The 144,179-nt window shown below is 42.1% G+C and overlaps 1 protein-coding gene across 14 annotated transcripts; it reads right to left on the bottom strand.

Annotated features, from left to right (window-relative positions):
* Positions 1–28,732: 28,732 nt before the first annotated feature.
* Positions 28,733–119,148, bottom strand: LRRC8D (leucine rich repeat containing 8 VRAC subunit D). Of its 14 annotated transcripts, XR_009763590.1 has the most exons (4): positions 116,527–117,220; positions 113,685–113,714; positions 111,771–111,979; positions 108,178–110,543 (listed from the first exon to the last, which is right to left on the bottom strand). XR_009763590.1 is itself a non-coding variant. In XM_061633605.1 (3 exons), exon 3 carries the CDS (start codon positions 31,629–31,631, stop codon positions 29,052–29,054), a length of 2,580 nt encoding a protein of 859 aa, XP_061489589.1. In that variant the 5' UTR covers positions 31,632–31,633; positions 113,668–113,714; positions 116,527–117,111; the 3' UTR covers positions 28,733–29,051. The 14 variants fall into 14 exon arrangements, 13 of the variants coding, with proteins under 13 accessions (XP_061489589.1, XP_061489590.1, XP_061489595.1 ...); XM_061633605.1 differs by lacking the exons at positions 108,178–110,543; positions 111,771–111,979 and adding an exon at positions 28,733–31,633 and having other exon boundaries at positions 113,668–113,714; positions 116,527–117,111; XM_061633606.1 differs by lacking the exons at positions 108,178–110,543; positions 111,771–111,979 and adding an exon at positions 28,733–31,633 and having other exon boundaries at positions 116,527–117,111.
* Positions 119,149–144,179: the final 25,031 nt, after the last annotated feature.

The raw sequence follows: 144,179 nt of genomic DNA, 5'->3' as shown, positions 1-144,179 counted from the left end.
ATGCTGCAACCTTTCCTCGCAAGGGAGTCGCTCCATCCCCTTGATCATTCTGGTTGCCCTCTTCTGAACCTTTTCCAACTCTATAATATCCTTTCTGAGATGAGGCGACCAGAACTGTACACAGTATTCCAAATGCGGTCGCACCATAGATTTATACAACGGCATTATGATATCGGCTGTTTTATTTTCAATACCTTTCCTAATTATTGCTAGCATGGAATTTGCCTTTTTCACAGCTGCCGCACACTGGGTCAACATTTTCATCGTGCTGTCCACCACAACCCCGAGGTCTCTCTCCTGGTCGGTCACCGCCAGTTCAGACCCCATGAACGTATATGTGAAATTAAGATTTTTTGCTCCAATATGCATAATTTTACACTTGTTTATATTGAATTGCATTTGCCATTTTTCCGCCCATTCACTCAGTTTGGAGAGGTCTTTTTGGAGCTCTTCGCAATCCCTTTTTGTTTTAACAACCCTGAACAATTTAGTGTCGTCAGCAAACTTGGCCACTTCACTGCTCACTCCTAATTCTAGGTCATTAATGAACAAGTTGAAAAGTACAGGTCCCAATACCAATCCTTGAGGGACTCCACTTTCTACAGCCCTCCATTGGGAGAACTGTCCGTTTATTCCTACTCTCTGCTTTCTGCTTCTTAACCAATTCCTTATCCACAAGAGGACCTCTCCTCTTATTCCATGACTGCTAAGCTTCCTCAGAAGCCTTTGGTGAGGTACCTTGTCAAACGCTTTTTGAAAGTCTAAGTACACTATGTCCACTGGATCACCTCTATCTATATGCTTGTTGACACTCTCAAAGAATTCTAATAGGTTACTGAGACAGGACTTTCCCTTGCAGAAGCCATGCTGGCTCTGCTTCAGCAAGGCTTGTTCTTCTATGTGCTTAGTTAATCTAGCTTTAATAATACTTTCTACCAGTTTTCCAGGGACAGAAGTTAAGCTAACTGGCCTGTAATTTCCGGGATCCCCTCTGGATCCCTTTTTGAAGATTGGCGTTACATTGCCACTTTCCAGTCCTCAGGCACGGAGGAGGACCCAAGGGACAAGTTACATATTTTAGTTAGCAGATCAGCAATTTCACCTTTGAGTTCTTTGAGAACTCTCGGGTGGATGCCATCCGGGCCCGGTGATTTGTCAGTTTTTATATTATCCATTAAGCTTAGAACTTCCTCTCTCGTTACCACTATTTGTCTTAGTTCCTCAGAATCCCTTCCTGCAAATGTTAGTTCAGGTTCAGGGATCTGCCCTATATCTTCCACTGTGAAGACAGATGCAAAGAATTCATTTAGCTTCTCTGCAATCTCCTTATCGTTCTTTAGTACACCTTTGACTCCCTTATCATCCAAGGGTCCAATTGTCTCCCTAGATGGTCTCCTGCTTTGAATGTATTTATAGAATTTTTTGTTGTTGGTTTTTATGTTCTTAGCAATGTGCTCCTCAAATTCTTTTTTAGCATCCCTTATTGTCTTCTTGCATTTCTTTTGCCAGAGTTTGTGTTCTTTTTTATTTTCTTCATTTGGACAAGAATTCCATTTTCTGAAGGAAGACTTTTTGCCTCTAAGAGCTTCCTTGACTTTGCTCGTTAACCATGCTGGTATCTTCTTGGCCCTGGCGGTACCTTTTCTGATCTGCGGTATGCACTCCAGTTGAGCTTCTAATATAGTGTTTTTAAACAACTTCCAAGCATTTTCGAGTGATGTGACCCTCTGGACTTTGTTTTTCAGCTTTCTTTTTACCAATCCCCTCATTTTTGTGAAGTTTCCTCTTTTGAAGTCAAATGTGACCGTGTTGGATTTTCTTGGCAATTGGCCAGTTACATGTATGTTTAATTTAATAGCACTGTGGTCACTGCTCCCAATCGGTTCAACAACACTTACATCTCGCACCAGGTCCTGGTCCCCACTGAGGATTAAGTCCAGGGTTGCTGTCCCTCTGGTCGGTTCCATGACCAACTGATCTAGGGAATAGTCATTTAGAATATCTAGAAACTTTGCTTCTTTGTCATGACTGGAACACATATGCAGCCAGTCTATGTCCGGGTAGTTGAAGTCACCCATTACTACCACATTTCCTAGTTTGGATGCTTCCTCAATTTCATATCTCATCTCAAGGTCTCCCTGAGCATTTTGATCAGGGGGACGATAGATCGTTCCCAGTATTAAGTCCCTCCTGGGGCACGGTATCACCACCCACAACGATTCTGTGGAGGAGTCTGCCTCTTTTGGGGTTTCGAGCTTGCTGGATTCAATGCCTTCTTTCATGTATAGAGCGACTCCGCCACCAATACGTCCTTCCCTGTCCTTCCGATATAGTTTATATCCAGGGATAACCGTATCCCACTGGTTTTCTCCTTCCCACCAGGTCTCCGTTATGCTCACTATATCAATGCTCTTCTCTAAGACCAAGCACTCCAGTTCTCCCATCTTGGTTCGGAGGCTCCTAGCATTAGCGTACAGGCACTTGTAAGCAGTGTCTCTCTTCAAGTGTCTTTGGAATTGCTCTGTGTTGGAATTGCTTTTTAATATGTTCTTAAACCTTTTTTAAAAATGTTTTTAATCTTAGAAGATGTTTTGAAAGCTTTTTTAAAGAAATGTTTTTAAAGATGTATTGTTTTAATGTGTTTTAAAGTTTGTTTTTATGATGTTTTAAAGTTTTTAGTGCTTTTGTTTGCTGCCCTGGGCTCCTGCTGGGAGGAAGGGCGGGAGATAAATCAAATAATAAATACATTATTTATTAATTAGGCAGGCTTTTGGGGTGGGCTAGATTTTATTATCTTGTGTCTAGATTTTTAATGTTTATTGTATCTGTATGCTTATTTGTACGTCGCCCAGAGTGGCTGGATATTCTCCATTGCTGATCTTCCTACCTTTGAGAGAGGCCACATGGCACAGATGCTCTCTCTGAGAGCATCAATACTAAGACTAAGATGGACTGAGACTATTTTTCTTTCTTCTAAGCTAGAGCCTATGTTCCTAACATATGAGGTCATAAGTAAACATTCTTTTCTTTTACCTAAAATATTGTGTCTGTTGTTTATATAGAGAAAGGTTGGGGATTTTACATTCTCATTCTGCTGCTTGTATTTTTATATCTCTGCTAAGAAACAGGACCTACCAAATTAGTTCCTATTTCTGTGTGTATTTTTATAATACCGAACATTTTGCCCTTCTCCTACCACAACACTGCATGTTTTTCCTACCTACGTAGAAGGTGGTGCATTTGGAACTATCTTATGGACGATGGGAAGCCTGTGTGAAGGGACCTGTGCATTTTATACAGGCTCAGCATCTAGTAAACTTTAGGCAGTTCTGCAAATGATAAGTAGTGGACTTTGGAGAAGGTGGGAGAGAACAGCAGAAACTAAGCAAGGAACGCAGGGCTGGAGTCAGCATCTGGCATCCTCGGGCAGTTGTCAGAGCCCCAACAGCCCAGCAGGACCCCTCGCTGATTTCTGCCCAAGCCCCTTCTTGAAATAAATAACTAAATAAATCTGGTCTAGTACTCTGAACCATGTTGCCTTGTTGGCAACACTACTATTTTAATTTAGGATGCATAGATGCTGATGTATTTTAGGGTTTTTTGTCTGTTGCTGCTTTTAATTTGTTTTTTAAATGTTTTAATTACTTTTTTGGGTTTTGGCTATAATTTTAATGACTTTTGTAAACTGCGTAGATGTTTTTCACAATGAAGTGGCATATAAAATAAAATAAATAAATAAATACATTTTCCATAATGCTCCTGGCATAGCGTGCTCTGTGGCATAATGGAAAATTTAAATGACAGCTAGACCCAGGTGATTGGAGCAGACAGGGGCTGCCCACCATCACAGGTGACCCCATCGGCAAAGAAAGGGGCACACCCGAGGACATTCCATCCAGCGCCCACTTAAGCCTGGAGTAGGCACTGTATGTCTGGCTGTGGTAGGTGGAGGACAGAGTATGAAACTTGTTTGGCAATTGAGATAAGGAGATCCGGGTTCCAAAGGCACGAAGGGTTGGCCTGGTGCCAGTTGACATTTAGGGTACATTTGTATGGTCTACATCAGTGGTTCCCAACCTTTCCCCCTCATGGACCACTTAAAAACTGTTTAGGGTCTTGGGGAAACCACTTAATGATTTTTCTGTCTGCTGTAGCAATTGTAATGCGCTGTGCTAGATGCTGCATGATTTTAATTGCATTTTTAAAGACATGCCACAGACAACCTGAATGAAGCTCACAGACTATTGTTTGTCCACCGGTCGACAGTTTGGCAACCCCTGGTCTATAGACAATAAAGACGACTGGGTCAGATCCAGACTTAGTTTCGTTTAGATTAACTACTTTAAGCACAGCACAGTCTGGATCCAAGCCACTGTTGTTGTAAACCACCTTGAGAAGTTAATATTGGATCAACAGTATGTGGACATGTTTAAAATAAACAAATATATAAACCAGGAATGGAAATAAGTTCTGTGGCTTCATAAACGGGGCAGAAAAAAAAACACCCTCAAGAGTGTTTTCAGTTATGTCACTCAAGAATAACTGCATACCAAACCAATTTGAGTAACCTCATCATGTTTCCAGTAATCCAGAAGACTGAACTTTGTGTGTGCTGAACACCTCTCCCTGACATTCAGGTTCCTAAGCAAATGATTTCATCTGCAATCTATATTTCATCAGATGACATTTCTCAAGTAAGATTCCTGAATCTTCCCACTTGAATACATCTCTTCTCTGACAGGTACAAAAACCCCACTATTGGAGTTAAAGGTCAAGGACAAGAGTCAGGATTTCAGCCTCCTGGTAGTTCCTAGCAAACAAACAGCTGTATCTGGCATACCTGGTGGTTATCTTCAACAAAATAGCAAGTCTCATTTGCTAGTTTTGGAAAGATTACCCCATTCTCTTCATTTTGAGCAGTGTTTCTCCTCCTTTGCCCTTTACATCACTTTGCTTATGTTCTCCAAAATACACAGTGAAGAACAAACATCTCAAAGGAGCAAAAAATAAGGCCTTTTTCCAAGCTACACAGATTTGTACAATTTGTCCCCGTTATGGAAAATATGCAAAAGTTTAGGTTTGTGTTGAAAGAGAGAAAAGAAGTGTGTGCATATGTGTGTCCACACATGTCTATGTATAAAAAATGTTTTTAAAGTTGTTTTTGTTTTAATGTATTTTAAGGTCTGTTTTTATGATATTTTGATGTGTTTTTAGCGCTTTTGTTTGCCGCCCTGGGCTCCTGCTAGGAGGAAGGGCAAGATATAAATCAAATAATAAATAATAAATATTTGCCAGCTGTCCATTTACATAGGATGAAGGAATTTTAAACTACAGAGCAGGTAGAGATGAAAACTCTATCTCTTTATGCCTGACTTGGCTATTTGAATTGAACTGAAACTTTATTTTTACCCCGCCCTTTTTCCAAAATGGAACTCAGGGCAGCTTACAAATAGAACTACATGTAGTTAAAAACATAGAAAAACATACAATTAAAATACAATGAAACTATGCACAACCTTAAAATGGTGAAAGGCACTTAAAAATCTAAAAACCATAGAATCATAGAATCATAGAGTTGGAAGGGGCCTTGTATTAAAATAATACAAATAATAATATAAAACAATAAAACAAGCCTTGTAAAGCCCAATCCTAAACACCTTCTATCCCAAAAGCCTGTCGGAATAAAAAAGTCTTTACTTGCCGACGGAAGGATAGCAAGGAGGGGGTCATTTGTGCCTCCCTAGGAAGGGACTTCCAGAACCTAGGAGCAGCCACCGAGAAGGCCCTATCGCACGTCCCCACCAATCGCACTTGCGAGGGTGTTGGGACTGAGAGAAGGGCCTCTCCTGAAGATCTCAGGGCCTGGGCAGGCTCATATAGGGAGATACAGTCTGACAAATAGCCTGGACCTGGGCTGTATAGGGCTTTATAGGTCAAAACCAGCACTTTGAATTGTGACCAGAAACAAACTGGCAGCCAGTGGAGCTGTTGTAACAAGGGAGTTGTATGGTCCCTGTAACCAGCCCCTGTTAATACTCTGGCTGTAGCTCTTTGTACCAGTTTAAGTTTCCGAACAGTCTTCAAAGGCAGCCCCACATAGAGCATGTTACAGTAGTCTAAACGGGATGTAACTAAGGCATGCATCACCATAGTCAAATCAGGCATTTCCAGGAACAGGCACAGCTGGTGCACTAGTCTTAACTGGGCAAAGGCACTCCTGGTCACGGCCAAGACCTGGGCCTCCAAGTTCAGAGCTGAGAACTCATATGGAGATAGAATAAATACAAAGGACAGACCCCTAAGCAGCCATGGTGCAGTTACATCTTTTCTGTAACATTTGAAGGGCATTCACACAAAAGCTACTGCTCAGGCACTTCAGCCACACTTGGATCAGGGAAGTGAATGCCTTTTAGATGTTACTGCAGGCATAGGGAACCTGTATGGCTCTCCAAATATTGAACTCTTAATTCCCATCAGCCCCAGCCAGCATGCCTAATGGTCAGGGATGATGGGAGCTGTAGTCTAACAACATCTGGAGGGCCAGATCTTCCCCACCCCTGTAATTTGTAAAATGCCTACTAAAACAGCTTTTGCACATTTTTATTTATTTGTTTGTTTGTTTATTAAATTTATTAGCCGCCCATCTGGCTGGTTATCCAGCCACTCTGGGCGACGTACAACATAAAAACATACAAATTACATTAGAGCATTAAAAAATCTCAAACAATGATAATAAAACCTAACCCACCCCAAAAGCCTGCCTGAAGGGCCAGGTCTTCAAGGCCCGGCGGAAGCTCATCATAGAGGGGGCATGGCGGAGATCATTTGGGAGGGAATTCCACAGAGTGGGGGCCACAATTGAAAAAGCCCTCTCCCTAGTCCTCACCAGTCTAGCTGTTTTAACCGGTGGGATGGAGAGAAGGTCTTTTGAGGCTGATCTTGTTGAGCGGCATCGCTGATGATGCTGGAGGCACTCTTTCAGATACACTGGGCCAAAACCGTGCAGGGTTTTAAAGGGCCTGGAAAGCACCTGGTAACCAGTGCAGCTCCTTCAGCATTGGAGTAATGTGGTCTCGCCGGCAGCTGCCTTTAAGCAGGCGAGCCGCTGCATTCTGTACCAGTTGCAGCTTCTGGACCGTTTTCAAAGGTAACCCCACATAGAGCGCATTACAGTAGTCTAGGCGAGAGGAGACCAGGTCATGTACCATCACTGGGAGCAGATGGTTGGGAAGGTAGGGGCACAGCCTCCGTATCAGATGGAGTAGATACAGCGCCGCCCGGCTCACAGCCGAGACCGGAGCCTCCATGGACAGCTGGGAGTCAAGAATGACCCCCAGGTTGTGGACCTGGTCTTTCAGGGGCAATTGTACCCCATTGAGCACCAGGTTAACATCCCCCAACCTTCCCTTGTCTCCCACAAACAGTACCTTGGTTTTGTCTGGGTTCAGCTTCAGCTTATTCCTTCCCATCCAGCCACTCACCGACTCCAGGCACTTGGATAGGGTTTCTACAGCCAACCTCGGTGAAGATTTAAATGAGAGATAGAGCTGCATGTCATCCGCATACTGGTGACATTGCAGCCCAAATCTCCTGATGATAGCCCCCAGCCGCTTTATATAGATGTTAAACAGCATCGGGGAGAGGATGGAGCCCTGTGGCACCCCACAGATGAGAGGCCAAGGATCCGAAACCTCAACCCCCAATGCCGCTCTCTGGTACCTACCGGAGAGGAAGGAACGGAACCACTGCAATACAGTGCCCCCTATACCCAACCTCTCCAGGCGGTCCAGAAGGATACTGTGCTCAACGGTATCAAAGGCCGCTGAGAGATCCAGAAGGACAAGGAAGGTATATTCGCCCTCCTCATATCATCCAGTAAGGCGACCAAGGCCATTTCAGTCCTATGTCCAGGCCTGAAGCCTGATTGAAATGGATCCAGATAATCTGCTTCCTCCAAATGCACTTGCAACTGCTTCGCCACCACCCCCTCAACCGCCTTGCCTAGAAATGGTAGATTCAAGACTGGGCGAAAGTTGTTCAAATCTTGGGGATCCAAGGAGGGCTTCTTTAGAATTGGTTTTATTACTGCCTCCTTGAGGGCTGATGGCATTACTCCCTCTTCCAGGGATGTATTTACCACCGCCTTGATCCCCTCGCTCAGTCTATCCTTGCAGCTCATAATGAGCCAAATTCAAGGGTCGAGTAAGCAAGTGGTTGGCTTTAAGGTCGAAAGCACCTTCTCCACTTCATCAGACTAAAGAAGCTGGAACCAATCCCAAACCATCAAAGCGCCACTGGCCGACTCTGGCTCGCTCACTGTGTCCACAGCGCACGGAATAGCACTATTTATACGACTGATTTTATCTGCAAAGTGCTTTGCAAATTTATCACAGGAGGTCTTAAAATGTTCCGTTGGTTCCGGGGCAACTGGACCGACCAAGCTCCGGACCACTTGGAACAGCCTCCTGGAACAGCACTCTGCGGACGCAATAGAGGCAGCATAAAAATCCTTTTTTGCTGCCCTTATTGCCACATGGTAGGCTGCCGCAGCCGCTCTGACCCGTGTCCGATCGTCGTCAGAGTGAGATTTCTGCCACCAGCCCTCTAGCCGTCTCACCTCCTGCCTCAGAGTTCGCAGCCATGGAGTATACCACGGCGCCGTCTGAGCTCTATTCAGGGGGAGAGGGCATTTCGGAGCTACCCGGTCTAATACCCTGGTGATTGCAGCATTCCACCCCTCTACCAGGGTCTCAACCGAGTGCCCGAGTGCATGCTCCAAAGAATCCCCAAGTGCATTCAGGAATCCATCTGGATCCGTCAGACGCCTGGGGCGGACCATCCTAATGGGTCCTCCACCCCCATGGAGGGTTTGTGGCATCGAAAAGTCCACCCTCACCAAGTAGTGATCTGACCATGACAAGGGGGTGATGGATGTACCCCCCATTTTCAGATCACTCCCCTCCTCTCCTGAGACAAACACAAGGTCGAGTGCATGACCAGCTACATGGGTGGGCCCCATTGGAATAAGGTGCACCTCCCAGGAAGCCATGGTTTCCATGAAGTCCCGAGGTGCCCCTGTGAGGATGGCCTCCGAATGTACATTGAAGTCCCCCACCAACAAGTTTGGGGACTGCAAATGCACATCCGAGACCACCTCCAGCACCTCGGCCAGGGAGTCCGTCGTGCAGCGGGGTGGACACGAGCAGAATCCCTAGACTGCCCTTCGGGCCCAACCTCCAGTACATGCAGTCGACAACCTTGGTCTCCCGGAGAGGGGGCCTGGTGAGAACCAGGGACCCTCGATAGATAACTGCCACTCCCCCTCCCCGACAACTGACCCTTGACTGCTTTGCATACAGAAACCCAGCCGGACACATGGCCTTAAGAAGTGAAGCCACGGCCTCATCCAACCAGGTTTCCGTAATACATGCCAGGTCCGCGCCCCCATCCAGTATCATATCATGGATGAGAGATGCCTTGTGGGCAACAGACCTGGCATTGCACAGCAGCAATCGAAGGCCAGAGTATGGAGTCACATAGCCTCCAGCTATCTTTCGGCTCTGGACAGGCCTAGAGCAGGGGACAGATATTACGCATCTCTCCCTAGTTCCTCTTACCTGACGTGGCCTGCCCCTAGCATTCCCCCAGCATCTGCCTCCCAGTCTCGTTATATACTGGCCCCCACCCTTCCCCATCACTCCCCTCCGCTTGACACATGCCCCCAACACTGGTGACCACAACTCAGGCAGGCCACCCACCCCTTAAAACCACCAAAAACAACCCAACAGACCCACAACCCCAAAGACCCACCAACAACAATTAATTTAAAATCATTAGTTATTGACCATACCCCCGGTCCTCTATGACTCTCCAACCTTCCTCCCCTCTTCTGGGCAGCAGGACAAGCCCTTGCCCTTGTAATTCCCCAGAAGTGGCTCCCCCCAAAGGGTGATCTCCTTTGGTGCCACCTCCTCCCACACCGGCGGCAGATCTGCCCCTGCAGTCTTGCTTTTATCTGCCAGCCCCTCAACTGCTACAGCTGGAAAAGGTGGTACTTGCTGACAGAAACTGCTGAGTCACAGCTGATGGGGCCCGGGTCTGCGAGGAGGTAGGTCTCTCACTGAAGTCCCACAGGTAGAGTCGACCTGGCAAGAGCAAGTAACAGCCGCTAGATGGTACACTTGTCTGGCTTTGTCTCTCCCGGAGAGATGTTCTTGGGTGGACTTCTCCCTGTAGCGTATACTGGAGAGTGTAATTCTTGGGAGGGCCTCTTCATGCATTATGGATTGGATCCAGAGGAACTTTCTCTGTCACTGTGTTTTTAGGTAAACACCAGAGGTGCATAAATCCAGATGCCCAGTTGCCACTGGCAGCAGCAATTATACCAAATGACTAGCAGACTGCTCAAGGGCTCTAGAACCTCTTTTACTACTAGAGCTTAGCTAGATAACGAAATAGCAGTAATATCAAGAACGGCTGTAGTTTTATACAGAGGGCCCCTCCAGACATTTGCACATTCACGACGATTTCTGCTCATGATGCTATCCGGGCAGTCATACATGAGCCTGCTTTCAATACTATATTTGTACCTGCAAATATTATTATTATTATTATTATGCATTCATAATGATTTGTGCTCATGAAGGTTTCAGAGTGGTTATACACGCTCCTGCTTTCAACAGTTTGTGTCTGCAAAAGTTTCAAGACAGCCACACTGCTTCTTTCCAGGCAGTGAACATCCTGTACTTTCCTGCTGAAATCCTGTAAGTTTTCATACCACAAATGTTCTGGGGCTTTTTGGGGGGGGGGAAAGGATGTATGTGTCCCACTTTTGTTGCACTCTAGCCCCTTTGGACAGCAATAATGTGGTAGCACTGGGGAAGCAGAACAACGAATGAAACGGAATAAATCCACCACTAATGCACTATTATTGTGCCAAGCACATGTTGCAGAACACACCCAGGGAGGGGGTCAGAGTGGCTTTACCGCCTCACGGTAGCAGTCTCCTATGGTAGGAAGGGCTACTGGAGGAAGGTCACCATTTATGGGGTGTAGGCAGGCTTGAGCCAAGATAGGATGCTGCCTTATTCCAGCTCAGAGTATCTGTCAATTTGACCCAGGATTACTTGACTGGTGCGGGTCTTTCCCATCAAACAAAAGCATTTGCACCTACCACACTGCAGTTCAGGGCTCTTCTCAGCCTGAACGAGAGTGCTTCAGCATTAGTGCAGGGATAGGGAACCTGTGGCCCACCAGATGTTGTTAGACTACAACTCCCACCATACCTGACTGTTGGCCACACAATCTGGAGCTGATGGGAGTTGGAATCCAACATCTGGAAGGCCAGAGGTTCCACATAGGAACCTAGGAAGCTTCCTTATACTGAATCAGACCATTGGCCCATCTAGCTCAGCATTATCTGCCCTTACTGGACAGCCGCTCTCCAGGGTTTCAGGCAATGTTCTCAACTCCCAGCCCTACCTAGAGATGCTGGGGATTGGATCTGGGACCTTCCACATGCAAAGCAGATGTTCTACCACTAAGCTATGGCCCTTCCCCACTAGTAGCTTCATAGCAGCGCAGCACATGCACACCTCAGCCTGTAGCGTGTGTTGTAAGGCATCAAATATTGGGGATTTTTAATCTTTGATTCACCTCAGCAAACCAGAGTTTGGAAAACATGCAACAGCAAAGATTCCTGAGAAACAGCCTCTCTGTGACCTCTGAGCACATACCTTGAAAGCCTGAGGGTATAGACTTCCTGACTCCAACGGAAATTTGGGGAAAGTTGCCCAGTAAGAATCAGGCTTTCAAAAAAAAAAAGTTTACATAAGGATTATGATAATCTTAACCTTTACGAGAAGTCAGGATAACAATTACTTGAAACATCAGGAATTGACAGCAGGGAGATCACACCTATTATCTGGGAACTTATCAAGGAATGGTTTCTGGAAAACACCAGATTCCTTCACCAGTACTCCTAAATTCTTTCATTGTTCTTATCTGTCATGTCCACATTTTCCTGGGGACATTTACATTGGGTTTACATTGGGGTCAGTTTAGTTAGAAAAAGGTATAAAGCATGAGGGGTTTGAAGGGGTTGGCAGTTCCTTCTTCTGGAGGGCTCCAACAGCTGCTTTTCTTATCAACGCTCCCCAGCATCTTCGGGACGATTGCACAGCTTCAGAGCTAAGGATTTGGAGGAGATCTTTCAAATCTAGCGCTGGTTGCACAAGGGCGGAGCTTTGGCTCATTGGGCTAGAAAGTCTGTTTCTTAGCCATAGACTCTCAGCAACTTTCCAGGAAAGGTATACACAACTTCTGGGTTTCTTTCTTTCCTTTTCTTTCTGTGTGGATGAGTTTGATGTGAAAGTGTGCATAAGTTTAGTCTCTTTGGTTTAGTGTTCCTGAATGAATGAATAATAGTTAAAAAGCTGCTCATTGTTAAATTGTAACTGTACACTGCAATATTTTTCCTTGTTTCTTCTCTTAATAAAACCACTATTTTACTTTCTGCGTGTGTGTAACTGGATTAAGGGTAGATTTATACACACTTTGAGGGTGACATGCCGGTAACTCCAGCAAACGATCCTGCTGCACTCTCAGTAGGGGAACTTGCATTTCTAGTGAGCTATGCTCATGAGGAAGGTCAAGGTCCATTCGAACAGTGTGTGTGAGAGAGAGAGTGTGTGGTTTTCTTCCTCACTGTTTCTCTTTCAAATCAAATGTTTTTCCTCTGTACTTGGGAGTTCCTCTGGGTATGCAATCCCACCTCACCCCTTCTCCGCAAGGGTCCCTGCTTTGCTGCCCTACTGATTGGTACAGGGCCACCCACCTGGCTTTCAGAAGGAATGATAACATTGTTTAGGCATGTCAGTGAAGACATAACAACTGGGAGGCACTTTAGATGAAACTGACCAAAACAAAAACAAACTGAACGTACAGATGTTATGTCTGAATCAGCGTCTCTTCAGGTTTTACTTGGTCTCCTGCTTGCTGGCAATTTAAAGGCAACAATCCTGCATGTTAGCTGCAAAAATGTTTAATGTGTGGCGTGGCGTTTGGCTCCGATTCTCTAGTGACACAGAGGATATGGAACGTTCCACCCCTGGGAACCTGTCTGGATTCCATCCTCTTTATGTTTTTACCATTTTCTTAAGACTTTTGTTTAGACATGCATTCAATTTAAAACATAAGAAGATGTCTGGATCAAACCAAAGGCCCATCTAGTTCAGTATTCTGTTCTCACAGTGGTAAACCAGATTGCTATGGGAAGCCTGCAAGGAGGACCTGAGCACTCTCCCCACTCTCCCCGCCATTAGTATTCAGAGGTATACTGCCTCCACTGATGGAGATGGAACATCATCATTGTGGCTAGTACTCATTGACAGTCTTATGAATTTGTCTCATCCTCTTTTACAGCTATCCATCAGAGGCCATCACTGCCTCTTGTGGGAGCGAATTCCATAGTTTAAGTGCTGTGTGAAGAAGTAATTTCTTTTGTCTGTCCTGAACCTTCCAACATTCAGCTTCATTGGATGGCCCAAGCTCTAGTGTTATGAGAGAGAGAGAGAGAGAGAGAGAGAGAGAGAGCTTCTCCCTATCCACTTTCTCCATACCATGCATCATTTTATACACCCCTGTCATGGCCCCCTTGCTTTTCTTCTTTTCTAAACGAAAAATCTCCAGATGTTATACTCTGTCCTCATAGGGGAGATGCTCCAGCTGCATGATCATTTTAGTTGCCCGCTTTTGAAAATTTTCCAGCGCTACAATATCCTTTTTGAGATGCAGCAATCAGCACAGTATTGCAACAGTGGTCACAGATATTATAAAGTATATAAAAAGACATTACAGTATTGGAAGTTTTATTTTCAGTACTTTTCCTAATAATCCCCAACATGGAATTTTGCCTTTTTTTCCCCACAGCTGCCATACACTTGGTCAATGTTGCTTACGTTCTATCAGACACCCCAGGCTTTTTGAAAAACAGGCAAAAAAAGAACCTCCATAGCTCAGATGGCTGCAAAGTTCATTATTTAGACAAGCATTTCTCATATCTGACATTTTCCCATTCATTGTGTGATGTGTTCAGGCTTGTTTCATGTTCACTGTAGTATTTGCTTTATAAAGGGTTAGAAAATGCAGCCTGGGGGAATAATAATGGCATGCCTTAATTGCTTTGCTTATTCATTAACTTAAAGGTACCAGCAGGCACATGTCTTTTAATTGTTGGATGAAAGCATTTGATAACTCAACATTTCCAAGCTTTATTAGGCTGGCACCAGTCTTCATAACCTTCTCTGCCAGTCTTTACACTAGGACGTGTGACCAAGGCTCAGGGAATCTGGGATGTGTACGCTGAACCCAGGCAAGCACTTCAGACTTTTAGCAGAGGAAAAACCAAATACTTTATTATTCAACAAACCCCTCAGAAATATTGGGGTCTCATAAAAGAAACCAAGTCCCAAATAAAGTCCTGCTGCTTCATCCTCCTGCTCCTACAGGGCCCTGCCTGTTGGCCAGGGAAATGAAATGAATATGTCTCTTCCTCAACACAAGTGTTGCAGGATGCAGAATCCCCTGGTCCTAATAGCCATTCTGTCCCACGCTGACTCTCTCTTCCTAGCTGCCTCCCTAGATTTTTCTTCTCCAATCTCCTCACAGGGCCATCTCCAACGGACTTTTGTCAACTGTCTTCCCCCCTTTTCCCTTCTTCCCCAACATTCTATTCTCCATGTCAAATGTTGCCATGAGGGTGACAGAAGTATCTCTTTGAGATGCTTTGTGGTATTTAAAGATACTTCCTGTTCAGCTTCCTGTGTGGGCACTTACGGTGGCTGGAGAAGCGATTGTCTTAAGTGCCCAGAAAAAACTTTTTTCCAAGTTTGTACTCAACAACTTTTAACAGTAGGTCTTGGGCCACTTTCAGGTGAGTCTCAGTGCCACAGGCTGCCCGGTGCCTCCTCATTTGCCTGCTCTATACCCTAGCCCTGCCAGAGCATGTTGGCTGGACCCATGCCAGCACTAGCACCTCTTTGCATGATGAGTCAAGGTGTCTGACTGGAGACAGAGAAATTTGGAGGGGAGGATGGGAAGAGGAAGGTCTTCCTCCTCTGAAGGGAAAGGTTCAGATGACAGAGAAAGAGATAAAAGGTTAATATTTATTCTTTTCATCATTATCAATAAATGATATAAAAGAAAATATAAAAAGAAAAATATAAAAGAAAGAGTCTTAACCACTTAGAACCTCTGGACCAGCAAATTCTGCCTAAAATGAGGAGGTTATCTCATTACCTCCAGAAGAAATACCTGTACTTAGCTTGAGGAAAGCTCAGCTATGGAACTCCTTGCCACAAGGAAAACGTGACAAAGAATTTAGCAATTTCCAAATATGGATTAGATCTCAGCAAGGCCAGCCATAGGGGAATGTGGGAGGACTATGTGGCCAGCTCAGAGGGGGCCTCAAATTCAGGCACTTAAAATTACCTAAGTAGTTACGTAAGTTGCAAAAGCTATGTAACTTTCATTAACTAGTGGACAGAGGGACAAACAACATAGTATTTGGCAGAAACCAAACTGCATCAGAATGGAATCAGTGCTGATTGTGATGAATACAAGTTGGAATGGAAATCACTGCCCTCTTATATTCTATGATGGAAGCAAACTTGTTCAGGTTTTACAACTAGAAGGCATGAGCTATGCCCACATAAACAAAGCTTCAGAACAATCATTTTCTCTCCCTCTTCCTCTCACACATACACAGCAGTGAATTTTCCGTTTGTTCCATCAAAAGGAAGGAGCACGATCAATGACATTATGAGGTAGTATCTCACAATGTTAAGCGTTCTATAATGGAAATAGTCATCTCTGAATAGTAGACAGAACCACCTTGGAGAGAAAGTCCTATACCTGATCCTTCCTCACACAAACAGGAGTTAAAGCATAATTTGTTAAATAGAAATGACACTGTGAATAACATGGCCATAAACCAGGGGCTGCCACCTTTAGGGGCCCATGGGCACATCTGCAAACCAGAAAAGTTGTTGCGGGTACCACATACATATAGGACAACAAAGCATGTGCTGCATCCTATTCAATTGCCCAAAACAGAATGATTTTTTCAAACTTAATTTCATCAGGGGTGGCTTCTGGAGGCACATCTGTGCCTATGCGGGCCATGTTGGCGATCCATGCCATAAGCACTAGAGAATCAAAAACATACATTAGGATCTCAGTCACTTGGAAAGAAGTAGATTCTTTTACACATCATAAATACATTCCCAGCTTCTGCCAACATGGCCAGCATTACAGTCGGCAGGCTCTAAGAGGCTCCAGTCAAACTGGGCTCATGCTGCAGTGAAGCTTCCCAATGTGGAGAGCAGTGGGATCCTTGATTCCTTTGCATGCAGAATCTATTCTCCAAGTAAAACCAGGCAGTGGACATTCAGGAATGCCTTCTTGTGGTGGATCTTATTTCTCCTTCTCTAGAACGAACAAAACAGCCCTTCTCTCTGCCACTCTGATTTATTTGCTACATTTGTATACTGCTTTTCTGCCAACAACACAGTTTAAATATAATGGGAAATAATCTAAGAGAACAGATGTGATACAAATGGGAGGGAAGAGTGGGGGAAGAGAAGAGGTGACCACATTGCGGGCAGTGCCAGCCAGGCCTTGCCTCAATTCTGTGATGTGCAGAATCTGCTTCTTGCTGAGCTATTACTTTGCTCAGCTGATGCCAACTGTGCTCCTTAGAATGACTGAGCAATTAGCTGCCTTTTTAGGATAAGTGGTGCTGAAACTTTTGATTAAGCAGATTACTGAGAGAGAAACAAAATACTAGAGCAGAGCAGGACTAACAATGTGAAGGATCCCTTCTTATTCAAATCTTTGCGTAAGACCTTTTCAGTATCAGAAAGTTCCTTTCTTGCCATTGAAAGCATTACCAAGTCTTCACTGCTAGCCATAAACCTCAGATTGAGGGAAGACAGTTAATACAGAATGCCTTAAACCCTCCAGTCCTAAGGTTATTCTGGAGTGCTATGCTCACATGGCATTAGAAGCAAAGAAGGACAAAACTAGTCATGTCAGCGTGGGCTGATGGTAGTTATAGTCCAAAATATCTGGAGCGGTGGGGAACTTCCAGCCTGCAAGCTTAATTCGATTTGTGAGTCCCTTTTGGCCAAGCCATGGCCACTTGTACTACCTGACATCATATATATGGGAAAGAAAAAAATGCAACTCCCTGCCAAAAGAGGACTTTGCAGGAACCACCGATCAGCTGATCATCAGCACCTGCAAAGTCATGTGTTTCACAAATGCTGCCATGATTGTCAGTACTTCCAAAGGCACAGCTTTGCAAGTTCCAATGCTCATCTGATCATCAGTGCTTTCAAAACACGTGGGCAGAAGAAAAGAGGATTATCTGCTGTCATTGTGACGGCAGGTGATTGACAGGTGGGTGACGTTGGCCCCTGGAGATTGGGAAGGCAAGGCAAGCCAGATCCACTTCCCTGCCCCTGATCTAGAGGTCACCAGGTTGGGAAAGGCTGATTTGCAGGGAGAGGTACAACTCAATGGCAGAACACATGCCTTACATAGAGAAGGTCCTAGGTTCAATCCCTGGCAGTTCCAGTTAAAAGGACCAGGTACCAAGTGATAGCAGAGATCTCTGTCTGAGACCCTGGAGACTTAGCACCAATCCAGATCATACCAGGATAGATGGTCAAATAGTCTTACGTAGCATAGGGCTGCTTCATGCATCCATGCACCTTGATACCACATACAGTCAGGCCTATGCATACATCTGCTTCACTGGCACTGAGTGGCTGCCTGCATTCTGTTAAATGAACCACAGACAAAACTGCAGAAGAGGTAGGTGTCTGCAATTATCTTATACCTTTACCTTAATTTTAAGAAAATCTCTGTGTTGTAGCAGTGGATTTAGGGAAAATCCAGGATCCAATCCCTGGTCAGTCATGAAGTTCATTGGGTGACTTAGAGCAAGCTCGGCACAGAGTGAGTGCAAGACAGCATGCAACCTACCTCGCAGGGCTGTTATGAGAACAGAACAGAGGGGAGACAACATCCATACTAACCGCCTTAAGGTCGCTGGAAGAAGGGCAGGACACAAATGTAATCCATAAAATAATGCAGATTTAATAAACCATTACCGCAGTGGCAATCGCTCACACTATGACTATGATTTGGGGCATAAGTCACTGGATTAAGCCATTTTGATACAAACTTTCTCAAACCAAGGCTACCATCACAAGCACAGTTGCAAAATGATTTAACAGTGCAATCTGATGCACATATATTGGGAAGCACAACCCACTAAAGTAAGCGGGAAGACTCCAGATAAATAAGCTTAGCATCAGGCTGTTTTAAATGTGTCTATATGGGCAATATGTAGGTGTTTTTTAAAAAAACTTTCAGCATACTTCAAGTCTAGACTTAAGGTATGCTGAAGATTGTTTAAAGAAGAAGAAAAGCTCAAACACTCTGGATCCAACCTTAGATTTTAAGGCATTGGCATTTGAAACATTTATCAAACTTGCCAGTTTTCTTTTTTGAGACCACAATAGAACCCCGAAGCAAATATGTTGGATCCTGCTGTAGCCTTTAATACTTCAGTAAGAAAATAAAAGCTCTCGGGCTGGATCCAAACTTTCTGGCTTGTATCCTATGTTACTCATAGTCAGAGCAGTAGACCCATTTAAATGAATGGACACGAGAAAATTAGATCCATTAATTTCATTGAGTCAACTCTTGAATAGAATTCAGTCGGATACAGCATCCTATGAGCAGAACTCCATTCGTGGGGCACTCCCACCAGAAAAAGTGGGTGGGAGGAAGATAATTATCACTCATTCCTCCTTGCCCTGCCAAATCTGCTCTGGAGCATTGAGGGACTAACTGGAACAGTCTGGGAGGTGACAAAGAGAGAGGCTGCAGGGGAAGGGGAAATCAGCGTAAATCACCTCCCATTTCCCATTCTTTTTCCAGTGGGAGCCTTTGCTGGCCCATCTGTGAATGGAAGGAGCCTTTCTGTTTGTGGGAGAGCAACTCTGGATCCAACTCCTTGTTCTTATTCCATCACTAGAAAAAAATGGCCATTTCATCAAATGGTGTAAGAGCCAAACTATACATGTAGGCAGCAGTTCTTTGTGTTTAAAACATACGACTCCTCTAAGCAACATATAAGATGTCGAAGACTAAAGAGATCAGTTCTAATCCCAACTGGGTTACCTGGGAACAGCCACTCCCTCTCTCAGCCTAGCTACCTCACAGGGTTCTTGTGAAGGTCAAATGGGGGAGGGAAAGAGCCATGCACACTGCCCTGAGCTCCTTGTAGGAACAGTGTGTTAAAATGCACAGAGAAAGTTCTATATTCCTCATCCTCCTTTTGCTTTTAAATGTGGTCTACACCCTTCCTTTTCCTACAGTATTGGAGCAATTCCCCAGTTAAACACACAGAACTGCTATTAGCAGGTCAAGCTCGGCAGAAATTCAGGTTGGTATGCCATATAATAGCGGAAAACGGGCTCCAAATATGGTCCCACTGTTTGACGCAATAATAGGTCCTCAATTTGGCTCCAGAGCCAACCTGAACGGTACCCCTGTCCAGAATGGGGGAGGGGAGGAAAGGGGAAAGGACCTTAAGAGGGGCTAGGAACAGTTGACTGAAAACATCCAACATATTTGACATGTATAAAAACCTTCTTCCAGGGCTTCCATCTCTAACTATTTTGCAGTGATGCCTCTAGGATCCATCTGTTTCTCCTCCCACACCTATTTTTGGTGCTGCCCTCCATTTTTATCTGCCTGCCCAGTCATCCAGATCTAGTCATTCTGGAGTTACCACTGTGGCCCACAAAAACTCCCAGTCTCCCCTCATTCCTCCCTTTGTCATGAGGTGGTGGATGCAGTTACCTTCCCCTCCCCCCCCCACAAGAACATAGAGTTGAAGAGGAAGTTGAAAAAGGCACACTCTCTCCTGCTTCCTTCTTTCAGCTCTATGTACTTTTCAAGGCTCAGATCAGCAGTGAACAAAGTGGAGTGACCTAGAGAGGAGGAGGGAAGGGGAGCAATCTCAGAGTCTGAGGCAGGGAAGAAGAAAACCAGGTGGGAGAAAGAGGGGTCTCAAATGGCAAGAGAGAGAGGGAAAGAGCATGCACATGCATACATATATACTGCCCTTTCTACTTTATGTGCCCCAAGAGCACAGCCCTCCACTTGTGAAAAGGATGGAAGCAAGCAGCTACGTCCCACAGACTGAACAGGGCACACAGATGGAGGTAGGTAATGTGCAAAGGGCAGCTGGATCATGGCCTGAGTGCTTTTTAGGGTGATGGGTGTATATTTACTTAACAATGGACTTCTGTGTTTACTAAGACAACATCCTGCTTGTAAACTTCAAACGACATTGTTTCTATTGCTGTCTGAGCGTGTCTAGCGTTCTATGCAACATGCTAGTTTCCTATGTGTAGGAATGTTAGTGCAACAAACCTCCAGCTGCAATCTCAAGCAATACAGTCGACACGCAGGGATATTACTTCCCTAAGAACTAAGCCTACGTCTCATATCTCTCACAACCAAAGAAGAAATGCAGTAGTCTGGGTGATACGTCACACATACATGTTAATGGAAAGAAAGCTAAGGCAACATTTACAGTGCCATAGTGCTTCCAGTACACATTATTATTTTTGTTTTATTTATATATTTCCGTGCATTTCTGTCCCATTTTTCTCCCATCATAGAACCTAAGGTGGCATGACCTCCTGTCCACATACTGACCACACCTAGACCTACTTAACTTCAGCAAGGTGGCGGCCTTGCACACCTTCAAACCCTACCACCATGGAGGCAACCTGTTCAGGATAGAATGAAATGGACCAGAGGTTAGCAATTAATTGGCCTATTGTAGCTGCACGGTAGTAATAATCCTGTCCAGGAGTAGAATGTGCATCGCCTCTCTTTCACTGCCTGCTTCCCTCCCAAACTTGATCTTGTATAGTGTTTAAGGGGTGGCAATGAGCCTCCAATACACAGCTTTCCTCTCCCTACACCAGAGTGCTTCTTGGTCACACCCTGCAGCGAGATAATAGAAATATGGTTACTTAGGTGTTCACTTTTTGAAGGTAATAAAAGTCTTAACTCAGTGCCTGAAAGTCTTAAGACACACACACTAGACAGCCATTAAAACCACTTAAGTGAAAAGCAATGATTGGGAGCTTTAAAAACAATCCTTCATGTCTTCATCTTTTAGCATATCTTGCCAATCACATTTCCAGATTTCTTTCTGAACCCAGGTGGTCCCAGAATTCTTGCCACGCTGTCTTCCCATACACAAAAGGAGGTAAAAATATGAGTGAGATTTAAAGGGGGAAAGGCTGCTTTGCAAAAGTCCCTCCCTGTGCATAGCTGGGTGCTCTCCTGTTAGCCAGGACGGCTGGCACACATGGGAAGTGGGCCTCACAAATGACTCATGAGCCCAACTGTGATTTTGGAAGCCATAGATTTAACACTGTTTGAACAAATAACTTTTTAAAAAAGTTCACAGTGTGCTTCTAAGAAACAATTTGGATTATCTGTTCACCATGCAATCTGCAATTCAAAAAAGAAAAAATAGGAGCAAGAGGGTGTCACGTAATAACCCAGTCCAAAGATGCTCATTTTCTAGTATTGCGGCATGGCAGTGGTAAGCTTCTTTGTAGCAAGAACTTTATAATGACCCCTTTTTGGTCGTGGGCTATTGCCAGCTCTTTCATTTCACAGCCAGACACTCATCTATGTTGCATTATCCCCACTCCTTCAAGAAAAGAACCTTATTTAGTCCTACTTCTGGAATGTGCTCAACCACATTAGGACATGTTATTTTTCAACTTTCTTTCAGCAATGAAGTAGGGAGCAACTGGAATGCAAAGAGGAATTTCATGGGGTAGTCTGGAATGATGCATGCACTGTCGGCATTTCTATTGTAGTTTTTGCACCACCTGTCTGATAACAAATTTATTGTTTGACTGGGCAAATGAAAACTGAAAGGCATTTTCACGTTGACTCATACTGCCTCCCCCCCCCGAGAGAGTTTAGTGCTGTACCTGCTGTAGCAGCTATACAGGACTAATAATGTAATATCCTGATCTGGAAGAGGGGAGTCTTCCTGATGGTGTCCCCCCATTTTAAAAAGAAAAAAAGAAGGGGCTGTCACACAAGCAACATGAGTGCTCCTGAACCTGAGTGATGTGATATTTTTTTTAATGGTTCAGTATTGGTTATTGTGGTCACTCATTAGTAGAGATGTCACTGACACTTAACAATATGTCCTTGTGACATTCCCACAACCATATCCCACACAGCACTCACAATTGTAATAGAAACCGGGTGGGGTGCGGTAGAGAATATTTACTCATTGTCACAATAATGAGGTATGTGTTCTAGTGAAAAAGTAACAGAAGCAATACTGTACAATACAATTGAAGGATATAACTTGTTCAAAAAATACAGAAGGAATAAAAAGGGAGGTGGAGCCACGCTATATGTTAAAAATATATATCCCTGCACAGAAATACAGGAAGATGAGCTTGGTAGCTCCACTGAGAGTATCTGGATTAAAATTAATGGGGCAAGTAATAAAAGGAATGTAATGATTGGAGTCTACTACCCACCACCCAATCAAGGAGAAGACGAGAATGTAACTTTTGAAAAGCAAATTGCCAATGTTTTGAGGAGGCATGATGTAGTAGTAATGGGGGACTTCAATTATACCGTTGCTGTTGGGAGACAAGTTCTGCCAAACACAGCCCCTCCAAGAAATTTCTGAGTTGTGTTGGAGATAGCTTTCTCCTACAGAAAGTGGAGGAAGCAACCAGAGGATCAGCTATCCTGGACTTGATTCTAACCAATAGAGATGATCTGGTGGATGAAATTGCAGTTATGGGAACTCTGGGGGAAAGTGACCACACCATACTTGAATTCTTGATTTTAATAGAAGCAAAAGCTGAGAGTCGCCATACGCGCACCCTGGACTTCAGGAAAGCTGATTTTAATAAACTCAGAACAATTGTAAGTACAGTTCCATGGCAAGCCACCCTAATGAGAAAAGGAGTCCACAATGGGTGGGAGTTTCGAAAAAAGGAAATTCTAAAAGCTCAATGGCAACCAATTCCAACAAGGGAAAAAGAGGAAAAACAGAAGAAGAAGCCAATGTGGCTTCACAAAAAGCTTAGAGATGACCTAAAAACAAAAAAGGACACATACAGGAAGTGGAAAGAAGGCCAGGCCACAAAGGAAGAGTACAGGCAGGTATCACGGAGTTGCAGGGATGGTGTCAGGAAGGCTAAAGCTGAGAATGAGCTGAGGTTAGTGAGAGATGCTAAAAGCGACAAAAAAGCTTTCTCCAGGTACGTCCATAGTAAAAGACTGAAAAACAGCTACTCCATCAGGATGGCAAAATGATAACAGATGTCAAAGAAAAGGCAGAAGTCCTCAATCCCTACTTTGGCTCAGTCTTCTCCCAAAAAGGGGTCTGTGACCCTCCCGGGAAACATGAAGTGAAAGGGGCAGGATTGGAACTTGAGATTGATAGACAAACAGTCAAGGAATACCTAAACACTTTGAACGAGTTCAAATCAGCAGGGCCCAATAAACTGCATCCTAAAGTATTGAAGGAACTGGCTGAAGAACTCTCAGAACCGCTTCCTATTATCTTTGTGAAATCATGGAGGACTGGTGAAGTGCCGCTGGAGGAGAGCTAATGTTGTCCCTATCGTCAAAAAGAGCAAAAAGGAGGAACCGGGGAACTACAGACCAGTCAGCCTAACATCAATCCCTGGAAAAACTCTGGAGCAGATTATAAAGCAGTCAATCTATAAGCACCTGGAAAACAATGCAGTGATTACTAGAAAAACGGCAGCAAAAGTGGATGGCATCCGAAACAATGGAAGGGAGGGGGGGAGGCCCCAAGATGCCGGTAAAGAAGAATTGCTTATTGAAGGATTCCAAATGGATTTATTAAAAAGAGAAATAGAGACCAAAAATAAATCCATTTTGAATCCTTCAATAAGCAATTCTTCTTTATCGGCATCTTGGGGCCTCCCCCCCCCCTTCCAGTGATTGCTAGAAGCCAACACGGATTTATGAAGAACAAATCCTGCCAAACTAATCTTATCTCGTTTTTTGATTGGGTAACCTCCCTTGTAGACTGTGGGAATGCTGTGGACATAATATATCTCGACTTCAGCAAAGCTTTTGACAAAGTGTCCCATGGTATTCTGATATTCTGATTAGCAAGCTAGCTAAATGTGGGCTGGATGGAACAACTATCAGGTGGATCCACAGTTGGCTCCAGAATCATACTCAAAGAGCGCTTATCAATGATTCCTTCTCAAATTGGGTGGAAGTAATGAGTGGGGTACCACAGGGTTGGGCCCTGGGCCCAATGCTCTTCAACATTTTTGTTAACAACTTGGATAAGGAGGTACAGAGCATGCTTATCAAATTTGCAGATGATACAAAATTGGGGGGCACAGCTAAGACAGAAACAAAATTTAAAGGGACCTTGATAAGCTGGAGCATTGGGCTGAAAACAACAGAATGAACTTTAACAGGGATAAATGCAAAGTCTACGCTTAGGAAAAAGAAACCAAATGCACAGTTATAAGATGGGGGATACTTGGCTCAGCAATATGACATGTGAGAAGGATCTTGGAATTGTCGTTGATCACAAGCTGAATATCAGCCAACAGTGCAGTGTGATGTGGCTGCAAAAACCACAAATGCTATATTAGGCTGCATTAACAGAACTATAGTTTCCAAATTGCATAAAGTATTAGTTCCCCTCTGTTCAGCACTGGTTAGGTCTCATCTTGAGTACTGTGTCCAATTCTGGTCTCTGCACTTCAAGAAGGATGCAGACAAACTGGAACGGGTTCAGAGGAGGGCAACAAGGATGATCAGGGGACTGGAAACAAAGCCGTATGAGGAGAGACTGAAAGAACTGGGCATGAGAAGACTGAGGGGAGAAATGATAGCACTCTTCAAGTACATGAAAGGTTGTCACACAGAGGACTCTTCTTAATCATCCCAGAGTGCAGGATATGGAATAATGGGTTCAAGCTGCAGGAAGCCAGATTTCAACTGGACATCAGGAAAAACTTCCTGTTAGAGCCATACAACAATGGAACCAATTACCTAGAGAGGTAGTGGGCTCTCTGACACTGGAGGCATTCAAGAGGCAAATGGACAGCCATCTGTCGGGAATGCTTTGATTTGGATTCCTGCATTGCCCAGGGGGTTGGACTTGATGGGCTTATAGGCCCCTTCCAACTCTACTATTCTATGATTCTGTGACAACAGGCCTGGATGATGGAAGGCATTCATGCCAAATTCCCCCCATTCCAGGCAAATCATATTATTGTTGCTGTTCTGTGGAACAGAGCTGATACTTCATACTTCATTGCTCTTCAAGAAGTGCTGTAAGCTACACCAATTTTTTTAAAAGCCTTTTGAATTTTATTTCAACTGCACATGGTGCATGCAAGCTTCAAGGCATTATTTGAGGTGTTGTCCATTTGTGCCAAATGCTTTCTGTTTAGGGAAAGTGTCTTTCTAGTATGGTTTCATCACTAAGATTTCCCCTAAGTGTGCTATACTTTGGAACACCCTGAGGCCAGAGTGATATAGAGAAAAGGCCCATGCAGTGCTCCCACTGATGAGTTCTAACACTGCACTCTCACATGTGCTTTGGCAGCAGATTCCTCCCATTTTTTTTCTAGTGGGAGATGATCACATCTGGAGTCTGATGTGGGACCTTCTACATGCCAAGCCTGTGATGTTCAACAGGGCTAGGGCTCCGCATAGGGATGGACAAATGTATCAGTTTCAGTCTCTCAAATTCTAATTTTCCCTATCTTAAATTCTGTTTGCCACATTTCCGAGTTTGCATTTAAATGTTTTGCATGGAATTTCCCAAAATACACATTTTTGCAAGCAATTTCTCCAAATACAATGTACTTTTTATGTTTTGAGAACTTCATCACAAAATTGTGCAAAAGTGCAAATTTGAAAGGAAAGCTTGATTTCAGTTTGCAGATCATTCAGGAATTGTGAATTAGGTAGGTTCACATTAGTCTTTAACGCCCCACGTTGTTTGATCCTGCACAGAGAGCTGCTCTGTGCAGTGTGTAGTTTCAGTTCTAGACTTGCCTGATCTCCATTCCCCCTCCCCCATGTCATAGATAGTGTCAACCAAACATGGAAGGGTTGGCCTTGAACTGGGCATTGCACCAGTTTCCCATCCCAGGATTCTATGGTCATGATGTTAGATGGTTTTAAATAGAGATTAGACAAATTTGTGGAGAGTAAGGCTATCAACAGCTACTAATATACATAATAGCTATATACCAACTCTAGCATCAGAGGCACTGTTCCTCTGAATACCAGTGACTGTGGAATAACAGCTTGTGAGGCCTATAGCCCTCGTGTCCTGCTTGCAAGGTTCCCGTAGGGATCTGGTTGGTCACTGTGGGAAATAGGATGTTGGATTTGACTAGTCTTTGGTCCGATCCAGCAGGGCTCTTGTTTTCTTGTGCATGAGCTACCAGAATGTGATCCTGTGAGAGTGAAGTTGTGGCATCCCTTGTTAGCTGTCATAGCTCCTCCTTTTCCAACCTGGGAAAAGGCTCATTCACCTCAGATGGGAATTGCCTCCTCAACAGGATTTGAACTCTTGCCCCAGGAAGCCTGTATCTTTATTATGCATGCTTCTTCCCAAGCAAGCTGTTTAGGTATGCCACTGTATCATGTTATTCCTTCTGAAAGTTGGCCAGTCAAAACTGTGGTTATGTGGACTGCATTTGTGTGCAAGGGGATTTGAACTCAGACGTGTAAGGATCCTGGGACCCTCTCAATATCTCTGTTCTTGCCACCTGTGCTACAGGGACTTGTATGTTGTAGGGCAGAGTTCTTCTGCTTTGTGCCTTCAGATGTTGCTGAACTACAATTCCCATCATCCCCAACGAGCTTCACCCATGGTTAGGGATGATGGGAGTTGTAATCCATTAACATCTGGAGACCCAAGATTGAAGATGGCTGCTTTAGGCTATTGTGGCAGCCTTACTGTGCATATGGAGTAATGACTTGTGGATGTGTTGGGGCAGAATGTCACCATGGGGTCATGTTCCAGTCACTGCAAGCACTGACTTCTTCTGTCCCTGGCTGATGTGGGGGAAAGAGAGACACATCAGTATGCTGGTTCTTGATTGGAGTCAGCATCATTGTCAAAGACACTGGGGAAGTGGTTGGCAGCATTGCTATGTTCCATGTAGTTTGGTGAATTGTTGTTTCTTTCTCAACTTGGTTGCTGGAAGCATGGAGGCTCTCAGTTACACTGGCATAACCTAGCCCCACTGATTTGCCCTGCTCATTGTGGAATAGTATGTTAAATTCTATAGAGAGAATTTGATCCCTTTTATTTTTATTATACTTTCTAATTTTACAGTACTGTTTTCATTTATTTATAGGGGGTGGGAGTTTAAAAATATGAAATCAATCAATAAACACAGGTGAAAAATAGCCCACTTTTCACAGCATGGTCTTATGTGCATTACAACTTTTTAGGATTATTTGAGGGTGAAGGAGAAATAATAAAAGAACAACTGGAAATTGCAGTTAAATCTTGCAGTGAAAAGTACTCCTGCTCAGGATACTCCATTCCATTTGCCCTCCCTTTCTATTTTCCATTTCTCTTCTTCTCCAGTTAGTCAGCAGTCCATGGCTACTGAACATCTTCAGACCTTATTGGGCTGCTTTGGAAGGGGGGTTCCCTCCCTAAATATTTTTTGTACTCCTACAAATGTGGATGGATGTGGGTGGTGCTGTTTTGGCTATGTAAGGAATAATAAGGATATGCGTGCAAGCCATCTAACTGTGAAACATTCACCTTGACTAGGCCAGGTGTTATTTTGATTGGTGGATTGTAGCAATTGGAGGGATTAACTATCTTATTGCAACTATCTGTACTGATCTGACTGAATCCTACAGGGAGTACAGCACAATATCATCTGCTGTAAAATGCTGGGGCATTGATAGATAGCTGCCATTTGATACATTTCTTGTACTTATATCCTCCGTTGCTTGAGAAAGCGTGAAACAAGTTGGCAATCTTGGAGAGCTCATTACTGATATACTTTGGAGTCCTTTTTCACTTATAATCCATTTGTTTTGTATTTACATATTCTTTTGTTCACTGTGAGCATTTTTCATTTATAAATTGTGGCTTGCACACACATCCTCATTATTGGTTCTGGCATTTTTGGCTTTGTGTTTATTTGTATCATTGGGAACCTCTCTTTTGTTTTTTGAGTTTTGGCAACATAAGGAACAGTACTAACCGCCTGAATGTCAGAAATGGAGGAAATGATTCCTCATGTCCAATCAATAGAATATCTCTTTGCTATACATCTAGCAAAGTACAGCTGTGATCCAGAAGTCAGAGTCACGTGTAATATGCACGCCACTAGGAGCTTAGAATAGCAGGCGATGCACATTTTCCATCCACATTGCAAGAAATCCACTCCCATAGTGCAGGGCAGATGATTATATTAGACAACTTACAACTGAATGCACACATAGACTTTCCTTGTTGGATCAGTGTCAACAATACGAATCAATTGTCTCTGAAAGAACTCTAAAATGAATTGAGCCATTATTTTTTTTATAGTAAGAAAAGGTCACTGGTTTAATCATGTACATTAAGCAGGCGAGCAGTTTGTAAACATTCAAAAGCGGCAGCATCCAAGTTACAAACATCTTAAAAGAAAAAAAGAAGATTGGTTAAGGATTCCCTCCCCCCTTCCTCTCTCCCCTCCAAAATGTTTTGGAAATGATGTTTTAAAATACTACAAACACCAAACAAGCTTCTACCACCCTTCTTTAACAGTCCTTTCTTACCCCCCCAAAAAAAGTTCCAGATTTTAACATAGGATTTTATAACAATGTGTACTTTTAGTATAATCTACGTTAGTCACTTGGTGTTCTACCTCTGTTTAAATCCCATTAGCAAAGGGAATGTTTGTATCTTGGTTCAATGCTTCTTTGACTTCTGAAGGCAATGTGTCAAAGAGATGATCTTCCACGATGAGTCCACTTTTCCTGAGAAGCCGACACTGCCCCAGTGTAACTGGGAGACGGTCTAAACAGTTCCCCTTCAGCTCTAGATGAGTTAGCTGCAACAGCTGGCCAATTTTATCTGGAATTGAGGTGATACAGTTTTGCCCCAGGCTCAAAGTCCTCAACTTTGTACATTTAAACAGCTGTTTTGGCAAAATATCTACTTTGTTTCCAGTGATATGCAAATGCTGCAGGTTCTGGAGCAAGCCTATCTCCACAGGAATCACTGCAATGGAGTTGTAGCTTACATCTAAGCATCTGAGTTTCTGTAAACTGAACACAGCAGCTGGTAAAGATTCGAGTTTATTGTTGGAGAGGTAAAGCGACTCCAAGTTTTTCACGTGGGTAATAGAAGGAGGAATGATGACTATTTTATTGTGCCACAACTTCAGACAAGTCAGTCTTTTTAAATGTTGGAAGCTAATGACTTCTTCAATTGTGCGTATGCTGTTTGACTTTAAATCCAGTTCCTGCAAGTTAGTGAGACTGAAAATGGCATGCGGAATGCGCTCCAAGTCACAATTCTGCAATTCGAGCTCTGCTACATTCACCATTTTCTTAAGGCTATTCAACACAAAAAGCTTGGTGCCATCATTATGAATTACAAGCTTGGTTAGATGTGGTGCCACATCTGTGATGTTTGATGGGATTTTGGTCAAATTGCTTTTCACATAGAGAATTTTAAGGTGCCTTAATTCTCTAAGAGATTCAAGTCCTATCATCTTATTATTTTCAGAGTTCAAGTTGCCTACCAGGTACAACTCCCGAAGATTTTTAAGTAAGTACACCCAAGCTGGAATTTCTGCCACATCAGTGAACTTCACATGCAAGCACCTCAGGTGGTCACGGAGGAAGCTGAAGGCTGTTTGTTCCACCTTTGCAGGGCAATGGTAGAGGTGTAACTCTTGAAGGTTAGTCATCTGGGAGATCTTAGCTGGGATTTTAGCTTCAGGGATCAGCTCAAGTTTCAACACATCCAAGTCAGTCAGATCAAAGACTGCATCTGGGACCCCCGAAAGCATGAAGAGATGGAGTTCTTGCTTATCCTGAGCATTGCGGGAAATGTGCTGCCGCAGCTTTTCAAAAGTCCACTCGTGGTTCAAGCTTATTTCCCTCAGTTTATTTTCACTTACCTCTGACAAGAAGACACCAAACCGCTTGGAGTACAGCTGATCATACTGGTCAACCATGTGCAAGAGAAACGCAAAATCGTTTTTAACATCTGGAATATCGCTGAAGCTGCTCTCTTCCCTAACCTTTTCAAAGGAGTATTCCTTCAGGGGTAACCGGAACAACCAGAAGAGTGTGTACAGACAGACAAAACCGTAGACACAAATGAGAGAAATGTAACTTATGAGCAACTTTTTCAGCATATAAGCCATATTGTGTGTGCATTCAAACTCTTGATAGCCAGTCAGATGCTCCACTTTGGGCATGCAGCTGTGCTCAAAACTGATTTCATTGACAAAGTTCGCTGTGTAGCAAAGAATAAATATGAATTTCACAGTTTTGATGACAGTCTGAACAACATAGAGTTTATAAATCAAATCACTGTCCTCCACGTGGGCCCGGAATTTCCGTACTTTTTCAAAGAGAGCTTTGGCTTGCTCGCCATCTTTTTTGTCTAAAATGGTCATGCTAGGGACCTCAATAACTGGCTTTTCTGCTGAGAACTTAAAGCCAGTCTTGTTTATCATGGGGGTAGTGGCACTTGGACTTCCTTCATCACTACTGGTTGACACATGCTTTGGCAGAGACTGGGCGCCAGTCAGTCTCTGCTTATTCTCCTCGGAATCCTCACATGCCGTTTCAGACAACGCTTTTGTAGTCCATGGAGATTCAAAACACTTCCCTAGGATGGAAACAAAGTGCTCAATCTTTGAGCAAGTTTTTGGATATTTAAACCAAAAATTGCTGCTGACCATTAGAATGATAGTATGTATAAGAGCTAAGTAGGGAAAATACTTTGAATACCATGGAAGAGCCAAGTGGTAGCACATCTGGTTAATGAAAACATATTGCTGATAATCCAAGTTAGTTTTTCGGCCCAGAGGATCCTTCTGCTCCTTCTTCTCTTCCTGATTTGTAATGGTGGAGTGCAATGGTGGAAAGGTAGATCTGCTGAGAGGTATGTCAGTTGTGACAACAGGTGCCCTGTCAAAGGAAACAGTACTCACTGCCTGCGTTTCTTTGTCTGGGACTGCAGTTGATTCTGATACAACATTTGTAGCTTTGGCACTTCCCGAGGAGCTGGGCTGCGCTTTTGCATTTACAGCAGACTGCAACACTGGCAAACAGACCACCTGATCTTTGGTCAGCTGCATGGTTCCAGCAAAAATGGCGACCATTAGCATAACAACTGCTAGATAATCCATAAACACGTCCCACCATGGTTTCAGAATACGGTACGTTGGCTGAATGTCATTAAGAGATGCAACTTCTGCAAGGGTAAACATTCCTGTAACAAAACAAAAATAACTGTCATTATAGTTGGCAGATAAATTATAATGTTATACTCTTGCATGCAAACTGTATCCGCTAGACCAGGACCTAAATGCTTCTTTTGGCCTAAATGCTGCATTCACTCTTGGCCAGCCCTCTAGGGGCCATATTATTTATTTATGAAAATATTTGTATACCGTTATTTCATTAAAAATATCAAAGCAGTTTACAACATGTTTAAAACCACCACCACCATAGAATTATTATTTTTTTAAAATTAAAAATACAATAAAAACAAAGGTCAATTGTTGCGGAAAATGCATGTTCTTAATTGCCTGCATAAGCCTGGCAAAACAGAAAGGTTTTCAGCAGGCACTTAAGAGTTATGACAGAAGGCGCCTGCTGAATCTCTGTTGGCAGAGCATTCTAGACAACTGGGACAATGACACTGAAGGGTTGATTGCATGTCAATGTTAAATTAGCCTCACCAACTTGGAGAACAACAAGAGCTGCTCCTGCGGAAGATCTGTGATCGAGCTGGGATATAAGGGTTCAGGTGGTCCCTAAGATACCTGGACCTAAGTTGTTTAAGTCTTTGTAAATTAATACAAGGACCTTGAACCTGGCTCGGTAGCTGATAGGCAGCCAGTGCAGATGTTTTAAAAGTGGTGTCACATGTTGTCGACCGTATGCTCCCATCAGCAATCTGGCCACCACATTTTGCACCAACTGGAGTTTCTGAACCAGGGTCAAGGGCAGCCCCACACAGAGCGAACTGCAGTAATCCAGCCTCAAGGTTACCAACATATGGACTACAGGGGTCAGGCTATTCCTGTCCAGGAACGGCTGTAGCTGATGAACCAGACAAAGCTGGTAAAAGGCACCCCTAAACCACAGAGGATACTTGGGCCTCTAGTGACAAAGATGAATCCAGGAGTACCTGAAGGCTACAGACTGGTCCTTCTGAGGGAGCACAACCCCATCCAGAACAGGTAACCTGCCTATCTCCTAAACCAGCTACCCAAAGAGCCTCCATCTTCCCAAGATTCAAGCACAGTTTATTAGCCCTCATCCAGTCACTACAGCATTCAGACACTGATCCAGAGAGTTCATAGCCTCTCTTGATTCAAATGTTATGGAGAAATAGAGCTGTGTGTCATCAGACACCTTGCTCCAAAACTCCTAGTGATTGCTCCCAAAGGCTTACTATAGATATTGAATAGTACTGGGGAGAGAATACTACCCTGTGCAACACCATAGCACAATTGCCAGGGGGCCAAGGAACATTCCCCCAGTGTTTCTCTCTGGAGTAAGGAGAAGGTAAGAGCGGAACTACTGTAATACAGTGCCTCCAGTACCCATCCCACTGAGTCAGTCTAGGAGAATACCATGGTCAATGGTATCAAATGCCGCTGAGAGATTGAGCAGAAGTTAGAGGGTTGCACTCCCCGTCTCTCTCACAATAAAGGTCATCCATCAGGGCAACGAAAGCTGATTCTTTTCTGAAACCAGGTCTGAATCCAGATTTTGATGGATCGAGATAATCAGTCTCATCCAGGAGTATCTGCAATTGCTCCACAACCACCTTCTCCACCACCTTTGCCAAGAAAGGGATGTTAGCGACTGTTCTATAGTTGTTACACTCCATTGGGTCCAGTGTAGGCTTTTTAAGTGGATGCACCACCACCTCTTTAAGGGCAGTGGGCATCACACCATCATGCAAAGATGTGTTTACTACTCCTATGACCCATTCAGTCATCCCACTCTGGCTAGCTTAAATTAGCTAGGATGGACAAGGATCTAATGAACAGGTGGTCGAGTGCATCACAGTAAGCATCTTGTCCACATCAATGTGGGTCCCACATTGCATTGGATACCTTGGCTGGCACTGCCATAATAGCCAGCAATAGGCGTGTTCACTCCACACACAGGACACAGGCCCCCACCTCAACTAATCCTCGTAGATAAACTGGGGGGAGTTTATCGTGCCCTCCCTGCTCAAATGATTGATCTGATCATCAGGAAGGGAGTGAGTTGCATCCCCATTAGGGTGCTTGGCTGGGTGGAGTGGCTTGAATCTCTGTCCCCATGCAGTTTTACAAATCATGCCGACAGGAGGAAGCACCATGTAGTTTAGTTCTTTATAAAGCCCATAAGTAACAGTGCTTTTTAATAAATCGAATGGACAATTAATGTTTCCCATTTTTCTTAAGGAAAAAATAGTTTTGCAAAAGAAATACTACTAACCAAGATGGTACTACTGATGCACTTCTTCCAAAGTCTTCCAAGTAAAAATCAGTCAGTTTTGGAATTCATTCCCACGTCCACCCCCCACAAAAGCAGTTCTCAAAGCATTATGAGGCTCTCGTTTCAGTGGCTACAGTTTTTTGTTCTTCGGTATGCCCCCAGACATATGCTAAGAATTTGGCTTTATAGAGAGATCTAATTTTGTTGTTCATAAGTACACAGCCAGCATAATTTTAATATTCATGAACTTGTTTTTGAGATCCAACTGAAACAAAAAGTCACTCCAAAAGCACCTTCCTCCCCAACTCTTACAAGGAGACCTGGCTCTGAGGTTTCTGGAAGGCAATGAGCATTCTAAAAAAAATAGATAAAGAAAATGTCAGTCTGTGACTACCAGCTGCTTTAATAATGCCTGTTTATTCATTGCTGCCTGGACTGAAGGACAGAAAAGAAAACGATTGAGCGAGTCCATGCTGATATAATCAAGTGGCCTGCAATACCTGCAGTGGGGAAGATTTCATGTCTAGTTGCCTAGGCAACCATTGGTTTTAAGACTGAAATCCTATTTGGCTCTGCGGAACTTACTTCTGAGTAAACATGCATAGGAGAGGGTTGTTAAAGCTACAAAATATTTTTCCAGCCATAGCAGCCAGAAAGAGGAACTGGAAATAATGGAACCTTCAGGAGGAGCTAAAAAATATTCCAGTTAAATACATTTTCATGTGGCTTTAATCAGAAAATACCCCAAGACAGTTTTTTGTACAATTTGGCAATTTCTGCCAATAGCCTGGAATTGCGAAGTACAAATATGGCAGAAAGACCAAAGATAGATGGGCAAGAGAATTGTGGCCAATAGAAAACTACTGGCCAGGCCAGTTTTGGGAAGCCTGCAGCCTTTCCCTGGTTGCCAGAAAATGGAGAGAAAAGATCTTACCCTACCCCTAATCTGGTTTTTCCCAAACTATTTTAAAAACAAAAGATAATTTTGCTTATGTCTATGTCGAGTGTACACACGTACTGGTTGGAGAGAGCAGCCTCGAAGAGCTAGATGCAAGTGTGTGCGACAATGGCCCCAGTTGTGATGTTTAGGCCTACCTTGCCCACAGCTGCCTGCTGAGCCAAGCCCAGCCTGCCCATGACTCAACCCATCCACAACGCTTGTCTGGTGTGGTGCCTGATTGAGGTTCGGGGAAGAGTTTTGAATGATCTGCTCTGTGTTTAATTCTTTGCAACAGATTGTCCTTAGAACTAGAGGTTCTGAGGACTAAACGAGAAGTACATTATAAAAGCTGCATGCCAACTCTGCTCCCCCCCCCAGCAGTGGTTTAGCTCCCCTTGCAGTGCTGTGGTCCTGCAGAAAATGCCTCTCCTGAAGTTGCTATCTGAGGCTGAGAGGCAGTGACTGGCCCAAGGCTCAGAAAACATGCTTTTTCCTGCCCTTCTGAACATCTCACAGATTGAATAAGTAAGCTTTCAGTCTTTTTCTCTCTTGCGTGTAGGAGTCAGACAGGTTTAAATTTTGAAGAGGGCAGTGTTTTGCAAACTTCCCAATTTGAAGCTTTGATCCAGTACTTGCTTTTCCAGAGTAAACATAGCCAGAGTAAACCCCATTGAATTCAACAGGACTTCCTTTTGAGTAGACATGTTTAGGATTGTGCTGTAAATTAATGGGACTGTTGAGTGAGCATAGGAAAGAATTGTGTTTGTGTTGTATATCTTTCTCTCCCCCTTCAATCCTATTTTTAAAGCAATTAGGCAGGGCTTACTTAGGTATCACTGTTTTAATTATGTAGGAAACTAATACTGATTTTATTTGTTTAATGTTCTGCAATGATCAATTGCTTTTGACAATAAGCAGGGCAGCACTGTATCAACTCCATCTGATACGGAGGCTGCGCCCCTGCCTTCCCAATCATCTGCTCCCATCGGTGGTACAGGCCCTGGTCTCCTCTCGCCTAGACTACTGTAATGTGGTCTACATGGGGCTACCCTTGAAAACGGTCCGGAAGCTGCAACTGGTACAGAACGCGGCGGCGCACCCGATTAAAAGCAGCTGCCGGCGAGATCACATAACTCCAGTGCTAAAAGAGTTGCACTATTTAGCAGTTGCTTGCCGGGCCCAATTCAAGGTGTTGGTTTTGATCTTTAAATCCCTATACGGTCTCGGCCCAGTCTATCTGAAGGAACGCCTCCAGCAACATCAGCTATGCTGCCCAACAAGATAAGCCTCAAAAGACCTTCTCTCTATCCCATCAGTCAAAACAGCCAGACTGGTGAGGACTAGAGAGAGGATTTTTTCAATTGTGACCCCCCACCCTGTGGAACTCCCTCCCAAATTATCTCCGCCATGCCCTCTCTATAATGAGTTTCCGCCAGGCCGTGAAAACCTGGCTCTTCAGGCAGGCTTTTGGGGTGGGCTAGATTTTATCATCATTGTTTTCAGATTTTTAATGTCTATTATATTTGTATGCCTATTGTGTACGTCGCCCAGAGTGGCTGGATAGCCAGCCAGATGGGCGACTAAGAAATTCAATAAATAATAAATAAATAAATAAATAAATAAAAAACTATTATATGGGGTGTATGTATTTTTACATCTTCTCTCTGTGTGTGTGGGGGGGGATGTTTCCAACAAACCTGTGAGGTAGGGTTGCAGTCTGGAAACCAAGGCAGCTCACAATAGGAAATAAATCCCTTTAAAATCCAATAACCATAAAAACAAGTATAAACAGTTGCAAAACAGCTTAAAGTGGCATGAGTCTGAATTTTGGGTTGTGTGAATGAAGGCTGCGGTTCTGTCCCTGTCTGAGTAAGCCCCACTGAATACACTGGGACTTGCTTCTGAATAAATAAACTTAGGATTGCACTACAAATATCTTTACAGGTTGTATAAATAATAAGCATATTTGATAGCCATGCTTATACAAATATTTCTTCATTTTTCATATTTTTGGTTTTTGGTTAGGAATCCTGACTGGTTATGGGATGCTTAGTTTTCTGCCTTACTCGTAGGAATCTTGTTGTGGTTGGTATGGTATTGCATTTAAGAAATCATCACTGTCTTTTTCTTTTTCTTTTTGCATTTCATTTATGTGTGACCTCACTCCCTTAAATCCATAGAAGCAACAACAGTGGTTCCATGTGCTCTGCTCAACCTTGTTAAACCCACTGATGATGCACCTTCATTTTTGTTTCTTGTCCAGTAGTGGTAATTCACATACTAGGCAGCGTGGCTGCAATTGTTGTTTCCAAGCTGCTGCCTATGAAGGTAGACCAAATCATGTGTGTTTTCTCTCTATCAATTATATTCACTGGAATTGGGTTGGCTGATGAAGTGAGTTTATAGCAGCCCACAGGGGAGACAGAAAAGGGTAGAGAATCTTACTCATTTCTCAGACCTCTTTCTGAACTGAAGGGTCAAATCTGTAAAGAAATTTGGATGCTAAAAGGTAGGGGCAGGGCATTCCAGGCAGGGGGTTGCCAACCCTATATGAATAAGGGTATCTTTGCAGAGGATCCCTAGCCAAGCTTTACTAACAACACAATCCAAACTGTATCTACTGAGAAGCAAGACCTATTGAGTTCTATGGGGCTTAATCCCTTAGTAAGTGTGTTTAGAATTGCAGCTCTTTGGGGGCATCCACCTTTACTCCTGAGTGCTCCCATCTAACATCTCCACAACACTAGGCTCCTTTCTTCCTACAATGGCCTTCTGGCGACTGGTCTGGCCTGGCCTGAGGGCACTTGAACCCTTTTTGCCAGAAGCAAACTGGCTAGATTAAATGTTCCCTAGGCTCCATCATTTAGCTAAGATTTCTATCTTAATTTCCAATCAGATAAATGTTTTTGTATGAATTGTATGCGCCAAGCAACTGTGGTTGATGCTTAATGTATCATGCTTAATGACATCACTTGGACCCGCCCTGTGATGTCACTTGGACCTGCCCTGTGACATCACTTGGGCCTGCCCCCAAAATCTCAGGGTTTGGGATGCTTCTGACCTGGCAACCCTAACTGTCTCTCACAATGTGTGGTTACTACAGCTGCTCCTGATTTAAATTATCTGCTCTGCACACATTTTTAGCTATTGCTGTTTGTTACTCAGTTGTAATCTAGACTGAATCTAGATTAAGCCTGGCCCAAATCAAACATGAAAACTGTTGTACACCTTTGATCTGGCATGGATAATCACTGGTATTCCCAATGTTGGCCATGCTGACTGGGACTGATGGGAGATGGACTCCAGCAATATCTGGAGGGCTACAGATTAGTCACTCCTGCCTTGGATGGACATGTGTTTTCTGGGGGTTCTGCTTCTTTACTCCTGGGCTTTGCCCAGGTACCAGAATTTTGTCTTATAACCGTTGGAAAACCTAGCAAGGAAGAAAAATATTGCGAGAAGGGCAAGGACATTAAATCCTCATCTTCCTATACAAGTTCTATACAGATCATTTCCAATACTTGAGCTTTTACCAACACACTGTACATATATTTCCAAGTTTTATTTTATAACCCAGAGGACTAGCACCTTTTATAAAAATTAAAATTCTCAGTACATCCAGACCACATGGAAAGCCTATAGAAAGAAGCCTAGAATATACATTACCTTAAACTATAATAGTTTGACATTCATTGTACTGAAAGGATGCTTTGTTGTTACTTGAATATTTATGCAAAATCACATTTATACAACCATCAATTTCAAGCACAATTGGCTCTTCCCCCTGTAAGTAGCTTTTTTCTACAATTGGGAGAAAAGAGTGGCATGAAACACAATAGAATTTTCTGGAGTGGGGAATCCTTAAACCACTTTGGAAACCCAATGAATGTGAGACAAAGGTGCACTATACAGCTTCCTGTAATCCTCTTACCTTAGGTTTCACCCACAGCAATGTAAGAAGAGCTTTAAAAATAAAGAATCCTGGAATATTTTCTTTTAAAAACAATCATTATCACAAGAATTGCTGTGCTGGATCAGACCAGTTATATAGACTCAGTCTCCAGCAGTAGCCATCTAGATGCTTCCAGGAAGCTCGCAAGCACGGCCTGATGGGCACAACCACCTCTGTTTTATGTCAGATATCAATAGAGTAGTGAAAAGAAGCTGTGAAAAATAGTAGCCACTGGTAGACCAAGCCTCCAACTGTTTGTCCAATCTCTTGTAAAGCTGTCTATGTACCCTGGGAGTGAATTATATGGACAGTAGCACTCTGTTGTTTGTAAACTCCTGTGCCCGTGATTAAAACAGCAGTAGAACAGTGCTGCTGGCCCCACCACAATAAAGCAGTTTCCCCAGGCCCCAAGAACAACTTCCCCTGACCCCAATCCAATAGCGGATGGCATGGTTGGGTTGCACCACTTACTGACCTCCAACTGAGTAGCTGTTGCAGACCGGCAGATGAGTAAGGCGCAGAGCTTGGAAAAATTACTTTTTTGAACTGCAACTCCCATCAGCCCCAGCCAGCATGGCCACTGGATTGGGCTGATGGGAGTTGTAGTTCAAAAAAGTAACTTTTCCAAGCTCTGGAGGCGGCAGTGAGGCCAGCATGATGCAGATGCGCTGCCAGGACCAACAGATTGGCTCTGCACTGTACTGACCCTCACCGCCACCTTCCCCTTCCCCTCTCCATCCCAGTATGCAGCAATGACTCAGCAAGAAGGAAGTTAAGCAGCACAGCCATGTTTGCAGGAAAAAAGCTTGGAATCCTGGTCACACAGCTACACAAACCATGTGTACATGATTGCTAAGTTTGCTAATAACCTTTGATGGAGTTCATCATTTTCTTTTTGAAAATCCAAATACACATTGTACACTATCAGCATATTTGCTTCTAACCATAAGCCTTCCCTTTGGGAAAAAACACAATGCTAATAGTTTCTCAGTAAGGCTTAGTCTTCTAAATGGCAGAAATGCCTTAAGGAGCAAAGTGGATGCCTTTCCTTGCTCCTCAAATTCCTTCTTGGCTTGCCTTACTGTAGAATTATATTTCATTTGTCAGAATTTATAATCTGTTCCTCTCTCAGAAAAAAATATATTTATAAAGGAGGATATCGTGCACTTGCTGTTTAACCATGTTTGCCATCTTTTCCAATTTTTGCGTCTTTTCTCATTTTTAATATATGGCTTTATATAAAGTCTCTCACACATGTTTCAGCTTTCTTTTAACCAAATCTTCCCATTCTTGATAATGTTCATCCTACACAATTACTGCATCATTTGAAATGCAGAACATACCGGAATAATATTACATACATAGTTCAGCATGTCACTAGATGCTTTCAAGACAACAGGAAGGGAAATTAAAATGATAAAAAAACAAAGCTCCCTTTTTATTCTCAATTTTAGGAAAAATATTTCAATTTAAAAAGGAAAACACACTTATAAGCCACATTTTGAAAACATGTACATTAGTTTTCTAGGTGGATCTTTCCTCTACAGGCCTCTCTGTTCCTTGATTTCATGGAATCGATGACTATGGTGCATTTTGCATAGCACAAAGAATGTTAGATTTGAAAAGTTTTTAGGATACCTTAATTCTCAATCATTTTTAAGAATTATTGAGCTAAGTGTGTTATGAAACTCTAGGGAAATACTGTATTTATCATTCCTTTTATTTAGTGTTCAGATGTGAGTGCTGTTGCTTATGGTGCACAAGAAGGAGGCATCAGCAGGCACAGGGAGACCAAGAAGCAAAAAAAAAAAAAGTTTAAGGGGGTAAAAGAGGAAGGGGGAATGTGAAACAGCCTAATGAGGATTGACTGTGCTCAATGAGCACAGAATGCTAACTGGGGGGGGGGGGGGCAGAACAGAATATTTTGGAGGAAGGCATGGCTGTCTGATTGTAGCAGTAAACAAAAGCTCCCTCGTCGCAACATTTTGTTGCAGAGGTTTCACTTGATATTATAGAATTCTTATTTACTGTCTGAAATGACATAACGGGGTGTGTGTCTTCTTGTGCTAGTCCAATCTACCCCTGTGGCAAACTGTTCTGAAAACTAGAAGGAGTTTCCGATAGCTACTTGTGATACGTTAGGGACCACCTCCTTCAATATCAACCTTTCCAAACCTCAAGATCAGAAGGAGAGGAAGCCCTCCCACCAAGGGTGGAAGTATATTTGAGCGGGACAAGAGAGGGCATGCTCAGTGGTTGCATCTAGGTTATGGAACACCTGGTCTCATGAAGTATGATTAGTCCCCTCCCTTGCCATTTTTTGCCAGTTACTATAGACTGTTTTATTCCAGAAGGCTTTTGTCATATGTGGCAGATGACATTTCTTATGCTTGATGTTTACTGCTAATCCTGCCTCCTTGATTGATTGTTTTATATTGTTTTTATGACATAATTTTAAATGTTGTAATATGTGGGATATACATGTTTTAAATAAGCAAACTAACTATAGAAGTCAGCTTCTAAAAAAAAGAAAAAAGAATGAAAAAAGTCAAATCTCTCTCTGGCCTAACCTCCCCCCCCCCTTAAGCCTTAACAGATCTGGGCCATAGCCTCTTTCAAGTACCTCAGGAGGAAAAAAATAACCCCAGAAAACCAATGGTGGCTACTTATGATCTCCGTGACAGTAGAGATCTACTGTCAATAACTCTTAACATTAAAGCAGTACTCTACCCTAAGAGCAAATTAATAATTTGCAGATTGAAAACAAGTTTATTTCCAAGCTTTAAGAAATGCTCCAACACAACTCAGCTGTAACAGCACCTGTACTGCGGGGAGGAGAGAGAGAGAGGAAAAGAGGGTAGAAAGAAAAAGCACTTACCTCTTAAATGAGGCTTTGAAAAATCAAAGAAATTACGTGCAGATAAAATACCCAGGTCAGAAAAGGAACCAGTGGCAATTAACACATCCAAAGACAGTAAGATAATACTAAGAAACTAAATTGCAGGCCTAGGTTAAATCAGTAAGTACAACTATTAGCATATAAATAGTATTGCCTGCCCAATTAAATTTCCTTTAATTAGATGTTAGGAAAAACCCCGTTAGTACAATCCCCCCAAGAGACCAAGCCTTTCTGGGACAAAGCCTAAGTTCACAGCTATTAAATTACTTCAAGATAACATGCTTTTGCGTTCCTTATTGAATTGGGGGAGAGACTGTTTTACATGTAAATGAACTTTTCACTCAAAGCTATTCCAGGGAGTCATTTTATTGCACAACAGATTTGCAACTGTTTCTTATTTGGTGGCTGTGGGTGCTTTCCCCCAAATTAGCACATCTGTTGAAAAGAATCATTTTCCCAGCAATAAATCACAATATCTTGTTGATGACAAGTGTCATTTTATGCACACACATACCAGCTAGCAGGTCGAAGGGGTGCACGGCTCATGATTCCATGAGCATTGGAAGCATCTTTTGGATAGCGGCTATATCATTTGTAACTGAAGAATGAGACAATTCCTTTCTCTCTTGTACTAATGCTGTTAAAACTGACATAAAATTTACATCTTCAAGAAGCTAATAAACCCGAGGAGGAGAAGGAGACCCAGCGCCTGCAGGAAGAAGAGACCATCGCCCAAGGGAAGGAGAGGCTGCTGCTGCTGCTGCTGTGGGACCACCACCTCCACCACCCTTCCCTGAGGGACTTCTGCCTGGCAGGACCAGGCCCCAGGTACCCAGCCAGCCAGGACTGATTCTTACCACCTGTCCCTCTTTGGAGGGATACATAAGCCGGCTGGCTGAGGTGGCCTGGGAGACCCAGTGCCTGCAGAAGGAAGAGACCATCGCCCAAGGGAAGGAGAGGCGGCTGCGGCTGCAGCGGTTGCTGTGGGACCACCACCTCCACCACCCTTCCCTGAGGGACTTCTGCCTGGCAGGACCAGGCCCCAGGTACCCAGCCAGCCAGGACTGATTCTTACCACCTTTCCCTCTTTGGAGGGATACATAAGCCGGCTGGCTGAGGTGGCCTGGGAGACCCAGTGCCTGCAGGAGAAAGAGACCATCGCCCAAGGGAAGGAGAGGCGGCGGCGGCGGCTGCGGCGGCTGCTGCGGCGGCTGCTGCGGCTGCTGTGGGACCACCACCTCCACCACCCTTCCCTGAGGGACTTCTGCCTGGCAGGACCAGGCCCCAGGTACCCAGCCAGCCAGGACTGATTCTTACCACCTGTCCCTCTTTGGAGGGATACATAAGCCGGCTGGCTTAGGTGGCCTGGGAGACCCAGGGCCTGCAGGAGGAAGAGACCATTGCCCAAGGGAAGGAGAGGCGGCTGCTGCTGCTGCTGCTGCTGCTGCTGCTGCTGCTGCTTGCTGCTTGCTGCTGCTGCTGCTTGCTGCTGCTGCTGCTTGCTGCTGCTGCTGCTTGCTGCTGCTGCTGCTTGCTGCTGCTGCTGCTTGCTGCTGCTGCTTGCTGCTGCTGCTGCTTGCTGCTGCTGCTGCTTGCTGCTGCTGCTTGCTGCTGCTGCTGCTTGCTGCTGCTGCTGCTGCTGCTTGCTGCTTGCTGCTGCGGGACCACCACCTCCACCTCCACCACCCTTCCCTGAGGGACTTCTGCCTGGCAGGACCAGGCCCCAGGTACCCAGCCAGGACTGATTCTTACCACCTGTCCCTCTTTGGAGGGATACATAAGCCGGCTGGCTGAGGTGGCCTGGGAGACCCAGTGCCTGCAGGAGGAAGAGACCATCGCCCCAAGGGAAGGATCATGGTAGATCTGAGGGTCGGGGAGGTGGGGTTGCTGTGGTCTATAAGAGTTCCATCTCACTCACCAAGCACCATGTCCATACAACTACTGGTCTTGAATGTTTGCACCTTGTGTTGGGCCAGAGGGACAGACTAGGAATCCTTGTGGTGTACCGCCCACCTTGCTGCCCAGTGGCTTCCTTAACTGAGTTGACGGAAGTGGTCTCGGAGGTATTGTTGAGATCCCCTAGACTATTAGTACTGGGGGATGTCAACATTCATGCCGAGGCTACTTTGTCTGGGGCGGCTCAGGACTTCATGGACTCCATGACAACCATGGGGCTGTCCCAATATGTTAGTGGCCCAACACATATATCGGAGCATACACTCGACCTTATTTTTGTTACTGGACATGGGGATAGTAATCTGGATGTGGGGAGTTTTACATCTCTCCCTTTATCATGGACAGATCACTGCTTGCTGAAGTTTAGACTTTCAGCGACCTTTTCCCTCTGCAAGGGTGGGGGACCTATTAAATTGGTCCGCCCCCGGAGACTAATGAATCCTAAAGGTTTTCAAAGGGCTCTGGGGGATTTTCCGGCTGATAGGACCGGCGCTCCTGTTGAAGCCCTGGTTAATCTGTGGAATGCGGAGATGGCCCGGGCTGTCGACACGATCGCTCCTGCGCGCCCTCTCCTTTGCAGAGCTCATTCAGCTCCTTGGTATACTCCAGAGTTGAGGGCGATGAAGCAAGATAGGAGGCGGCTTGAGCGGAGATGGAAACGAACTCCTGATGAATGCAACTATACGCTGGTTTGTGCTTTCACCAAGCGGTATATAGGAGCGGTGAGGGCGGCGAAAAAACAATATTTCGCCGCCACTATTAAGGCATCTCTCTCCCGCCCAGCGGAGCTTTTTAGAGTTGTCCGAGGGCTACTCCATCTAGGCCTTCAGGACACTGTAGATACTTCGGTGGCCTGCTGCAATGAGTTTGCTGAGCACTTCCAGCATAAGATCTTACGCATTCGTCGGGACCTAGACTCTCATTTTATAGCAGTTAACCCTAGTGAGGTGTCTGGTGCACAGTCTGATCATGTTTTGTTGGATGAGTTTCAGTCGGTTCAGTTCGAGGACGTGGACAAGGTGCTTGGACAGGTACGTGCAACCACTTCGGTACTAGATCCTTGCCCCTCTTGGCTAATAAAAACTGGCAAGGAGGGAACAGTTGGCTGGGCCAGGGAAGTGATAAATGTCTCCTTGCGAGAGGGAGTGGTCCCTGGCTGTCTGAAGGAGGCAGCAGTGAGACCACTCCTGAAAAAGCCTTCCCTGGACCCAGAGGATTTCAGCAGCTACAGACCAGTGGCAAATGTTCCATATCTCGGCAAGATCTTGGAACGAGTGGTTGCTGACCAGCTCCAGGCGCTATTGGATGAAACCGATTATCTAGATCCATTTCAATCGGGTTTCAGGCCCGGTTTTGGCACTGAGACTGCCTTGGTCGCCCTGTTTGATGATCTATGTCGGGAGAGAGACAGAGGGAGTGTAACTCTGTTGATTCTCCTTGATCTCTCAGCGGCTTTTGATACCATCGACCATGGTATCCTTCTGGAGAGGCTTGTGGAGTTGGGAGTTGGAGACACTGCTTGGCAGTGGTTCCGCTCCTACTTAGCGGGCCGTCTCCAGAAGATAGTGCTTGGGGAACATTGCTCGACACCGTGGGTACTCCAATGTGGGGTCCCGCAGGGTTCGGTTTTGTCTCCCATGCTTTTTAACATCTATATGAAGCCGTTGGGTGCGGTCAACAGGAGTTTTGGAGTGCGTTGTCACCAGTACGCTGATGACATGCAGCTCTACTTCTCCTTTTCATCTTCCTCAGGTGAGGCGGTCAATGTGCTGAACCGTTGCCTGGCCGCGACAATGGACTGGATGAGAACTAACAAACTGAGACTCAATCCTGATAAGACTGAGATGCTGTTGGTGGATGGTTTTTCCAATCAGATGGTGGATACATATCCTGTCCTGGATGGGGTTACACTCCCCCTAAAGGAACAGGTTCGTAGTCTGGGAGTCATTCTAGACTCTTCCCTGTCACTTGAGGCTCATGTAGCCTCGGTGGCACGGAATGCGTTCTACCAACTTCGATTGGTAGCCCAGCTACGTCCCTACCTGAGTAAGGAGGATCTTACATCAGTAGTACATGCTCTGGTAACCTCACGTTTGGATTACTGTAATGCGCTCTACGTAGGGCTACCTCTGAAGACGGTTCGGAAGCTACAGCTGGTGCAAAATGCGGCGGCCAGACTGCTAACAAGAACGAAGCGGTCTGACCATATAACACCTGTTTTGGCCCGCTTGCACTGGCTTCCAATATGCTTCCGGGCCAAATTCAAAGTGTTGGTATTAACCTATAAAGCCTTATACGGCGCGGGACCTCGATATCTGTCGGAACACCTCTCCCGCTATGAACCGGCTCATACACTACGGTCTGCCACGAAGGCCCTCCTCCGGGTCCCGACTCAGGGAGGCCCGGAGGGCAGTGACAAGATCAAGGGCCTTCTCAGTGGTGGCCCCCGAACTATGGAATAGTCTCCCCGAGGAGGTTCGCCTGGCGCCGACACTATCATCCTTTCGGCGCCAGGTTAAAACCTTTCTCTACTTCGAGGCATTTTAATTTTTTGTTAATGATTGTAATGTTTGTAATTTGATTTTAGCCTTTGCTGTTTTTAGATTGTGAAATTTGATTTTAGACTGATGTTTTTGTATTATATTGTATTTTATTGTATCTATGTTCACCGCTCAGAGAGCTATTGCTAGTCGGGCGGTATATAAGTTTTAAAAATAAATAAATAAGGAGGAGAACTACTACAACAAGATAAACCACCCTTACACAAGAGCCACCAGACATGAGCAGGGCCAGTGCTTCCAGCCACATCAACGGCACTAACATTTCATTTGGCATTTTTTCATGTTTTGAAAATGTATATATTTGGTTAAAGACTGTGGAGTCCAGAACTGCAACTTTCATTTTCCTGTTAAGATGAACAAAACTGTCACTTCCCCATCATGACACACGCACGCACACACTCATACATATACAGCCACTAAAATTCAATACTAACTTCCATCTCACAGGGACTGTTATAGTACTGAAGGGATATTGTGCAATGGAGAAAAGAAAGATGTACATCCACAAGGAGTAGCCTTCAAAGTCATGTTTGCTTTCATTGCAAATGGTGGTATATTTATCAGTCAATAATCAATGGGAGGTGTAGATTCAGCCCCTGCCCCCAGCTCTCCCACAGCTATTAATATGGCACTATTTTTTTTTCTGGGCATCACTACTTGCTGTTAGCAGCGCAAACTGACAATTCTCTTCCAAAGTGTGGTTGATTAGACAGCTGTTGTGATGGAAAGAAGAGGCACAACTGGAGAGAAGCACAACCACCACGTGCTGCCAAGGAGCTGGGATTGGCCTCTCCTGTCTCCACCATGACCCTTTAGCCCTACTTCCTGTAACCTTGTCAAGAACTACAAACAAGAATAATTTTATTTGTTTTAAGTCATTTTTTCCCTTCCCTTTGTAAGTTCAACTCTTTTATCTGCCCTTCTTAGGGACAAATCACACATACATGTTCATTATTCATTGCAAAGCACTGTTGTCTGAGGATGACAGGAAGCAATATGAAACTTGTCCCTGTAGTTTGATCTCCAATGGGTCATTCATGCATTCAAATCATACAGTGTTGTCAGTTAGCTATTAGACTACAGACCCCATACACTACAGACACCAGTGGGGGAACAAAGATCCATCACCGTGTTAAAAATCTGCCAGATCCACCAGAATCCTTTGAGTATCTTGAGATATTTGAAAAAGACTATACTAATTTGTAGTAGTCAGCAATTAGTGGCCTTGAGGCAACCTGCCTCAAGGGATGCTGCCTGGCCCCATACCACATTTGCTAGCCTACATGATCGTTGTTAAGAAAGTGGCAGAAAGTAGCATCTATGGCAACAGAATTCTCAAGCCAGAGTTTGAAGTGCCGGCCCATCTGCCCTTCAACTCACTTGTCTCACAGTGCCTCTCCAGGAAAACTAGCTGCCAGCCACTGTTTTACAATCTGTATGCAACATAGGTATTTAGGAAGAAAGTAACACAAGCCATTTCTGGTTTTACAACTGACATATTTTATACACACATACACACACACACACACACACACACACAGAGTGCATGCATACACACTGTATATATTAATCCCAAGACTTGCATAACGAACATATACATGCCTAGAATGAAGTCTTTTGAGATTACTCCCCTAGTAATTGTTTGTAAAAAGATTTCCTTCATGTGTTGTATAAGCATCACTTAGTCTCAATGTCAAAAATGTCTTTGTAAATATCATGGGAAGGTTATTAAACTCTTCCTAAGAAATCCTATCATCTTTTCCCCTTCAATTCAGCGCTAAAAAACAAAGCAAAGATTTAAGTTTTTGTTTGAATTAGTGTTAAATTGCAGTCAGGAATGCAAAGAAACTTTTCAGGAGTGAATGAAAGGCTCAGATGAAAATGTTAACAAAGCTAAAGAATTTCAAACCAATAATTCAGGCTCCTTATTTAGTATTTAAATGAAACTCATTTTATTTCAAACTAAAAATTTGTACTTTTAATAAAACATTTCTGAAAACTTCCATTACTTTTATTAACCTTTTGGGATTGTATGCAGTCATAAGAACAAAAAATAACTTCTCTTTCAACCAGAGCCAGTCTTAACTCCACCCTCCATTCCCCCTAAAACTCTCACAAAACCAGGGGACAGACAGCACAACACACAGGATTGGATACAGTGCAACATTCTTACCAGCTGAAGCACTTTTACAGCTATTTCAATATCTGTGCCTCTCTTCCACCCCCGCCCCCCAAAATCTCACACACAAACTCTGTGTAGATTCGTGATTGGTAATAATAAAGTCCACATAGCTTGTGCTCACAGGACTTTCCTGAATGTTCACATGGCAGTTGACCAGTTCAGACATAATATTTTCACTGCATATGGCTTCATAGGAATCCTTCCCAAATGACTCAGTGACACCTCAATCCTTGCATGCATAATGCCTCAGAGTCAACACCAGGCATTTGTTGTTGTTAATGAATCCCATGTAAAGCTTGGGAAAGGCCTCTTTCTGAGAAGTGGGAGACTTGCTACCCTTTGGCATACAGCACAGAGCTCTGATGGTATTACCCAGTCCCAGAAAGACCAATTGGTGCAGCCAGGATTTTGCAGTTTTGAGAGCTGCAAGGGCTGCTGGTAGTGAAGAGGCTGTGGAATCTGTATAGCAGTAGTCAGACAATGAGAGCAATGAGCTTTTTCTAGACTTTGAATGTGAACACGCTAGTTGCCAGAACAAAGCATTTCCGTTAGCCACACTTGGAGGGAGAACGGGTTGATCTGCTGACCCATAACAAAATCTCTTTGAAGCTGAATGTAAAAAATGCACTCAGGCTGCTCCCACCAGGCTTTACAGTAAAAAGGGGCAGGGTATGACTAGCGTTGCGTGCCCCCTCTATTTTCAGAAGAGAGATGTGAAGACGCACTAGAACCAGCAGAACAGTGAGTATGTCTCACTCTCTACCCTTCGATGGAGCTCGGATGTGGGAATGAGGTCAGCAATGGGCAAGCGGCAGATTCGAATGGCACCGGCCTCTATAGCTTACTTTTTATTTATCACTAATTTGTAACTCACACAGAATCCAAAGTACAGTTTATTAACTTCCCTGGAACATGGTCTGGTATGCAATGAGGCAGCAGGAATGTCACGTTGAACTTAATGACCTGAAGGCATAATATCGCCTACAAAAGCAGTTGTTTTTATTGTAACAACTACAGGAGAAAGGGGCTCTCAAAAGGGCTGTGGTCCTATTTACATTACATCTATGAGCACTGGGACTATAGGCAGACACTGTCTGATGTTGGGGCTGGATCTGGATGAGGAAAATCTAGCTTCAAATCCCTAGCCATTAATTTCATTTGGCCTAAGATCAATCTTAGCCTCATACAACAACCATGTTAGGTATCAACCTGAAACCCAGAGACCCTCTCAAAATACAACCAGATGGAATACAACCAGAATAAATAACTTCACCCTAAAGTCTTCACAAGCAGCAGCACTGCTCAATAAGGACAGAGCCTGATTTTGGAATATAATACAGACAGAGAATAGCCAACTAGCTATTAACTGACTAAGCCCCGGGATGGATGTTAGTGATGTTGACTTATTGACTGGACCTAAACTAATGATTAGACATCAACGTTTTAAAACTGTGTAACGGTTTTCATAACTTTTGCCACTTCCTTTCCCCCTAAAATTTTATTTGCCTCACTCCCTTCCCATACTTTCTATCACTGTGAAAACTTTCTAGACTAGCTCATATGGCCAGTATGCAGCATACTTAACCACACTCTCCTGGCCACTTTGCCCAGAACGCCTCACTCTGAGGAAGAACCCCCTTGGAGAGAGGGGGAGAAGGAGTAAGGAGGAGATGGCAGATCTAGTCCTGTGGTTAACCTAGAGATGGGGAAACTGTGGTCTACTAGATGCTGGTGGACTCTAACTCCCATCAGCCCCATCCAGCATGGGTAATAGCCATGGCCCTCCAAATGTTGCTAGACAGGTTCGCCACCCCTGCTGTCTCCCAAAGCTAATAATTGTTATAAAAAACAAAATTTTCCTGTTAATTCTCTGCCACTTTCTCCTCATAAACAATCTGTATCACTTTACTTTTATCTAAAACATGGCCGTCTCTCCAGAGCCTGGGAAAGTTGCTGCTACCCACAGTAGCCCAAGGTCACTGATGTCCTTCTGAGAAAGTTCGAGCTAGGCTTACACCTCACTTATAAAGTATAGGAAAGCGAGTGAGATAATTAACCCAAAGGAAGTTCACTTTATCCATAACTATATGTCAGCATAAATAGATTGTAACCAAGGAATATGCATTCAATGGATTGTACTTATATCTCTAGGTTTTGCTGTTGACAAGGATATTCTTTAATGTGGTCTACTTCTTCACACAACATCTGGAGGTCCACAGGTTTTCTGGGAACTTCTGTTTCTTCATATACCATACTCACATATCTTGGTTGCACCAGAATTCAATTAACACAACAGCAAAATAAAAATGAAGTTTTAAAATGTGAAGTCAGTAAAAGTTTTGTATTTCTGATATATCACTAAAACAGTTAGCATTTTCTTTGATCTTAGATTTGTAAAAAAGCACTTCATAAATATATTTTTGCTTTATTATTATTAAAATATATATTATTTCCTGCCTTTCAGGACAGTTGTCATAAAAGCATACAAAATCCATCATGAAACAACAATTTCAAACAATAATTGAATTCTAGAATTAAACCGCTTTCAAATCAATAATAAAACAGCAGGACACAGCAATTGATAACAATGAATAAAATGTGGATCAAAATTAAAATGTATTGAGGGTCTTCTTAAGTCACTAGCAAGGGAGCTATAGATATGGGTCATCACTGAAAAGGCTCAGTCCCTGGTACTGTCAATCTAGCCTCTCCTATTGACAGGCTGGGGAGCAGGGCCCCTGAGACTAACTGTAAAACTCAGGGTATCTTTAGGCAAGATGGTCCCAAATGGTTTAGGGCTTTGAAAGCCAAAACCAGCACTTTAGACTGGGCCTGGAAACAAAAGAGGCGGCCAATGTAAATGGTACAGAATGGGTGTGATATGATCATTTGGCTCCTATGAACATCCTTGCTGCTGCATTCCTACAAAGCTTTCATTTCCAGCAAGAAATGCTGAGCCCAAAGGATGAGCATATGTCCCATTCTAAATGAATTATGAAATGGTCTTATCTAGCAATAGCTAATGGTCATCCACAGTCTGCTAGCAAGCCTATGCAGATAGTAACGCATTAAGGATTTATCAGCTAGGTGAGCCAAGACACAAAATCCAGACAGGATAGTCTCTCCTACATTTTTGTATACAATCACTTCTGCACAGTGTTCATTGCAGACACTGGCAATAGCAAAGGATAAAATGCCCCTCATGGCTGACTGTAGACTTTGAATACAAGCAGTGCAGAAATAATCTAGATGGCACACATACTAGCTCTTAGAACTATATTCAGTACCAGTTAGCAACTCTCTATATTTCTGCTAAGAAATAGACAACCTGTGAATGAGATTTCTAGACTCCTAAGAAACCAGAATGCCAAGCCATTATATACTCACTATCTATATATACTGGAACAAGTGCTGGGTCCCTGCTAAACTTTTAAAGATACAGAGGGCCTCTTGGTTGCCAGGCCCAGCCTCCAAGAGGTCTTCTGTATCTTTAAAAGTTGTGCAGGGGGAAGGGAGAATTCCACCTTGTGGTTTTTCACATTACAGTGTTGCAACAACACCTGCACTTGGCTGACTTTCTCTCCTCCTAAAGATACAGGATCCGTCTCAGGCCATGAACCTGGCAAACCTACTGCTAAACCTCCCTGTTGGATGACAGTAGATTACTGTAGTTTAAAAGGAGCACAGAGCAAAAGCTTTTCTCCATTCATCAAGTCGACACAAATGACATCACATGTTCTAGTGCAATCGTGGTACACGGAGTCTCTGCTGACCAGGCAGGGTTGCTCCTCTGCATGAGTCTTTCTCTATAGCAGGAAGGAGTAACTACAGAGTAGGGGACAGCAATTGATCATATGACTACCGGTGCTATGGAGTAATCATCATGTCAGTCTCTCCTACCATCTAAGTTGCAGGCCCAGTGCACCAGGACTGACCTGCAAAGTGTGGTTCAAAAATCCTGAGGAAGCTCCAGTACATTCACACATATATTCCAGCACACCTACACTCTCTTTTCAAATTGTGTTACAAACACTTTGTTACTAAGATTATGGTTGAATCCGCAAAGGACAGTTATAAAACAGGAATAGGGAGCCGGGAGCCCTCTAAATGTTGCTGGACAACAACTCCCACTATCCCTGAACATTGCCCATGGAGGATGGGGGTGATGGGAGTTGGAGTCCAACAACATCTGGTGGGTCACAGTTTCTCCACCACTGGTTTAAAATAATGATTTATAAATTGTTGGAGTTTTAAGTGCCTCTGTGCTTTAAAAAGACAGCGATTACTATTGCATTAAAAGATGACACAGACAGCAGCATGCTCCAAAGCAGCCTTTCCCAACCTGGAGCCCTCCAAATGTTTTGGACTACAATTCCTGTCAGCCCCAGTCAGCATGGCCAATGGTCGGTGGGTTAGGGACCAGGACCCCGCCGTAAAGCGGAAATCTCCGTAAAGCAGGGCCCCATAGGCTATAATGTGCTGCGTTGCACGAAAATGATGTCAAAATGGCACGCAACGGGAAAAACCTGCCATATTAGCGGAACAAGCGCTGTAAGAGCGGGGCCTTTCCCTAATTGAAAACCGCCGCATGAACGAAGCACCATAAAGAGGAACGCCGTAAAGCGGGGCCCTACTGTACAGATAAAACATTTGGAGGACACCAAGGGGAGGGAGGAGGCTGCTTAGGTAAACAAATTTCACATTCTCACAAAGCGTAACCTTTGAAGATGTCCCACAAACTATCAGGCTATATCCCTTTAACATTCCTTTATGTTCATGCACCACTAAACACAAGGTACAACTTTTAAGTTATTTTTCTTTCAAAAAACAGACTTTTTTTAAAAAAAGAAACATTAGTCCATTTCTTTGAACTACATTCCTAACAGAGTTTTGATGAGCAGGGTTAACAAGAAATTCTGTTTCTTTCGTAGTTAAAAAATGTAAAGATGCAGCAGTACAGTAAGGAAGAGTCAGGCCTAATCTTACTCTAGAATGACTTTCATTCCCCTCCAATGTCTGCAGGCTTAAAACAAATGCCTTTAGAAGTCTTCCGCTGGCTCCACTATACTCTCTACAAATTTTTATTGCCACTGTTATTATGTCTCATTACTACACTAAAGGCAGTCTTTCTACCAGGCACAGTAAAAAGCACCCATCTGAATCCCATTTTAGTTTCCAAATTTTATGGCCAACATGGAACTCAGGCACACAATCAAAGACACAATCAGCTCAGAGTGCGTGTTGACATCCCCTGGCAGCATATTTTTTAGAACATGCTTCCCATTGAAACATGTTCCTACACATCTTTAACATGCCACATAAGCTTAACAGGACAGCTGTTGCTGAACGAATTCTGTGGTTTTGTGTGTATACTTTAAAGGAGATTTGCCCTTTTCTGTGGAGAAGATGAAAACAAATATTAACTGGATTGTGACATGTAGCTAAGCCTAAGGAATGTTTAGATTTTTTTTTTTTTTTAAAGTTAATTCCTGCAGACCAAACTTACTGAGAATTACATTTTCCATGTAAGGCTATAGCAAATAAAATCAGAGCATCAGAGATTAAGTAAAATCCAGGATCTCAATGAAGTTTTCGTAAAATTTATTAGCCTCCCTCCCCCTTTTCTTTTCTTTTCTTTAGGTATAAACTCATAAGATTCCCTGAACTTAAAACTGATGCTACAAGTGCTACAAAGAAATGTTTTTAAAAGGTCCTTTCTTCCTAGCACATCCCCAAGCATCAAGCACTAGGTTATCAACTTGAATGTTGTGGTCTTTGGAGCCCATCACCTATTTGTTGGGAGCGGCATTCCTCCGTGAATGCATCCAAGGCCCAGTTCTTACATTAGGGACACGTTGCAGTTGCTGCTGCTCTGCGGCTCCAGTTCTATTCACTTCGTCAGAGGGCTGCCAGGACCACGTGGAAAGAACCACACCAGTATTAGAAGCTGGATGGCATGTGGGGGAAGAGAGAAGACTAAAAGAGCTGCTTACTCAGTGGAGCGGAGTCACAGCAATAGCCTTCTAGCAGCAGCAGCACTGTTGCTTACTGGGAGGGCAAGGGACAAAAGGGAAGCAAAATCAGGGTTGTGCCGGCGCTGTCAAGCCAAGCCAAAACCTGGACTTTGCCTTGCTTGACCCTGAGCTTTTGCCGTGAACCCCCCTCTTGGGCCAGAGCCCTCCCGCTGCCATGGTCTCCACCTGGAATATTACAGCCGGCAAGCGGGCTTACCCAAGAGCAGTAGATAAGCAACGACTTTTGTTTTTTGTTTTATTAACAGCCTCTGCTAATTACATAATTATCATTATGTGTACTTTTCAGTATTTTGTTTTACTTCTGTTCTCACTGCTCACAATTCCACCCCCTACCCATGTATATATGTACTTGCAACTCAGGATAGCATTTTGTGCATCTGAAGACGTAGTAGACTATAATCTAAGGAAGTGTATGCCAAAATAAATTTGATAGTTTTAAACCATCCCAATACTCTGGGGTTTTTTGAATCCAGTTTTTGTGCAGCAGTTTAGTCATCACTGCTATGGATTGTGCAATCATTTCCTATCATATAATCTTTTTCATATGCCTCAGGTGCAACCCCTGACTGCATAGGAGATTAAATTGTATAACCTGTTTAAGCCCATTATAATTACAGAGAACAAAGACAGCAATGCCTTTTATTTAAGTTGCCCAACAACTTTGACTGAAATGGTTATTTTCAACAGTTATTTACATTGTGGAACAATAAATACTGAAACTGTAATATTCCATATGTGATCTGTAGCCCAGAACATCATGTTTTTGGAAGGCTTTGGCTACATTCAGACAGCACTTCATTACATCTGCCTGATAATTCCTTACCTGTTAATTTTTGTGTTTAATGTGATCTTTCTCATGACGTTAAATCCACTTCTGGAAATCTAGTAGAATCTAACAGTTTAGCACTCATTTCCATGTTAATTGTTTCCAGAAAAATCCATTTGCAAGCCTGGAAGCCCAGAATATCATGAGAATTTTGCGTTTTAAGTTTCCCACAGTTTTCCTGGATCATGTCCCCACTGCTCACATAATAAAACGTTGGGATGTATTTTGGAGGTGAATCACGGGGAAACAGAAGCGCACATATACAAGAAAAGGATAGGGGAGTAGCAACACGTCTGATGACGTTTGTTGTTGTGTTACACCGATGTAAATGAAACTTAGCATGACATGGCAGTATATTGACCCAGAAGTGACAGTTCCATAATGCAACAGGTACTGCAGTATACAGGGAACATTAGAAATCAGGACAGAAGCATTAGCTTTATAACCAGTAAAGATAATTGCAATAAACCCTATGTCTGAATGCAACCTAAGCAAATGACGGCTTAATTAGATCAGGTGGTATCCAGCTAAACATTTCCACTAGTGGAAGCACTTTTGGCTGCACAACAGTACTTCCCCTCCCTCTCCTCACCCCCCCTCCCCCAAATCTGCTCCACAGGGTTAGGGGAAACTCCAGAAAATATTTAGGAGGCACATGGGGAGAGGAAGTTCCGTTGCACAGCCAAAAGCGTTTGTGCTAGTGGAACTGTACAGTTGGATACTGCCCTTAAATTATAAAAAATTGGGAAAAGGCAAATGTGAAAACTTTCATAGCAATCTGATTTCTTAGAAAAAGACTACATCACCAAGAGGTCACAGGAGCTTGGCTTTTCAGAGAGGTATTTTATATTGCCTGACCTTGGTTTTGTTTGTTCTTTTTTTACTATGTCCTCTTTGATTGATTTCCTGCTGCTTTTATTGTTTTTTTATGACATTTATGTCTTTAACCTTTTCTTTTGAGTATTTTGGTTATGACCTTTTGCTTCTGTTCACTGCTCTTTTGTTTCTTCAGTTTGTTAATAAAATGAATATTGGTTCAATTATTGATTTTAATGTTAGCTGCTTTAATTCTCTGCAAGATAACACAGTACACATATTTAAAACAACATTTAAAAAAAAATGAAAAAGCAAGAGAAGGACACATTAGCCAACAAAGAAGAATCAAGTGTTTCATTTTTTTTAATGGGAGAAACCAAAGAAGATTCAAGAGGAAGAGCAGCAAAACCAACAAAAAATTTAAAATGTAAAAAAGGGAGGGGCAAGAGAGGAACATTGCAGTAATCAGTGTTGGCAGTTTTTTGAAGTTTATAGACAAATATGATCAACATTATAAATGGTTTTGGATGAAACCAACAACAAAATTACTGGGAAAAATCACGAAAAGCAATTAATCCAACAAAAGGCAGTTGAGAAGTTTCAGAGACAAGTGGTACAGAAAGCAAAGAACGGACAGAGTAACAGAAATAGAGAGGAATAAACAGCAGTTTATCATGAAAAAAAACCTGAGCTAAAACCTCATGAGTTAGCATAAAAGAAGAAACACAATGATGGAGCAAAGGATTGACTAAAAAGAGACAAAATGTGACAAGAGACCAGGGCCACATTCACATCATACATTTATTCCACTATTATTCCACTTTAAACAATCATGGCTTCCCAAAGAATCTCCCAAAGTGTAATTTGTGAAGGGTGCTGAGAGTTGTTAGGAGACTCCTACAATTCTCATAGTGGTTTAACAATCAATCCCTCTTCCCAGAGAATTCTGGGAACTGTAGGTCTATAAGTGGAATGGGGGTCTCCTAATAATTATACTTGTCTGGAGTTGAACGACACAGAACAGGAACATGGAATGTCAGAAGCATGAACCACAGAAAGTTAGAAATTGACAAGCAAGAAATGGAATGTATCAACATTACAATACTTGGCCTGAGTGAATTAAAATGGATGGGAATGGGACATTTCCAATCAGACAACTACAAAATATTTTATGTAGGAAATGAGAAATTAAGAAGAAACAGGGTTGCTTTAATAGTGAGAAGTGAGCAAGTGTTACCTATTAATATAATCATCATCCAAGTCTATGCTCCAATGGCAAACACAGAAGAAGAGGAAATGGAGAGATTTTACGCAGAAGTAAAGGAAGAAATTGATCACACACCAAAACAAGATGTGATGATAATCATGGGGGATTGGAATGCAAAAGTAGGGAACAGAGAAGAACTAGGAATTGTGGGAAAATGGGGCTTAAAAGATAGAAATGAAGCAGGAGAAAGACTTATTGAATTCTGTGAAGCCAATAATTTGTTTCTTGCAGACCCATTTTTCGAGCAACCAAAAAGACAACTGTACACGTGGACATCACCAAATGGTCAATCTAGGAATTAAATTGATTATATAATTGGTAGCAGAAGATGGAGAAGTTCCATACTTTCTGCGAAAACAAGACCAGGAGCAGACTGCGGTACAGATCATGAACTGGTAATATAAAAAATCAGAGTAAAGCTAACAAAGAACGAAAAAGCACTCATAATGCCAAAGTACAATTTAAATAACATCCCAGAAGAATATAAAGATCAAATAAGGAACAGGTTTGAGACTTTAAACTTAGTTGACAGAAAACCAGAAGAACTATGGAGTGATGTCTGAGATATTATCAGGGAAGAATGCAAAAAGACAATATCTCTAGTTAAAAAGATGGATGACTGATGAAACTCTTAAAATGGTTAAAGAGAGAAGGAAAGCAAAAGCAAAAGGAGATAGAAACGCAGTTAGAACTCTAAATGCAATAATACAACTACTTGGTACGTAGGGACAAAGAGAACTATTACAATAGTTATTGTATAGAAATATAAGAGGATAAAAAAAGAGTTAGAACGAGAGCCCTATTCCAAAAGATTAGGGAAATGAAAGGGAAATTTAAACCAAGAGGAGGGATGTTGGATAATCAACAGGGGAACACACTGATTGACTGAGATAAAATAAAAGGAAGATGAAAGCAATACACTGAAGAACTCTATAAAAGAGATGCAAGGATGACAGATTCATTCACGAACTGTATGAAGGGCCTTTTCTGTGGTGGCCCCTGAACTCTGGAACAGCTTACCTGAGGAGATACGCCTGGCGCCTACGGTACTTTCTTTTAGGCGCCAGGTTAAGACCTGGCTATACTCCCAGGCATTTTAATGTTTTTACGTTTAATTTTTTGTTAGTTAACTTGTTGCTATGTGTTATTGATTTTATTATATTATTGTATTTTAATCCAGTTTTGTACACCGCCCAGAGAGCTATTAGCTATGGGCGGTCTAGAAATGAAACGAAATAAATAAAATAAATAAATAAACCAGAAATTTTAGAAAGTTAGGTGGAAGCTGCTCTTAAAATACTTGGAAGAAACAAATCACCAGGAATAGATGGCATACCAATACAGTTGCTACAAGTTATTGAGACTGAATCTGTCCAAATTTTGACAAAAATTGTCAACAAATATGGAAAATAAAACAATGGTCCACAGACTGGAAGAGTTCGATATACATCCCAAATCCAAAGAAAGGGGATCCCAAAAATTGCAATAATTATCGAACTATTGCCTTAATATCCCATGCAAGTAAAGTAATGCTCGAGATTCTACAACAAACGCTCTTGCCATATATGGAGCGAGGAATGCCAAATGGCCAAGCTGGATTTAGAAAGGGAAGAGGTACAAGAGAACGTATTGCAAACATACGTTGGATAATGGAACGGATCAAGGAATTTCAGAATAAAATCACCCTTTGCTTTATAGATTACATCAAAGCCTTTGATTGTGTAGATCACAAAAAAATATGGAATGCTTTAAAAGAAATGGGGGTGCCACAGCATCTGATTGTACTGATGTGCAACCTATACTCTGGACAAGAGGCTACTGTAAGGACAGAATATGGAGAAACCGATAGGTTCCCCATCGGAAAGGGTGTGAGACAGGGGTGTATATTATCACCCTATTTGTTTAATCTGTATGCAGAACATATCATACGGAAAGCGGGATTGGACCAAGATGAAGGAGGTGTGAAAATTGGAGGGAGAAATATCAATAATTTAAGATATGCAGACAATACCATACTACTAGCAGAAACCAGTAATGATTTGAAACGAATGCTGTTGAAAGTTAAAGAGGAAAGCACGAAAGCACGACTACAGCTCAACGTCAAAAAGACTAAAGTAATGACAACAGAAGATTTATGTAGCTTTAAAGTCGACAATAAAGACATTGAACTTCTCAAGGATTATCAATACCTTGGCACAGTCATTAACCAAAAGGGAGACAATAGTCAAAAAATCAGAAGAAGGCTAAGACTGGGGAGGGCAGCTATGAGAGAACTAGAAAAGGTCCTCAAATGCGAAGATGTATCACTGAACACTAAAGTCAGGATCATTCAGACCATGGTATTCCTGATCTCTATGTATGGATGTGAAAGTTGGACAGTGAAAAAGGTGGATAAGAGAAAAATCAACTCATTTGAAATGTGGTGTTGGAGGAGAGCTTTGCAGATACCATGGACCGCAAAAAAGACAAATAACTGAGTGTCAGAACAAATTAAACCAGAACTATCACTAGAAACTAAAATGATGAAACTGAGGTTATCATACTTTGGACACATAATGAGAAGACATGATTCACTAGGAAAGACAATGCTGGGGAAAACAGAAGGAAGAAAAAACAACAGGAAGACCAAACAAGAGATGGGTTGATTCCATAAAGGAAACCACAGCCTGAACTGACAAGATCTGAACAGGGTGGTTTACAGGGTGGTTTATTGGAGGTCACTGATTCATCGGGTCACCATAAGTCGTAATTGATTTGAAGGCATGTAACACATATAAAATAATATATTACCCAAGAGATGGGTGAAGATTGCAGTCAGCACAGCGTACCACATGTGAACAGTTTTCATTACAGGGTATGAGTTTAAATCCTTTTATTAAAGCTTTGGGAACAAGTTGCTCTGGATCACTAGGTTTTCTTTTTTAAAATAAACCATGGCACTTATCCCTCACTTTTCCTCCCTATTCCACACATAGGATTCCTTTACTAGCTCTTACTTATTTCTCTCTCCCACTTCACCCTACCCCCTGGACCTCACACAGTTGTGACCGAGTAAGGGCCACGTGGCGGGCAAGGCCTAGACTGGACTTGGAAGGCAAGGACTAGACAGCCAGTGTGGTGTAATGGTTAGATGTTGGACTATGACTTGGAAGACCAGGGTTTGAATGCCCCACTCACTCATGAAGCTCTCTGGGAGACCCTGGGCCAGTCACTATCAGCCTAATCTACTTCACAGGGTTATTGTGAGGATAAAATTGGGAGGAGGGGACCATGTACACCACCTTGAGCTCCTTGGAGAAGGAAAGGTAGGATATAAATGTAAGGAATAATTAAAAATTAAATGGACCACAGTTCAAATGTTTCCAAGTATTATTTATCCAGAGATAAAGACCAAACTTTCTTCAAACCCTGATTATATGAGCATGTCAAGATGTTTATTGCAGAGTGCAGCACAGCCAAATGCTGCCAGAGTCATGACTCATCTCTGTTTCATATTCTCAATAAGTGATCCTCTCAACCATAGCAAGGTCATCACCTTAAGATAACAACAGGAGAAGATAGGCTACCCGCCCCTCTTAATATCCCCGTAAAGAACAGCTGTAGATGGATATCACTGTTCAAAGTTAAACTTTCTGTAACTTGTCACTTAAATACTACTAATCTGTCTTTCACTGGGAAATCATAAACAGAGAGTGCAAATTTGCAAGACTAGAAACACAAATATGCAAAGTCTATAAAGGACATTTCTTTAGAAAAAATAAAACATTTGTGTGTGTGTGTAAGTTACATATACTAGGCATAGAGGGAGGGTCTAGCGCAGTGGCATAGTATCTACTTGGCATGCAGAAAGTCCCAGGTTCAATCCCAAGCATGTGCCAAGTTAGGACCGGGGAGACCCTTGTTTGAAACCCTGGAAAGCTACAACCACTTAGTGTAAACAATACCGTGCTAGATGGACCAATGGTCTGACTTGGAATATGACAGCTTCCTATGTTCCTCTCCTCCTCCCTAAGATGGGAAACAATCCAAGCAGAACACTTTTAAGTACTATTTGTTTCAATTGAATATATGTAAGCATCTGCTTCTCTCCCACTTGTATAGTTAAGACTTAAAAGTACTTGAAAAATAGAGGAAGTAATGCATAGGTCTCTATTCTAATTTTTAGAATGTTGGGCAAGATCTCAAAAGAAGATGTTTATCTCAAGTATATTATTCAAAGAACAGCCATGCTGTATTCTTCTGAATTCTGTGGGGAAGTTACATTGTGATCTTATCTCAAGTTTGGAAAAATAGCTGTATGATTTGCTTGCTTACTAATTTTTCTTCCTCCTGGTTAAATTTGTTCCTGTAAATGTTCCTTTTCCAAATATTTATTTTAAAATCTGAACCATCTCCTATTATTCATTATCTGGCATATATCCATCAACCTCTTTGCCTCTGCAACAGTTTTCAGTTTTGCTGAAATTCTCATTCTTGTCATTTTAGCACCCATTTCTGAATTAATGTGTTTTTCTTATTGAAAACACACAGAAAGCATCAAGGGGGATCTATTTGGTTTATAAAAACAGATTATAGACTTAACTTAAAGAAATGACCATATTTAATCTGTATTTTTGACTTATACTTTGTGAAGAAACTAGTTTGTAATAACAAGAAATGAATCAAACCTTCCGGGTTACAAAGATTCCATAGATTTATATTCTTTTCACAGCTTGCATACTTTCTAATCAGCAAGGCTGCTTTGGCTCTGGACTCTTCAGGATGGTATATCTGCCAAACAGTATGTTTTGCTGTCCTTGAAAAAGCAGATTTATGAATTATATAAAAGCCGTTATCTTCAGCAAAACCCAGTCCATATCTTTACAGTCATTAAATTTATTTGGCTCCCACTACAGCTGTCTAACACAGCACAACTCCCGAAATGTTACTGCCAATATTAAGAGTGTAACTGTAAACTAATTTTATTTTTAAAGAAATGAAACCTTCATTAGAGGCAATCTCCCTGTGTCTTTCATGTGCCAAAAGAGAGGGAGGTGGAACTGCACATTTAACAATAGGCTACTTTATGCAAGTCCCAGAAATAGGATTCTGTAAACAGCATTTTACACTATTTGACATATGGTTATAACATTAAGAATGGGGACATAAATATTAAACAGAAGACTAACTCAATGACTTGGAGGTAACGGGTTGTATCCAACTAAGTCACACTCAGAGAAGATCCACTGAAATTAATGGACATCAACTTCATTGGATCTACTCCAAGCATGACTTAACTGGATGCAACCCAAGATCTGTGCTAGAGAGGCCGTAGCTGAGTAACTTTTTAAAATGAGTTACATTTCCTGGTGATCAGGTTTTCAATAGTAATGCTTACCTCCAGTTCTTAGGACGATTAGTGGAAAGATAAGCAAACAAACTTATCTCTCAAACTACAGTATGAACTACATCTTCATTTAGTTGAACTCTTACAGAAAGAGGATTTTTATGCCACCCTGTGCACAAGAGTGAACTTGATGCTTGAACTGGTGGCTGGAGATGTTGGAACCTAAACTGCAGCTGGAAGAAGGGACCAGGCAAGATCAAAAGGTCAGGCTCCCAGCCATAGCCAAGCCAGAAGCGTCATACTGCCTGCCAGTCATAGAGATTGATGTTACATGTCATTACCTTCATCCTCATCTAAAAATGGCTGTGAGGCCTGAATACACACATTTCATGACAGCTCCCACTTCAGACTATGAGGTTCCTGTAGTCCCTGACAGTACCATTTATGTGCACAGTATACTTTAGTATTAGCCACCTGAAGGAAAAAATAGTTCTGAAATGGGCATGAATGTATTTAGGATGCAGTTTTACCCTCACTTATGGGTCACTTTTAGGACTCTCCTCTCTGCTCCCTCCTAGTGTTTTGGCATCCTATTTTACAGAGTGGGTTAGCGGCCTTGACTGCCTTTAGAGGTAAAAGTGTAGCAAAAATGCAATAGAAAAATAATTAAGCAGTCGTTCATATATACAGATCACAATGTATGGTTCCTACAAAAGTATACAGGTGAAGCAGAATTTGCTTGGAGGAATGAAAAAGAGAAGGTGAAGAGATCAGAAGAGATAAATTAAAAGGAGCTTGTTTTCATGCTTACAGCAAAGGTGGACAACCCATAGTCTAGAAACTATCAACCCCAAGCAGTTTCCGTACTATTTCATTCATTGCCTTTTGATCAAAATATCCCCAAGGTGGTTTATAACAGATCGTAACAATACCAAATAAAAAGCAACCCCTCCTCACACTATCCACTATTGCTTCACTCTTTCATTAGTTTCTGAAGAGCATTCATTTTTTTTCCAACAGCAAGATTCTAGCCCTCACTGTTATGGAAAAAACAAGATAGCAACATAATCTAAAAATTCAAGAGAATACCAAACCCATCAGAATGAAAACCACCTCAAATGTTCACAGACCAGTTTCTAAACCTATCCCAGTTTAGATAATATTTTCTCATGGAAGCGGCTGTGATGCTATCCACAGGAATACTTTTAGGGATAGAGAGTCAGTCTATTATGATGCAGGGAACACAATGGAAAAAGACACTTCTTGTCCTGCACCAATACCAAAACACCCAAGATGCTCTTTTTGCTTCTTCTTGCCTCTAGCACAATTTGAACATGTAAATACATCTACAAAGTGTTATTTGTTTGACTTTAAAGAGCAATATGAAAAACAAGTTCGTGGTCCATCATAATCACAACATATAGAAAGGCTTCTCCGCAGATCTTACAGTGCGGGCAGGCTGGTACCAGAGGAGGAGGTCCCTAAGGTATCCTGACTCCATGCTATCAAGGCTTTAAAAACTAACCACCAACCCTTTGAGTTAACACCTGGAAAAGAATTGGTAATTAGTGCAGCAGTTGCAGGGCTACTATCATATGATCCCATGAGTGAAACCCCACCAACGTATTTATGGCCACATTATGGATCAACTGAAATTTCCAAAGAGAACATAGAACACATTGCAATAACCCATCTAGATGTAATTTATGTCGTAGTGGCCGGGTCTGACCTCATCAGGAGCAGATGCAGATATTGCACTAGGCTAAGCTGGGCAAAGGTGCTCACAGCCACAATCTGAGCATCCAGATACAAAGCTGAATCCAGCAACATATTCAGACTGTGAACCCTCTTCATGGAGACGACTACCCCATCCAAAACAGATTGAATTCCTCTTTCCAAGTCTGTCTCTCTCCAAACCAGGTGCAAATGTATTTTGTCTGGACTAAGGCTCAGTTTATTAGCTCTCATTCAGGCCATTACTGCTCCCAGGCACCATTTCAGAACTTCAGCAGGTTCACTGGCATTAAAAGAAAAGAAGTGAGTTGTGTGTCATTGGCATTATGGTGACAACTCACTCTAAATTCCAAAATTATGGTATTTTGATTGTAGCTTTATCATTTATTATTTATTTATTTAAAATATTTCTATCCCGCCCTTCTACCCTATAATAGGGCACTCAGGGCAGCTTACAAAAATAAAATCAAACACGTACATAATAAAATTGTAAACAATAAAATCACAAAAACATTAAAATAAATTAAAATACATAAAATACAACACACACACACACACACACACATATAGGGAGTGGTACTAAAGGGGACTACAAGGGTAAAATTTAACCTCGACGTCAAAGGCCCTTCTCCGGGTTCCAACTCACAAGGAGGCCCGGAGAGCAATAACGAGATCTAGGGCCTTCTCGGTGGTGGCCCCCGAATTATGGAATGCCCTCCCTGACGAGATACGCCTGGCGCCTTCTTTGATATCTTTTCGGCGCCAAGTAAAGGCCTACCTCTTTGCCCAGGCATTTTAATTCTAGTTTTAATTTTATTTTATAGTTAATTAATTGTAATTTCTATTAATTTTGTTTTAATCTGTTTTTAACTGTGTTTTTATACCTATATGTTGTAATCCACATTCGCTGGCTTTTAAATGTGGTTTTATTCTGTTGTACACTGCCCTGAGAGCCTGTTGCTAAAGGGCGGTTTAAAAGTGCAATAAATAAATAAATAAATAAAATAAATAAGACATAAAATCATAAAATCAGTGTCAGGCTCTACCTTCAGTCCCTCCCAAAGGCTCTCCAGAACAAGATCATTTTCAGAACTCTCTGGAAAACCATCAGGGAGGGAGCAGAGTGGACTTCTTGGGGTAGGGTGTTCCAGAGCTTGGGGGCCACAGCTGAAAAAGCTCTCTCCCGCGTGCCTGTCAGTCTAACGTCTTTCACTCCAGGCACGCAGAGACCAGAGGCAGATGTTCTTAAATCCCGGGCAGGTACATAAGTGGTCCCTCAGGTACATTGGTTGAAGGCCGTTTAGGGCTTTAAAGGTCAGAACCAGCACTTTGAATTGGGCCCGGAAGCAAATTGGGAGCCAGTGGAGTCGATAAAGCACAGGGGTGATATGCTCCCTGCTTCGTGCTCCAGTTAACATTCTGGCTGCTGCATTTTGAACCAACAGCAATTTCCGAACTGTTTTCAAAGGCAGCCCCATATAGAGTGCATTACAGTAATCAAGCCTCCATGTCACCAATGCATGTGTCACTGTGGCCAAGTCAACTGGTAGACCAGTTTGAGTTGGCCAAAAGCACTCCTGGCTACCGCAGCCACCTGATATTCAAGCAGCAGGGCAGGATCCAGGAGGACTCCCAAACTGTGGACCTGCTCCTTCAAGGGGAGTGCAATCCCATCCAGAACAGGTTGCAACCCCGTCCCTGGTGCAGTTTTTCCTTTGACCAGCAGTACTTCCATCTTGTCTGGATTAAGTTTCAGTTTGTTAGCCCACATCCAGCCCTTCACAGCCTCTAGGCACTGGTTTAGGATAAGCCTCCCTGCAATCAGGTGGTAGGGAGAGATAGAGCTGAGTGTCATCATCATATTGATGACATTGTACTCCATATCTCCTGATGACCTCTCTCAGCAGTTTCATATAAATGTTAAAGAACATGGGAGACAAAATGGAACCTTGCAGTACCCCATGTGCCAACGGCCAGGGGGTCAAGCAGTAGTCTCCCAGCACCACTTTCTGGGTCCTGCCCGTCAGGTAGGACCAGAGCCACCGTAAAACAGTGCCTCCCAATCCCATCCAAACTAGATGGCCCTGAAGGATACCATGGCAGATCGTATCGAAGGCTGCTGAGAGGTCCAGCAGCACCAGCATGGATGCACTCCCCCTGTCTGATGCATGGCATAGGTCATTAAGCAGGGCGACCAAGGCAGTCTGTCCCATGACCAGGCCTGAAGCCTGATTGAAAAGGGTCTAGATAATCTGATTCATCCAGGAAAACTTGGAGCTGAGCAGCCACTACCCTCTCAATCACTTTGCCCAGAAAGGGGAGATTAGAGACTAGGCAGAAGTTGTTAAGAGAGGGTCTAATGAAGGCTTTTTTAACAAAGGTCTTATCACAGCCTCCTTCAACAATGTTGGCATAGAACCTTCCCTTAGGGAGGTGTTAATTAAATATGCCAAACAGTCAGCCACTCCCCCACTGGCAGATTTGATTAACCAGGATGGGCAAGGGTCAAGGGAACAAGTAGTGGCCCTCGATTCTCCCAGAATCTTGTCCACATCCTCAGGCTTTACAAACTGAAAAGTAACCATAGAAAAATGACAAGAGGAAGCTTCGAGGACATCTGGCACAACTGTAGTTAAAGAGGAGTCCAAGTCAGTCCGAATGCGAGCAATTTTATCTGGAAAGTGCCTCGCAAACATGTTACAGTGAGCGACTGAGGGCTCAGGGTCTAATGTAGGGCCAGAGCCCCAAAGACCCCAGACCACCGGGAAAAGCATCGCCAGACGACACTGAGCAGATGCAATAGTGGTAGAGAAGCGCACTTTTTCCGCCGCCATCATCACCACATGATAAGCTCAAAAATGAGCTCTAGCCTGTGTTCGATCGGAAGCGGACTGAATGTTTCTCCATCATTGCTGTAGCCGTCGTCCCTGCCGTTTCATCAGGCCCAAGGTTTGATTAAACCAAGGTGTATTATAGGTCTTTCCTGTTGGGAGAGGGCACTTTGGAGCAATAGTGTCCACCGCCCGGGTCAACTCCATATTCCAGAGATTGACCAGGGCTTTGGCAGTATCACCAGCCATGCTGGGAATATCCCCCAGAGCATTCAAGAAACCATCTGGATCCATGAGTCTCCGGGGGTGGACCATCTTAATCGGCCCTTCACCACTGCAAAGGTTACCGGGGGCACAAAGTCTAAACCTTGTCAGGTGGTGATCTGTTCATGACAACGGAGTCATTAAGAACCCCTCCACCCTCAGATCACCTTCTTCCTGTCCCAAATAGAACACAAGATCAAGTGTGTGTCCTGCCACATGCGCTGGTCCAGATGATATTAGAGATAGCTCCATGGTTGTCATGGCAGCCATGAAGTCCAGAGCTGGACCTGTGAGTCTAACCTCGGCATGTATGTTGAAGTCACCCAGGACCATCAGCCTGGGGAACTGCAACACCAATGCCGAGACCAGCTCCACCAGCTCAGGGAGGGAGAATCTTGGGCAGTAGGCCAAACGGTACACCAACAGAATCCCCACTCTGTCTCCCTGACCCAACGCCAGGCACACACACTCAAAGCTGGAGGTGTTAGGGACAGGGTACCTGACAGGGGAGATAGATTCCCTGCAGGCAATTGCAACCCCACCTCCCCGTCCCCTGGATCTAGGCTGCTGGAGTGCCACAAAACCTGGTGGGCAGAGCTGGGAGAGACCTACTCCGCCTTGGTCATTTAGCCAGGTTTCGGTAATACAAGCAAGGTCAGCGCATTCATCCAGGATTAAGTCCTGAATTAAAGTGGTTTTATTAGTCACTGACCTTGCATTCATCAACAGGATGGTAAGATCAGTCACCTTTGGGTGAAAAGGTGGCATATAATTTCTAAACGTAAATAAATAAAGAGGTCTTTGCCTCCACCAAGCCACTATTTCTTTGTTCAATTATACTACTGTCAACTTCAGATAAATTAATGAGCGTAATGATCACACCTCTCCTTTCCTTTGCAAAAGCACAATGCTATCAAACCAACCAATTTATACTCCAGGTGTTGTGTAGAAAGACCCGTTAGTTGCAAATGGCTCTTCTCAATCTGTTCTCCAGCAAGTACACACTTGAGATTCAACTGTGCCCTCGGACTTCCGGGAAGGGTGACTTAGCCTGTGCCTGCTTTTGAGACGGGCTCCTGCCTCAAAAGAAGCTTATTCAGATATATCAGTCAGTTTTTTCTTTTTTTTTGACTGATTAAACTTCTCCCGGGTAGGGAGAAACGAAGAGATTAACCTCAAAGCCTATTTTTGTTGGGACGACCAGATCTCATTAATTTATGGGACGAGGTCCAGCCGACGAAGGTGGGACGGATTTTCAACAGCAAGCTCTATCTGATAAAGCGAACGTTCACCTTATCTTCTAAGAGAGAACGCACTAACAGGCAAGCACCCTTCTTTCTATATTTTTCTTTTACTTGACTTAAATTGTTGCTGTTTAAAAGAGATTTGCCAGATTGATCGGTTTTTGACATCTCACTGGGGAGCCGTAACTTCTCTCTGCTACGCACTAATTAATAGCTTATCTCTGTTTTTGTTGCAAAAAGCTGTCCTGGATTTGCATTCTAAAGATACACACAGAAGAGGGATTTCTATTCCAGATTTTTATTTTGAAAAATATTATACTGTTTTGAGACTACTCTCTTTTTGGTCTATTTTATTTTGACGAATCTGTTTCTTGACGATTGCCATTAATTGTTTCGATCCTGGGAACTGCATTTTGTTTACTTAACTATTGGAGAGATAAGGCTGTCTGCTCTGTTTATACTGTGATGTCACCAAGTCTGGAGTATTAACCCAATTGTTGCTGAAATAAGAAGTGGTTTCCCTATATTTTTCTTTTAAAATGGCAATTAAGAAAGTGGCTGAGAATCTGGAAATAACTATGTTTCAGAAAATAATGGATGAGATTGAGATAACGAAAATTGAATTGAGTAAAATGAAGCAGGAGATTAAAGATATAAGGGTCCCTGTGAGAGAGGTGACCCTGGAAGGGGTCCCTGTGAGAGAGGAGACCCCGGAGATTGGAACAGGGGTCCCTGTGAGAGAGGAGACCCTGGAGACTGGAATAGGGGTCCCTGTGAGAGAGGAGATCCCGGAGATTGGAACAAACGTGGAACAGGAACAAGATTTGGAGTCTATGGACTTTAGAAATAAAATCTATTGTTTGGAACTCAATGTTATCTCTGAAGAAATTAATGAAGATTCTAGAGATAAAGTTATCAATGGCATGGATTATCTTTTGGACTGGAATGATGTGATGGAGCCCAATATAGAGAAAATCTATGGAATTAACTGCAGCCATGTGACAATGGAAAAACTTTTAAGAGATGACCCAGTGTATTTTGAAAAAAAGAACAGAGATATGATTTTACAGCAGTATTTCAGCAACCTATTCAGAATGGATGGCAAGAAAATATTTGGGATAGAGGTAATTCCCATCAGACTCTTACTATATGACTATGGCTTTGACAGCAAGATTATTATGGAATACTGATAATGGAAGATTGGATATTGAAATTACTGGACTTAACAAGACTACTGAAGATGGAAGATGGAAAATGGAACTAATAGAGATAATAGAACAATGGCTACTGAAATTACTGAACCTAACAGATTCTGATGTGATGGATTAATTGAAATGTTTATTTTGACTATGGTTATGACAATAAGATTATCATAATTAGTAATGAGATGGATTAATCGATATGCTTATCTGGAAAAAAAAAATTGATAGATATATTTCTTAAAGAATTGAAATCTCTCTTTGACTTTTTGTGGAAAGAATAAAGTAATGTTTATGAGATTTGATGATTAAGTAAGATAACTACTGGAGGAAAGTGATTTTATAATATGACTTAAGAGACAGGATTGCTATATATTATAGACTTATAACTGATTTGATCTTTGACAAATGGGAAGTCAATATTTTACTTTTTATTTTTTATTTTTGTTTTTTTTTTTTTCTTTTTTTCTTTTTGTTTAACTATTTTTGATTTTGTTTTTTGTCTTTGAATGTTTTATGATTTTGTCTTGTATGTTTTATGAAAATTTGAATAAAAATTATTGAAAAAAAAAAAAAGAGATTCAACTGTGCCCTCAACGACTTTAGGACCCTCAGCACCTTGGACAGCACCTTTTTTTAAATAAAAGGGTCAAAGAAAACACAAGTTATTCCAGGACAACACACAGTCCTTTTAATATGTGGCACATGTCCTACACAGACATAACCTTTATGTAGGAGAAAGCATTTACACCATCACATTTGGAATGCACTGCAGGATTTCGTTTTAACGCTAGTATACCACCAAACTCATTGGCAAGCATGGCAATTTTGTGCTGCAGCTGTTGCTTTGGACAACACCAATGGTTCCCAAACTTTTTTCCCCTAAGGACCACTTGAAAATTGCTGAGGGTCTTGGTGGACCACTTCATGATTTTTGTGCCTCTTGTCACAACTGTAATGTGCTGTGCTACATGCTGCATGATTTTTAATTGTATTTTAATTGCTTCTTTTATTTCTTGTATATTGTATTTTCTTGTATCACAATTTGAGTTCCACAGAGTTACAAGTTGTAACGCAATAAGATGCAGTATAAGAGATATTAAAACACAATTAAAAATCAATAGAAACAAGTCACATGACGGATGTGCCATCTCCCATCTTCAACCGCAAATCCACAAAAATGCCACAGACCACCTGAATGAAGCTTGCGAACCACTGGTGGTCCACAGACCATAGTATGGGATCCCCTGGAATACACCATCCATGTTGAGACTACTATCCTTCAGCCTGCCATTTGGGTTAGCAGAAATCAGCAGAGGGATGGCGAATCTGCATGGCACTGGGGAAAAGTCTCCAACTATCCTAAGCACATATCCCCCTAGCATGCTGCTTGTTTCACCTGAATGTATCAGAACAATCTATTCTACTGACATCTCGGTTTACTCCTGCTTTCTACATATAGCACAAGTAGTCTAGGAGTCCAATACATAGAACATTTACAGGGGACAGACGTAGGAAATGGTGGCTTTCTGATGCCTTCCCATCCTCTGAGTCACAGTAGCGCTTCAGCTGGGTGTGTGAGGGAGTTCTGCTCAGGAATTTGCCGCCCTGGGCTCCTTCTGGGAGGAAGGGCGGGATATAAATCGAATAATAAATAAATAAATACTACATGGCATCTCCATCTAGAGAATTATAAACTAAAGTAAAATTAAGAGTTCATGGTTAAAGCATGCTGAAACTGGCAAGCTGTATCTTCTAGTTGCAAAATTTAGGCAGCATTATACATGGCTGGCCTTCAAAAAGTGCAAAGTTCTGTTCAACTGTAAAGGACTCCTTGTAGCTGACAGGATGATGGATTGAACACACACAACCTCACAAGGCCATGCTGCCCACATCCAAACAACATTTGCTTTTTACACATGCATTAAATTAATAACGGATACATATCACTAGCATTATCCTATAACCAATGAAAATCATTTTAGTGGGGATGGGGAGAGGGAAATATTGTTCAATACACACAGCCTAGAGACAGCCAACATGTTCAATTTTCTATTTTAAAGACATATCAATGTCTTATAACACTAGGAATAGGCTAATGACTCAACCCAGCATTCTATGTAGGCAAGCATTTACAGCCAAATTTAGAAGCATTCCATATCTGTACCAAAAACATATGCCTACAGTTATTATTTTAACACCTGAGCAAAACACATCTTCACGATTAGGAATAAAACATTAAAAGTTAATCTACTCTGACATTTGGACTTTGAAAGCTTGAATGTGTGTGCTACAAGTCCCATCGTTTTCATCCAAGCAGCAGGACAGCTGACCAGCCAGTCTCTTCTATCTCCTTTCCAGCTACTTGACGGAAAAATCCAATAAAGACATAAAATCACTTGAGCAAAGCTGAATATAGAGAACTAATTCAGTCACCAACTACCAAGCATTTGACACCACTACCACCGCCATCACATTCACTTGCTGTTCTAAGCAGTACAGTCCAAGCACTGTTTTACGACTTCATTTGCTCTTTTGTGTAGACGAGACCACAATAAATTATTTTTCTGGTGCTTTAATACTGGTTCAAGAGAGCATACTTGTTTCCCCTAAAACCAAGAGGCATGCAAGAGATTCTATATTTCTATCCTAGCCTTCAAATCTTACCTCCCATCTGTTGCTGGCAGTCTAGTTTGAGGGGCTAACAAAAGTTGAGCACTCATTCAAAGAGGCACCTTTTCCCACAATGCTGTGACAGGAAGCATGTGTTATGTCATACAAAAGGCCACACACATGCCATCATCTGCTCCCAGAGATTATCTTTTAATTCCAACACCTTGTTTCAATTTAAGAGATTTCTGGGGGAACCAGTGCTGAAGTAACTGGGCAACGTAGCAGCTTGCACTCCATGCCAATTTATTTTTTAAAACCATGGTGTCCCTAGAAGAGCATGCTGTGAGAATAACCTCCAGCAAAGTTGGTTCTGCCAACTTCTGTCAGGTATGGAAGCTAGCAACAGGTGCCTCGGCAGTTGCTTTGCTACTGTCGCGTTTGAGCAGAGATGTGCAGTTGGCAATAGAAAATGGCAAGCTTCACAATTTACCAATATAACATTTTGAAAAATACTCTCAAGCTGATTTTTTAAAAAAAATAATTAAAGGCTAAACAATCCCTTCAACCTCCTCCCTATCCCAAAAGATTTTCTACCAACAAGAACAGATTTGTAATTCATTGCAGAATAAATCTAAGAATCATCAAGCCTTTGAATGATGGCTAAATATATTTACAATAATAGTTTTAGGTTTTGTCTAGCATTTTTCTTTTCTTCTTTTATGGAAAAGACAAATTAATTGCTGGACTCAAAACATTTTACTGAAAGAAAGAAAGAAAGAAAGAAAGAAAGAAAGAAAGAAAGAAAGAAAGAAAGAAAGAAAGAAAGAAAGAAAGAAAGAAAGAAAGAAAGAAAGAAAGAAAGAAAAAGAAAAATTCTAAACCTTAAAATCCAGCACTAAAATTTTAAAAAGCATTTAAAAACAGCCTACTACGGTATGCAAGATTTCTCTTAACAAAGTGAACATAGGAAGCTGCCTTCTACTGAGTCAGACCATTGGTCCATCTAGGTCCATATTGTCTACACTGACTGGTAGCAGCTCTCTACAAAGTTTCAAACAGGGCTCTCTCCCAGCTCTACTGGGAGATACTGGGGATTGAACCTGGGGCCTTCTGCATGCAAGGCTGAGCTATAGGCTCAGCCCTTACAGTATTTTCACAGAAAAGGAAATAAGCTTTCAGCAAATGTGGACCCCCAGTATAACTTGGCTTATTTGGACATTACTTGCTCTCTAAAATTCAATCTGTAGCTAGAGTAGAAGATTCAGGCTTGGACGCTTCTTTCTTGCTATTCTGACAAAAGAAAGTCAAGAGTGTAAATTAGGAGACAAATACACAACAGCTCTGAAAACTCCATTTCCAAGACTTCCAAATGAGAACACATACTATAATTTATTTCATTGGTTTTCTTGCCCATTGCTTATATTGTCTGCCAGCAGAGTCACCGAGAAAAAAATGCAACAATTGTTTTTGTAATAGTTTGTTACATTCTTGTTTAAGTATAAAAATTTGTTTGGACAATAGCCTGCTAGACATTTTCTCTAAAGTCTTTTGAAGTGGAAAGTCATTCTCAGGTTAGCCCCATAATGGGTCACCGGAGTCAGCAGGAGCATTCACATGCCATATAGGCTACAACAGGCTCAATGCAACCACAAGCAAAAAGGCAAGGGATTACTAATTAATAGGAAAGGTTGCACTCATACAGCTCATGTTAGATGCAACTAAAGCTCTAACTGTCAAATGTGGTTTCATTCTTAAGCAGTGATTGGCAACAGAAAATAAAAGATCCTAGCCATCCTAAATCAGCACATGTGTCTATGTGAGCGCTAAACCATCTGACTGGAAGCTGAAGATTCAGGTTATCAGAACATTAGAAATGACAAAGGTAAGGAACTGCAAAAGAACCATTCATACAGGAAAAGAAAGCTGATCAAAAGTTCATCCTGGAGCAGCTGCTAACATATATCTGATCCATTTTTATCCTAGGTTACCCCAAAACAATAGACTAACCTGAAATGCCCCCCACTAAGAGCCAGTGTGGTGTAGTGGTTAAGGTGTTGGACTACAACCTGGGAGACCAGGGTTCGAATCCCCACATAGCCATGAAGCTCACTGGGTGACCTTGGGCCAGTCACTGCCTCTCAGCCTCGTGAAAACCCTATTCATAGGGACGCCATAAGGCGGAATCGACTTGAAGGCAGTACATTTACATTTTTAAGAGCTAATTTACACAATACCACAGATATGCCAGTGTTTGCTATGGAGAGACACATTTCTAAATATGCAGTGGACACATGTCAGGGGAAAAACACCCACAATCCTGTTTTTCTGGTTTCTCAACTGAATTTCCCCAAATATTTGGAGATGCACATCTTCCCCTTCCATATTTTACATATTAATGGGAGCGAACACCCAGCTGCACTGCATAACATGTGAAGCAACTCTTAGAGGTAGTTTGGATGCAACATTCCAGGCTTAATAAATTATGGTTTATCAAATGATCATTTCAGACACTGTTTAGCATACAGATATAAAGCCACAGTTCTCTGTTTGAGGCACACTCACAGTGGTTTAATGGGACTGGGACCAAAGCAGTGGAGCCTGAGTAAGTGGGGGGGGGGAGATATTTATTTTGGTCACTGACCAGCTCATATGGGGTGGGAGGAGTGTGTGGACCCAAAGCTCATTTTCCATTTTTAATGAACAATGGTTTATTAAGCCAGAAACACTTTGTCTAAACCAATCCCTCGGGGCAACTATGAATAGGAGCTTTTCCAGAATCTTCTGCACTCTACTCCACCCCACAAGACACCCTCAAAACCCTACGGAACAGAAGGAGGGAGCCTAGCTATATATTTAGCTACCAAATAACGCTAGCATTTTGCAAGAATGGTGCAACTGAAATAGTACTGTATGAGGTAGAAACAAAAGCTGACAAAGGGTGGGACAGACAAAAATACTGCACCTAACTCGGCAATAATCCCAGTGGACAGAACGCCATCTGCAGACTGCAAATCTCTTTTCACATCAAAAACTCAGACAGACAAAACCACCATGGTTGCTCAGTAGCTAACAAAACTTTTCATACTATGAAACAAGAACATCCTGCACTGAAGGACTTTTCAGGGGCAACCGTCACAAAATCTCTACTGCAACTCGAACTAATTACATGTGACTGCAACAGCTGCATATTCTCCCTGTTTATCCCCATCTCCACTTCACTCCCCTTTCTTTGTTTCCCTTGTGCGGAATTTTAGATTGTAAGCTCCTCAGGACAGGGACCTATTCTCTATACTCTGTATAACACCAGCACTGTGCATGGTTCTTTATAAACAACTGCCTCCAGAGTGGCACCCACTACTTGTGCTGACTTATAGTCACTGGTGAGGGGAGGAGCACAGTTCTGCACATGCTGATGGTGTACATGCGACTTCTTCCATGCAGAGAACTGGCAGCTAGAAGTCAGCAGAACAAGCAGCAGCACCTCGAGGCATTCGTGCAAATCAGCCCTTGGAGAAATGCTTTTCCAAATCTTAGAGAAAAAGAAAATTTCTCTCCTTGAAGAAAATGCACATCCACAATGGAGCATTTAAGTCAACCATAAACATTAAAATAAGTAACCTGCCCCCAAATTTATCGCATCTTCAAAACAGTCTCATTGTGGCTGGGACAGTAGCAAGAGCATGTGCTATTCTTCCCCCCCACACACACTGCAGCCTTTTCTGGATAGAAGCCACGAAACAAATAAGATGGTTTAATTCATAATTGATGTGACAAAGCCTGCACTTTGCTTGATTGTTATGAGTAGCCGAGCAGCTGATAGGCTCTTAGCCATTCAAAATGGCTCAAATAACAAAAAGGATCAAAATGAACACTGTATTGTTCTAGATAACTCAGTCCTCATCTATATTTTAAAATGCTTTAGTGGCATAAATCTATACCAATATTTATTAGATTAAACTACTGTAATATCTGAGTATCTCTCATTGTGAAAATCCTGAATCAGTGCTAAGATGAAGTTTGCTTAATGCAGCAATAATCAAGTTCCTAATACCACCACTATCCCTATAAAACTGCCCCCTCAAAAAAATTTGTCTTAAGTTTTTTATTGTCTTCTAAGAACCTTGGATTTATTTGTCTTTTTAAAGGAAACTTCTACTACTCAAAAAAATAAAGGTTCCAGTGTTCCTATCTAAACAAAAGAACTCTAAATTAGGAAATGTCTTTAATTAGGCCAATTAAAGTGTCACAAAATGATGTATAAGCTTTGGAGGGCTCCAAAACTCTTCATCAGACTAGAACAAGGTTGGCTCACTTTTTTCAGCCAGAGGGCTACACTGATGGTCACCCTCCAAGGCCCAACACAAACACGCATGCATGCTCACTGCACACACAGAACATATACAGCACACATGCTTGCCACACATGGAAGCACCCAGTGCATGCATGCACACAGAGTGTTTCTAATCCTCCTCATTCAGTTATGAGATAGGGGATAAACATCACAGCACTGTGATGGTGAGGAAGATACCTTCCCAAAAATGCTTTTTTCTAACCTCACAAAGGCAACCCTTCTTCCTCTTGCACTTTAGCAGGGTGAAGGTGTTTAGAAAACAGCAGAGAGTGCTCCTTCCTGTTTCCCAAGCACCTCTAACCTACCTATGGTGATGCCTATGAGGAAGAAGAGGAGATTTTGCAAGGTCAAGAAGATGCACCATTGGAAGGTATTGGTTTGGTGGGGAGCTTGGCACAATGGATGACTGATCCAGCCGGTGGGCTCATCACCCTTGGACAAGATGGTAAGCAATGCCAGTCAGGCCTGGGGGGTTGTCCAAAAAAAAGTTGGCTGGTGGTAAAGCAGTGTCTCCATGAGAGCCTCATTTGACTGCCTATAACCTCCTCCCACACTCCACGTTAAGACTCTTACCAGATGCAGACACAGATAGCTTTTCCATAAGCCAACTTCCTTCCCTCACCCCACCCCACCTCCCACCCCACTCATTGCATTGTTTACCATCCAGCCAGATGAAGAGCGCTGGAGAGCATGAAAGCTTGCACGCTATTTTGTAACATTCTGGGTGGCCTAATGAAGGTATTGCCCTAATATGGATTTTGAATTGTTTCTAGTACTCATGGATTTGTAATAAAGTTTGAAATATGTGAAGAAACTATCCCTGGATGCCAAGCAAGTAATTAAACATGGGGTCACCCAAGTTTAACAAAAATCTGCATACAGCTTAAAGGTCTTTGCTATTTACTTGTCTTGCTTACATACTACATGTTTTTCATACTCTAGGTTTGGTTAGAACACAAGGAACCTGCCAGAGAAATTGCAATCTCACCAGTAAACATTTTGCACACACTAGTGCTTTGCTCTCAGTGGTCTGGTGCAGATGCAACATTCCTGACCTCCAGTCTGTGGAGATCAATGAGCATGTGGTGTGTTTTGTGGGCTTTCACCTTTGCATGCCAATTCCATGCTCCCTTTCCCAAGTTATCTTTGGGCCAGTGTTATGTGGACATTAACAAAGATTAGCTTTACACCAAAATTTGTAATCAGAGTTAAAAACTGGTTTGCAAACTAGTTAACTATGGATAGTGTTAACTGAGCAGACATAATGATGCACCATGGTTAGTTTCAAAAAACATGAGATGGAACTGGCTTGAAAGAAGGAAGAGGGAGTCCTTGGCATGAACTTGATTTCATACCCATGATCATGAGATTACAGACTTAAGATTCCCAATAAGTCATAAAAGCTTAACCAGACCCATCACTTTTTACCCTAATATACTTACAGTATAATTCTATAAATGTTTGCCCAGGAGAAAATCTCACTGTGTACAGTGGTGCTGGCTCCGTAATTAAGAGTGTTAGGATAGTAGCCTTAATTTGTGGGACAGAAATGGGTACTCCTCTTGCATAATCAGAAGTAATTTATTTTATTGCAGCTTGAGCAAATGAAAGCCTGCCTCAGTGATACTCTGTTCAAAACAAAGGAGGCTGTCAAGGTTGCTTCTAGAGATGGGGTCAGACGAAAAAGCAGCAGATCAACAAGGCCTCTAAGATTTACTGTCAGACTCAAAGAGGAACCTTGTTGTTGAACTCATTCTCACCTCTATTACATTCTACTCATTTTCAAAGCCACACAAAGATCATGGCAATAGCTTTTGCTAGCTACATTTTCTGTCATCTTCTGCAACCACCCTTATGGCTTACGTGCATGAAATAAAATTAAGGTTATCAATATTTTTTTTAAAAAATGCAGGACAAAATTTACATAAACAACATAGCACAGCCAGGATAGCCAGCCAGCCAGAAAAGAATTAAGTTTTAAATTGATTAAAACTTGCATAACTGACCGAATAATATGCTTTTCTCCTAGCTTTGTTTCACGTATTAGGAAATGTCCTGTCATGTAACACATCCTGCAAACGTAAGGGAGTGAATTTATCAATGAGGAGAGTAACCTGCTATTTGTTTTCTGGTTCCAATAGGATGATCTGGACAAAGAAAGGAAATACACTGTGTTTGGGATTTAAAAACTATCTTTAAATATCTCAAGATGTAATCTATTTCTCATCAGAGTACATAACAGAATTTGTGGGACCTCTAAAACCTTCATATATAATATATAGGATTGTTATTCACCTGTGTTTTATAACAGCAGAGGATTTATAAAGAATTTTCAGGAGAACAGGTAACTGAGGTTTGGATCATTGAGATTCTAAACCCTCCCACAACTCAACATTTCAAAAACTGGAGAATGCTAAAGAGCTTAGATGTTCTGAAATACTAACATTATAACTCTTAACAGCAGGATATCTGACATTCCTATAAATCCTTTTTAAACAGAGCAAACACAATTATTTCACTGCTTACCAAAGTATTTGCATCCTGTTGTAGCTTCCGCTTTGACAGTTTTCTGTATATGATCTGTCTCTGTCACACACATGCACAAGTCTAAATCAAATACATCTTTGTACCCTTAGACTGAGAGCCAGTGTGGTGTAGCAGTTAAGGTGTTGGACTACGACCTGGGAGACCAGGGTTCGAATCCCCACATAGCCATGAAGCTCACTGGGTGACCTTGGGCCAGTCACTGCCTCTCAGCCTCAGAGGAAGGCAATGGTAAACCACCTCTGAATACCACTTACCATGAAAACCCTGTGCATAGGGTCGCCATAAGTTGGGATCGACTTGAAGGCAGTCCACCTCCTTCTTCACCTTTAGACTGAAAAACGTTAACAGGCTTCTAAACAAACTGCAGTTCTCTCTCACACACACACAAACACAAAGTGTAGAGGAAGTCACATAGGTCAAGTGTTTCGATAAAAATAAAACTTTCCCACCTTCAGAACAAACTAGCCTGCTCTAATTCTGGGATTCCTTATCTTCAAATTGCACTGTGTCCCTGAAATGCTAAATAAAAAAGAAGTCTCAATGTCTGTACATAGAAGCAGTTCCACAAATTTATGCCACCCACCTTTCCCACCCACCTTTCCCAACTACAGCTGGTTACCTGGAGTTTGAAAGACAGTCCTATGTTCTGCACTCTGCCAGGATCAATGTTACTCCTCTGCCACACATCTTTAATATAGTTACATCCATTCACTTCCACTTGCAATTCAGAAGAAGGGGCAAGAAGCCAAGGCAGCACTATTTTTTTCCTAGTCTTATGCCTTTTTTCCAGTGCCCATGTCACCCCCACCCACTAGACATCCCAATTCAGAACCCACAATTCAACCCTAAAGCTAAATGTCCTCTTAGGGCAGCTTCAGAGATTGTTGAAAAAGTACAGCCAGACAACACAGTACAGCAAGTTCCTCTTCCATATTGAGCTGGAGGTGCCGATTGCTCAACAGGAAAGTTGCACAGGCTGTACACACAGACAGAACATGAGCAGGTTCCTCTGCAAAGGTTCCCCGTCAAGTGCTACAAGCAGCATTACCAAATGAATGCAGAGGTGATGTCTGAGAGGGTTGTGCTTGTTCGGTAATATCTGAAGCCATTAGCAGAAGCAACCAGTTCACACCTTGGTGCAACTTACTTAAATGGTTTGCTTTCTGTCAGGCAAACATCCAAGCAGCCTCCATGCTTTGCGTACATTAAAATAGTGAAGGCACAAATTACTAGTTACATTCAAGAATATCGCCTTTTTATCTACAAGCTCAGAACATTTCTTATGGAGCAGAGCCTTATCCTGCAACACACACAATAGCTGAAGAACTAAAGATAAATAAATGCTACATAATTGATCTCCAGAGGTTCCGACGAAACAGTTAAGTTCATTGCAGGGTCTGTGAACAAAAAGGTAGCTCCTCCCCCCCCCCAAACCTGGAAATCTGGAGAAAATGAAACAAACCTCAGAGGTGAAACACTGGAAGAATGCTCAGGGGCTATCTTCTCCTAAGATCTACTTTTGGCATCTTAAATCCACTCCCTCTTTACTTACCTTCAGTTGTAAAAAAGGGAGGGAGGGGAGAACAATTGTTCATTTTTCTCCTCCAGCTACCTTTTTAGATGTAGGATTATAGAGATGAGAATGCCCAAAGCCTTAAACCTGGTTTTGTTTTAGATTATCACAGCTCTTCCTAGTCCCAATGGGTCTTGTTAAAAGGCCAAGGCAAGAGCATAAAGATGGTGATGATGATGATGAATCTAGAATCTTCAAATCCCTAACTTATTTCTTGGGATGGGGATTACTAACCTGTCCTGTTCCCAAAGGGCTGGAATAGCTCTTAAAAAAGAATGACCATTAAATAAATGTACTATATTAAATTGAGAATTAACCCACAAGAACCTATCAACATGGCATATGGTATATGAAAAGCATTATTATAATAACCGATATGCCATGACTTACCCTCAGAACTCATGACAAGCACATTAACCACCATTAAGAAGCTCCGGGAGTGGGGAGAGTGCTTTCTAATACATGCTTGGAAGTGAGTTCTTATGACCAACTCATCATACCTTCAAAGTGTAGGCTTTTTTCCCTCTAAGGCCAACACATATCACGGGTTGTGAGAATATCCATCCACAACTCTAAAATCATCCCAGTTAAGAAGATGATCTTCCAGGCTCAGACTTGAGAACTTTTTCAAGTCATTTAAGACTATATGCTCTCATTGTATTAATTTAACATACAAATGGCATAGCCATGGAGCAGATAACATGAGTTCCAGCCAATTGATGGATTCTTTGCTGGGGACCATCCATCTTGCCTCATTACTTCTTAGCATGAATTTGACAGCCTTGCATATGTAGTGATGGCATTCTGATGGGGTCTCAGAAGTGAAGCCCTTTGGCCAAGTACTTGGGTAAAATCTACCAAGTCGGAGACCGTTTGAGTTAAAGTGGTATCTGAGGCATACCTTGCTGATATTAGCAGGTAAGCAGGAGCCACAGGAGGGTTCAGGAGTGATGCTTCATTCAAGGACCAAATCTATGCACGTTATCATGACCTCCTGTTATGCATGAGATACTCGTTATACTTTTTGAGCGCTACCTGTGTGATGGAAGCAATTTTGCTTGTCTAAGGAGGTTTGAAACATGCAAGAGGTGACTTCAGAGGCCTTCTCCAAGCAGAAGTGTTTTGCCAGACAGGCTTGGTAATCCTACTATTTCTCTGACCTTGGTTGGTCCTGCAGAGATGCAACAAATGTAAACTTTTTTGTGACTTGTGCTTCTAGGAACAATACCAAAGGCCTTCTTGCCCATAATCCTGGTTTGGACTTCTTCAAACATCGTCTTGCCATGGAAAGGAGCAATGGAGAAATTATATCTGTCTACATCGCACTTCTTTAGCCACAGGTTCCTCTGAACCACTATGTCTGCAAACACAGCCCTGGCAGAAAACCGCATGTAGTCTATCAAGGAATCTGTCAGTCTGTTAAGCTTGATGAGGTCCTCTGAATTGTACAGAGGGGCAGTCTCCATGAGAAATTTTACGCCAAAAGAGAGGGTCTAGCAAAAATGGAGAAAGTAATTCACAAGACAAAGTGACAGAGCAGCAGCATAGTATAAATTTTGACCAAGCACCGCCTAGCTTATGGACCTTGCAATCCATCAGGGATGACTGAAGCTTCTGCCTAGTCATAGCCAAAGAGGGTTCCACAATTATAAAATCTGAGACCAGGAAGGCCCAGTCATCCTGCTGGAACTTATAACAGTTCTCCACCTTCCTACAGATGAGTGCCATCATCAATGGTTTTTCCCATAACTTCTTTGGAGCCTGCAGGAAATCTGGCAACAGGTGAACACAACAAGGGTAGCAGCATCCACATGAACCAGTTGAGCCTTTATGGGCAGTGCAAGACCTCCATCTGGCCAAGTCTCCAGAGAATTGACCATATGAAGAACTGTTCCGCATGTAGTTTAATGTCTTCTGTACAGGAAAAAGCATTTTGGTTGCCAACATTGATCAGGTGAGAAACTGGATATCATACCTGAGGCAAGCAACTCTGAGTCAGATGTAATAACACCTAAAAAAAGGCAGTACCAAGGTTGAGGGGCTGGGGTATTGATTGCTCCTCAGTAGTCTTAACTGCGACCAAGGTGACAGCCAAGAGCATCCCAGAAGCTATGGTAGATGGTAGTAGGAGCACCTGATAACGAGGATGGTAGCACAGGAAGAGAAAAGGGCATCATCAGTATCAGTGGAATATGATTTATGTGGTGAATGGTATGAGAGTTGAAATTAATGAAGTGTCAGCTGTTGCTGTCAATCAAGTGTCCAAAGTGGGTGGTAGATATGAACTCTGCATCAGACAAGCAGCGGTGGAAAGAATGGGTGGTACCGATACAAGAAATTGGTGGATGGAAGGAAAGAAGAGTGGAGTCGGTGGCAAAGATATAATAATTCTTGTAGAGACAAAAGCATCAGTCATAGTAGGCTGACTGGTAGGGATTCAGTAGGGTGGGGTGATGTTGGCATGACTCAAAACACCCAGAATAGGGGGATGTGTGTAGAGTGGGGAAATAATTCTCAGCTACAGCAAAGGAAGATTTATAAGGCCACTGGACATGGTTGGAAGAATAAGTTTAACAGCCCTCAGAACTTCTATGACCCCTAAAGGAAGGTGGGGACGAAGAACAAATGTACTATATGGTTCTCTCTCGGCTGGATCCCTGGAAGAGTTGATATCACACAAGAAGTCATGAGTGGAGTTAAGAGTGCCAAGCTGATGCACTATATCCTGGTGAGAAACTCAAGGAAACACGGGGTGGGGGATGAAAAGCAACCCTTCAGTTTAGGAGGGAAATCATGCTACTTCGGAAGGTATCAATCACAGATCTCTCTCTCAGACATGGATCTGAGAAACTGGACCTCTCCTGTGCCCACCAATGAAGCCTGTCTGGGTCTGGGCGCCAAGACTGAAAAACATTGCTGGAAAACTATTGTGGGAAGACTATTGTCTGAGTATCAGCAGCAGACTAGGTAAAAGCCATCTTCGCCTCTAGAGTTGGTGGATCCCAAGGCACTGTTCTGTCCCCTTTACTTTTTGTCTTAGTGTTTTGCACCTGACTCAAGGCTGAAGGTGGTGCCCATACAGAATATTCCAGTACCAACACCACTGTTGATACTGAGATCAGCATTCAATGTATACACCTCATTGGCGAACTGGCTCCCACGATGGTAAATATCTGACTAGAAGAGGCCACCATGACACTTGCAGATGCCGGAGATTGAACCTGGGACCTTCTCCATGCAAGTCAGATGCTGTACTGCTGAGCTATGGCCCTTCTCTATTCTTGCTGTCACCATTTGCCCCCCTTAAACTTACAGTCACTGGCTAGCTTTTTGGCGACTAGATTTCAGTAAGTTAGGGTGAAGTGCCGCTCCCCCCCCCATGATGGACAGTCCCCAGACATCACTGGGAGCTAGACTTAGCTCTGCAGAATTCTCTATGAGCCCACAGGGAATGCCAGTCAAGGAGAGCGGGAGAACAGGTGGAACTGTTCCTAAGGTGGTCCCCATTACTCAAAGCACCTTTAAGGTCAAACGCTTTATCTGGCCACTCTTCAATGTAGCAATCTTGCTGCCAAGGAACTACTAGCACCAAATTCTTCCCCAGGGGGACAAAAGCTAAGAGAAGTGGTGTGGGGCTGCTTAGTATGGACTTCTCCACTGAAAATGGGAAGGGAGGAGAAAAAGGACAGTAGAATCATATATTGGCAGGAACTATCAACATCATTGGGGGGGGAGAGAAATGGAATAAAAAATGGGGAGAGCTACTTTAACATAGCAAAAACAAAAGAAACAAAAAAACCCCTCTGTGCCTCAGGTTTAATGGCTCAGGAGCAGACATGAGTCTGTAGCTAAAACAGGAAGGGGCACTCCTCTCAAGAAAAGGTATTGAACTGTTTTGAGCCTACCTCCTGGTTGAGAGAGACCATTTTTGCTTGTTCTCTTGGCCCTCAAGAAAAATCCTGGCAGGCCAGAAACGGCCACTGGGGCCTTACATTTCCATCTTCCCTAACATGTGAGCAGTCAAGCCACCAAAAGAGGCATCCCCCTCAGGCTCACTATAAAACTCAAGCAGATCTGAGTATTTTTGTCACCACTGCAAGAACTTAGAGACACACACCCTTAGCACTCATGAATTACAGAGTACAGTCAGGCATCTGCTTTCTTTCACAATTCCAGATGTTTAAGGAGATTTGTAACAAACAAACAATGAGGAACTGGGAATCATTTTCAGGAGTGCGCGGCACCCCACATCTCCAGCCAGAGCAAGAACTCCAGCTCAAAGTTGGTCTGGGGACAGGGTGAGAATGGACAGAATGTTTTTAGCAGATTCCTTGAAAAAATAAAATAAAAGTAGCTCTTGGTCACGAACATTTTATGGAAAGAGCTTTAGCAGTTAACTTTTTGCATGCCAGCTAACCATTAAAAGGCACAGGAGCCTTGCTGTTAAAGAAGCTGAAAATCCTGCCAGGTTAAGGGATGCAATCCAATCTGTTCCCCACTGGTTTGAATGCAGCCCATCAGGCTGGCCTACAACCTGCAAACATTGCTCTTATAGCAGAATCCTAGGAAGTAAGTTCCATTAGGTTCAATGGGACTTACTCCTAGGTAATTGGGTACAGGGTTGTACCCACTGTTATCTCTCTGCACCCTACTATTGTTAGGATGTCCAAGAATTACTCATGTTTTGTTGTTAGTTAACTTTAACTGGGATAATGAAATAAAATGTATGTTTGCTACTCTTGCGATTCATCGGTAATTCTGGGCACCCTGAATAATCTTTGTCAAAATGTCTATAGCAAGATGTGGAGTTTGATATAATATTCTTCATCTCTCTACTCAGCCTTACAAATTGCCAGAGTGTATGTACAAGGAAACTATCCCTGATAATATATGAAGATGAGAAATCATTTCAGATTAGAAACAACAAAATATAGTCGAACCAAAGGCAAAATTATGAGGAAAGTTACCAGAAAAGAATCAGTTGTAATTACTCAATGTAGAAAGACCAAGGTAAGTATGGCCACAATTTCATTTAGGTAAAGACCTAATTTACAGTTACAGCATTATGTAAACAACTAACAATCCCCCCCCCAATAATTTTCCTCACCAAGAGGTCTTTCCAGAGAAGTCAGCATGAAATGTCTGTGCACAGCACAATCATATATTGGTTGTTCCAAAATGCAATCAGGATCTCTGTTTGCTGGTCTTTCTTTGATTTATATTATGACTGACATCCCACACTCAAAACAAAAACTCTACTTACAAAAACAAAATTATTAATAGCACCAATTAACCCTGTGTTCACAGAAACACTGCAGGAGAGCAGACCAGAGCAAAAATAAGCTCAATGGCACTTTCCTGGCTTATATTTCAATGCAAAAATGGGCTTGCTTTTTCTGCTCAGGCCTTGCTATATCAACTCACACCTTGCCAACCTCTTTCATGTTTGCCAGATTGCAAGACGGCTTGCAAACACTAGCAAATGGAGGAGACCTAGAACTGTGGTGGCATCGATCACTGCAGGGACATTATAGCAGGCATAAAAATACTGACCCTTATTTACTGCAGTTTGTGGCACTAGTGTCTATGGAACTAGGATTTTAAAGGGAGAAAGGGGAGGTTTGCTCTTCCTTTCCTATACTGTTCACCCAACCCAATTGCACACACAGACACACATTTTAAAATCAGCTGGTTTAAAACAAATGTCACTATGGCTTGTGTATCACCAGAGCTTGCAACTCTGATAGGACAGGATGCATATTGAACAGACAAGATAAACCCACCTCTCTCGTCCCCTCAATGTCCGAGCCAAAAGAACTTTGTCCCGGAAACCCTTATTCTCCTCAAAATGCATAAAATGACCACAATCAAAAAAGAAACACGCTCAACCTGCCGGATTGTCTTTCGTGCTGCACCACCGAAGCTTGAACTTGCTGCCTTGACAGGGAAGAGGTGGCAAAGGCGATCGCAGGCCCTCACTCCGCTTTCTAAAATTATTTTTAAAAAATTATTATCTAGGGGAGCAGAAAAGGGCGAGACCAGACCCTTGCCTGCTCTTATTTAAAGTCGCTTTTGCAGTTCGGCGTCAATTCCCCTCCTCCACCGCCTGCCGGCCCGAGCCGGTTTGCCTTGATGCCCGTGGTTTGCTTTCCCGGCCGACACCACCATTGTCTGCGAGGCTCCCTGGGTCGTGATAAAATCCCTCGGGAGGCTGCACGGACGGACGAACAAAGGGCCGCCAGCAGCAGCAGCAGCCGGCGCTCACAGGCTGGAATAAGCCGGTCGCGGGGAAGCATGCTCATTGCAAAGCCCCAATCGAGGAAAACAACGTGCCGTTTCCCATCATCGCCGCCTCGCTCCTCCCCCCTCCCTTCGCCGTCGCCTCCTCCTCCCGCCTCTACACACCAGAGTTGTCAACTGCGCATTTGCACCCGGCAGTACCAACAGTTGCGTGTGGCCGGCAGGCAGGCAAGCAGCCGGGGCCCCAGTGGTTATATGCAAGCGCTGAATGGAAAGGTGCAACGTTGCATAGCCAGCCTCGGGGTAGGGGCGAATGAATGACTCGGCAATCATAAGCCCTGCAGCCACCCCCGAAGAACAAACGGGGCTGTTATTCAATCGCCCGCCCTACCCTTCCTGTATCTGATCCGGCCACACTCTTCTTTCCGGCGCCCCCCCCCCCGTTCCTAGCGTTGGCAAAGGCTGCAGTCCAGGAGGGTCAGAGAAGGGGCGAGCGGACCGCAACAGGGGCGAGCCCAAGTGGAGAGTCAGTCACTCAAGTCACTTTTGGCCAGCCCTTCAGACATTCGAGCGCTTCCTGTTAAGGAAAGGGGAGAAAAAGCCAGATGGCACTCGGCTAGCTGCACGGTCGTAAGCGCAGCTCTCCCTCCATTTCCTCCCTCAAAGTTTCACAATCAAACTGGAGCAGAGCTCTTCCCCAATCAACCTCTCCCTTGAGGACCGATTACTCTAATCCGCCGCTTTTGCTGCCGCTCTCCCTTTAAACGCGTACTGTGATCGATGCATTCCCGCTCACCCCACCCCCCAAGAGGTCCAGCCAGCCCTCAAAAGTTTTCGGTTTCTGGCGCCGCGGCTTTGGCTTGCCTCGGTGGATCCTCAACCCAGGCTGATTCCCTGGGAAACATGGAAAATGGTTTACACCCGCACTTTATAGAATTATGAAGCAGGAACTAGCAGCCTTGGGCATAATAAACGCGCGCTTCTGGTTTTGCAGAAGCGGCTAGATTGGGGCACTATATCCGAGAGTACGTTTGCTCGCTAACAATTTTCTTATAGAGAGTGCGCGAAATTCTGCCCCTTCCAGAAGCATGCCAGGAGCTGTTCTTACCCTTTATAAATCAGGGCTCATCCAGACGACTGCAAAATGTGTGACACACCCACTATGTGTGTTCATTATTTTTCGGTCGTCCAAATGACGTCTCGCACTGTTACGCATTTTCACGGGTTAAATCGGCTCCTTGCAATACCAGCAAAAATGCGATTTGCTGTTTAAAATCGGGAATCATCCGCTGTACCTTCAGGAGGTAGGATGCAATACCACGGACTTTACAGCTGATGGATGGTTCTTGGGCTTCCCCCTTGCCCCTTCTCTTCATTCCAGCCAATCACTTATCTGCACTTTTGCGCATGTGCAAGAATAAGCCTGGGAAAATTGAGCCAATCATCACAATGGTGGGGTGATGAGGGTGGTCTGCAACTACTACACAGATGCATTTTATTTTTTGCCAGCCTACAAACTGGGTGGCCGCTCTGGGTGCGATCTGCAATGCACAGCAAGCAAGCAAGCAAGGGGCTGCTGGTCAGTTTCACGCCTGCCTCAGGAAAGCTTTGTCAATTTCATTCTGCTGGCTGGGGTTTTTGTTTCAAATCACTTCCCTGCAGAAAAAGGAGGGGTGTGTGACACTTTCTTGCTTTTTTAGAGAAATAAGCGCAATTGCCAGCCTGTGTATCTCCTTAGAGACTGGAGAACCATAGAGAATGAAATTGACAAAGCTTTCCAGAGGCAGGCGTGATACGCAGGGTACTCATTTTACCGACCACTGATGGATGGAAGGCTGAGTGGACCTCAACCCCTTTTACAGGAGATTCGACTTCCTCCTTCCATTAGAATCGAACTCCGGCTGTGAGCAGAGCTTTCAGCTGCGTTACCGCCACTTACCACTCTGCGCCAGGGAGGGTCTTGTCTGCAGTTTAGCAGACCAATAATGCTTTTAACTCCTGTCTTGTGAACAAGGGTATGGACAGGAAGTTCAACTGATTTGCAGGGAAACAGTGCAAGTCAATTGCACTTCCTGTTTGTTAGATGTCATGAGAGGAACAGAGGGTGCTTACTGGTTAAAAATATACTGTTCAGGGGAAGGTTGCTTTATACATTTTTAGCCTCATTTCCCCACACAGGTGATCCACAGTGGGCAATGATGAAATGCTTCTATGAGCATCAGACTAAACATATGGAATATTCATGCACCAGCTCACCTACAGGCTATCCAACTGTTTCATGAACATAGACCTCAAGAAGAAACATTTATACTTTTAGTAAAAATAAAAAGTGGTCTCTGCTACAGGAGCACTCTTTTAAGTCATCGATATATCACAAAAAGTTTTCAAGCAGGGGCAAGATGCATAGCAGGCCAGACACCAAACAAGGAAGAAAATGGCAGAGCTGCAGGAAGAAGTAGTTCTTACATTTGTATCTTGCCTTTTTGCCATAGAGTTCAAGGCAGCATACATGGAGTTTCTCTTACTCTTGCCCCTCTCCCCATTTTATCCTCACAACCACCCTATACGGTATGTCAGGCCAAGAGAGATCAATCAGGCTGAGGTCACCTAGTGAGTTTCATGGCAAAGTAGGGAACTTGGGCCTCCTTAGTCTTAGTCCAACACTGATGTCTAAATACTGCTCCATGCTGGCTTGGCCATTCGAATCCTTCCTACTGTTTTTTTCACATGAATCAGCTGACTCTGGGTTAGAAAGAAGTCCATTCACCAACAGCTATTCTTGAATAGCAAATGAAGGGAAAGGCAGGAGAAAAGTTCAAACTAGTTCATTTTCCCCACCGTCATTTCATTTGGCTATACACTCTGCTTTACTCCTCCCTCTGAGGCTCACAGAGCTTCCTCTTATTCCTGGTAGAAGTACCCCAGCTGGATGACCCAAAGGAAGAAAAGGCTTTGAGAGTTGTCATACTCTTGTTATATGCCCAGCAGGACCGGTGCTTTCAAGTGGGTGGGGAAAACAAGACCACACACCCTTAATGGATACACACTACAGTTTGAACAAGTTCAGTTACACCCCATAATGGTGGAGAGATAGGTATGTGCTTTTACAGTATTTAAGTTTGTGTGTATCACAAGAAAGTGCTACAATTAGCCCTGTAGCCGGGGGGGGGAGAGGGTGGAAAGGAGGGCACCACCCCTCTAGCTATGCTTTGCAGCCCTCCTAGGATTTGGGGGAGGAATTGTCTTTTTAAATTTGTGACATAACAGACAATAACAACCTCCATTTAAAGAATGATAGAACAGGAGCAATTTAAGAACAGGACCCTCTGGATAATTTAGTGAATAAGGCAGGGTAAGTAGGGGTGGATTTTTCATGATCACTATGACCCATTATTAAAGTCATCCTGAAAAAACAGCCTGTATAGTAACATGACCCTTGGAAGAGTTAAATATTAGAACTTTGTATTTATTATGGGCTAGACTTAGACTCCGCCTCTTGGACTTTGCTCTCCTTTTCAGTTTCAGTTGTATTCTCTACCCAGCCAGCAATAAAGAAGCATGTTTGTTTGCCTGCAGCAAGAATTTGTTTACTCTTTTTTTTTTTTAATTAAATTTATTGGTTGCCCATCTGGCTGGCTGTCGAGCCACTCTGGGCGATGTACAAAATAAAAACATACAGATACATTAAAACATTAAAAATCTCAACAATAATAATAAAACCTAACCCACCCCAAAAGCCTGCCTGAAGAGCCAGGTCTTCAAGGCCCGGTGGAAGTTCATCATAGAGGGGGCATGGCAGAGATCATTTGGGAGGGAATTCCACAAAGTGGGGGCCACAACTGAAAAAGCCCTTTCCCTAGTTCTCACCAGTCTAGCTGTTTTAACTGGTGGGATAGAGAGAAGGCCTTTTGAGGCTGATCTTGTTGAGCGGCATCCCTGATGATGTTGGAGGCGCTCCTTCAGATAGACTAGGCCGAAACCGTATAGGGTTTTAAAGGTCAGAACCAACACCTTGAATTGGGCCCAGAAAACAACCAGTAACCAGTGCAACTCCTTCAGCCCTGGAGTGATGTGATCTCGCTGGCAGCTGCAGTTATTATAATGGTAGAGCAGGATTGGGTGCTTATTGTTAAAGTGATTTTAATGGCTACCCTAAGTTACCTTTAAAGCACTCACTATACTCAAAATCACAGCAGCCAGTTTTTTTCCTTTTTCTTGAGTACATGATGGCAAAGGATGAAAACAGCCCTAGAGGAAAAGAAATATTGCTGTGTACACTGCAGTTAGCTGGCTGGTTACCTAAATACTTATTTCCCCAATATGTGCAGCTCAGCATAAGGCTTTTTCATTGTTTTGGGGGAGAAAAGTCAACTCAGCAACCAGTAAAAAAAATATCCAATTTCCTTCCCCAAGTCGTTTCCAACTTCTTAGTTCAGTTCTCGAAGAATCAGAACACAGGAAAGACCACAGGTGAAAGAGGACTGTAGCAAAGTCAAGCTTTAAGCCTGGTATTCCTGAGAATCTCACAAAGGGTGAGACAATTCAACAGATTAAACTTTTTTAATGTAAGTTAACACATTATCTGGATGGAGTAGTGAGGGGTGGAGGGATGGAGAAGTGGCTTTCTATCCTCGCTACCAGTGAGGGGGTAGGGAGAATTGGCTGATGCTATGCACCTCCTCCCACCCCCAATTTTCCATCTGAAATGCGGCTGCTCCACCTAACAAGGCTGGCTGGCTACAATTAGCCTCAGGTCCATACAGAATGTTTTAATGCAGTACATATCTGTAATACACATGATGTAGGGTCCACCACATATGGACACTAATTCTTCAACACATAACCCTAAAACTGTGACTTATTACACAACCTTGACTGAAAAAGCAGCAGCAAATATGAGGGATAGATCTTTTTAATGTATCGTCAAGATTCAAATGAAAAATTCAAACCTATCTTTAAGTTGCAAAGATTGTTTAGGTGTAAGAACTTCATATCTCTTCAGTGAAAGCTGAGAGTGTCTTGATTTTCTGGCGTATCTTCATCTTTGTTATAATATACAATATAAATAAGCACATAGTAAGCAGGTAACTAGCACCAGCCAGGAAAATACTTAGTGATTTCTCTAGTCCCAATACATACCATCTAACATATTTTAATGGGGCATCTCCAAATCAGATATCCTTTTCACATAAAATTTTATTTATTCATTCATTGAATTTATTAGTTGCCCATCTGGCTGGCTATCCAGCCACTCTGGGAGAGTACAAAATAAAAATATACGAATACATTAAAACATTAAAAATCTCAACAATAATAATAAAACCTAGCCCACCCCAAAAGCCTGCCTGAAGAGCCAGGTCTTCAAGGCCCGACGGAAGCTCATCATAAAAGGCTTTCCTGCTCGTATCAGAATACATATATGAGACCTATGCTATTTTGTACAGAATATATAATCTAGTGTGTGTGTTTAATACACACTCTACCTTCATTTTGTAGGTCAAGATTATGGCTCAACCAATGCCATTGTATGTGGCCATGAGTTCTAACTTCTGACATACAGAAAAACCCCAAACAATCCAACATGAATTTAGGGATCCATCATATAATTTCTTCAGTTGGTGATGAAAGCAGAAACATGTGGAGCCAATGAATTAAAAAACAGATTTAGCAAATATTTTACAGGGGAAACAGAGGAATAGGGCTGAGAAGAGAGGGGGGAAAGCGGCAGACTCACCATTTATGTGTTGGTCAGTTCTTCCCCATCATCTTGATCCCGAGAGAGGATTCCATATGAGTAATAGTCTCTGTGCAAACAACCAAGTCTGTTCATGAGTAACGATCTACTCACAAGCATGGCCAAGGCAGGAGGAGCTCTATGCTTTTATCCCAACAGGCCCAAAAATAGTGTGCCAGAAAGAGTGAAAGAACGGGGCAAGAATAAGACCCATCCCTCCAACCAACCAACCAAGCCCAGAAGGGGCCAGAGCTTACTCTATCCCTGTTGTATAGGATGTATGAGGTAAATAAACTTGTATTAATTGCACAGCAATCTCTTATTGTCCATGCTATTGCATTTATTCATGACAATCAAGCAGGCATACTGCCAAAATGGAGTAAGTTTCCTATAATGAATGCAAAAAGAACATAGCGTTGTGTGCTTTTACAAGTTGTACTCAATTGAGGTTATACCTCATCTTCACTCCATCATCATCACTCCAGGTTTATCAACCTTTACATTGGTTGCCAGTTTGTTTCTGGGCCCAATTCAAGATGCTCATATTAGTGTTTAAAGCCCTAAATGACTTAGATCCCAATTACGTGAAAGACCACCTTCTTCCCTAAAGACCCTTTCAGGTGTTAAGATCAGCAGCGGGGGCCCTCTTGGTAGTTTTGCTGCTCTCAAAAGTTAAAGGGGCGATGGCCCAGGGGAGGGCAATTTTCTATGGCGAGCCCTAGGTTGCAGAATTTCCTCCTCACGGAGGTGCATTTGGCACCTTCATTATATAGCTTTTGCTGCATGCTGAAGGCACACCTTGTTCTTTATTTATTTATTAGTAAGTAAGTAAATCACTGCCTTCAAGTCGATTCTGACTTATGGCAACCCTATGAATAGGGTTTTCATGAGGCTGAGAGACAGTGACTGGCCCAAGGTCACCCAGTGAGCTTCATGGCTGTGTGAGGATTCAAACCCTGGTCTGAGCTATATCCTGCCCTTCCTCCCAGTAGAAACCCAGGGTGGCCTTGGACATCACATGTGTTTTCAGGACCCAGCTTATTCCAGTGACTGTAATTTGTTTTAACTGTTTTTAGTATTTAATTTTAAATTATTGTAACACACCCTGTGATCCACTGCTGGGCGGGTAATAAATTATCATCATCCTCACCTTCCTCAGCAGTACTTTACATCTTTCGGTGCAGCCACTAAGAAGATTCTCGAACAATGATGGGGCTTACTCTCCCTTAAACTACCAGGGAACATATTTTGCATAAACTAGTTCCCAGCCATTTTGTTGGCAGGGAGGGAAATGGGCCAATAACTCATGAACACAGAGGCACAAAATCCACTATTTACGTATCTATATCTATGCAAAATCTCCAGCTGTATGACAGACGCACATGGAAAAAGTGAACCATGATTAATCTGATTGTTCCCAGGCGACACACTTAATGTATCAAGTATAAATTCATTCATAAATTATAATAGTTTTGTTGTTACTTCCTCTCCTACCTTTTCTGTTGTATCCAACTTTCTAGGCTTCTTCATCTCTTTCAGAGATGCCAAATGGTTTCATATTTGCATTTACAGAAAATGAGGCAGCATCCATTAAATGGTTGTACAGTAAGACACCCAGATAGTTTGCAAGAGCTGTCAGCAATGGACTCAAATGCGTTTTTATATTGCAGCTCTTTTAGCTATACATTTGTACATCTAGAACAGGGGTTTCCAAGCATTTTCCTCCACATGCTACTTGAAAATTGATGGTCTCAGTAGACCACTTTTTCTGCTGGTTGCAGCAATTGTAATGGACTGTGTTAGATTTAGTAGATTTTAAACTGTATTTATTGCTTCTTTTATTTCTTATATTGTATCCTATTGTCTTACACTTTGCATTCCATACAATTGAACATAGAACTGAATTAAAAATCAAGTTGAATATATAATGTGGACATGTCACGGACCACCTGAATGAAGCTTGTGGACCACAGACCATAGTTTGGGAATCTCTGGTCTAGAGATTTTCTCCCAGTTTTCAACAATGATAGCCATCACATCTGTGTCTCGTGTCTGAACCACAATGTTCACTCATACCGTGAGTTCTTCTTTGCAACTGCTCAAATGACTTTTCCATTGGCACTCCTGAATGAATAGCTCAGGTATATATACATCAACCACCTTGGTCTGGTTATGGTGGAAAGCTTGTCACCTTGCCCTTTGTCAATTAAGTCTGAAACTGAATTATTGTTTGAAAGGCATTCTAACAACTTGCAGCTGGTCTTTGCTGGATTGCACAAAAATCATGAACTTGAGTTTTTATCATCATCCATGCTGTTTCTTTTATCTTGTTCTAGATGTTTTGATAGATGGTGAAACAGCTATCAAACACCATGTCAGTTTCATTCTGCCTAACACAACACAAGGTAGAAAAAGAGAGAGGGCTAAAACATGATTGACAGTGTTCCATGGAGCTGCAGGAAAACATCAACAGTCACACAATTCACAATCAGTAGATAACTGAGCATCTGTGCCATGTCCACTTGAACAATGTATAAAATTCTCCCCAGTAGTTCTCTCATTTTACAAGTCTTTCTCCCCATCTGTTTTTTAAAAATCACCCTCACATCCTCTAAAGCAAAAGTAGATAACTTCTATCATACAAGTGGCTGTAAAATTACAATCCACTGCACACACTGGCATAAACCTGTGTCTGCACTAAATCATTTCATGCTATGGGTGGGGGCTAGCCTATTTGAATGCACCTTCATATTAAAAAAAAGTACGTAGAACACTAGAGCTGTTTTGGTATTTGCCTGAAAATACAGTTTAGAAGTGGGGATGGGGGCAGCAGCATACATGCAAACCCCATCCTCAATGTCCTCATGCATGTCCATGCCTTTGAGCATCAGCCCCAAGGGACTGAGTAGGTGTGACCTATGTCCACAGGGACATGTGGTCAGGGCTTGCATGTCCCATTCCCACTTTCAAACATCACATGTTCAGCTGAACGTCCGAACATAGCTATGATGTCAGGGAGAAGTGCTCTAGTCTAGCCTTCTCCCTGTAGGAGAGAATACTAAATTTTCTATATGGATATTTATATATTTGTATAGGGCAGCATTCCATCATGAGACCCTTAATTGAAGTCTGAAGTAGTACAGCCCAGATACAAATTTACCATCTCAATGGAAGTAAAAATGCTTCCTGAGAACACTCACCAATTTCTTTGGCATTTTGGAGGAAATTCATGGTTACAGTTATATGCTGATTTCCCAGATGAAGAGGCAATCTTTGTTCATACTTTCATCACAGACACAGATATCTTTGATGCTTTCTATCATTGCCCTCACATCCTCCCCCCCCCTTTTCTTTTTTGCAAGGCTGAAGCTGTCAGGATTCATGTTTCACCAACAAAGATGTAAGTAGACTGTCTCTTATGTAATGGGTTTGAGTCCACATTTGTCTTGCTGAGCATGTTAGTGAATGCTGTACAGTAGGGCCCCGCTTTACGGCATTCCGTTTTCCGGTGTTCCGCTGATGCGGCGGCTTTCAATTAGGGGAAATTCCGTTTTAAAGCTGATTGTGCTCTTTTGAGGCATTTTGCAGCATTTTCACGTGATGCGACCCATTATAGTCAATGGGTTCCACTTTACGGCGATTTCCGCTTTACGGCGGGGGCCTGGTCCCTAACCCACCGTATAAACAGGGCTCTACTGTAATCCCCGTCAGCCTACTTGTAGCATCAGCATGAAAAATTCTTACACATTCTGTGGACTGTAAAGGAAACTTGAGAAGTTCCCCTTTGATTCCTGCATAAGATTCTTCCATTTTCAGCATGTTATTGTAACACTGCACCAAGGGCAGTGTTCCAAGGGAAGAGAGGGTGTGGGAGAGACCTAGGCAAAAAAATGAGACCAACTTCAATTTTGTACCTTATGATTTGAGGAAGAGGCCTTATCAGGGCCAAATACAGTCAAACTTTTTTAAAAAAAAGATGTTAGAACACATTTTGTCATATTCATAATTTATAAAAATACCCAAAATGCACTGTACAGTACAAACATAATTTTTTTAAAAAAAACCCTCCCGTTGGATTTACAATTTAAAAGAGAGGAATTAGAGGGAAAGTGGAGAACTATACAAGCTAGAAAGGGGAGAATGGAAAAAGGAGGGAGGATATAATGTATTCTAGGAGTAGGAAATAATTGTTTAAAAGCAGAACATGCAGAAATGCAAGAGAGAAATACACATTTTTAACGATTTCTTAAAGAGAGGTTAAGAAAAGAGGCAGCCAGGTGAGTATCAGAGAGAAAGGGATTTTTACATAAGAGAGAAGGCAAGGAGAGACAGAAACAGCACAAGGCAGCGGAGTTTTAATAAGATTAGCGTTTGTATGAACTGAGGGACTGAAGAGATAGATAAGAAGGAACAAGAACATAAAGAGTCTTTCAAAATTTAAAAATGTAAAGGTACCAAGTCGATTCCGACTTATGGCGACCCTATGAATAGGGTTTTCATGAGGCTGAGAGACAGTGACTAGCCCAAGGTCACCCAGTGAGCTTCATGGCTATGTGGGGATTCGAACCCTGGTCTCCCAGGTAGTACCAACAAGAAAACTTTATATCAAACAATAGGAAAGTAAACATAGTAATAGGATCAGAGAACAAAGACAGGGGGAATTAAACAAGCAGAGAAGTTGGTTACCTATTATTTATTTATATAGCACCATCTATGTATATGACACTTTACAAAGAACAGGTTTGACGGATCCCTATGCAAATACACTTACAATCGAAAATAGACATGGGACAACTGAAGAAGAGGAAGAAATGGAGACAGACATAACAGATTTAAGCCAAGAGCTAGGAAGACTGATGAACAAAATGCTACAATAAATTTCCATTTTTGTTTCAGCTTTTACCTTAAAATATAAAAAGACAATGGTTGTGGTGCCATTTTGTGGGAGACCTTTTTTTGTGAACTCCACTAAAATTGGGCCAGGACACATTTCTACACAAAATAATATAGCTTTTAACTATATACCTTGTTACATAAATGAAAGGCATTTCATGGTGGAGGTGTCCTGTGGTTTAAACATTCACAGGCTTTTTTAAACAAGTATTTATAAACTTCTATTTGTGTTGAAGACTTTCAGTGTTGTACAATTTAAAGCATAAACACTTAAAAACAGCAGCAACAGACTAATCTCAACAAAAACAAATAAAACTAATATTCACATTAAAAGCAAATTAGAAAAAACCTGAAAGATGCCACCAGGTGGGCCTCTCTGGGGAAGGCTTTCAGTTTGCCACCCTGGTCTCCTTTGGGGAAAAGGGGCAGGATATAAATTTAATAAATAACAACTACTGCTGCTGCTGGGCAACATAACAGAGAAGGCCCTTTCCTAGTTGTTACCCACCTCACTTCAGAAAAGAGGGGGACATGGGAAGGTCCCTAGGGGATTATCTTAGAACTCAGGTAGTTGTTGAAGACTCACATTTCTTGGATACACGTACAAAAACCCATCTGTTGCAATGATTGTGCATTATGGGAGAAGGGTAAATGCGTCATGGGTTCTTGCTCTACTAAAGACATGTGCTACGTAGAGATGTGAAGGTCCAGGAAAATTCAGAAAAAATGTTTTCCTGTTGTTTTTCAAATTCTTTTTTGTTTCATTTTTCTGAAAAAGGGAAGTATTCTGGATTATGAAATATTTTCTTTTAGAATGATGAACAATATGTTTAAAACAAGACATTCATATATTCACTCCCCCAAAATGATTTCTAAAAACAGTGCAACAGGAAGACTTTTATGTAAGATTATATATAGTATCAGATCATTATAATTCCTGCACACTAGAGTTGGGGAATCTTTTTCAGACCAAGGGCCACATTCCCTCCTAAGTAACCTTCTGGGGGCCACATGCTAGTAGTGGGAGGGTCTGGAGGCAAAAATGAGTGAAGCGATGTATGTAAATTTTACCTTTGTACAGTAGGGTAGTTTTTACAAACACTAACACACCCCTCTCCATCCAGGCAAGTAAGAAGCATTACTGGAGTTAAGTCCACATTCCAGCCAAGCAAAAATACTTAAGGTGCAAAACAAAAGTAGTGAGAGATGTGGATCAAGAGGGTGTGTGGTCTGGGGAGAGTCCCAAGGGCCAGAAAGAGAGGTCCAGAGGGCCACATTTAGTCCCTGGGCTTGAGGTTTCCCATCCCTGCTGTACACTGAAGTCCTGAGTTGTACAGTAGGGCCTCGCTTATACGGCGGGTTAGGGACCAGGCCCCCGCCGTAAAGCAGAACCCATAGACTATAATGGGGCCGTCACGCAAAAATGACACGAAAATGTTGCAAAATGCCGTAAAATCGCAAAATCAGCTTTAAAAAGGGGAATTTCCCACCGTCGCATTAGCGGAACGCCAGAATGCGAAGCGCCGGTAAGCGGGGTCCTACTGTACACCAAGACGACAACTCTCAAATGCAAGAGTAAGATGCATTTCTGCCTCTGGGAGCACTGCTACTGTCACAAGTCTGAAGGATTCGCTGTCTTTTTTGGTTGAGGGCTGCTTCTTGTTGGCATAATTGGTGGGTCCGTCTCTTTTCTTGTGACATGACTAGGCCTCAAAGAACTGGGAGTGGGAGAAAGTACGGATCAACAAAATTTTGTTGCCACCCAATTCATGCTGCTGCAAAACTGTTGGATCCAAGATTCAAAGGCAGAAATATAAGTGAGGATAGTACTGCTATTTCATTTGACTGGACTATGAAACAAGCAGCAGTTAGGATTTGATGTTGGGAAAATACTGTTGCAGAATATGGAACATCTTCAGGTATATGGTCCCAGAGGGGCATTAAAAGTCAACCTCATGAAAGTAATTGGATTGCTACCAATGGAAAGCATAGATTGCAATCATACTTACAGGAATATTAAACTTGATGTAACACCGATTACCATCAGATGTATGTTTATATAATTCTTTTTATGAACTAAGTACTTTGAGTCAGGAAAAAAGAGTTTGCCAAGTACTTTGGATCAGGAAAATGTTCTCCTGTTCATCACAGTAGACACTACAACTTGTAAGGTGGCTGGCTTTGCATGCACTTGTGACAAGTAATTACCAGAAGAAAAAGTGGCTACACGTTCAAGACCTAAACTATATATTACAGAAATTTTATTCTTATAAATCTTTAGGAGTAATCTGAGCAACTACTAGAAGGGTGTTTCCTGCCTAATGCTTCCTGCCTACCAAATACTTATGCAAAGGAGTATATGTAAACAGCAACTGAATCTCCTGCCATTCAAAACCTTTTATTTTAGGACATCCCACTAGATAAACAAAAATCAATAAATCTCATTCTACAGTCAACCGATTTTGAAACAAAAGGCCTTGTATTGAGGAGCAGAAGGCTGATGTATTACATAAACACCACAGTTTGCTTTTTAAAAGCATCTCCTGCGACAACTGTTTGTGGGGTTTGGAGGGAGGGAGCAGTTTGCAAACTAAAAACCTATTATGCATATGTTGTGTTTTTCTGCATTCTACTGATTTTTTGGGGGGAGGGGAATGGAAAAGATGAGACAATGCCATGTGACACACACACAAGAAAATCAGTTGATCTGTGTAATGGGTTTGCTGAATGTAACTAGTCCCCTGTGTGAGACTGCCACTATCAGTAGCAATTAAAGGCAGGCTCCAGGTGGCAGCCACACTGTGTGCCTCAGGCCACAGAAAGCTTCTCCAAAATGGACACATATATTAGAGTATGGTATTTATTAAAACAGCAAAGGATTTTGGTGTGTGTGTGTGTGTGTGTTTAATTGCTTTTGATGAGAGGAAACTGACTGACCCGGAAGAAAACTGAAATGACTAGGTCAGGGAGTCAGCAGTGCCATCATCATACACCAAAATTTCGATAAATTATGTTCTCTAACCTGTATTGTTCTCTAAACCGAAAAGCATTAAGACACATGCACGATAAGCATGCACTGTATTGGAAACATAGCTCACCGTTTCGGACAGGTCCAATATCTCCCATAGAACCACACATAACTGCATTGCTGGATCAGACTAAAGGCCCAGTGGAGGCCAGACACCTCCCTTGGAAAGTCCACAACCTGGGCATGACAGAGAGTTTTAAAATACAACCATCTGTGCGCATGGTGCTTTACAGAGTACAAGAAGGCAGGTCCCTGCACCAGGAGCTTACAGTCTAAAATTCAACTCGGGAAACAACAGAGAGGGAAGTGGAGGCAAAGGTAAAAATGGGGAAAACATGCCATTATTTGTGTTACAGACATAATTGCAATATAGTTTAAGAACTAGGGAGTTGTGCCAATGTCTCCACAGAAAAGGTGAAATTTGGAGGAGGGATTTGAAGGAAGAGACAGAAAGGAAGACAAGACAAAGCCATCTGAGGGAACAGCTATCCTGTGTTATTTGCCAACAGCATCTGGTATTCAGATATATACTGCCTCTGAAAATGGAGGTTCCATGTAGTTCATATGGTTAACAGCTGCCACAAGATTTATTCTCTAAGAATTTCCTTTCATTTAGGAGCCATTTATGCAAGTGGCCATCACAACTTCCCATCGACAATAAATTTTTCAAGTTAGTATACGCATAATTACATTGCAGACTACTCTTTTTTCACCCCACCTCAATTCCTTATCCAATTCTTTTGTCCAGAGTACTATGGCTTTTGGCTTGAAGATTATATCTGGAACCAATTCCCTCTTTATAGATCTACTCTCTCCAGTGAAATCTGCAGTATAGATAACATGTCCTTGCACATCTTTTCTTGCCGTCTCATTCTTTAGTTTTTGTTCTTCAGCCACTTACACACCCAGAATCTGCAGTGTCATATTCTGAAATGACTACATAGCTAGGACAAAAAAGAAAGGGGGAAATGCTAAAATCAATTTAAATTTGATATAGAGTTCATAGTTAGATCTGCATCATTTTAACTGATTTTGTTGCTAAAACAAGCAGTCATGTTTGTCCTAGGCATGTTACAATTATTTTTAAATCACATAAGTGGCAAAGAGAAACAAGAATTCTTATCATGAATTCAAGGGAATGATCGAGAGTGTTTTCATGCTTTCCTCCTTTTAATTAATTTATGGTTTTCTTCTTATATTCTGCCTGTGTTATCCCATTAATTTAACAGGCCATGTCTTCTCAAGAAGGGAATCTAGTTTTGCCAAATTTGGACGTGATCATTTATCAAATGATGTGGAAAAAGGCTAATCATAGGACATGATCCAGCCAAGATTAACCACTTTTAACCACTTTGAAATGGATGAAATAATTAAGTATGTTTTTAAAATTTTCCCTTTGAAATTAACTGAATAGTTATTAATTTTGAATGAATTTAGTATTTCTGAAGAACAAAATAATAAAGTATGTTAGGCAAACAGCACACATGTTGCATTTTTTAAAAAGCAAAGTTTTAGATCAGCAAAAGGCCCCCATTCTTCGTTTATTTTAAGTTAGGGATCTCTACATAAAGTGGGGAATAAGAATGTGGTTTATCAGTTTATACAACACAAATGTTGTGGAGCACATAAAACTTCCAGTTTTGCAACTTAAATGTTTGCTGGATTCAACATGAACTCTGGATCCTCTGTGAAGGTTTATGAAGCCAAATGGGAATACATGTGGAAAACGTTCCTAGGCACATTGGTGTTTTATAGGCATGAAAGTATGTTTTACAGTAAGAACAGATTACATAATTTTGCTCACAGCATTACTTATCCATCCAGAAAAAGTCTTACTCTACCACGTGTACAACAAAAATCAATGACTCCGCACCGTGACCAGAGTATTTAACACTGTATTTTCCTCATTGTTTGTTCATTACCTGAAACTAACTTGGAAAAGCACGCACGCACAATTTACTTTCAGTACATATTGGTCTAATTCTCTGGACTTCAGACAGTCCAAGCATAGACAATCAAATATGAGCAACCAGTCAAATACAAAGAGCCTCAATAAATCTTTGCTCATGAAATCATTTATGCACCAATTCTAACCACGAGCAAGACAGCATTTTCAGAAATCACAGGAATGGCCAACCTTGTAATGCTTATATAAATCAGATTCTCTCAAATCCTGTTTTTTTTCCTAATTAGCAAAATCCAGAGTATCGTTTCTGGAGTGATAGAAAAAAAACAAAGTAAAAATGGCATCAGCAATTCCTTCATGTATACCCAGAGATTAGATATACACTTCATGTATACACAGAGTTTAAAAGATATGGTAGATAAATGGCAGATAAAACCAAACCCTCCCACACAACTGGGCTTGTAGATTAGTCTGTAATGGCTAAACTGGAACGCAGCAGCATTTCACAGTTTTTTTTTCATGGTTGAAGGATCTGCATGTTCATACTATATATAAATAACATAAAATAACATCAAAGGACAATCCTATGCATATTTATTTAGAAATAAGTTTCACTATAATCAGTGGGGCCTACTTCTAAGTAAAGATGCACAGGACTGCACACTTGTTGGTCCTATAAAACCTTTCCTTTTTATAACTCTCAGGCTGAATCTGAAAACATGCCAAACTCCATTTATTCTGAAGTCTGTCACAATGATTTCAGTGGGATTTATTTCTGTATTTAAAATTGCCACTGTATATGTTCCAACCTTTCTTCCAGGACCCACACTTCCAATAAACTCATAACCTACATAATTTGACCTTTATCAAATAATTTGTGTTCAGCGGTTACAGAACTGGGGAAAGGGGAAGGAGTTAGTATAGTGGGCATATTAACTACATTCCATTACAGTGTTTTCTCGATGGTCATGTTCTCACTTCACATTAAACCATATTAATATTTAACTATGGTTTTAACACAAAAAGAGCAGCATGCTGTTCAAAAGTCCTAGCTTCGTCCTGGGAACAGCAAACCACAAGTCTTGGCCTGATGTGTTGTCCAAACTGAGGTCATGTTTTGTACCCCACCCCAATAAACTATGAGTAGTAATTCCAGAACAAACCATGACTCGTGGTTTGTTTGGAGAGAAACACACAACATGACAAGCCAAGGCTTGTGGTTTGCACAAAGCTGGGACTTTTGAGCAGCATTCACTAGCACACTGCTTATTCACATTAAACCACAGTCAAACATTAACTAGGGCTCAATGAGACATGAGAATCTGGCCAATATCTAAGCTACAGTGCAATCAGTAATATAGCTGTAGGATTAGAATCTACCAGGGAACACTCCCAAAGCTGCATAACACAGACTTCTATTCTCTCCACTATCTGTGACTCCCAATATACTTTTGTTGGAACACCAACAAATGGAGTTTTCAATAATAATGTTTCTGGCTCTCATTGTTATATCGATAAATTAAAAAAAACACTCTGGAACAAGAGAAGTTGCATGGGTTTTATAGAATAACTGCATGAGTGAGTCCAGTTGTAGTTTGATATCTGTCATAATTATGACAATGATATGCAAATATGTCACAAACTATCGGTATTAGGATTACATGGTGTAAATGAGCCAATGCATCAAACATTTAATTTTTAAAAAAATACTATCATGTCTCCTTCACGATGATGAAGCACAGTTTACCCTTCTTTTCCCTCAAAAAGAACTTCTTCTGTATGGATTACAGGACAATGAGAAATAGGAGGCAGGTAATAAAGAAATATGAAGTTGTAGATGGCAACACTGAAATGTAAGGCTCATTCTCATTAAGATTATTGATATATAAGGTACCTTTACTATATGCTGTCAAAGTAGGACTAATGCAGGGGTACTTTTGTTTTTTCTGTTCCTTAAAAGATTAATGGCGAAGTAACTTGTCTACTCTAATTCAGGAACTTCAAGAGATACAACCTACTCACTCAAAGAGTTTTTCAGACCCGAGAGCTTTTGCACAGTTGCAAGATGAAGGTCCTCTCAGGCAGACCTCTTCCTGCTGTTTGGTTACCTATCCCCTTTGACAGTTTGCAAGACCCAAAAAATGCTGTTGCAAAGAATACAGAGGTGCCGCACTTCAAAAAGACCTTTGATTCCTTTGCATGAAAACAACTTTTGGCACATGAGAGAGAGGCCATGTCAGTGAAAATTAGTGATGTGGAAATGAGCATCACTCACTGTGCTGAACTGCCAACTTAACTTGGGAGACAAGTTTTTCCAAAAAAACCCGCAAGATTCTTCACAATTGAAGTTGAACCATGTTGGCTCTGTTTTCCAATAAAGTTCTGTTAGAGAAGACCCTCCCCCCAAACATTCTAATCAATGCATTTTCTAAAAGGGCCAAATCACACACTTACATGGAGATCAGAAATGTATCTCCCAACGTTTTGTTTATTAATAATGTACAGCTGCAGGAAGTTGCCAATATGATCAGAGCAATGGTGCTGGGCAAATGAACATTTAACCCTTCTTCTTAATCAAAATTACTCATGCCCAGGACAGCTGCTTGCCCTGTGGGGCTGGAGGGAGGACGGAATATAAGTAAGGTTACTAAGGGCCACGCTGGAAGTGTCAAGTAGTTTTGCCTTGCATGATTTTCTTTCTAAAGGGAATGGATGCCATGGAGAGGAAGGAAGAGCCAGATCCTAGGTGAAAGGAAGCTTTAGCCCTTTGCCCCAACATGGTCCCAACTTGAACAACCACTACCCTGTATCTGCTATTCACAATAGGAGGAAAGTGTCTCTCTTTGTGATAAGTATCTACAAACATGATTTTTATCTAACATTTTAGTGGTACTATAATAATAAAAGCAATTAAGATACAACTGGCAAACAACTTGAGTGGACCTATTTATCCAAACTACACTATTCTACAGCAAACATTTAAGGTTAATGCAGCTTTATTTCTCCAAAACACTTGAAGTATAGAAATTGTGGCCAAAGCAGACATGACATTAATTGCATGAATGCAGTTAACATGTATTTTGTAATGTAAATTGCAGCCACAGTGGAGGGGGAGACAGCAGCAGGGCTGTGGAGTGGGCAGTTTATCAGTCCCGCTACAGTGGTCCCAGCAACATTCACTTCCTGCTGTAGCTGCTGACTTCATTAGGAGGAAAGCACTGCAATGGGGAAGGTTAAACTCCCCTTCCCCACCCCATGTGCTCTAAGCAATACTCCTCCCATCTCACAGCTGCTGTTTAAACTGTGCAGTTAACTGCATTCACACAGTTTGTGTCCTGTCTAGTTTGATCTGTGTGCTTTGGATTGAGTCTTTGAAAATGGAAATGGACTGCCTTCAAGTCAATCCCTACTTATGGCGACCCTATGAATAGGGTTTTCATGGTAAGCGGTATTCAGAGGTGGTTTACCATTGCCTCCCTCTGAGGCTGAGAGGCAGTGACTGGCCCAAGGTCACCTAGTGAGCTTCATGGCTGTGTTGGGATTTGAACCCTGGTCTCCCAGGTCTTAGTCCAATACTCTAACAACTATGCCACACTGGCTCTCTTTGAGTCTTTAGAGTGATTATTTTCTCTGCTGACATTTTGGACACAAATGTTTGGGCTTGGCTTGCTTTTCTGAACTCTCTCACTGCTGACATGATGAACCCTTGCAGACAATCAAGTTATAGCACAATAAACATTTTGTTCTTGTCTTTTGCTAGAATAGCAGCTTTAAAAAGAATCAGTGATATTTAGTACAGCAGGAGATAACTATGGTTCTAATCCTGAAACAATCAAACAAAAAACTCATTCAACTTTTTAAAAAATATATTTGAACGGAACTTCATTATGAAGAGCTTTATAAAAGCTTTAATGTTCCCATACAATATGTTCCATGTATTTTAAAGCGAATAGATACACAAAATCTGATCATCTTCAGAAGTATCCCCCTTTTTGTGAAAAACCTACATATATTTGTTTGAATGCTCCTTTTATAGCTCTGTGCACGAGCACTTCTTGCTATGTGTAGCCTAAAGAAAGATTCATTTCAGAAGTGTTGTTAGGAGGTCTGCTTCCCCCTTGTAAGTTTAAAGCCGCTCTGCAAATCAGGGTAGTTGTTTTCGCATTGAAGAGTTTGGGAGAAAGGGCAGGATATAATAATGTTCACTGGTACTGGGGACTTGGATTTGTTAAATACATTGTACTGCATAAAATATATTTTACATGTGTTTATGACAGCCAGATTTTCTGTATACAAATCCTAATAAGTGTAGCACTAAACTAAATGATTGGTGAGCTTAATGTTACTCAAAATAAAAATAGAAATTGAACTAAAAATACTAACTTTTGTATATTTTTCATTCAAATAGCTCTATTTCATTCCTTTCAGTTATGTGCTGCTGAAACTACTCCTCCATATTACGAATCTGACAGAGTGAGACCACTGGTGTGTCTAGTTTAGTATTGTTCTCTAACTGGAAGCTGCTCTCCAGAGTCTCAGGCAGGATCTCAGTGAAGACGATTGTTGATGATCATGGGAGATGCCAGGGACTGAACTTGGGACCTTCTGAATGGAAAGCATTCTGCTTTACCAGGATACTATGGCTCTTCCCTAAGGGCGGTATTCAACTAACTCATCCCATCAGTACAAGGATTACCACCAGTGCAATCCTCCCCCCATGCTCCCCCATGCCCTCCCCAAACCTGCTCCACGGGCTGGGGGAACCCCTAGAACAGAGGGCATGTGGGGGAGAGGGAGGGAAGTCCTTTGTGCTAGTGATAATCCTTGCACTGACAGAACTGTGACTTAGAACTATGTTGGGTACAACTCAAAATATGGGGGGGAAACTTCCTTCTCTATTCTGATTTCAAACAGAGAGTCGTATATGTTCCAATTATCCATGGTAACCTTGCTGAGGTAATATTTACTTTGCCATAACTATAAAGCAGTTTTCATTCTGATTCCTGTGCAGTAATAAAATGAGTTATTAGCATAGTGTCATACATGATCTCATATCAATTTTAGATAGGTCTGCTAATATCTGTAGCCAATAGTATAATTCTTGACTTCCTCCATTTCACTGCTGAACTCCAAAATTTTAGGTATTTGTTATTTAGCTAGCATATTTTCAAAACATCTTAGGAGTAAAGACAGACATTCTAAGGTTGGTAGAAGTAGTCTTGACATATATTCTCTGCCCTGAAAACAAATGCCTCAGAATGCATGTTCGAGCCGCTTCCACTAAATTTTAGAATGTCTGTCTTTATCCCAAATTGATCATTTTGATCAACTAGTTCTCAAATATATTTAGTTGAAAAAAAGGAGACCAATCATATTTATTTCACATATCCATTTTTTATTTGATCTGACTATATCCATACAACATTGCATATGTTTTAAATGAGCCTAACACATCATTAGAATTAAAACCAAGCCCATAGCCCATGCAGCTATGTGGAATTTAACTATACAAATTTATGGACTTGTCCCAAATACTTAATAAATTACTGATCATAACTTATCTGCCTTCCCTACCTTGTGGGTGAAAACAGTCAGGGGCAGTTGATGCATGATGAAAAAGTACAACTTTAGGCCCTTCTCAGCTCCACCATCAAAAACCAAAACCCTCCATACTATTTTGGAAAACAATGGCATAGCCATCCGCCCAAACATCATGAGAAGATGACATATCTTTTAAATGTTTTTAGATGTTCTACATGTTTTTAGTGGTCTTTAACCATTTTTAAAGGTTTTACATACACTATTTTATTTTAAATTGCATTATTTTAACATTTTGATGTTTGCTGCTGTAGCCTCCTTTGGCAGGAAAGGCGGGATATAAACTTAATAAATAAAATAAATAAATAACCTGCTAAAGGGTACTATACCAAAAACACTTAAGGCCCGATTCTACCATTTTTCAGCAAGGTAATTTTATATCCAGTCAGATAAGCTCTACACAAGTAAAAACTTCAGACCAAGCAGCTTGCATGTCGGCATCAATTTGGTGCTACTGTCATGCTAATCTGGCCTGCATCAATTGCACTGCAAACATCTGGAAATAGTTGGGAGGATAGAATTCTTCATGTCAGCTGCCACAGAGTGAAAATATCAGGATACAAACCTTGTGTAATGGAATTATGCCTGCTGCCGGCCACATTCATGCCCATTTCATGAATAGCAATCCAATTTACTTTAGAAGCTCTATGAATATGGGATAGCAGGAAGTAGGGTTTTTTTGGCAGTAGGCTGTCCCTGTTGCTTATTGCATGGTCTATCTATGCTGCCAAGTTGTCAACCTCTTTGTAAATGCGATTCCTAGGGTTTATGGAGGGATAAAATACAGCATCCATACAAATGTTAATAAGGTAAACTTGATCAAATATTAAAATTGTCTTCAGATCAAATATAATCAAGTGGAGATGCGCTTAGGGCTTCACATGTCAAAATGATCATTGAACAGAAGTAGCAACTGAACAAAGGTCCTCTGCTTCTTAAAGAACTGGCTAACTGTCTGGTATAGGTCACTGCATTAGGGGGCGAAAAATCACATTCGTCAATGCATAAGGCGAAGAAAAACAAAATGAAACACAAAGTATAAGTAAACTGCAATAAAAAACTGTGCAAAATATAATTGTGATGTTCATCAGTGCAGACACAGCCTAAATCCTCAAACCCGTTTAATCTGTAGGGATTAGGGCTAGCTAATTCTCATGTGGCTGGTAAAGCATATTAACGACAAGAACAAGTTAGTAACATGGTAACAAGGAAGAGGCCTGTTTTGCAGCTGCTAGGGTGAGCAATGACTAAGGATTCTAAAATTGCAAGAAATTCCTCTCCCAACCTACTGCAGAGCTAGAAAGGAAAATGACCAAACAGCAGATGTTATTAAAGAGAAGGGAGAAAAAGCAGCACAAGAAAAGCAGTAAGAAGCATAGTGGATGGAAGAGACTATCAAATCTAGACTCTTCAGTGTAACAGTAACTTTTTAAAATAAATATATAAGGTGACTGCTTAGTCGGAGATGGTATAAGTCTACTATTCACAGGTTGGTTCTTTAAAAAAAAAAACATGCACAAGTTAAAAATAACATTCTTGAACTCTCTTTAAAAATACAAACCTTTTCAATTCAGTAAGTATATTTAATTCACAGTTTTTTCCCCAATATTAATTAATTAATTAATAAGGTTTCTTACCCACCTTTCACCATAAGGTCTCAGGGTGGTTGACAGCAATACAACCATACAATTAAAAGCAGAACAAATAAATGCAGTAAAACAGTTTATATGCAACAAAATAAGTTTTTTTAAAATTCAAGCAAAAGCAGCACAGATGAACCGAAACAGAAAAGGTGGATCCCACAAAAAATACCTTCACTATAAAAAGCTAGAATAAAGAGGTGCATCTTTTTGAAGCTGTATAATAAAGATACCAGATGATCTGTGATGGGAGGGAGTTCCATAATTTAGGGGCTGCTACAGAGAAAGCCCTTTCTGAAGGCCAAGGTAAAAAGGTGTGTCTTCAACATATGATGGAAGCTGTATATATCTGAAGCCACCCTGGACCCTTTCAGAAGGAAGGACAGGATATAAATAATACATTGAAGATGCTAGATACACCTCTCCTGGGTGCGAGTTCCAGTTTCGGGGCAAAAGAATACCCTCTCTCATGCTGACATTCCCAACACTTCTGAGAGTGGAAGAACTACCAAGAGATCACCACTCTGGAAAATATGTCAAAAGCAGTATTACTGTTTATAAAAAGCCTAAACTTTCTAGTCACTGTACAATAATAATATTTTTTTAAAAGAAAACACAAAGTCTATACACATGCTCACAAACTAATAGACATGACAACTAAAGTAGAGAGGAATGAGGACAGCAGAAGAAAAGAAGTGAATTCAGGTACCAATTATTGAAGGTACAATAAGTTACATAACTGTCCTTATAGTGACTTGCTGAACTTGCTGCCAAGCAGGCAGCGCAAGGAAAGGGGTTCTGGAAGAAAAGGATCCAAATAGTTATCCCACCTAGTCTTGCCATGTTGTGGATAGTCCAGCCACTAACCATGTCAGTGGGGGGAAACCACCTAAAGGGGCTCACTGAAACCAGTCTAAATCATGGGTATCTAGTAACATTAAAATGATTAAATATGAAGTAAGAAAACAGGCAGTAATGAAACCGTGGACCAGCCTTCCCCAACCTAGTGCCAGTCAGATGTTTTGGATAACAATGCCCATCTTCCCCAGCCACCATGGCTAATAGCAAGGGATGGTGAGTTGCACTCCAAAACATGTGGAGGGCTTCAGTTTGAAGAAAGCTGCTTAGGCCATCGTTATACTACAAAAGATTTTCAATTAGATTTCAGGCACAATACTATGCATATAGCCAGCTCTAGAAGACCTGCACAGGTCCACTGCCTTAACAGTACTACCATTTCAATTTCATACAGAACATCCAAAAACAATTCTGCTTGAGCATTCCAACTCTTCCAGGTTAGGCGTGTAACAGTAAGATGGTCCCTTCTTTTGGTGCCAACACTGTAGAGTAGGCTAATAGCCTGGAGGAACCCATCCTAGTCCTTTCTCTCTGCTCCCACCACCCACTTATGGGTTACCTAGAGCAAGGGCACAGAATTCCCACTGCCTTATGGTGGTCTTCTCAAGAGTAGAGGAACAGTCAGCTGAATTTCAAGTCTCTGGCTTTACAACTTCAGCCCATCTCCCTTCTGTTCTCTCAGCACTTGAACAACCAGTTGCATAGCCCCAAGCAGCCGTAGCCATGCAGGTGGTCAACCAGCCTGTGAGTGTGTTCAGAAACCACTACAGCCCAGAAATAGCTAGTATGTAGTTCAAAACTGAAATAAAACGCTATATCAGAATAGTGGTCTAACTAATCATACACTAATCTAAAATAACACTGCAAACTTATTTCTTATGTTCTTAACTTACTCTTAATGGTCACCTCTGGCTTTGGCAGCTTCAGGTATCCGTTGAAGGTTGGGGTTCAAGAGTGACAAAGACTGCATAGCTACAGCCCCCTGTTTAAGGATTCCTTACCCATGTGGCATATGACTGATAGATGGCATTTTCCAGCCAATCATAGATCAGGGATCAGGTGTGACACCTTTTCAGGAGTTGGTGGAGATGGCAGACATCTCCTGGGGGGTAGAGGAAAAGAATTATTGCTGGTGGAAATTACCCCGTGGCTTACTCCATCTCCGAAATTTGTGCATTAGGATGGACATGCATTATCCACTAGGCTTAAGGGGGGAGGGAGGCCAGACTTTGTTACAAGGGAGTCCTACTTAAAGCACCATGCCCAAGGGCCACCCAAATCCTCGAGTCAGAATTGTTTATATGTTACATTTCCTTAACAAAATTTCACCCTTACTAGGGTTTTAAATCATGCACGTTATTGTTCTTGGCTTGCTCCAAAATCCTTTTTGCACTAATACACTTGTGAAATTAAAGACAGACATAAAATTCTGCCTTCAGAGTTCCTTAAGTTTTATACTCATGTAAACAGAACTCCCACAATATGAACCATCCATCAGCTGTAAAGAAATGTCACGGTAACCCTATACCCACCATTTCTGAAAGAATTAAGATTCAGTTGTGGCACCTCTACTAGAGCAACAGCTATTCTGCAAGCAGGAATCCCATTCCTAGTGTAGCACCACAGCCAAATTCAATGAGCAGCTTGGGACAGCAGAAGTGTTGTGTCATGTTGGGCTATCATATACTGTTTTCTACTATTATGCTACTTCTGCTTGAGCAATTAAAATAGCTTGTCAAACTGTGCCAACTCTTGCGCTAACGTTATGTTGGATCTCAACCAACGTATGTAATTTAGGTTACAATGTGCCACAATGAGAGAGCAGAGAATGTAGGAATGTAGGAAAACAATTTTTCCAAGTTCCTTCCCCACCATTCTGAGCTTCCCTTCGTTAATCACAATTTGTACAGGCCTTGACAACAGCCTTCAAAATATGTTAAACTGTCTTCAAACTCTGATAAGAATGATCTCACACTAGAAGCTGCATAAATGGCATTAGACGGCAGTTAGACATTCACCAACTACAACTCAACATTTGTTATATTCACCAGTGATGTGAAGCAGAAAGTTTTCCATCTGCTGCTATATTTTTCTGTGGAATACCAGTCAAACTGGGCAGTTTGAAAGTGTAATTAACTCCCTGTGCGACTATTCCTGGAAGGATGCATGCATAAACATAAATACACAGCTATTTTGGGCATGCAGAAGTTAGTGTCAATTTTCAGTGGCTTCATTTAAAAAAAAAAGTTAACAATTAAGCTATTGAAGTGTCATATTTTAAAATACATGATTTGTATTCCAAAATACATATTATGTATTAAATGAATATACAATTTAAACTACATAAAGTGCACTTGAATCCCCCTCTCGGAAATGAAGTATTTCAAATACCATTTTGGGAGAGGAAATATTAGTCAAACAGCAATACTAAATCTGTTTCTTATCAATTTAGGGCATTAAAAAAATCCACTCAAAATTTTCAAGAGAACCCTCATCACTGATATACAGACACATTACAGTCTGTATTGACAATCACAATTGACAATCACAAACTACTTGTTCATAGCAATTGTATTTCTAAGACTTACATGCAGGGTTGATAAAAATGATTTTTTTTTAAAGTAAAATCAGATTTTTTAAATTTAAATCTGATTTCAAAACTTTCTTAAAACAATTAATAAAAAATCATCATGAATGCTAATTATACAACTTCTATATTCTATTCCATGTTAACAGCAGGTTATAGAGATTGGAGAAAATCTGATCAATCCTGTTCTGCAGGTGACGTACATGAAGTGTATACTCACTCTCTTGGTCTCTCAAGGCCTTGCCTCTCTCTAAGTACAAAGATAGAAAATGTCAATGAATAGAAAATTTGGGGAGATGGAGTAGATGTGAACAATGAGACCACCACTGAAGAGGTAATCCAGCTCTTAACAGCAGTAGCCTCTTTTGCAGGTGTAGAGAGAATTTTTTCTTCGTTTGGACTACTTCATTCTAAATTGAGAAATAAGTTGGGACCTGAAAAAGCAGGAAAGCTTGTATTTCTTTTCCAGACATTTAACAAAGAAGACAAATATTTTAAGTTTCTTATGTTGACTTGGTTAAAACTGACTAAATTTTATTTTTTTAAAGAATTTACATTTATTTATCTGAATGTTAACCATTCAAAATCCATGTGCATGTTTTGTTAGCATTGTTTGTTGAAGAAAAAAAATAACCAGAAGAATAAACAATCTTATCAGTACAATTTAAAAGCTGTTTGGTGATGGTGGTGATTCTGGCACATCATGACAAAAATATCATGATTAATTGAACAGTTGGCGCTGGTTCACCTCCTGAATGACTTCACACTTTAATTCTGCTTTAGTACTAAAATGACCAAATTATCATCCCATTTTTTGATGAAAATCTGAAAACAATTCGGAATAGTTGCTTAGTGTGTAGTGTCTAATAAAACCTACATCTCTGAGTATGTATTAAGGTTATAATAAACAACAATGTACTTCTACTAAAAATGATGATTAAATAGAATCTTCCTCACTAGTGATTTAAACTGTGATTTAAATAATTAGAATTGAGTCCTTCAGAGAAGCAATTTAAGTCATGATCCGATTTAAATCAAATCAACCCTGCTTATATGCATTGCCAAAAGTTGAATTAGATCAAGAGGCAGATCTTGTCCTGTTAGAAATGCATACTGAAACCCTCTCTCTTCTTTAGATGGTGCAACACTAAGCAGGGAAAATAAAGCTCCTTTATCTCACAAAACAGTGGGAAAGAGCAAAGTGCTCTACAGAACTTGGATAGCTTGACATGAGACTACAGCTTGGCATGAGACTACAGCTTGGCATGAGACTACAGAAATATTAAGTTGTCATTTAAGAGCAAGGCCACAGGACCTATAATTCAGTGAAAAAGTCTGCTTATTCACCATAAACCAACTATTATGGGCAGGCTGCTGGACAGGAATCAAGACTTTTACCATTCTTTTTTGCAGCATGAAAACAATATGAATGCACTGCAAATAAATGACTGATGAAGGCACCATGAAGGAACAGAGCAACACTTAATTAAAGAGTAAATTGTTTTCCATTGCTATCACCTTGCACTTGCACCTTGCAGCAAAGTATTGAACTGTGGAGAAAGGAACCCATCTCCTCCCAGTCAATCTTTTTTTTTCCACATCAGCTACAATATTAGTTACCCTTTCTGTTCTCAGCTGTAGTTTATATTCTTTACATTTACGGATGTCCCCAGGCAAGTATCTATTGGCAGGCGAATACGAAAGAGAGAGAGAGAAAGAACAAAGGACTTTCACAAAGGAATTTAATCTGAGTATATTAGCCTTCCCAGCTTCAGTGGGACTTGCTAAAATGCTGATGTATTCCAATTGCCCTGCACAATGCCAGCATGAGCTGGAAGGAACAGATCTGGTAACAAGGTGTTTCATTTCCCAGTAAAGTGGCAAAGGCTCTGAGTATTTCTCAAGAACCAGTGTCACTTGCCTTAGACTCCCTTAGCCCATTAGACATGATGGCTCACTAGAAGATAATTGCATCATTTTTTTTTACTCTTGCGGGGCACCCACATCAATTTTGGATTTGCTTTTCTGAATAATTATGGCAGAGAATACTTCTGTTACATCTGCTTAATTAAATGGGGGGAGGATTCCAAATCCAACTGAGCCATTTGGCTTTCTGGATCAAGGGATAAATACATTAAATTTTATCAGTTGCAGTGATCTGGATTATATGGCTGATCTTTAAAATACAGTGCTTTTACTTTTATCTAGCAAATGAAGCTGCTTGTAGCAAAGAAGTTTTGTCAGAATATCTGAAATGTTATTTTCTTAGTTTGCAAGGAGCACAAAGGCCAAAAGGTAGCAGAGACTGGAAAGCCAAGTCCTCAGGCCTGACTATGCCCTTATGCTGTGGCACTCTGCACCTTGTCAGAGACCCCTGTGCCTTTATTATTTCACAAGTTCCATGTCTAAGCTCTGGCACTTAAGAAGGTGGGGTGGGGAGCCAAGATGAGCCACAGGAAACTGGAAATCTCACACATCCCTTTGTTAGCAGCCAGAAATTCAGCTGAGGACCAAAGAGACTAGATTTTATTTACAGACAACTGGTGTGGCACAGAGGCAAAGGCTAAACTACGAATCACGATGCCCCAAGGTAGACTCTCATCTGTGTCCTGAATGCATTTACAGCACAATGCTATGAATGTCTACTCAGACGTTCATTGTGTACAATGGGATTCACTTGCAGGGAAGTCTAAGGCTGCAATCCAATATCCACTTAGTTGCTTGTAAGGCGAGTTCTACCTCCAAGTGGACATGCCTAGGATTAGGCTATAAATGGCCTTAAGCAAGCCTTTCTTGTTCAGCCTCAGCCTTCCAAATACTACTAACTTAGGAGGCTGTTGCAAGGAGGACTGCAAGCAGCCTAATGAATGCAAACCGTTTTAACCCCTATAGCAGGGCCAATACTTGGCACTACAGACGGCGTTGATGAGCGTGAACAGACAGGCTAGCGCAGGGAATCTCACATCCGTCGCGCTGGGGTGGCCTGCCAAGGCATCCAGGGACAACCCCCGCGCCAGAAGAGGAGGAACGTCAGGAATCTCCCGCGCCGCGCCTTTACTCACCTCAGAACTGGGTCACTCCGTCGGGGAAGCCATGCAGGAGGCTGAGGCGAGAGGTTGCTGGAAGGAGGAGTCAAGGGGAAGCAGGCGAGCTCCCGACAACCTACGCGCAGTCTACTGGCAACTTCAGGCACGGCCTCCAGCCCGCTCGCTTCGGCCTTTACTAGAACAAGACGAAGACTCCGTCGCTTGTCGCCCTTCCTCAAGGCTCCCTCAACGCAGAGCGCGGCCAGTGGTCAGGCTCCAGCCAATGGTATCGGCGACGAAGCCCATGTGCTTTTTGGCGACGCCTTTCTCTTCTTTCTTTCCCCACCGCGCCTGGGTTCAGGCGCCCGCCAGGCCCCCTTCCGCCGTATGGACTTCTCGTGTGCCTCTTTCCGGGCGACTGTTCGCAGGGAACACCCCCATCTGTCTGACTGGGAACAGGTGCACGTGGGACAGGGCGACGGGGCCTTCCAATCCGCCCACATGATGACCCAGATTTGCTGACTGCCTGGTCCTCGGGCCAGTTGAATTGCGCCCCAGGCAGCGTCTCAGAATAACGAGGAATGGACTCCACTTCCTGGAGTGGTTGGGCGGTGTGGTTAGTAGCTTGTTGCGCCCAAAACGCTCAAGAGTCATGTGACTCCTTCAGAAGCTGAGGGAAGCTTTGTGGGCCTAGGGCCAGCTCCTCATATGCAGTCATAAGGGAATTCGGGTAGGGTTGCCCTATTCCAGGTCCACAAATCTGGGCAGGCTAATTTGCATAGTATGCATATTATTTGCATATTATGCAAATATTTGCATATTAATATTTGGATTGTCCAGTTGTTTTGTTTTTGTGCCTAGGAATTAGCACCAAAAACTGGGGAAAGATGTCAGAAATCTTTTTTAAAAAAAACTTAACATTTTCAGCCTTAAATGCCTAGACTCTAGTTTCCAACACTATGGAATGTTGATTGATTGATTGATTAAGAGGATTTATATCCTGCCCTTCTGCTGTTAAAAACAGAGCTCAGCATAGCTTACAAATATAATAAAAACAATAAAAATACACAATCAACATAAAAACATAATAAAACCACAAAATAGCAACAAACATAAAATAAGTCAGGGGAGCAGTACGGTTAACCATTACATATACGATATATTTCAGAGATGTGGTGGGTGGAGAAAAACAAGCCAAAATGTTAGGAAAAGGAGTCTTTCACGCCACATGCTCAGTTCTAAATACTGTTGCAGCAAGTTTTACAAATTCCTCCAGTATTCCACTGGTGCAGGCATTCAGATGTTCAAAGTATCTGTATGTTTCTTAAGTTTTATAAAAGCAGAGCTTTGCTTAACTCAAAATTTCTTCTCCCTTTGATCAACCACATCTACACAGGTTCCACCTCCATACTCAAAATGAAACTGGACCTGGAAGTGTGCAACAACCCCACACATACCTTGCTAATTAAATTACCAATGCCAGGATGTCTGTCTTATCGACTACTCTCCTGTTCCCCTCCCCCCCACCGGGCATCATGAAAGACCCAGTCCTGGACTCAGAAAGAAAATAAATATCTGGTCCTCTTCAAAGTACTGATAAGCCTCTTGTTTTAATTAAAATAATAATTATAAGTTCTTGCTCTTATCACTAATGGGAGTTAATTATCTTGCATATGCTGCTGTTGCATCTATGGCTGTAACGGAGTGAGGTTAAAGATAAGTGAAATGCAAATAGGGGGGAAAAACACAGAAGGCAGTAACACTTTCCTAAATGTAATATCATACCAACCACAACAAGATTCCTATGAGTAAGGCAGAAAACTAAGCATCTCACAACCAGTCAGGATTCCTAACCAAAAATATGATAAATGAAGAAATATTTATATAAGCATGACTATCAAATATATTATTTACACAAACTGTAAAGATATTTATAGTGCAATCCTAGGTTTATTTATTCAGAAGCAAGTCCCAGGGTATTCAGTGGAACTTACTCAAACAGGGACAGAACTGCAACCTCAAGTGATAAGCAACTTCATTCACACAACCCAAAATTCTGAATCATGCCACTTTACGCTGTTTTGCAACTGTTTATACTTGTTTTTATGGTTATTGGATTTGAAATGGCTTTATTTCTTGTTGTGAGCTACCTTGGTTTCCAACCCTACTTCACAGGGTTGCTGGAAAGACTACACACGCACGCACACACACACTGCAGATGTATAAATACTTACAGCCCATATAATAGTTTATTGTCAAACCAGTTGGTCATTGCAGAAAAATCAGTATTAGTTTTTAAAAAATCAGTATTAGTTTCCACAGAATAAAAACTGTAATACCTAAGTAAGCCCTGCCTACTTGCTTTAAAATAGGACTGGAGGGGGGGGGGACAGAAAGAGAACACACACACAATTCTTTTTTACATGCACTCCAAATTCCCATTGATTTTCAGCACATTCATAACTACGTCTACTCAAAAGTAAATCCTATTGAATTCAATGGGATTTACTCTGGACATATGGGATTAGCAATGCTTTTACCCCCACAAAAGCAAGTATTGGGAAGGTTTTCAAAACACTGCCCAGGATCTGACTCCTACACACAAGAGGGGAAAAAACTGAAATGTATATACTTACCCAATTTATGAGATTTTCAGATAAACGGGGGGCGGGGAACACCACAATTTTCTGGCCTTGCAATGAGGTTTACTAGACACTGCCACAGGTCAACCAAACACTTCACTGATTGGCTGCAATCCTGAACGGGCGGGGTTAAAGCTACAAAGTGCTATACAGTAGTTTAAAAAAAGATTTAAGGAAGGGGCTGACGTTTTTATGTATATCTCGAGAACCAGGCCACCTAGAAACTTAATTTTTTAAAAAATTAAAGCTGAGAATCCAGGCCAGCTAAGGGGCTAAACGGGCACCGGGTGGCATGCAAAGAATCTGGGTAAAACCAGGCTAACCGGGCAATATGGCAACCCTAAATTAGGGTGGATTTGCACGCGTATCGCCAGTACGGTAGTGGCAAATTCAGAAGTGCAGGGTCCCTTCATGATTGTCATGACAGCCCCTCACAACCAAGCTCCCTTTTCCACATCTCCCTTGGTCTCCACATTCCGCTACAACAGATGTCCCTAAGAGCCAAACAGCATGAAAGGGGAGACTGAGTGTTAGCTACTGAAAAGAATCTTCACAGTGGCTGACTCACCTCCTTTCAATCTGATTGGCTCCAGTCAGCAGAAAAGGACAAAGGCTCTTCTCAGTGGCTAACATGTTTCCCTTTCATGCTCATATATAAGGACCTGGGTAGGACTCTGCTCCCAAAAAAGTAATGGGGTTATGATCCCCTGCGAGCCCAGAGAACTACACCCATTGTTACTGCACTTTTTGCCATTCTTCTTGGAATGTTTTGTGATCCCATATATTATATTCTTCCTTCAATGAGCTCAAAGGTAGCATACATTGCCTCCGGGTGCCATCATCACCCCCACACATGTCTTCCAATCATCCCAAGGTATGGTCTGCAGGCACATGAGACCACCATATTGCAGGTCCGGGTCTGGTCAGTGCCAGGGTGCTTGGATCTCATGATGGGAAAAGGCAGAGTATAAACGTAATAAAATGTATCCTCACATAACCCAATGTGGTAGGTCAGACTGAGAGATAGTGCCTGGCCAAATATTACCCAGAGAGTCCCATGGCTGAGCAGGGACTGGAATTCCGATTCCCTGGCCCAAGTGCAACACTCTTTCTAGTACTATACCTGAGAGAGCAATTCTCTAAAGGCTCCCTTTGAACAGCTATATTTTTAGAACTTTATTTATTCGTTTATTTAAATATTTATCAGGTCACACTTTTCATAAAAGTATATCGAGGCGGCATTACAACATACAAAAATATGATAGAATTAAAAAACAGTATACATTGTTAAAAACAATAATAAAAGCATCCACAAGTACTGCATTGGTTGGAAAAGAACATTCATACGTCCTGTTTAAAAAGTTCAGTTTTCAGGAGTCGCCTGACAAAAAGAAGAGATAGTTCCTGCCGAACCTCGGTTGGTAGAGGGTTTCACAGGGCAGGGCCTGCCACACTAAAAGCTCGGTCCCTGGGGGAGGCAACCAAAACTCAGGGGTGTGAGGAACCACTAAGCATGCCGCATCAGCAGATCTCAGTGATCAAAATGGAACATAGGGAGTCAGGTGGTCCTTAAGCACCTCCAGAATGACTGCAGAGAATCCATAATTTGAGCCTCGTTCTTTGCAGCATGGGAAGAGAGATCTTGGTGTGGGTTGCTGTTGCATTTCTTGGCTTGTGGAGTACAGCCATTTAGTACAGCAAAATGTTTTGAGAAGCCCCCATTTGCTTGACATGTTCATCCACGATGCAGATGTCTGTAAGTTTTTCCACCTACCACACACACACACTCACCACACCTTGGGAGTAAGTCCCATTAAGCTCATTGGGACGAACTTCTGAGTAAACATACCTCAGGTTGGGCTGTTATTTGGTTCCCTTGTCCATGTTCCTTGTTAAGTCCAAAAAGTGACTTCCTGTGCCTCCTCCCTATCTGTATGTATCTTTTGTTTTTCCCACACGTAAGGTTTGGAACTTCTATTGCATGAATGAAATGAGTCTGTCCTGGAAGTGATGATGGACACATTTCAATTGTTTGCCTCTGTCAAGAGACTCTGGAGAGTCTGACGCCACTAAGAGTGGGGAATACTGGACTAAGGTAGCTTCATATGTCCATCTTAGCCTGCAGTCCTATACACACCTAGGAATAAGTCCCACTGAACCAAATGAGATTTACTTCTGAGAAGACATGTATAGGATTGTGCTGTCAAGTCATTTGGCTGCAATGCTCATACTCCTAAGGTTGCAATCCTATACCCACTTACCTGGGAGTAAGCTCCATTGAATTCAAGGGGACTGACCTCTGAGTATAGGATTGCACTGTCAAGCAGAAATTCTATACATACTTAGCTGGGAATAACACACACACACACACACACACACACTGAATACAGTAAACTATTTCCAAGAAAACATGCATAGGCATGTACTGAAAGGCTGTGATAGTTACATGGGAGTAAACCCCATTGAACAGTGTAGAATTTATTTCTGAGTAAGTATGCATGGACTTGCACTACTTAGATGCCATCCAACGCACTTGGAAGTAAGACAATTTAACTCAATAGGACTTACCTCTGAGTAAACATGCATAGGACTGGGCTGTGAAACAAGCAGAATTCTTAACTTTAGAGTGTTTATGTAAATGTCCATTGAAAAATGCATTGAAGGAACAACATTAGCTTCTGAAATTTAAAGAAAATTATGCCAGTTGTCTCAAACATCCATCTGCAGTTGTATTTTTAACTCAGCTTTTCTTTGCTGCAATTAACTGTGGGGGTTTTTTTTAGCCTTTTAAAATGCTTGGGCGGGATGGGCCAGTCCAATCCAGCTCAATTATTTTTCTCATCCAGCTGCTCCTTATTCACATTATTTTTGGCCAGCTGTGAAAACTGCAGTTGTTGCTGCCATTGTATTTGTTTGTTGTATTTGGTTTTGTTGACTTGGCCTTGGGGTAGAGATAGCCTGCTGAGTGTGGTTTCTGCTGCTTGGACTCATGCTGGTAAAGGATTAACTGGGGAGAAAAAGCTGGTTAGTGAGAAATTAGGACAAATTATAATTTTTGAAATTGGCTGGACAATCTTGTGCAAACAGTTGGCAGGATGAAACCATTAAAGGAGAAAGAAAATTAGTAACTCGGATTTGACCAGACGAGAGAGAATCCAGAATCAACACACCAATCTAGTTTGTTTCAGTCACAGCAAACCACAAGCTGTAGCCAAGAGTTGTTGTTGGCTTACTGATAACTTTATTGGACTGAAATAAACCCTGATCCCCAGATCAGATATAACACTAAGTCAGGAATAGTGGTTTGTTTCCTCCACCCACTAGAAAAGAATAGCAAAACAGCCCAGATTGATATGTTCATGGTAAACCGTTAACTATGGTTATGGTTATTAACCATTAATTATGGTTTACTGTGATGTGCAAATGGGACCAAAATATCTGACCACAAATGAGCACACTCTTTAAATGTGTCATTTTAAAGCTTTATCAAAGTCTGAAGAATCCAGCAATATTAACTTTTCAGAAGATATTCCTTTTAGGATAATCAGTTGAAAGCAGAAACGGTGTTAGGATCCTAGAAATCTTATGAGGACACAGGGATCTGAGAACATGGTTGCAACTAAAGGCTACTTCATAAGGGGCAATACAGATGTCAAGTCTGTGAAGGAAGTTGTGTTGTCTCAATGTGAGAACCATCATGTATGACAAATGCATATGTGACTGTTCATCAGCTATATACACTATAGTGGTATGCATAAACATACTGTTGCTAACCAGTGTTATATGCACATACCACATGTGATAGCATACATATGGGATACGTGCAGTTGTGAACATGGGCTTGTTTGGAGAGGAAGTTCTATAAAGTGACCTTTTGATTAAGAACAGTAGTTGGCAGGATTCCAAAATATGCATTTATCATACATGATGGTTTTCACATTGAGACAACACAACTTTCTTCTGTGTAGCTTGGAAGAAATTGGTAATGTGCCCCTGAGCATATGGGGCAAGAGGGAGGGGAGGGCAGGTTTGATCATCTGCATGTTTTTTTAGTTCAGTGGGATTTACTCCTGTGCAATCATGCTTAGGATAGGTGAAACTGACCTGGGGGAAGGTCAAGGAGGGGGAGGGGAGGAGATTGGATGGGTGGCCACTGGGCAGAGGGAAAGCTCCATTCCTTTCCAAAAGGAAAACGTTGTGAATAGTATCATTCCTTTTCAGAGTTTCCCCCATCTTTTTATTCTACAGCAGGCACATGTAGCCTCCCACCCAAATTTAAACCAAATTTAAACACAAATTGTGTTTGCATTTTGACAAATTTGTAAGGCAGTACAATGTCTCAGAGAAGAGGTCAGGTCTCCTGCTCCCCTGGTGCATTCACTATAGCTGCCCAATTTCCCTGCTTTTTAAAATTTGATAGAAATATCTGTTGGCTATAGGTATGTTCTTAAACCACAAGGTTTTGTGCTGATTAGTGGATTTCTCTGCGTTTTAATCTGGTAGGTAAGAAATGGGATCCTGTGCATGTTTGCTGAGAATGTATTGATCATTTGCATGCTTACTGAGTTCAGTGGGATTTACTCCCCTGCAATCATGCTTAGGATAGGATAACCAAAGGGGATGTGGCGGGGAGCAGGCAGGAGGGCGAGGGGAGAAGGGCAGGTTTGATCATTTGCATGTTTATTGAGTTCAGTGGGATTTACTGACCAGGAGGGAGGGCTGGAGTGGGTGGGGGGAGGAAGAGGGGAGGGGAGGAGGAAAGGAGAGGAGAGGGGAAGGAGGGGAAAGGCAGGTCTGATCATTTGCATGGCTTATTGAGTTCAATGGTATTTACTCCCATGCAGTCATGGTGGAAATTGAAATGGACTGCCTCCAAGTCGATCCTTTCATGGTGAGCGGTATTCAGAGGTGATTTCCCATTGCCTTCCTCTGAGGCTGAGAGGCAATGACTGGCCCAAGGTCACCCAGTGAGCTTCATGGCTGTGTGGGGATTCGAACCCTGGCCTCCCAGGTCATAGTCCAATACTCTAACCACTATCCCACATATGATAGGTGAAACTGACCATGGGGGAGGAGAAAGGGAGAGAAGAGGGGAGCGGAAGGATGAGGAGGGGGTAGGGAAGGGGCAAAAGGGAGGTTATGGGAGGAAGGAGGAGGGGAAGGCAGGTTTAATCATTTGCATGCTTATTGAGTTCAGTGAGATTTACTCCCATGCAATCATGTTTAAGATAGGTAAAACTAACTATGGGGAGAGAGGGAGGGAGGGAGGGAGATGGAATGAGGATAGAGAGGGAGGGGCAAAGAAAGTGGAAGGGAAGGGGCAGGAGGGAGAAGGGAGGGTGGGTTTGATCATTTGCATACTTTTTGAGTTCAGTGGGATTTATTTCTGTGCAATCATGCTTAGAATAGGTGAAACTGACCTGGGGGAGGGGAAGGGAGGGGGAGAAGAGGAGATCGGGTGGGTAGGTACTGGGCAGAGGGGAAGCCCCTTTCCAAAAGGAAAACATTGAACAGTATCTTATTTTTCATCATTTCCTCCACGTTCTTATTCTACAGCAGGCACATGTAGTCTCCCACCCAAATTTAAACCAAAGCTGTCCCTGGCCACATCCACACCAGACCTTTATTTCACTTTAGACAGTCATGGCTTCTCTGAAAGAATCCTGGGAAGATTAGTTAATGAAGAGTGCTGAGAGTTGCTAGGAGACACCCTATTGCCCTCATAGAGCTTCAATCAGAACGGCTGACTGTTAAACCACTCTGGCCACTGCAGCTCTGTCAGGGGGAATAGGAGTCCCCTTTCAGCACCCTTCACAAACTACACTTCCCAGGATTCTTTGGGGGAAGCCATGACTGTCTCAAGTGAAATAAAGGTCTGCCATGGGTGTGGCCCCCTTAGCCAAGCCTAGCAGCTGTGAGTCTGGCTTTTAGAACACTGACAGTTGGTTCTTACTGAGCATGCCCGACGTTATCATTGAGTTCAATGTAAAATTTCTTAAATTAATTAAAAATCAGCCAGACATTTTTTAAACTTTTAAACTGCAGAAGATGAAGGTCAGAGTATGGGGCAAGGTCAGTAATAGGATTACAGGCACTCTGTGAACATGGCTGATTTTTAATTAATTTCAACAGATTACGAGAACTCTGACAGAAAAAAGTCCAAAAGCTTTGAACTTTTGGTTCTCTCTGACTGTTTTGTGTATCACCATGGCAATGTACAGGGTTGTTAAGCAAACATTTCTGAGTTCAGGACTATAAGTTTTGTAAGGTTTTGTTTTGAAATGAGCTTACAGGAAGCATCAGAATGGCATGGGGGTATTTTCAATTTAACATTGCGGAATGTGAAAAATCCACATTGGCTATAGTATACAGCCACTCTTGTGGCTGTATAATGTGAGTTGAATTGCACCCTAAGTCAGTATGCATTGGCCATACTGAAGTTGATTTGCATTGTATATTTATAATGCAATCACACAGTATAAGATGCAACCTTTGTTATGATGAGTTTGGAGAAATACAAAATTCCGCTTCCATGAAAACTCAGCTTTTCAATCTTTGATGATGGAAAAGAAATAAACTAGTTTAGTCTGAATGCAGAGTAAGGTGTTTAGAGAAGTAAACTTCTGTTTAATACCATTCTTCAAGAGAAAAATGACAGAATATTCCCTAAAAACCTGGAAATGGACAGTGCCAGCAACAGGCAAATGCAAAACTAAATGGATTTTAACCTTGGAAGATGCATGTTAATTAACAACCATGATTATGAGATAGAAAAAGTCCAAAGTTCCAAATTAACTGTACAAAATAGGTAAACACAGAAACCTAAGTTACAAAAGATCAAAGATTAATTTGCAGCTCAAAAGCATAGAATGTCATATTCAAATTGCATGAACAGTGGAGATCAAAGTTCATATGAATGAAAATAAAAATTAGAACTGCTTATGATTTAGTTTGGGTTTGATACTTGAAATAAGTGAGAGACAAACAAAAGATAGAATTGTGTTCTTTATCAGGTCATCTTTGTATGATGAGTACATAGAGTCACTATGACACTTGTACTCCAGCCTGGACTCTGGGTTCAGCCATAGCAGAATTCCCCACCGCAGGCTGATGTGTATGCAGGCCAGGAAAAGGCAACATGCACCAGTGGGGACCTTGGGATACCCACCATAGAGGATGCCTCACTCTGGGGCCATGCTGAATTCTGGGTCCAGACATGGACACTTCCTCCTCCAATACAAGACAAGTCAAGATCATCCCCCAGACGCTAGGAGCAAAGACACCAGCATGTTTAGTCAACAGTTCAGTCAACTGTTGACAATGCAACATTCATCTCACAGTTTGGGGTCATCCTGACCCAAGCACTGTTTCCAAGGATAGGCCTTCTGAGTTCCTCTGGAAGAGTTCTGTTGCACAATACCCCTAAAATCCAGCTGTTGCTTGCTATACAAATGATAACCTGCACTTGGAAGACAAGGAGAGAGTCTCCATTATAGTAACAGGTAGGACACATTCTAGCAAGCCGATTAGGAATAGGTGAGAAATTCAATTCAGTTCATAGTTCAAGCCAAATCTATCAAGTTTGCACTTTCCAAAGCAATACGAGAACTGAAACACAACCATCCTTCAGAATAGACTCTTACTCGAATTTAGCAATTCAGTTCACCAACCAACATTTACAAACATGCATATATAGAGAAAGTGTGTATAGGAGTGAAAACAACATTAAATGCATTATACTCAGAGAAGTGGCTTGCAAAAATGTGTACATTAATCAAAACTGCCTACAAAAACATGTTTATTAGGGGAAATGTACACTAAAATGCTAAAGAATTTTCATGATTTTTTAAAAGAATTGCAACTTGCTCCACAAATGTGGAGATCTGAATTTAAGATTGGAAAAATGAGAAACAGAGAACCAAAACTAATGGATCTTTCCAGCCCTCTTTGCAATACCGCCTGATAATCACTGTGAGTTGTTACCATTCTCTCCTGTCACTTGTAAACTGAAGTTAAACCAAAGAGCATTGGACTCCTGGAAGTGTTGAACCAATATATGACTGATCACCTAAAATATCACTTCATAAAAGCTGTTACTAGCCAGCTCAGAATTTCAGGGTTTCTCGCCAAGGGGAGGACTCATCTCTTGAAGGATCATCACTAAGGTTACAACAACAAACCTCTCCTCTGGAACTCCTTTTTCCTTGTTTTGTTACTTTTGCTGTACCAGGATGGCTCCAGGGAGACAGTACGGAAGTCTGATCTGCATCCCTTACTTTGAGCTAGCACTTTTAAACTGACAACAGATCTTTCCATTTCTCTGTGCTTCTTTTATTCCCTCTGAACATGCTGCTTCTTCCACTCTCAATTCAAATTTAATTTCTCTTCTTTCCCTCTTCCCATTTCCTCCCAAAGCTTTATACAAGCCCCTTCAAACCTCTCCACTGGATTCCAGCTCCCAGCCTATTTTTCTGTCTTTCTCCCCCTGCTTCTGTTAAGAAAGTCAAATAGCTCACACTGTTGGCTGCTCTGAGATTTCCAGAGCTGAACTCTTTGCCTTTTCTCAGTGACCCCCAAACCTCCCTGCTGTGCTGGGCTCCTTCTGGAAGGAAGGGCGGATAGAATAATAAATAAATATGTTAAAATCACAAAATTATGTCCATGTTCCCTTCTTTCCCTAAAATCTGTTACACACACACCTGCACTTGGATGGCTTTAAAAGAGGATTAGACAAATTCATGGAGGATAAGGTTATTAGTGGCTATGCTCTGCCTCTATAGTCACGAGGCAGTATGCTTCCAAATACTAGTTGCTGGAAACCGCAGGAGGGGAGAGTGCCCTTGCAGGCTTCCCATGGGCAACTAGTTGGCCACCGTGAGAACAGGATGCTGGATTAGATGGGCCATTGGCCTGATCCAGCAGGCTCTTATCTGTCTTATGTTTCTTATGTTCTTATCTTTCTTTGTGGTATGTTGGACCCTTGAAGTTGAATCATGTATAGTTTGAAGGAGCCCTGATGTTTTTAGAGGCAGAATTTCTCTAAATATCAGATACTGGGGCAAACAGCTGAGGAGAGCCGCTCCCTCTCTGCCCTGCTATTAAGCTTCCCAGAAGCATCTGGCTGAAGCTTTTTTGAAAACAATTCTAAACCAGATCAACCTTTAGTATAATCCAGAGAAGTTATTTTTAATTCAAGTCAAGTGTATGGTTTTGTTCAGTAGAGTTAAATTAATGTTTAAAATTGCACCTTGAATTATTCTCCATTGCAACATTAGTCCTGTATTCAGATATTTCCAGGTCCTAAACCATCCTTTTTCAGGAAGGTTATAAAGATCTGCTTCGAAATATCATGCCCTAAAGGTGTTTCATGCACTGCATTCTTGAATTCTTTGTATTATGTTCAATGGCACTGATCCAAGCAGGCTTTATTCATTTACCTGGAACAGGCTATATACTATTACATCTGATTAAACACAGAGCTGTTACAGTAAATTTGTGAAACTGCTATGAGTTCACAAGGGATTTAACAGGAAGTCTGCGAGCAATGCAAACATTGGTGTCACATGGTTCCTTGCTCGGTTTTTATTTCTGCTTTTGCCACACCATGGCTTGGTTCAGACAGATGTGTGGAGCCACCTGTAAACTGATGTAACCCCATTTACAAGCACTACGACCAAGTGTTTATATTATGTATAAAATAGCCAGCTGATCCAATGGTCACAATGTTACACTAGAATTTAAGGTTCGTTCCCGCTGGTTGAGAAAACCCAATCACTCAAACAACAGAGACTCAGAATTACAAACCAAGGCCTTTATTATACGTTTTGCAAAGCGGAGAGCTCACAATAGACTTATGTCAGTTCTGTGAGCTCTAAAACATGCATGATTTTACAGGCAGTTATACACTTTGGGTATCAAGAATGTGGCAATACATGAACATTCCAAAGGTGGGGGTTAGTCATGCTCTGTACTTTTGCACTGTAGCTACAAGATAAGCAAACTGCAACCTCTGAATGGACATTGTATTATTCCCAGTTTTGCTGACTCCTAGCAAATAGTCAATGACCTAATGTTGCCAACTTACTTAAACTTAAAAGGTCACTTGTTAATACCATTCTACATATATTATCAGCATTTCTATAGGTATAGGAAACTTTTAATTACATTTTCAGTGTAACAACAATGATGGAAGTTGTAGTCCAACAACATCTGAGGACATAAAGTTGAGGAAAACTGAACTAGAAGACATCAAATTGATGAGCCTTGTCATAAAGTATCACAATACAGGATGTGAAAATAAGAATAGATTTCAAAGCCTGGGATGGGGGGGGGGGTAAACTTTTATAAAATATAGTAATGTTTGCACCAGGTAGAGTTCTTTGGCGAGGGAGTTCCAAAGATAGAGCAGCTCAATTGAGAAAGCCCTCTCTTCAGTTACCACCCACCTTATCTCAGAAGAGAGTTTCCAAAGATTGTCTCAGTACATGGACATGGTGATATGAGAGCAAGCATTCCTCCATTACTGGCTATCAAATTGTGTAGCAGAAGCAATACTTTACATTGTGTCCAGAAAGGCACTGATAGCCAATGAAGCTGGTTAAGCACCAGTGCAATGTTCAAAACAACCAGTCCCAGCTTTGTTCTGAACTGCAGTTTCCAAACAGTCATCAAACTGAGATAGTCCCATGTAAAACACATTAGAGTAGTCACAGGTGACCAGTGGGAAGGGCAACAAAATCTTGCAGTGCAGAGTTCTTTTACAGTGATCCAATCAGTCGGCCATTTTGTCCTCCACAATTCTTAGGGTTGCCAGGTGTCCGGTTTATGCCCAGAGACTCCAGATTTTGGGGGTCCTCTCCGGGTAAGTCACCTTAATTTCCGGACTCTCAGCTTTCATTTTTAAAAAATTAAGTTTCTAGGTTGTTTGGTTCCCAAGATATGCACCAAAACTTCAGCCCCCCTGCAACTTCAGTTAAATGAGCTCATAGCTGGCTGCTCTAATCCTGCCCTATCAGGTTTGTAGCCAATAAGTGAAGTCAGGGTTATGATTGACAAGGCAGTAACTAGAGCCCTTTGCAAGTGAGAAAATTTGTTTTTTCCCACTTTTCTGAACATCTCATAAATTGAGTAAGTATATAGCTTTCAGTCTTTTTCTCTCTTGTGTGCAGGAGTCAAACAAGTTTAAATTTTCCTGGGCTGTTGAAGAGGGCACTGTTTTGAAAACCTTCCCAATATGAATCTTTAATCCAGTACTTGCTTTTCTGGGAGTAAAGCTGCAATGCTAACCCCACATACCCAGAGTAAACCCCATTGAATTCAATAGGACTTACTTTTGAGTAGACATGGTTAGGCTTGTGCTGTAAATTGAGGGGGCTCTTGAGAGAACATAGCAAAGAATTGTGTTTGTGTTGTAAATCTCTCCCCTTCCAATCCTATCTTAAAGCAATTAGGCAGGGCTTACATAGGTATTACTGCTTTTATTATGTAGGAAACTAATTTGTTGTTGTTATGTGCCTTTAAGTCGATTACGACTTACCATGACCCTATGAATCAGTGACCTCCAAGAGCATCTGTCATGAACCACCCTGTTCAGATCTTGTAAGTTCAGGTCTGTGACTTCCTTTATGGAATCAATCCATCTCTTGTTTGGCCTTCCTCTTTTTCTACTTTCTTGTTTTTCCCAGCATTATTGTCTTTTCTAGTGAATCATGTCTTCTCATGATGTGTCCAAAGTATGATAACCTCAGTTTCATCATTTTAGCTTCTAGGAAACTAATACTGATTTTTTAAAAAATGTTCTGCAATGATCAACTGGTTTTGACAATAAACTATTAGATGGGGTGTATGCATTTTTACATCTCCAGTGTGTGCGTGTGTATATGGAGTCTTTCCAACAACCCTGTGAGGTAGGATTGCAGACTGGAAACCAAGACAGCTCACAATAAGAAATCCCTTTAAAATCCAATAACCATAAAAACAAGTATAAACAGTTGCAAAACAGCTTAAAATGGCATGATTCTGAATTTTGGGTTGGGTGAATTAAGTCCTTTATAACTTGAGCTTGCAGTTCTGTGCATGCTTCCCTGTTTGAGTAAGTCCCACTGAATACATTGGGACTTGCTTATGAGTAAACAAACTTAGGATTGCACTATAAATATCTTTACAGGTTGTGTAAATAATAAACATATTTGATAGTCATGCTTACATAAATATTTATTCATACTATGTCTCAACACGTATCTGATTTCACACTATGGTTGTACATCATTATTTACTCTACACTTTACGCATGCCATTCTTCCTTGGGGTGGTCATGGTTCCCCCTCTGTTGTTTTTATCCTGAGGGGCAGATTAGGCTGAGAGATGGTGGGTAGCCCACTCTGAGAGATGGTGAGTAGCTCATTTCCATTTAAAAAAAATAATTAAAAAGGATTTACATGCAGGCAAAGTTAAAGTAGATCCACACAATACATTTAAAGCACATCCAACTTGCATTTAAAGCACATGACTTTCCCTAAAGAATCCTGGGAAGTGTAGTTTCCCCCTCACAGTTATTGTTCCCACCATCCTTAACCAACTACAGTTCCCATGATTCTGTGGTGTGATTCATGTCCTTCAAATATGTGTTGAATGTGCTTTAAATGAATGGTGTGGATCTGCACTACGTATGATGTGCATTTATTAGTGAATTGAAAAGAACAATTTTAAAAGATTTCTTTAAAACAGGGAAAGGGTTGTAGCTCAGTGGTAGGGCATATGCTTTGCATGCAAAGGTCCGAAATTCAATTTCTAGAAAAGATTATTGCCTGGAGGCCCAGAGAGCCAATGCTAATCCATGTCATCAGTACTCAGCCAGATGGCACCAAATGGCCTGAGTCAGTATAAGGCAGGTTCCTTTGTTCCTAAAAATGGAACGAGACCCAAGGGCCACAGTGACTGCAAAATTTATTTATGTATCTTAATTACAACATTTATATACCACTTTATTGTAAAAAATCTCAAAGCAGTTTACAGAAAGAATTAAAACAATAAAATTATTGGCAAAAACAGTGAAAGACAGATATTTAAAAATATTCAAAATAATAAAATAAAAAATGAGTTAATATAGATTAAAACATAATAGCTTCTACATGCCTGGGTAGGCTTGCCTAAACAAAAATGTTTTTAGCAGGTGCCGAACAGAATACAACAAAGGCATCTGCTAATGTCAATAGGCAGAGAGTTCCAAAGCATAGGTGCTGCCACACTAAAGGACTGTTTTCTTACAACATCAGAACAAGTACTATGTGGCACCCGTAACATGGAAAACACACCTTGAACTTGGCCTGGTAGCAAATCGGCAACCAGTGCAGATTTCAGAGCAGAGCTATTATGTGCCAATAGGGTCTCACTCATGTCAGCAGTTGTGCCACAGCATTCTGCACTAACTGCAGCCCCTGGGTAGGTTGTGCTGCATGGGGATTTCTGTGACTTTGGCTAACTGACTGCCAGGATTTTTTTTAGTTTTGTGTTTGAGTTATGAATCCTGACTGGCTGTGGGATGCTGAGTTTTCTGCCTTCCTCATAGCAATCTTGTTGTGGTTGGTATGGTTTTGCATTTAGGAAATCATCACTTTCTTTTTCTTTTTCTATTTGCATTTCATTTACCTTTATCCTCACTCCCTTTCACCCATAGAAGCAACAACAGTGGTTCCATGTGCTCCACTCAACCTCCTTAAACCCACTGATGATGCACCTTGTTGGTTGCATGATGGTTTGTTTCTTGCCCAATAGTGGCACAAGAGAATTCATATACTGGGAAGTGTGGCTGCAATTGTTATTGTTCCCAAGCTGCTGTCTGTGAAGGTAGATCAAACCATGTGTGTTTTCTCTCTCTCAGTTATTATTCACTGGAATTGGGTTGGCTGTCAAAGTGAGTTTATAGCTGCCCAAAGGGGAGACAGAAAAGCGTAGAAAATCTTCTTACTCTTACTCATTTTTCAGACCTCTTTCTGAAGTGATGGGTCAAATCTGTAAAGAAATTTGGAGCAGACATGTTAAAAAGTAGGGGCAGGGCATTCCAGGCAGGGGTTGCCAGCCATACTTGAATATGGATATCTTTATAGAGGTTCCCTAGTCAGTCTTTACCAACAACACAGTCCAAACCTTATCTACTGTGAAGTCAGTCCTATTGAGTTCTATGGAGGCTTAGTCCCTTATTTATTTATTTATTTATTTATTTAAGCGGTTTCTATACTGCTTAATATATATAAAAATCTCTAAGAGGTGTGCAGAAGATAAAACAACAGCAAATATTATAAAAATATACAATAAAGCCACAATACAAATGCATACATAATACAAATTAACAAATAAATATTAAAACAATTGCCTTCTCCACTCAACATCTCTCAACCTCCTGGCTCTCACCCAGGACTCCACCCATCCACCCTGGCTCTCACCCAGGGTCCACACAAATCGCCCCCAAAGTCTCACAAGCTTCACAGGGGATCCCAAAGATGGCGAACAGAAGGATGCAGGGGAGCTGGAGGCCCGGGCCGCCCCTGCACTGGAAGGTCCTGTCAACAAGGACGCTGTTCTTGCAGAGGCAGCGTAGATAGAAGTGCGGAGTGCAGAGGCGAGCTCCAGGTGGCGGTACAAGATGAAGCTGGAGTGGCCCATGTTGAGGTCCACCGAGTCCTGCGAGGAGCTGCAGCCCATCGTCACCGACGCCTGACGCTTCACAAATTCCAGGTCGTGGTCCCGAAGATGCGCCAGAGGCATAATAGGCAGGGATCAGGTAGTCATGTAGTCAGCCTCACTGCCACAAGTGTCCTGTCCACATCATCAGTCTGCAATTACTGAAAATGATCTCACAAGAGGAAACTCGACTGTGCTCCCGGGAGCTCCAGTGGACCTGGGCTAACTGTGACATCAAGTTCAGCACATGTTGACAACACATTACGCAGTCACAAAGTGTTTTGTACTGACTGAAATCTAATAGTGATTGGGACTTTCTTACCTTTGAAGCGTGATGACTTTATCAGGAAAATAGTAGACAACAATTTTTTTCCCCAAACACATTGGATAGCCCATAGCAACAAGCGGCACCCACAGAGGTCAAGGCAGAACACAACAGGAGTCTCATCCATGGTCCAAAGACAGCCCAGCAAGGATGTTCAGAAAGCTGGAGCCAGGTATGGTGAAGCACTGTTTGTATAGGTAGGTACTGCAAAACAACAGCAACACATATGTATGGTGCTCTCTGTTGTAGTACTGCAAGCTTTTGCAGTTCCTCTAGGGCTGAAGGAAACTTTAATGACCCACTTCCCAGGTGTAGCTCTCCAGGCAGCTGCACTGACAGCAAATAAAGGCCCACCATGGCCATCCGCAGCACTAACAAGAACCCTCTGAGAGACAGCATAGCTGAACATTCACAATGGCCACTAAGGAGGCTTAGTAAGTGTATTTAGAATTGCAATTTTGGGGGCATTCACCTTTACTCCTGAGTGCTCCCATCTAACATCTCCACAGTACTAGGCTCCTTTCTTCCTACAATGGCCTTCATGCTTAATGACATCATTCAGGCTCACCCGTGACATTACTTGTGCCTGCCCCATGAGACATCACCCAGGCATGCTCCTATGGCATCACTAGGGCCCGCCCCCAAAATCTCAGGGTTTGGGATGCTTCTGACCTGGCAACTCTAACAACGTTCTATTCCCCCTCCCACCCAGTTTTATGCCCCCCCTTCTTAGACACAACACACACACACACACAAAGTCAACATTATGTGGCCTCTGAGCTCACACAGTTCTCATTGGCAGGGCTGCTTCAATTGTGTTTGAACTACATCTAACATAGGTCACTAGGCCTTGCTTCTACCACCGCTTGTTAAAGTTCAGCGCTGTTCTACTCATGCCCTGTTTGTGGGCTTATCATAGACATGGCCACTGTGGGAACAAAATGTTGTACTAGATAGGCCTTTGGTTTAAACTGGCAGGGCTCTTCTTATGTTCATAGTGTTATGAGCATGGGGGTTGGGATGGGTCCCCTTTCCAGCCTCTGATTTGGAATGAGGAACTCACTCTGCTGGTCAGATGAGTCTCTCCTTTGTTAAACAAATAGAGTGGCCAGGTAAGATAATGGGCCTATGAGTTGCCCAGCAACAGTGAATGGGCCAGGAAGACCCTTTTGTCATTGAAACTCTTCAGGAGAGCATCCCCCCCCTTCCTGGAGCCCAGCAGAGGCTTGTAGTTTTGAGTTGTGTCTGGAGCATGCTTGGAGTCTGGAGGCAAGCAGAGAGGCTGGCTCTCTGCATCATGGCTATAGGATGCCTCCTGTAACACAGATGGGAAAACAGGATATTGGACTGCTGATGCCTTGAACCTCCTCCATCTTAAGCTCAGGTTGGAATGTGTGTAAATAAATAAACCATATTTCATGAAGACACCGCAGTCTCCGCTGACCTTCTTCCCAAAGGAAACCAAACCCTGGATAAGCGCAGGGACCCCTGAGATCTCACCACTCGGAGATTGGGGAGGCGCGCAACAATATGATAACACTTTAATCAGAAGTTGTTTAGGGTATCAAGGAGAGTTGGGCTTATGTTCTAAACCTCATATGGTGTAGAATACGAACATAGCTATTTCTTATTTTTTTTAAAAAAAATAGCTCACTTTAAGATCTTTCATCTCAAATCAGAGCTATATGGCCTGATCACTGGGTTCCAGACAAGTGTCTGGTTCAAGGTTGTTGCATCTCACAGTTTCTGAACCCACAGAGCCCATGTAGGGAACATTTCAGTAATTCAGTTTAGTCATAACTAGAGTATGAGTGACCAACATCAGGTTACCAACCTTAGATCTGCTTCTGATCACTTTCTGTATCTCTGGAATACTTTAAAGTTGAGATTGACTATATTGATCAACAATTATGTCAGCTAACCAGGTTTTTCTTCTTCTCAAAGAGCTCCCTCTACTGTCCAGTGTCCTTAATTTTCTTTTAAAAAAACAGCAAGAATTGAAGTACTAATTGCAGCTATAGCAACAAAAAGGTGGGCCATTCCAACACCACTTTCTACAGAATACTATTATTGCTCTTCCCAGTTAAAACATTAATGCTAATATTAGGGGGGGGGAACCTAAAGACTTTAAATATCCAAATCAATCTGATGTATTTAATAATACTATAATGCCGGATAATATAAAATAAACTGTTGAATGCAATGTGGGTGGCATAAATATAGAAAAGGTTTTAGATAAAGAGAAAGTATTGGCAGTGATGAGGAGTATTTATTCGTAATTCAGTATAAGTCTAGAGATTAGACAAGGGATAACATTCTTTTATGAAGCCCTTGTACAAAAACTGACCAACATCTCTCTTATAAGAATTTGGGTGACAATTCTAGAGGGAGATGACACTGTCATCTCTTATACTGCTGTTAGATATTGGATCACTAGCTATAGCAATGTAAGCAGGTTGGGAAATATAGTGAATAAATCCAGATGGTACAACATAGATATAAAATGCTATTTTACCCAACTGATGAGGTGGTCACAATTATTAATCTATATTACTTCTGGGCAAAGGGTTATATGATGAATATCCAGGGTCGTATTCAACTAAGTCCTACTCACAGTAGACCAATTGAACTTATTAATGGACCGAAATTAGTCATGTCTATTAACTTCAGTGAGTCTACTCTGAGTAAGGTTAGCATTGACTATCAAAGACTGGAAGTGTGCAAAGGAATAGATTAGTTGCTTTTATTACAGTTGCACTTTTTGAAGGTCCAGTAAAATATTTAAGGATTTAGGCTGCAATCCAAAACATGTCTCCTCAGAAGTAAGCTCCATTGGGTTCAATGGGATTTACTCCCAGGTTAATGTGCATTGGATTGTAGCCTTAATATCTCTTCCAGTAATATCAACTCAGCGTTGTTTGTGAATTCTAAGAGAGCAAACAATGAGTGTAATTTTGAAATAGTGTTGAAAGGTTCAGTCTGCCATCTTGATTAAAAATGGCATCCTATTATATCCAAACATAGAAAAAAACCTGCTCCCTGATCTCAGGAACAATCATGCAAAATTTGGTTATGATTTTTGAGATGTCCAAATGCATAGCGAACAAACAACTTTCCAAAATATATAGTAGATTATTAGTCAATAGAATAGTCATTACGCATGATCTGAATTGCTTAATTGAGAGGTTTCTTGGATAGGTTGCATAATAACAATCAAAGAATGAATTACAAAGTTTTTTATTTTTCTTCCAAATGATTTTAATGCCGATTTCTGTATGAAAGAAAAAAACTTTTAGGATAGAAAGAGGTGATTTTTTAATATTTGGGTAGATGGAAGTTCTCTAGGGTTAGGAAATATACCCAAACGAATAAAGTTGCATAGTATTGTATTTTTCTATTGTAGATGTCCTCCAACATCCTTTGGTTGTTATAATTAACAGTGCAATTGTATGCATATCTACTCAGAAATAAGCCCCACTAAGTTCAGTGGCACTCAGTTACCTGTAGGATGGCAGCCAAGAGAACTTTTCTCAGCTTATCTGGGAACAAGAATATTCCTTAGTATACCAGGTATGTCTGCTGTGGGTTCCTAGTGATAAAAGTCTTGATGAAAACTTCATGTTGTTACCACCAAAAACATGGAATAAAATTCATCTGTTTCTTGGTATCACAAAGAAAATATTTCAACCCAAATGTATAATCGTCACTTTCAGGCTCAGAACAATGGCACAGCTAGACTTTTGGAACGTTTTAGAAATTATCTAATTACCTCCCAAGATTTTTTATTTGTAAGCTGAACAGCAGAGCTGTGCACAAATCACCTTTCATCCTCCACAATGTCCCCTGGACTTAGTGTTGCCCCAGGACATTGGGGGAGGAAAAGACAGCCACCACAAAAACAAAAATGATGGAGAATATTTGGAGAATGTTCTACAAAGTAGCCTTTTTTCCAGGGAGTTGAAAGTCATGTTCAAATGTGTTCCTGACTTCATAGGAACCCAGCAGGTGAGTGTCTGTTGTTGTTTACACATCTGGCAGCACTCTTAAACCCAGCTGAAGAGATTTAGTTTCAGGAGAACACAGTAACAAATTGGCGAGGTATTGTTGTGTGGGAGGTGGTAGCCTTTTTCATTATCTTTTTTTTTTCATTGTTAAAAAGCCACGTAGATTCATTTTTCATCTTAAACATTTTTTAAAATCCTTAAATCTGTGGAATACACACTACATCAACTGAAGAATGTTGAAATGTATAACTAAGTAAAATATAAACACTTCTATTAAGCAGAGGCTCGACAGCTGTCAGGGATGTGGCAGTAATGGGTTTCCTGCATCAGCAGAGGGCTGGACTTCATGACTTTATTGATAATTTAAATATTTTTTGTAAACTGATTAGAGGTTTGATTACAATCAAGCAGTACAAAAATGTAAAACATAATAAATTGTTGTTGTTATATGCCTTCGAGATCAGACGAGATCAGGCGTGTTCAGGATAGTATGGCCACAGACACGTAATAAATTATAACAAATCCCTGTGTGATAGAGTGAAAAAAAGGTGTGGGTCCATATGATGGACACTAGAGGGCTTTGCTGCATTTCTGAAAAACTTGTTATACAGACCATTGTGTTTGGTCAACATAATAAAATGTGCAAAGCAAGTAACGTGACATCATCACAGAGATGGGGAACCTATGGCCCTCCAGTTGTTGCTGGACTGCAACTTTCATCAGCCCCAGCCACATGACCAATGGCCAAGTATGATGGGCTTGGGGTCCAACACCATTTGGAGAGCCGCAGATTCTCCATCCCAGGGTGCCAACTTCTGTCCTAATTTGACTTGCTTTTGAGTCACATAGAACTCAAAAGTCAAAATTTCAGTAAACTATTGATTAAAGTTGAGGTACTGCTCTGCTCTTTTGAACAGGACAATGAAGACAGTTCAGAAGTTACCTAATTGCCCTACAGTTTCATCCAGGGCTGTTAAAGTTATACATGTGTATTTAGAAGTAAGTCCCATTATATTTAATGGGGCTTAATTCCAATCAGTGTGCATAGAACTATGGGTTAATAGCCAGACTAGACAAGAAACAATTCACACTATTAACAATTATGTGAATCATGGCTGAGGGTGTGTGGATGTGTGATCCAGATCGGGACTCTGATGTGAAGAGTAGAGATGGTGAATGGTTTGTCCCACATTGGGGGACAATATAAAGATAAAGGGACCTACACCTCCTATATGCATTGGAAGGAAACTTTCAATTGGTACAAATGGGAGATTTTCTTCCAATGCAAATAGCCTGCTTGAAATTGAGAACGTAGCAGGGGGACAAAGTGTCAAAAGCCTCCTACCCCCCACAGCAGGGTCTTGATCTAGATCCCTCCACACCTGATGCTTACCATTAAAAAGCCATTCACTCTGGCAACTGCCAGGAGTGTCTCATCGACTTTATCATCTCTGAAAAATTGTTACTGTACAGGCCACTGTGTTTGGTCAGCAGAATAAAATCTGAAAAGTAGGTAAGGTGACAACCTCTTCTATAGCAGGGATGGGGAACCTGTGGCCTTCCAGATGTTGCAGGACTATAATTCTCAGCCCTGCTACAATTCCCACAGTGGTTTAACAATCAATATCTCTTCCCAGGGACCTCTGGGAATTGCAGCTCTGTGAGGGAAATAAGGGTCTCCTAACAACTCTTAGCACCTTTCACAAACTACAGTTCCCAGGATTCTTTGGCGGAAGCCCTGGCTGTTTAAAATGGTATGATATTGCTTTAAATGTATCATGCAGATGGGGCCTTAGAGAGGTCCCCGTTGGTTCTTCAGATCACATGGAATGACTGTGCTAATGAACAGCAGTACTTCCTCAGGCCATGCCACAGGACAGGGGTAGCCACTGTGGTGCCCTCCAGAAGTTGTTGGACACCAACTCCCATCAGCTTTCCAGGCCACATAGCCAATGGTCAGGGATGGTGGGAGCTGAAGTCCAACAATACTTGGAGGACATCACATTGGCTACCCCTGCTATAGGTGACGCCGCAGCACAGCAAAGATCAAACCAGTAAATCCCTCTGCCTGTGGCATACCTGGTGGTACTGCAAGTAAGGTGCCTGGGCTGGGCTGCCACAGAGTTTGTGGTTGGAGACCTCCCAGTCTCTTATAAATTATTCTGTGGAAGATGGAATTTCAGTAAGTGAAGCTTGTTTTATGAGGCTGAGAAAAGCTGTACCTGTTAGACTTGACTTTTCTACATAACTACTAAGTATACAGAAACCCTTGATGGGTCTTAGCTAGTCTGTCTTTCTGTGAACAGCCAAACTGGAAAGGAGCAGAACCATAATGACATGGCAGTCTTAACTCTCATAATATCCCGAAGCTTATCCAGATTTTAAAAAATCAGTATCAGTAGTGTCAACATCAGTATCCATGCAGAGGACCATGCTGAAGGACCATCAGAGTTAAATTCTACCTTTTGACCTCCAGGTGTAGATCATCTTCCACAAGGGCTATCAGATCTGTTGGGCTGCCACAACCTGATTGGGACCTGGACTGAAATGGATATCATTTTAACAAGGATTTTGTGATGTTCCTGTTATGTGTGCCATACCTTCTCTGAATCTATGCAATGGCTCTGTGTGGACACAGTGTGCCCCATAAAATGAAGAAAGCCACTCTTGATGCAGCAGAGCCTAAAGGGACTATGGTAGCCCCATCATTTGATTGAGTTCTGGCCTTGGGCAGAGAGTTATTTTGGAATGAGGGTTTGTACACACGTAGCCTTTGAAATGCACATGGGTCATTTTTTCCTAGAACACTTTTGTACATAGTGCTTTGCAATAATACACAACTCCCTGCCATAACTCTCTTCTCCTTGATCTTCGACATGCTCCCTCCTTGATAAGCTTTCGCCGAGCCTTAAAGACCTGGCTCTTCAGGCAGGCCTATAAGATTGAGGTGGCTTAGTTTTTTGTTGTATTAACTGAAGTTGATTTTAAATTGATTGTGATTGTTGTTGTTGTATATTATGTTTTTATGATATTGTAAGTCGCCTAGAGTGTCTGCTAACCCTGACAGATAGGCGACTCAAAAAATAAAATTTATTTATTTATTTATTTATAATGTTTGTTAAAGTGGCAGCTGCTATCCATGCCAATCTGTAGAGACTGGTGTTACGAGTGCTCAGGCTAACCTCTACTGTGATTAATTTGGAGTCAAAGGGGTGGCAAGGCCCTGGAGTATTCTGGTCTACATTTCCCACTCCACCCCCACCCCCTGTTTTCTGACTCATTGTGCCTAAGTACTGTGAAATGAGGACAAGAAGGAAGGGCCATCTTTTGGCACTTTCAGAGGAATATGAAGACCCTGAATTTCTTGGCCGATTTCCCTCATGCCCTGCAGAAAAATCCCATAGGTCAAAGACAGCATTAGAAAGCAGTACTAGTTTTTTCTGAGTGTCAGCAAGAAATTCAAACACAGCATGAGATCACCTCATACCCAGACCTCTCCTTTTCACGTTAATTTGTAAGAAGGAAAGTTTATTTAAGAGCAGGCCTTGAGACCCAAGATGGCGATGAGCTCCAACTATGCTCTCAAGGAATGCAGCGCAGGACTGCAGGCCCCAGATTGGGAAGGCAGCCTGTGTCTAGGTGCAAACCTTGAGGCAAAGAAATTCCTTCCTGCTTTTTGGTCAGAGCTCCTTCACATCACTTCAGCTGTATTCCACTGACCATACCTTGGGCCTAAGATAGGTAGTCTCTGCTACCTGTCATTCCTTACAGCAGTAGGGACCTTTTATCTCTTTAGAGCTGTGAATGGGTTAGTGTATTAATGCCGCCACGCATCCAGTAATTTTGTATTGCTATTCTTCTCTTTCAATAAATTTAGGCACATTTCAGGGCAAATCTCTTTGTTTATCCCTAGCAAAAGATCCCCCTCCTCTGAAGGAGGCATGTTTAATGGGACACGTGAGTGGCAGGTTCACGCACTCAGGTTCCCCATAGACATGTTTGTTAACACTGGTGGGCCAGTTGACCAACTAGAGTGCATTGGTCTTCTCTACTCCCCTCCCCTCAATTAATGTTTCCACGCCATCTGAGTGCTGCTGGAAATGACATAATGTCCTGCTGCAGCTGCGCACACACAGTTCCACTATTGTTGTTGTTGTTGTTGTTGTTGTTAATAATAATAATAATAATAATAATAATAATAAATGTGTCTTTTGAAATATAGGATGTGGAAAGAGACAAGCTGGAACTGGGTGTATTGATATACAGTTTGTTCCCTGCTTTTCCATCACTTGAGCAGTATGCTCAAACACACCATAATTGCCGAGGCTGCTTCTAGGCTGTTCTTGAATCATTTCTTCCCCAAATAACAAGAAGATCAAGGATTTTTTGTGTTTTCCATGAAATGCCTTGTCCCTTCTCATTTACTGATACACGATTGCCCTCCATTGCAACAGCAGTATCCCTCAGCTTTACCAGAAAAGGAAGGGAATAGGCAACTCCCAAGTGAATGGGCACAGGAATGAGGAGTCGTGGCACAGCCCTGTGATATCAAAATGTGTAGCCCAAAAGGAGGTCACTTGTGGAAGTACTCTTTGTGTACACATTCAGGTAGTAAGCGCTTGAGAAGTGCATTCTCAGGACAAAATGAATTATAGCCATTCTAGCAAAATTGCTTTAGATAAATTGATACTGTGAGGCAGGGACAACATGAGGATGATATTTTGTGTACAACACCCCTCAAATGCACCTGCATCCTGCACTGACCGTGAGTACATAGCCTGAGTCAGGCCACTAGTCCATCTAGCTCAGAGTTGTTTATAATGACTGGTAGTAGCTCTCCAGCAGACAAGAGTCTTTTCAAGCCCCATTTAGAGATGCCAGAGTTCTGCATGTGCAACACTTTACAAAATTTTACTCTGTATATATTTTCAATCAAGGTTCTTTATTCAGAACCTCTGGAGGGACTCAGAGCGAAGGACTGATGCAAGGGCAATATGTAATGCTACATCAAGCAGTGAAAAAATGGAAATGGACTGCCTTCAAGTCGATCCCGACTTATGGCAACCCTATGAATAGGGTTTTCATGGTAAGCGGTATTCAGAGGGGGTTTACCATTGCCTCCCTCTGAGGCTAGTCCTCCCCAGCTGGCTAGGGCCTGCTCAGCTTGCCACAACTGCACAAGCCAGCCCCTTCCTTGTCTGCAACTGCCAGCTGGGGGGCAACTGGGTTCCTTGGGACTATGCAGCTTGCCCATGGCTGCACAGGTGGCAGGGCACGTAACCCCTGAGCCACTCACTGTGGCAGTGATCTTTAGCTGGCCCTTTACACCCAGGAGACATGAGCGGGGATTTCACAGATTCTGGACTCCCAGCCAGGCTCTCCTCCCCACTGTGCTATACCAGCTACATCAAGCAGTATCTGGTCTTAATCATATATATGATCTTATATGTGGATTCTACATAAATGGCACAATAAAACAATCCAACATTAGATTACTGTTCTTTTAAAGTTCTCTCTTCCAGACTGCTGCCATGGAACCTCATTTTCTGGGTTCACTGTCAGTTCCAAAAGTTCCCCAGTGCAGCTTGGTCTAGCAGTGTAGTCTTGCTGGCCACAAAGAGGAAAAGTTTCACTCACTGCAGTTCCAAAGCAGATGTCTCAGAATGGATGTCATTAACTCCATAAAGGAAAAGGAAACTTTCAGGCCCTTTACAACATGAAAGAGCATAGCCAAACAAAGTACTTCTGGGGGACTTCACAACTTCCTTTAAACTTATAAAAGAAACCTGAATACCAACCTGGTCCTAGGGGTCAGGCCTCTCTCTTGCCTAAACACCAGCTCCCAAGTGCACAGAGGATGAAAACATCTTTCTTTCCCACTGTAGACTCCCTGCCCATAATGGTGGCTGCTCCACAATTCTGCTCTCTATTAAGCAGGTGCAGAAATATCATCTCTCCATATTTCTTTGAGCAGCATAGGCAGGTGAGTTATACAGTCAAAGCATGTGCTCTACCAGTGAGTTATAGCCCTTCCTCACA

This window comes from Rhineura floridana, chromosome 6 (genome assembly GCF_030035675.1).
Source record: "Rhineura floridana isolate rRhiFlo1 chromosome 6, rRhiFlo1.hap2, whole genome shotgun sequence".
NCBI classification, from domain to species: Eukaryota; Metazoa; Chordata; class Lepidosauria; order Squamata; family Rhineuridae; genus Rhineura; species Rhineura floridana.
Note: the sequence above shows the minus strand (reverse complement) of the source record. Positions and strands in the feature narration are given on the sequence as shown.

What these genes read in the sequence shown, in the direction of transcription:
- LRRC8D (XM_061633601.1), bottom strand. Translation starts at nt 86,115, where the DNA reads ATGCTGACTTCTCTGGAAAGACCTCTTG. An exon ending in TTCTCTGGAAAGACCTCTTG is followed by an intron (nt 31,634 to 86,087) that starts GTGAGGAAAATT and finishes GTTTTGTTACAG; the next exon opens with GAATGTTTACCCTTGCAGAA.